The sequence below is a fragment of the Sorex fumeus genome, unplaced genomic scaffold (assembly GCF_029834395.1).
Source record: "Sorex fumeus unplaced genomic scaffold, SorFum_2.1 ptg000072l, whole genome shotgun sequence".
NCBI lineage: Eukaryota > Metazoa > Chordata > Mammalia > Eulipotyphla > Soricidae > Sorex > Sorex fumeus.
In genome coordinates this window covers 41,143,368-41,287,546 of record NW_026606129.1, presented here as the reverse complement: position 1 = coordinate 41,287,546, position 144,179 = coordinate 41,143,368, and the positions used below count along the sequence as shown (strand labels likewise).

Sequence of the window (144,179 nt, the reverse complement as noted above, 5' to 3'; positions counted from 1 at the left end):
TTTGTGTTTGGACTTACACCTGGCAGTGCTCACAAGCAATTCCTAGCACAGTGGGGACTGTGTGGTGCTGGGGATTTAACCCTGGACTGCCTCTTGCAAAGTGTGTGCTCCAGTCCTTTGAAATCTCTCTCCAGCTCCTGTGCGAGAACTCTGCGCTGTGTGTTTCCCCAGTGTCCTGAAGAATATATTCTGTTAGGCTAACAGGATGAGAACGCTATTTGGATCTCCCAAAGAGGAATTGAAAGAGCTATGCTTGGAGTATCACGCTTCACTCATGCGAGAGAAGGAATCCAGAGTTCTGACCTCCATTGACGATAGAGGATCGGGGACTCTGCCTCATTTGCCAAAGCGTCGAAAATCATATGGGCCGGACACGTAATGCGATTTGGAGATGACCGCTGGACCAGAGGTATTACTGACTGGATTCCATGGGACGTCAAAAGGACGTGTGGCCGCCCACCTATAAGATGGTCAGACTTCTTTGTCAAGACCCTGAATGAACGGTTTGAGGCTCTTCATGTTCCTGAAGCAAGTAGATGCCATTGGGCTACACTAGTACACGACAGGGTCGAATGGAGACGTTACTGGTGCCCGCTCAAGCAAATTGATGAGCAACGGGATGGCAAGTGTTACAAGTGATGATAATAGTGATTACTTTGGAGTTGGATGTGTGTGTGTGTGTGTGGATGTGTGTGTGTGTGTGTGGATGTGTGTGTGTGTATATGTGGTGGGGTGTATATGCATGCAATTTAAGGATTCTCAATGTACTAAAAGTTATGAAGTCCATGATAATTTTTTATGGTTAGGAAAACCAATCAGATGATAATATTTAGTTGGAACAGAGGAAAAGGTCCTCTTTCAGATGCAACTAAGAACAGGACTCTCTGCAACTAAGAGATTCCCTTGGGAATACTGGCTCTGGAACTGGTTTACTGTTACCTCAATAAAATTCCATCCCCTCTCTGGGCCTCAGAGTTCTCTTCCATGAGCTCCAGATTATCTCCCAGGACTGACATTTTCCAATCAGCTCATGCCTACAGAGAGACTCTGGGGGTCTCTTTGGGCTCCACTGCTATTCAGAAAGCTGAGAAACAAGCAGCCATGACTCTCCTGCCTTCCAGGGCTGCGCAGTGTCCAAGGCTGACAGTGAGAGATGGTTAAGCTGGCAGGGCCCTGGTTCTGACTGTCAGTGGGCACCAAAAAGCAACTTCTACCCATTCCTCCATGAGCCTACCCCAGCCCTAGGAAGGGCGATGGAGAGCTGTGCTGTGTCACAGGCTTACTGAGCCCAGATCATAGGGTCCCTTCTGGTCAAAGGTTTTTAGTTAAGATAAAGGAGGGTCAATTATGACAATACTAGTTGGCAATGGGCAAGAACTGAGCGTTGAACGCAAGTAAAGGGATAACCTTTCAGCTTCTGTATCACAAACCATAATGTCTAAAATGAGAGAGAGAGAGAGAGAGAGAGGAGAGAGAGAGAGAGAGAGAGAGAGAGAGAAAGGTGGTGCCTGCAACAGAGGCAGTTGGAGGAAAACTGGGGACACTGGTGCTGGGAAATTACGCTAGTGGAGGGTTGGGTATTAAAACATTGACTAAAACACAATCACGAACATTTTTGTAATGCTCTAACTCATGGTGATTCAATTAAAAATTTTAAAAAGTAGACATCACTGGAAGGATCTAGGAGAAGGTTTATCTCTAGTGTCAGAGACGTTGGTACTTTACACGTGCTACCAGCTTAGGCTGGGAGGAAACTTGGAGCCAGGGCTAGTGGGGCCAACAGAGGGCATGCTGGAATTAGACAAGAGCAGCCTCAGGGATGAGAGAACTGCCTGCTGGTCCTGAAGTCTTGGCCCTGGCCAAAGATGTCTTGCCAAGCAGGCACTGGCTGGTTTGCTATCATCTCCAAAGGACTGTAGAGGTCTTATATCTAACACAGCCACTGTGACCCATGGGGAATGTTTCTGACATGGTCAGGCTGTCCTGAGAACTTCACTCAACCCTGGCGGGGCTGAAGAGAGGAAGAGCCCCAGAGGTGACTGAGGCGGAGTTCTCATGGCTTGGAGGGATGGGGCTCATTTAATTTTAGAAAATGAAAGCAAGAGTGAGAGAGAGTGAGAGTGAGCAAGCGAGAGAGAGAGAGAGAGAGAGAGAGAGAGAGAGAGAGAGAGAGAGAGAGAGAGAGAGAGAATATGCCTTGTACTGGGACTGCTTGCTGCGCCCTGACCCTCACACAGGTGGCAGCATTAGCCGTTAAGCCGTCTCCTGGCCCCAGATGCTGCTCTGACTTCTGGGTCTCATCACTGAACGTCCACTACCAGCCTCTCTCGGGTGGGTGCTCTGCCCCACTGTTCTAGCAGGTGCTGTCTTCTCTGGATTCCCCAGAAACTGCATTTGAGAATCCCAACTGCCATGCAACTGATTTTGAAGACAGAAGAACATTTAGAAGATGATTAAAGCTAAGTGAAGGCAAAGGGTTGGTAGGGGGCGCAGAATCCAATAGAACTAGTGTCTTCTAAGAAGAAGAGAGACTAGGGTGTGTGCATACATGAGAAAGGCCAGCTGAGGTCTACGGTGAAAAGGTGGCTGTCTGTAAGCTGGGAAGCTGGGAGATGAGCCCGCACCAGAACTGAACCCTGCTGAACTTCACCTGGAACTTTGAGGCCTCCAGACAGAACCTCTAAAGCACTGCTTGGGAGTCCCTTTCCAAAAAAAAAAAAAAAAAAGAACTGGGAGGAAAGTCAGGTAGCCTATAGCTTTTTTTTTTTTTTGGGTCACACCCGACGTTGCACAAGGGTTACTCCTGGCTCATGCATACAGGAATTACTCCTGTCGGTGCTCGGGGAACCATATGGGATGCTGGGAATCAACCCCGGGTTGGCCGCATAAAGGCAAATGCCCTATCCGATGTGTTATCACTCCAGCCCCACCTATAACATTTTATTATAATAGCCCAAGCTAATATTATACACTCAAAGTATACATGCCAAACTCCTAATCAAAATTATACATGCTTATTTTTTTAAAAAAAGTTTGGGGAAGGAAGAGAAAAAAATGTCTAGGAATGGGGCATTGGGAATACTCATTTTAGGACAATCCAGGGAAATTCCTGGCAGTTTGAGAGATGCTGCTGGACTGAATACTCCTGGAAATGCCATTTTGCGCATCCCACAGCTAGGCTCGCTCGTCCCTGTCCCCCTCTCTCCTCCTCATCTCAAGAAGCATTTCTCACCCCCACACCACATCCTCCTAAGCAGCTCTTCCATAGATTTCCTGCTCCATGTATGCCAGGAAGACCTGAGACAGTTTCCTTGTCCTGGTTATTTCTGCCCAGTGAGAATGGCGGTTTGCCAGACACACACTTCTCTCCAACCACAGCAGGTTTCTCGGCAGATGTGGTTTCTGCCTTTCTTTCTGCCACTCTCCCTCAGCTCTGCCATCTGTATTGGCCACAGGCACAGTCTGATTTTTCCAGGATTACTGGAGCCAGCTGCCTAAACCATCCCGGTCAGCCTGAGAGCTTCCTGAGCAAGGTCCCCTCAACGCCAGCCCTGTGTACAACTCCCGGTGGAGAGAGACCAGGTCCTGCTGCCTCATAGTCCAGGATGGCTGCTCAGCATCCACCTTTCTCTGCCACCCACGGTTAGATCTTCCATCAGAAGGGCACTGTATCTGGCCAGAAGGAGGGAGTATCCCACTGTCTTCTCAGGAAACTCACGGAACCAGGTCACATCCAGTTTTATATTGTTTGATTTTTAATAGGGACCTCACCCAGCGATACTCAGGCCCAGCTGTGCTTGAGGGCCACCAGGGTGGTGTTGGGGGTGGGGAGTAGGGTGAGAGGGGAGACATGCGGTGCCAGGGTTCAGACTCTAGACTTCTCTACCGCTTGGACTCTCTCCCCCCCCTCTCCATCTCGTCTCTATCAAGTTCTAACATGAAGATGTATCGTGTCATTGTGGAAAACCTGAAAAGCACACAAAATGAACGGTGTTGTTGGAAGCATGCCCTCTGCTCCCTTTTGAAGACCTTCTGTGCTGTTTTTTGCTTGATCCATTCACTTGGTTGTTCACTCAGCAAAGACATTTTCTTTCCCAAAACAGGCACAAGAAGGGGAGAGTATAAAGACCCCAGTGCAATTCTCACTGGGCGTGAAACTGCTAAAATCATTTTTGATTTAAGACATGTAGTTCATTTCAATTAAATATATATTATACTGAAATGCTCCTTGGACTCAGATTTCATCTTGGATTGAAATATCCATTAACATCCATTCTGTATTTCCTCTGTCCATTTAGATTAAGTTGTATTCCGAGTTCCCGATTCTCCTGGGCCTGGCAGAGCTCTTAGAGCATACCCGGCTGCCTCCAGCCCAGCTCTGAGCTTTCCCTCCCGCTCAGGGCATTGAGGGCTGAGATATCAAACATTTTCTCTTCTTAATGAAAATCTTTTCACCCAGCTTCTGCAGAACCCCCAGCAGACACTGTGTTCTCTGCAAGTTCCCTGGACAAGACAAGGCCACCACCTCAAAATGCTGGTTCAGCCCTCACTCCCAGAGCTAGTATAGGCAGCTTTTTCTTCTACTCCTTTCCCCCTTCTTACTATGAAATTATGGAAATAGATACCAATTGTGACTCTAAAACAGTTGGTGTTGGAAAGAACGGAAATATATTTCAAAGCTAATGTGAGCAATGGTTCATCTTTTTAGCTCATCTCTCCTGCCTGTACCACCCATCCAGTCCTATTGTACCTGGGAGCTTGGGGGACAAAACAAAATCACATCATTTTTTATACTCAAAATCACAGAGCCCCAAGCTTCATTCTTCCCCTGAGCCCACTGGCTCCTGCAAACTTCAGGCATCTAAGGGCGGGTTCCGTCCACTTGGTCCCTCCAGGCCCTGGGAAGCTCTAACCTCAAAGAAAAGGTCAGGATGTCTATCCATTTCCTCCCAAGTGGCTCAGAGATTATTCCTAGTTCTCGGATCAGGGACCTTCTGGCACTGGTTGGGGGCACCACATGCAAAACCAGAGATGAAACCAGATCAGCTGCGTTCAAGGAAAATGATTTACCCCAAGTATTACCTCTGCAGCACACTGGACAACTCCTTGGCCCCTTGTAGAGAGTTCCACATTCATCCTGGAGATCTTTTGGTCTTTTAAATTGGGGTTGGCAACGAGAAGGTGGAGTATAGTTCTCCTGTTTCCAGAGTCTCAGGCCTCCCAAATAGCAGATCCTGAAGGATCTGCAAGAGTCACCTTTACCAACTTTGTCTAAACCCCTCAGGACTCAGCTAAACTCAGGGATTTCATCTTGATTCAACTTCTTATTTGCAACTTCTGAGGTCTAAGTAGGTTATCTGCAAAATGGACCCAGAAAGCACATGCCAGGACTATAACTCTCAGCATGCTCCTGGAGCAAGAAGAACGGCTCTCTCCTGCCTCTCAGCTATGCCCACATTCGAGAGAAGATGCTGCTTCTGAACCCACTGTTTCAGAAAACTGGGATGTCAGAGTGAGAGGGACCCGTGAGGCCTCTGCCTAGGTACTTTTCAGCACCCCCTGCCCTAACCAGGAATGGAGAACCTCCCACCCTCACCTCCAGAGGTGGACCCGGAGTCTGCATTCAGCTAGTTCTGAGGATCCTCCTGAAGTCTGAGATCGCTCTTCTCCACTTCTAACCCCAACCCACCATTTGCATCAAGGAGCCTTGAGTCCCACCAGACGTAAGAGACCAAACGGTCTCCTGCCTTCCATGTGGAGTGACATTCACCGTTGCCTTTTCAGGGATCTTGGGGACCCTCAGCAGTGCTCCTGGCGATACTTGATATAGCTGGGTCTGATGCTTTGGTGCTCAGCCCTGGTGATGTAGTGCTACCTATGCCCTGCAGTGCTGGAGACCAACAGCGTTGCACCAGGCGCTGGGGACAGGGAGAGGGGCAGGGAGGGGGGACATGCACAAAGTGCCAGGAAACAAGGCATATGATCTAGCCTTTGAGGCACCTCCCTGACCCTCCTCATTCTCTTTGACCTATTTCCTTCCTTTTCTCTATTTCCAGATTTTATTCCTTTTTTATCTTTTTTTGTCTTCAAGAGCATATCAGTGCGCAAGGAAAACACCCTACAGCTGTGCTATATGCCAAAGCAAAATGAGTCAGAAAGAGAGGGGTAGACATAGAAAGATTGCATTCATCTGGGGAACATAAAGTAACAAAATAGGAGACTAACACCCAAGAATGGCCGAGATTAGTATCAGGAATTTTGCTCCATGACTTAGAGGCCAGCCACACATGCTAGGGGAAAAGGGAGCTCAGATAGAGAAAGGAGCACCAAATAAAGGGTGTTGGAAAGATCCTCCCAGGATGGAAGAAGCATGCTGAAAGTAGACTATAGACCAATGATTGCCACTCAATGCCTCTTTTGCAAACCACAACACCCAAAAGGAGAGAGAGAACAAAAGGGAATACCCTGCCACAGAGGCAGGGTGGGATGGGGGGATGGGGGTGGGAGGAATACTGGGACCCGTGGTGGTGGAAAATGGGCACTGGTGGAGGGATGGGTATTTGATCATTGTATAATCGAAACCCAAGCACAAAAATTTGTAAATCTACAGCTGTACCTTATGGTGTTTCACTAATAAAAATTTTTTTTAAAAAATGGAGATATTACTGGGCCCACTCGAGCAAATCGATGGACAACGGGAGGACAGTGACAGTGACAGTGAGCATATCAGTGGTTTACAGTACTATGGAATTTAAAAGCTTTTGCATCACACCTCAAAGTGTGTGTGTGATTGTCACCCCCCCCCCCACCAACAAAATTCTGGTGTCATCTTCCTCCCGACACCCTCTACTCTTCCTCCCTTCTCTTTTCCCCATTTCTCTGGTAACCACTTTTATTCTCGCCGAGAGTAAGACCTAGTTGTTTTTAAATTTTTAATTTTTCACTGAGTCACCATGAATTACAAAGTTATTCATGATTGGATTTCAGGAATACGATGTTCTAACAACAATAGCTTCACTTACAGTCCACTTCCCTCCAGCAGTGTTCGCAGTTTCCCTCTTGCTCCCCAGCCTGCCTCCAGGACAGGCACTATTTTCTTTTTTACCCCTCTAAGGCACTATAGTTTACAAAACTGTTACTGATCGGGTATCATGCACATCACCTTGCCTCCTTTTAGCACTTAGTCCTGATCCAGAGTGACCACTTCCCTCTATCATTGTCCTAGTGGTCTCTTCCTTGACCTATCCACTCCCATCCCCTGACTCCCAATGGCAAACTTAAACTAAGGAACAATTCTCCTGCCCTTCATTTCCATTGCCTTTTGGCATTGGTTATTCCCCTACTAGATTTCTTTGTATCCCGCATATGAGTGAGATCATTCTGTATCTGCCCCTCTCCCTCTCACTCACTCAGCACGATACTCTCCAGATCCATCCATGTAGGAGCAAACTGTGAGGCTTCAATTTTCCTTATGGCTGAGTAGTATTCTATTGTGTATCTGTGGGATTCTGGGTGTCACTGCCTCAGGGGGCCGAAATGCAATGATGTGGGTCAGGATTTCATGGGGGTTGCCAGTAAGGGGCATTGGTTCTGCCATTATGATTCCCTTCTTTAAGAACCGACAGGACTGGAATTGAGGCTGAGCGAACTTTCTGGACCACCTCATCCAGTACCACCTGGGGAACTACCTGGGTCTCTCAGGCAACTTACTAATTCAGGTGAGCAGGGCCCAGAGGGACATACAGGGGACATGACACAGGGCCTTGGTGAAGAGCCTACTTGGTGCTCACCCTTGGGGACTGCCATACTGCACATAGCTGCCTTTCTGGGGTCCACATCTGATGGCCAAGGGAGCCCCAATCATGCCCCAATGCAGACCAACATTAACGGGCATATGGGCTCCAGAAAAGCTGTGGGGTGGCAGAGGCAACATTGGCTGGCATGCGTTTGAATCTCCCCCAGCCAGTTCCCACCACCAGAACTTCCCTCACAGGTGTGGCTCTGGAGGGTCTCCATAGAAATCCCCTGCAAGTCCAAGATGGTGAGCAGGACAGTTTCTGGGCATTGCCACTGTCAACGTTAGCTGGCTCTTCTGACTCCTGCTTCCTGCCTTTTCCACCCTGTGGCCTCCTTGCCCATACAGGAGGGGAAGAGGAAGGCACAGGCTCCAGAAAGGAGCAGGGGGACGTATGGCCTCTTCATTAGCCTCCTCACCCTCGCTGCTTCCTCAGGGGTCTCCCCATGGTAGCAGCCCCCCTTTATTCTCCAGGACTCTGCCTGAGTGCCCACAGCTTCCACAGGGTGGGGAGAGCTGCCCCCTGTTTCCTCGGCCACCCCCTCCTCCTTCCTTTCAGCACCTCCAACATTATTGCTTCAGGGATCCCTCTGCTGCCACGGCCAACCGCTGAGGCATGGTCACAGAATGCATCAGTCCATCTTGTTCTCCCATAGTTGACGCCCTGTCCTGTGGGTCAGCTGCATGGGTCAGCCACAGAGGAACTGGCTTGGACATGTCCTCTGGAACCCCACTGCCCCATGTCTCCCATCCACCTTTGCACAGGGCTGATGCAGAACGAGGACACTGAAAGCACAGTCTTGCTTCCAGAGGTTCTGCGTGGCTGGACAGTGGTGATGGGGATCTGGCTACTGGCGGCGTGTGCCCACAGCCGTCCCCATGGGAACTGTGTGAGGCAAAGTTCCAGCACCAGAGTGAGCAGCCTGCCTGGGGCCAGAGCCTGGTGGGGATTATGTGGGCGCAGGGGTGGCTCAGCTCTCCTGCTGCCTCTGCCTCGGGGCCAACAAGAGGGGCTGCAGCTGCAAGGACCATCCCCCTCTTCTCCCCGCCCCCTCCCCCCGGCAGTTGCCATGGCAACTGAGCTGCTTGCCTTTCCCTGGTACTTAGAGTTTTGACAGTGGGACCAGGCCCCACTCCTCCTTGTTCGTGTCCAGGGCACCTCCCCTGATGGGTATCAGGGGCCTTCAAGGGGCAAGGAAAGTAGAGAGACCCAGAAACTGGCCCTGATCATCTTCCTTCCACCACCCCTGGCTATTGCCACATTTCCCAGGGGCGGTTCCTGCTAAGGAGGAGTTGTCTTACCCGGGAAGCGCAGTTACATAAGAAGGTCATGTCACCACTGGAGATCAGTGGTGTCAAAAGCCTGGGGATGAGACATGAGAAGTTCTCCTTCTTGTCCACACACTGCAGAGCTGGTGTCATTGGGGGAAGCCCTCGCCCTCTTTAATCCTGTTTCAAGGAGGGACCCTTCCACTTACCAGAGAGTCATCTCTGAATGTCTTTGAACATATTTGAACATCAGCTGTCCAAAAGAAGGATGTCAACTCTCAAGTCCCGAACAGATGAGGATCCTTACTCGGGAAAGCTGGAAGCATCATCTCTGGTCAAAAAGAGTCAGGAAGATGCAGGCATGACAGAACCATCAAGGGCCTGGAAGGAGCCAGGTCTTGATTCCTTCAGTAAGTTTCTTGGTGCCTGTGGCTAGACAAGTCTGATGCCAAGGACTGAGGATCCAGGAAGAAGGCATTGCACTGCACGGAGCAACTGCAGTCCCCTCCAAGAAGGCTCTTCCATGGACCTGCTGGGTGCCTCACCTGGCAGCACATACCAGAACAGATGCTAGGGTCCTCGGGGAGCATGGTTAGAAGTTCTCAGAGAGATGAGTACAGGACAACACCTGCACAGCAGCAAATAGATCTTGCGATTTATTCAGGGAGAGAACATTCACTGGTGCCTTTCATGGGGATGGGAAGTTACCATCAACCAGGCACTGAAAGAGGAGAGAGAGATTAAAGGGGAGGAAATGGGCCTGTCACAAAGTTCTCTGTTGTTTGGGATTGACAAAATCTGCAAACATTGTGACTTTCTAGAAAATTGCTCTTTTCCTTAGTATGTATTAATGAATGGGTGTGGGTCCACTCTGGCAGTGCTCAGTAGCTGACTCAGTACTGAGTTCAGTAGCTCAGTGCTCCATGTATTCAGGAGATTAGGTGGTGCCAGGAATCAAACTCAGGTCTCCTGAATGCAAATCATGTGTTCTAGTCTGTTGAGTAGTCTCTTCAGCCCTCATACACATTACTGAACTACTTATTTTCCCTCCCTCTCGAGACTGGAGGCTCCATGAGAGCAGAACTTTGTCTTTTCATTTCTGTGACTCTAGCGCTCTAGCATAGAATGAATAGTGGGGCATCAGTCCTAGGGCACTAGCATAGAATCATTAGTCACATGGGTAAATAGCAGGAAGGACAGGCCTTCCAAAAACAGCTGAAAGAGGCGTTTTATATTCTCAATAAGATAAGGATTTCATTCCCTTAGCTTTTCTGATTGTGTTCAGTCTTATTACCCCAGCCATCATGCTGTAGATAGGGCCCAAATGCTCACTGGGTGAGAATGTGCTGCAGAACCTTAAGCTAGGCCATAGATCTTTGATCAGTTGGAGGATGGCAATCAGCAAAGGAGCCATCTATAAATAGAAGCCAAGTGAAGGAAGTGACTCCAAGGAGAGTCTGATCAAGCATGTTGAACACTAATGCTAAAAACTCAACTGAAAGACGGTTCATGGGTCTGTAGGGAGAGGAATGGCAATCCCTAAAGATTTGGGGGACTCCAGTTTGGGTCTACCATCACCTCCTCTTCTCTTAAGCACTGTACCTATTCTTCTTCATTTCCCACTTGGTTCACCTTAGGCAGGATTTCAAGGTTCACCCCTTTTCTCCTTTTCTGGGGGTTTGGAGGTGACCACACATGGTAGTGCTCAGAGTTTACACCTGGCTCTGTGCTTAAGGATCAATCCTGGTAGTTATTAGGAGACCATATATGGTACCCAAAACAGTCATATGCAAGGCAAGCACCTTAACCTCTGTACTATTTTGCTGGCCTCTCCTTGTTTTTTTTTTTCTCCAAGAGAATTTTATTTATAGGGCAAGTCAAATCTCATCCATATGGCTTCACTTTTTTACTTCTTTTTTTTAAATAAAAATTTTAATGAATTACTGTGAGATACAGTTACAGACATAAACTTTCGTGATTACGTTTCAGTCATACAATGGAGTTTGGAGGCATGAGAGAGGAGTGAGAAGCTCAAGATATATTTGCAGTGCCTTGGAATAATCTTCACTAGCACATACATAGCCAGCATTCTGTGGTAGAATGCACCATATTAACAGCAAGATCTGGAACCTCCAGGGATGGGACAAACTCCCTTCACCTGCAACAGACTCTACAGAGTGGCTCAAAAGCCCCTCAGTCCAGAGAATACCAGGCAGTTGAATGTGTACGGCTTTACTGATAGGGTATTATGCATGTGGCTTTACCTCCTTTCAGCACCTAGTCCTGGTCTAGAGTGACCACTTCCCTCTATCATAGTTGTAGTGCCTTTCCCTGATCTATCCCCACCTCCCTCCCAGCACCCAATGGCAAGCTTCCTACTAAGAATAAGTTCTTTTGCTCTTTGATTCCATTCACTGCCTTTGGGCTTTAGATATTCCTTTTCTAATATTTCACTTTTCGTTTTGAAGAAGTTTAAAACTCACAAGAAGGCTCAAAACCAGTTTTCATGTATCCTTTACTCACCTTATCCTGACGAGAGTATCTTATATAAGCAGAGTGTACTCTTAAAATCAAGAAATGGATCAGGTAATCACTTTCTTCTCCCCCCCACCGCCTGTCAACTTTATTTAAACACCATGGTTTACAAAGTTGTTTATGATGATTTGTTGCAGGCATTCAATGTTCCAACACCAATCCCACCACCATTATCACCTTCCCTCCATCATTGTCTCCAGTTTCCCAACCACCCCACAAGCCTGCCTTCATACCAGGCCCACAACTATTTATTTATATTACTTGTTACCACTGGGCTGGAGCGATTGCACAGCGGTAGGGCGTTTGCCTTGCACGCAGCCAACATGGCGACCCGAGTTCGATTCCTCCACCCCTCTCGGAGAGCCTGGCAAGCTACCGAGAGTATCTCGCCCACACGGCAGAGCCTGGCAAGCTACCCGTGACGTATTCGATATGCCAGACACAGTAACAACAAAGTCTCCAATGGAAACGTTACTGGGCCTGCTCGAGCAAATCGATGAACAACGGGAGGATAGTGACAGTGACAGTGTTACCACTAAATGGCTAATTAAATAATTAAAAAAATTTCAGTAAGAGAAAATTTGTAAAATTTTGTTACATCTTGTCATGGGGACATTAAGTCTTTGTCTGAGGGTTTACTAAGCTGTTGTTGCGAGTTAAGCCTTTCATGTTAATGCCCTTGTTAGTCTAGATTAGTTGGCTTCTACATTACATTCCCATCCAATCTTCTGTGTTCCTACTGAAGGTTAGTATTGTCGAGTCTGGAGTAAATCCGAAATATTTAACTGGGCAGCTGTTAGGGTGTGAGTGCAGCTGCCAGGCCTTTGGTAGAGCAGGAACTTGGCCCGTCTCACTCCTGATATTGCACTGGAGGTCTCAGCCAGGACCAGGTATCTGAAAAAAAATTGCGGCTAGTTGATCTCTTTTGTGATTTAATCATGAGTATTATTATAACAGGGCTAGTAGATGAGCTTACAGGGTGGCAGTGAGGGGATATGGGTGTGGTTGATGGGAATTCCGGAAGTTCGGGGAAGTAAGGTATTCACTCATGTTCCAGTCTTATTTGGATATCACCAGTTTCTATACATACATTCTTAAATGTAGATTTTAATAAATCTTTAACACACTAAACTTTTAAAAGTGAAATATAATTTGCATACCATGAAACTTACCTTTAAAAATGCACAGTTCAGTATTACATAATCACAAAGTTCTGCACCTTTTTTAAAAATTTGTTTTCTTTTTTTAACTTCTCTACATCTTCCAATTTTAGTTTGTACTACCTACTTATTTTTTATTTAAAGGAGCTTCTTTTCCCACTATTTCCAAAATAATTTTATTATCCCCAAATAGAGGAAAAAATATGTGTGTGTGTACATATATATATATATATATATATATATATTGGAGAGCCCAGCAAGCTACGGAGAGTATTCCGCCCGCATGACAGAGCCTAGCAAGTTACCCATGGCGTATTCGATATGCCAAAAACAGTAACAATAGCAGGTCTCATTCCCCTAACCCTGAAAGAGCCTCCTATACGGAAGTGTTGGGAAAAATGAGTAAGGAGAGATTGCTAAAACCTCAGGGCTGGGACGAATGGAGACGTTACTGGCACCTGCTTGAGTAAATTGATGAACAACCCGATGACAGTGATGCAGTGATACAGTGATCCCCAAATAATCTCCATATCCAATAGCAATCACTGCTCATTCTCCCATTTCCTCAGCCCCTGGCCCCTACAAATCTCATTTCTGTCTATAGGGATTAAGCTGTTGTGAACATTTCCTGTGGCTGTGCTGTTATAATCATGCTCTTTTGTAATCAACACTTCCATTTAGCCAAGTTGTAAGGTTTATATATGTTGTCACACATTAGCTCTTCATTCCATTTATGGCTCAGTGAATATTCAGTAGCATGTTTTTGTTGGAGGAGTTGGTGCAGAGCTAGATTTTCTGCCCAGAAGACATGCCAAACTCTTCAGATGACTCTCTACATCTTCAACTAGAATTAATGACCAGCCAGCGCCAGTCCATGAATAAGGGGGTGAATTGTGGGTATTGAAACACACTCCCCACATGTCTTCCTTTCCTGCCCCATTCACTTCCACACAGTCTCAAGAGTGAAGGGACATCACAGCCGCATATCATCTCTATTCTATACCACTGACATACCAGGAGTAGTAAGCCACATTGGATGGGGTTTGAAGTAGAAGGCAATTGATCTAGATAAAAAAAAACATATATACATACACACACACACACATATGCATGCCACCTCTTATTGTCTAGTTCTCGCTCTCAGAGAACCCGGCAGGCTACTGAGAGTATCCTGCCAGCATATATGCCTGACTGGGAACACCTGTAAAGGTGATTAGAAGCTGCCCCAAAGCCTCCATCTTTCTTGGAGAGTCTGGCAAGCTACTGAGAGTATCCCAACCGCACAGCAGAGCCTGGCAAGCTACCCGTGGCATACTTGATATGACAAAAACAGTAATAATGATGGTCCTTATTCCCCTGAACCTGAAAGAGCCCCCAATATGCCATCAGGCTACACTAGCACGTGACAGGGACAAATGGAGATATTACTTGCACCCACTCAAGCAAATCGATGAACAATGGGATGATAGTCATATATACATATATGTATATATATATATATATATATATATCACACTGGTCTCAACCTATAACAGCATGTCAGCAAATCTCTTATACAAGGGCTTAATGGCTCCAGGCTGAGATACAACCATTTTCACACACTTTCTTCTAAAGAAACTTTGAGCACTATCAGTGGATTATTCATAACAGGCAATACAAAATAAATTATTTAGAGTCTGCTATTGGGTTAGGCTTGGGTGGTAGTGGGGAAAATTTGAAATATTGATGGTGGTAAGGGGTACTGGTGGTAGGATTGATGTTGAAATATTATATGCAATAAATTATTGTGAACAACTTTATACAAAATAAAATTTAAATTTAACAAAAGGAGTGAAGGCACGTATGCTCTCCACATGCCAGAGAGCAAAGCTGCTGCCAACTTCAGTGGCAACAGCGCCAGTTACCAACAATCATCTCCCCAAACTCCCATCTACAAGTATATTGGAATGTGCCCTGGATGTGGTAGCAGGAGAGGAAAGATCACACAATACGAAAGTGTGATGGGACTTCAGAGTATCTTCAAAGGAAAGAGATGGCTCCCAAGTTTTGTGACTTCTAAATACAGAAAGAACTCAAGAACCAGAAGGTAGTTAAGAGGTCCCCTTGCATCAATCTTTCAGTTCCTTTACAGTGCAACCAAAGGAGGTTCAAAGAAAAAGATGGAAAATCCCAGAACACCAGATAGCAGCAGATTCACCACAATCCCTGACCTCACCCCCTAGGGCTGTTTTCCTGGGATTGCTAAATTGGAGAATTCTGGGGCTGGGTGCTAAACTGGGAGGGGAAAAAAAACCAGTGACCAGGGTGGCTTTTAAAAGTAGGAGCAACTGTTATCTAGTCGTGCAGATTCACTGAAGTGGTGATGAGAGGGCTTGGTGCACTCCCTGGGGGTGCTCAGGAAACATCCCCAGAATGAAAGGATTCCCTTCTCCCAGCCAGCTCTCACAGCAGTCTTCTCTCTTACTCACCAGACTGGGACTGGCAGAGCAGAGATATTTGAGAGAAGGCGCTTTAACCAAGTTTCTTAAATTACAGTGTTTGTTGTAGAAAAAAAAAACAAACTAAAGATGGAAAGAAGTTAAAAAAAGAAAAGGGGCTTTGTTGGTAAGAAAATAGCTTAAGATGGGGAACAAACACAGACTGGAGACAGAGCTTCAAGGAGTAGTAGAGTCTAGTTTTATGTCTAGCAATATTAGAGTGACACGACTTTTCTGTTACAGTACTTTTCAGAGTTTTCCAGGAAAAAATTATGTTTATATGTGTATATATAGTAAAATTGGTACTTGAGTTATGTATAAATATATATGTGTATATATAGTAGGAATGGGTAGTCATAGAGCATACAAGGAATGTGCAATAATAAGACATTGTATATATAAATAAATGGCATGTTATTAGATATTGTAATGAGAAGAAAATGACTATGGGTCAAGGTGGGAACTCTTTAAAATTTTCTTTCTAACTCCCTCTAGGGGCTTAACCTTCCCCCTATGTGTGGGGCAGATGATTTCCACATTACTCTCTCTCTACTTTGATCACATTCAACATTTCGACACCAGACCCACCATTATTATTTGAGATTTTACCCCAACACTCAGTAAAAAAGTAGTGAAAAGGCAACAGTAAACAATTTGTGTTCTATTGCTGGTTATGAATAACATATGATGTCGCGTGGCTGCAGTAGGGCCATGTGATTTTGAAATTCCGAAATTTTAACACTTAAATCTGGATGGATTTCTGCCAAATGTCACTGGGTTTTGAGATTTGCTCCCGAGTCTCTGGGATCATGGCCGTTGAGCAGCTTGATCAGGGGCCAGAGAGGTCGTTTGTGGGCAATGACTTGGGGTCTCGTTGGGACGGGGAGACCAGGACCGGCTCCACCCCCATCCTGTGAGGCCCAACATAACCCCGGCTTTCTTAACCCTAGAAAGTTTGTCTACATTTTGGACAAGAAGGGGCACAAAACTGCAAAAGATTTTGATTGCTTGTTTACATCCACCAACTTGCATTGTCTTTCCTCTCAGATGCTATTCTTTGCAGATAGCTTGAGTGTTATTTCAGAAAGTTAGGGTGAATATAGTATTGTGGCCACTTTTTTATGTAACAGCTTAGTTCTAATTTCATTTTAATGAGCATGATGCTTTAAATATTGTTTTGCTCCACAAATTCAAGCACATAGCAAAGTGAAGAGAACAATAGTTTCATCTCCTCCAATTCTACATTGATCTCCTCACAACTAATCTTACATGGGTCCTTTATCCAACTACTACCCAAAAGTAGTTTAGAAACATCTTCTCATGAAAGCTCAGAGGCCAGTGCTAAGAGAAACATTTGAGGCTTTATTGGTTGGTTATGAGTTAACAACACTAAAAGAACTTTAGGGGTATAACCTCACACCTCTATATCTGGGGGATTCACTGCTTCCCCCAAAGTTCCAGTGCCCTCCCACAAAAAAGTCCCCTCTACCCATTTTCCTTACCTGCATTTTCTTATTAACCACCGCAATTTTCAATGGGTCTAGGAGTTTTATTCGTTGTGATTTGCTGTTTGCTTTGGTTGTTCATGTTCCACATAAATAAGACTGTCCAGAAATGATCTCATTTCCAGACTTATTTCATTTAGTATAAGTACATCAAGAGCTGACCATTTTGTCTTGAAGGCACAATTTCCTCTATTTCAGTGGTGCAGTAGCATAGACACTACGAGTTTTTTACCCAGTCTTTTGGCGATGGACATTTAGGTTAGTCCAGGTTTCAGAATCATGACAAATGCTGCTATGAACAGAAGTATCCTTTTGAATTAGTATTTTCATAGCCAACAGATAAATGCCTGAGGATTCAAATCATATTTAGTATTACTGGATCATCTGGTAATTCCCCTTTATTTTTTAAGAATGAAACATATAAGGACTGGAGCAATAGAACAGCGGGTAGGGCGATTTCCTTGCACACAGCTGACTCAGATTCGATTCCCAGCATCCCATATGGTCCCCTGAACACATCCAGGAGTAATTCCTGAGTGCTTGAACCAGGAGTAACCCCTGTGCATTGCTGGATGTGACCCAAAAAGAAAAAAGAATGAAACACTTAATCTTATTTTATTATTACTATTAGCACTATTACTATTGGTTTGGAGGACATTCTCCAGCAGTGCTCAGGGGCTATTCTTGATTCTGTGCTCAGGAGTGACCCCTAGCAGTGCTCAAGAGACCATATGTGGTGGCATATATTGGAACCAGGGTTGTGGCCACCTCAGCCATCTACAAAGCAAGTGTCTCATCTGTCCTATCAATCCAGTCCCAGACAGAGCATTACAAAGAGGTTTCTGAACCCAAAAGAGCATTGCACGCTCTCTCCCAGATGCCCAACATCCCAAGCCTGCATCCTTCCCACCTTGATCCAGACTGTGCTTCCTCCTTAGCCTGTCCCTTCAAATGCTGCCCTTTGGTCCATGAGAAGCGACCCTTCCTCAGAGCCAAACCTCTACCTGAAACTCTCCTGGGGGTTCTGAATGAATGCAGCTATCAGGCAACAAGGTATCAGGCCAGTGTCCCACACTATAAACTGGTCAACTCCTGTGGGGGGCCCATGTGGCAGTGACCTGGGCTCCTCTGCTCTTTCCCTCTCAGTCCCTGGAATGGTTTTTCTCCTACTTTTTCTCCCCGCTTCCCGCCCTGTCTTTTTTTTTTTAATCGAATCACTATGAGATACACAGTTTCAAAGCTGTGCATGATTGGGTTTGAGCCATACAATATTCCAACATCCATCCCATTACCAGTGTACATTTCCCAGCACCAATGTCCCCAGAACCATCCTGCCACCCACCCCACCCCCAGTCTGCCTCTACGGCAGATACTAGATATTTCTCTCTTCTATTCTCTCTCTCTCTCTCTCTCTCTCTCTCTCTCTCTCTTACTCTCTCTCTCCTTTTGGGCATTATTGTTTGCAATACAGGTACTAAAAAGATATCATGTTTATTCCTTTACCTCCTTTCTCTTGCTTTTGTATTTTATTTTATTTTTGCTTTTTGGGGTCACACCTGGTGATGCTCAGGGGTTACTCCTGGCTCTGCACTCAGGAATCACTCCTGGCAGTGCTCAGGGGACCATAGGGGGTGCTGGGAATAGAGCCTGGGTTGGCTGTGTGCTAGGCAAACACGCTACCCGCTGTGCTATCACTCCAGCCCCTCTTGCTGTTTATTTATTTATTTATTTATTTATTTTTATCCAATGAGGTTGGAAACCTTTTTACTTCAAACTGTTCTTTCCTAAGACCCAGTCAGTTTCTGAGTAGGCATGAAACCTGGGATATTTATTCACATATATTTTTCAGTGATTTTTTTTTCATAAGGTCTTAAAAAGAACAAAGCCCTGATCTTTTAGGTTCCGTCTGATAAAGAGGAATCAGTATTTCTGTCCACTCAGGTGCTTGTCCAGGAAGGAGAAGATAAGGCAGGAGAGGGCCACAGAGCTGCATTCAGGGTGGGACGCAGCCCCAGCCCAGGCCACGACCTGGCAGCAGAGCCTGGGCTGGGAGTCCCCCGTGGACGCCTGCCCAAGGCATTGCTATCTAAGTGCAGCCTCTTTGCTTCCTCAGATTCTGGCGTCTCCCAGGGGCTCGTTTAAAATCACATTTGTTACTTTACCATCTAATCACACATACGCATCTCCCCACACTCCCTCCTCCCTGCTTCCATCCAACCAGTGCGCTTTCTGGAGCACCAGCCATCAGGGTAGAACTCGCCACGGGAAACAGGAATGGCCCCAAAGCCAGCGTGACCCCTCGCCGCTCTGTGCACAGAGCGAAGGGTGCATTGAGACCCCTCAGAACAGACCCGCGTAAGTCTTTGCACACCTGCAGGTCTCAGGCTAGCTGCCCCTTCCAGGGCCACTCACTAGCCCCACGCCAGACATCCGAGGCATTTCTTCTTACCAGGCGTGTGTGTTAAGCTGAACATATGTTCCAGGAACTCATGGTTGCCAGTGGAAGCCGTCTGGGATAGAAGAGAAGATCTCTTACCTCGAAGACAAGAAGATTGAGCGACAAAGGTTTGGCTGTGGGACTCGGGGGCCAGTCTGCGGTTAATGGGGTAAAGATACTAGCTTGGAGTGGCAGGGGAAGAAGGTGGCAGGTTTTAGCCTTAAAATGGACAGTGAGGCACAATTTGTGGGATGTTTCAGAATCTGATCTCTCCCACCCCAGTGCCCTTTAATGCTTCTGAAAATAGTCAGTATGTGTTAGTGTAAAACCCCTGATTCCTTTCCTGGGAAGGATAAGTGGGCTCTAGAGCTAGATGCCAAAGTCCCCAGCAACAGGTCACCTTGATGAGGAGTTCACACTACCAAGAGGCAGGAGGACCTGCAGAGAGATTTTCTGAGCAGCAATGATTTCACTTAACCCAGGTTGTACCAACAGAGGTCGGCCATGGGAGGAGTGTTTCGGGGAGAGGTTTAAAAAAAAGCAACTAAAGAGGAGCAGACAGAGAGAGCAGAGAGGTGCTGGTCTTTGGGAGGGAGCAATAGACCCCTTGAGAGAAAAAACTGACCTCACACACGCAAGCAACAAGGGGTTTGTAGTCATGGGGGAGGGGGCTTCTGCTCTGACATCCACATAAACCAAAGAGCAGGTTTTTACTTTGGAAATGCAGATGCCCAGAACCCACTCTAGACCCATTGGGTCTACAGGTATAAGGGGTAATCCAGGCATCCCAGGCTCTCCAGGAAATTTGATGGGCATCCAACTCAAGGGAACCCAGTTGAAATATAGTGTGATGGTAAAGGGCAAGCCCAAGTGGCCTTTGTAACCTCCAGGGGGGTATTTATGAATGTTCTGAAAGGGGCTCACAGGTAGGACCCAGAATGGCTGTGCCTGGGGATAAGCCCCCAACTCGGCAACCCAGGAGACTTAGTCTTCCCGCAGTGTCTGTGCTTCTGGCTTTGCCTGGCTCCCTCATACCCGAAGCTCCCATTCTACTCTCGCTGAAGGATAAATCAGATTCTCTATCACAATTTGTTCTTTAAGATGGGCTGACTGATGCTGGAAGAGTCTGCTCTGATTTTAAAATGCAATTTGAGTTGATTTTACTAGACTAGCCAAATGAAGTAGGTAGACATAACTCCACATGTGTATTTTGGGTAACAGAAGCCAAAAGGTTGGCCTTTGCAGCCACACGGCGTGGGAGGAAGGTGGAAATGACACAGAAATGAATTGCTTTTAGTCTGATGGAAGAATTTATTTTGAAATGGCATAAAGATGGTTTGAAATGTCAGGAGGATTTTAGAGTGGCCTTCAAAAGTAATTTACTGTTTCCCTGGGCACCCACTTAGAAGTTAAATAATGATGGTAATAGTAATAAGGAACAAGCACTTCAAAGGGAGCATCGGCATTGTTTTAATTCTAGGCCTAAGACAGAGAATATATGGGCAAGGATGGCTTTGAGAAAATCAGACTCAGAAGGAAATGGGGAAGGGGCCACAGAATGTCTGTACTGGCAAAGAGTCTTTCACAAATAAATGTGGTCAAGACCTTGCCACCCCAGGATGCATCAGAAATGAGTGACTCTGGGCAGGGGAACCATCTTGCATTCCCTTGTGTCAGAGCCTTGTCAAATGGAGAAGACCCCAAAGATCGCAGCTTTATTTGAGCAGCATTCCCATGATGTTCATCAGCGGCCCCTCACTCAGAGCAGGCTGGCCCTGGGGTTGCCCTACAAAGCTATATGTACCATAAAGTTGGAGCCCAGCCCTCCTGATCTAGGATGGAAACTGCATCCTTGACCTCATTTGGGTAATAGCTCCTTCCTCCATTCATCATCCAGCACATTGGTCTTTTCTCTGACCTTCCTGCTCAGTCATCCTGTCCCCTAAGGTCTGGAATCAAGCTGGTTTTCCCATAGGCCTCGCCCTCCCTCCGTTCCCTGCTCCTGCCTCCATGGGCCACTGCCTATCAGTTTCTGAATCAGCACAACACTTCTGTTAGTCTTCCCCCTGCCACAAAGCAGTTGGTAACAGGCGATCCCAGTCTTCTTGATATTTATCCCCCCGCAACCAGACTTGGTACTACTGAGCTGCTCAATCACTGTCCTGGATAAAAAGCCCAGTGTGGGGCCCTGGATCATAGGGATGGAGTTTTGAATGCAGCCTAGTCCCATCCTCTTCCCTTCCAGTAAACATATCCCCTCCCTGGTCCAGCGGCATATGCACTGCGGGACTCAGAGTGCTCTGTCCTTGGAGAGGGTGGCACCTAGGTCCATGAGATGTCACATTCACTCTCCATCCCTTGCTCTCCTCTCTCCTTTTTCCCTCTGAATCCCTGAAGGTGTTGAGTTTGAGTGCCCATGTAGAGTACTAGGAGGGGTCATGATGACTCTCAGCCTAGAGAAGAGTGGCTAAGAGCACAGCCTGTGACTGAGAGGAACCTGGGACTTCATCCCAGATCTCTGCTCATTTGCTGTTGGCATGAGAGGATTTTCCCTCCCACCCCCCACCCCATCCTCAGCTTCCCTCAGCTGTGAGGTGACCACTTGCATCCTGACTCACAAGACAGGAAGTTGAGAGTGGTGGCTGGGTAAAGGGCCCAGACCCACCTTTAGCTGGTGTTCCCAACCTCCCTTTATCTGGTACCCTTAGAATCTAGCATTTCTGTTCCAAGGGCACAGTAATGGTCACAGAGTTAGCTAGGACCACTGGTCTGTCTGCCAGGTGTGGCATTTCCCTGGGGAAGTCTGGGGGTCACAAATAACTCCCAGGTGCCAGCAGTGTGGCCCATCGGAGAGGCTTTGCTCCCTTTCTGGGGAGGCACTGAGGCTTTGTAGCTGAGCACGAACCAGGAATAGCTACACAGTAGTAGGGGAAGGAAGGTGGAGTGAATTGTGTTACTGCTGTTATTTTGAGGCATTCACAATTTTTTTTTCTTTTTTGAGTCACACCCAGCAATGCACAAGGGTTACTCCTGGTTCTGCATTCAGGAATTACTCCTGGCAGTGCTCAGGAGACCATATGGGATGCTGGGAATTGAACCCGGGTCGGCTGTTGCAAGGCAAACGCCCTACTCGCCGTGCTATTGCTCCAGTACATTCACAGAATTGAGCAGAAAAATCACAGCATGGTATAGGGAGAGGGGAACTGAGAAAGACCTTGAAGAACCCAGCGGGTGGGTTTCAGACAGATGGATAAGAGTGTGGGGAGCCACCCTGTGGATGTGGTGGGGGGGGCAGGATTGGAGACACCCACAAAGTCTGGCTCTCTGATAGAAATCAGAACGGCGGTGGGGGCAGGTGAGCTATACAGAAGGGAATCTGTGTCTTAGCTGTAGTGGTTGTTCCGTGGAGGTTCTCTAATGCTTTTGTTAAAAGCATCAAAGAGCTGGGGAGATAGCACAGAGGTAGGGCACATACTTTGCTTTTGTCTGACCTACGTTTTGTCCCCAGCACTACTTGATCTCAATAATTACCAGGTATAACTCTGAAGACCCCTAAGCACTGCCCAGGGTGGTTCTGGTGGTCTACAGCATATACACCAATGTGCTGGTCCAGTTAGCCAGGTATCATTGGAAGTGGTACCCAGTAACCTGAGCACTGTTTGGGAGCCCCCCTTAAAACTCTAATTCAAGATTAGTGTACTTTATGCATTTGGTTTACAAATATTAATACTCTACTAAAAACCAACACTGCCACTCTCCCCTCATTTTTATTCCTTATCTTCTGGGCAGAAGAGATAAGAATGATAACTTAGATCTCCTAAAGGCTATGACCTTGGTTAAAGAAGTCTAAAGGCTTCTCTGTAGCAATGGGTTGTTGGCAAAGACCTTGTGAGGAGTAAAGGATACAATGTAGGCAAAATATCCGGGACTAAACAACCAAGAAGACAGATTTACTGGCAAGACCAACATCTTTTTTGTGGTTTAGTGTTTAAAAAAATTTTAGTGATGAAGTTTTTTCAAGTGCTGGATGAATCGATGGAGACTCCCTGGCCATTGTGTGGGAGGCAATGTTTGATGCTGGTTATTCCATCCTGCCGGCAAGCAATTACAAAAGTACTAAGTGATTCCACTGGATCATTCAGAGACTGCTTTTTCTGGCAATAGCTTGGAGAGGGAAGGAGTACTCAGCACTCCTGGTTGGCTCACGGGTTTAATCCTTGGCTCTCTCGCTCCAACTATTTCTTTTTTAAAGTTTATTATTATTATTATTATTATTATTATTGAATCACTGTGGGAAAGACCTTTACAAAGCTGTTCATGATTAGGTTTCAATCATACAGTGTTCTAGCACCCTTCCCTCCATCAGTGTATATTTCCCAGCACCCGTGTCCCTCCGACACCAGTTTTCCATCATCCCACCCCCTCCCTAGCCTGCCTTTATGGCAGACATTTTTCCTCTCTCTCTCTCTCTCTCTCTCTCTCTCTCTCTCTCTCTCTCTCTCTCTCTCACTCTCTCCCCCCCCCCCCTTCTGCCTTTTGGGCTTTGTGGTTTGCAATGATACTGAAAGATTATCATGTATATCCCTTTACCTAGTTTTAAGACTCAGTTCTTGTTCAGCATGATTATGTCATGTCATGTCCTCCCCTTGTTCATCGATTTGCTCAAGCAGGCCCAGTAACATCTCTGTTTTTGAGACTTGTTGTTACTGTGTTTGGCATATTGAATACATCACGGGGAGCTTGCCAGGCTTTGCTGTGCGGGTGAGATACTCTCGGTAGCTTGCTGGGCTCTCTGAGAGGGGTGGAGGAATCAAACCCGGCTTGGCCGGGCTGGCCGCGAGCAAGGCAAACGCCCTATCACTGTGCTATCGCTCCAGCCCTCCAGCATGATCATTTCCAACTATTATTGTCATACTGGTCCCTTTTCTATCTTACCACTCTGCCCCCCACCCACCCACACACACACTCGTGGTAGATTCCAACTAGTCCTCTTAGCCCATGTTTTCCCAGGCCTTGGATATAGTCTTCTACTATATACTTTTTATATATCACAAATGAATGCAGTCATTCTATATCTGTCCTTCTCCTTCTGACTCATTTCACTCAGCATGATACTATCCACGTCCATCCATTTATAGGCAAATATCATGACTTCATTTTTCCTAACAGCTGTGTAAATGTGCCATAATTTCTTTATCCATTCACCTGTTTTCAGGCATTCAGGTTGTTACCAGATTCTGGCTATTGTGAATAGTGCTGCAATGAACATAGGAGTGCAGATGGTATTTCTCCTGTTTGTCTTTGGGCCAAAGGGTATATTCCCAGAAATGATATTACTGGGTCAAATGGGAGCTCAATTTCTAGTTTTTTGAGGAATGCCCATATTGTTTTCCAAAAAGGCTTGACCAGTTGGCATTCCCACCAGCAATGAATGAGAGGCCCTTCCTCCCACATCCGCACCAGCACTAGTTGTTCTTGTTCTTTTGGATGTGTGCCAGTCTCTGTGGTGTGAGATGATATCCCATTGTTGTTTTGATTTGCACCTCCCTGATTACTGGTAATGAAGAGCATTTTTCATATACTTTTGGCCATTTGAATTTCTTCTTTATGTTCACTTCTTCCCAATTTTGAGTGTTGAATGTTTTTCTCTTGTAAAGTTCAGCCAGTGCCTACTTTATCTTTGATATTAACCCTTTATCAGAAGAGTATTGGGTGAACAACCTTCCCCATTCCATAGGCTGTCTTTGCATATAGTCACTGTTTCTTTTGAGGTGCAGGAGCTTCATAGTTTAATGTAGACCCATTTATTTATCTTTGCTTCCACTTGCTTGATCAGTGGCATTTCATCTTTGAAGATACCTTTATCTTCAATATCATGGAAGGGTTTGCTTACATTTTCTTCCATGTACTTTATGGATTCGGGTCTGATGTAGAGGTCTTTAATTCTTTTTGATCTGACTTCTGTGCGTGGCACTAGATAGAGGTCTGGATCCATTATTTTTGCATTTAGCTTTCCAGTTTTCCCAGCACCACTTATTAAAGAGGTTTTTCTTGCTCCACTTCATATATCTTGCTTCCTTATCAAAGATTAAATGACCATGTATTAAAGGGTCTGTCAAGATATTCAACACTATTCCATTGGTCTGTGGGTCTGTCTTTATTCCAATACCATGATATTTTAATTACTACCGCTTTGTAGTACAATTTGAAATTGGGGAAGTTTCCAAGAATTTCTTTAGCTATTTGTGGGGGGTTATTGTTCCATATGAAAGTTAGGAATGTTTGATCAATTTCTTTGAAAAATGTCATGGGTATTCTTATAGGATCTGCTTTGAATCTGTATAGTACTTTGGGGAGCATTGCCATGTTGACAATGTTAATTCTCTCAATCCATGAGCAGGGGATGTGTCTTCATTCCCTTAAGTCCTCTTATTTTTTGAAGTAGCATTTTGTAGTTTTCTTTGTACAAGTGGCTCCAACCATTTCTAACTCTGGCTTAGTGGAGGGTCAGTGTGAAGGTGAGAGGAAGGGGCTAGGGAACATGGCCAGCCAAGGTTTGTGAGTATGTAAATCCCCTGAGAATTGGGAGGCTTGTCCCAGTTCTGCTGTTTCTCACCTGAGGTCCATGAGCAAGCCCTGTAACCTACCATGGTTTCATCCTCACCTATCCATTGGAGATAGCTAGACAAAGGGGAGGTGGCAGGGTTTGATGTGAGGCTGGCCACATTGTGTAACATGTGTGGGTCAATGTCTTTATTCATTTTGTTCCCTTGGGGAATACTAAGACAGATATCAAAAAATAATAAACAAAAAAACAAACAAAAAAATAATAAACAACTTCCTATGTTCTAGTCATTGTTCTAAGCATGATATACAAGGTTTGTTCATTTAATTCTCAGGATTACCTCATGATGCAATTATGTCTGTTATAGGAAGAAAACTGAAGAAAGAGAAGTGAAGTAAATTTCTTAGTGTCCCAGGGAAAAATGCCCACAAAGCAATTTATAAAGCCACATAGTCTGGCTCTAAAATCTACACTTAGCCATTTAACTCCAAGGGATGGTTCTGCATATTGGGCTTTTGTTTGTTAGCTTTTGCTTGGGGGCCACACCCAGCTGTGCTCAGACTTTACTCATACCTCAGCACTCAGAGATCACTCCTGGGAGTGCTCAGGGAACCTTATGGGATGCTGGGGATTGAACCCATATTGGCCACATGAATGCAAGCTCCCTACCCACCGTACTCTATCTCTGGTCCCTACATATTGGTTTCCTAAACAGTAACAAATATTTTGTTGCTTTGAGGGAAGACAAGTGATAAGTGTAAAAATGTATTTTAGAAAATTTAGAGCACTCAGATTTCTGAGGCAATCACATACTGTATTTTTTAAAAAATTGAGACAAATGCAACTGCAACCCTGTTTGTACCAAAGCATGAGATTCCATGGTGCAGGGCTGGAGTACCAGGGTTGTGGACAGGATCCACGGTGGTTCTGTCCTCACAGGACAGACAATTCTGAGTGCTGGAACTGAGGGCAAGGTCACTTCTGGCAGTGCTCTGAAGACCATGCGGTGCCAGGGTTCGAATCCATTCCTCCCACAGAAATAGTATGCACTTATCCCACTAAGCTATCTAGGGGTCCAGCTCCCAGATGGACCATTCTTGGGGCACACAAATATGAAGCACATGTACAAATAGCTGTAATCATACACTGCAACCAGTATCAGGAAAGGAAGGTTTTTGTTTTTGTTTTTGTTTTTGTTTTTGTTTTTGTTTTTGTGGAGGGGGCAATTCTCTTCAAGGCACTTGATGTAGAAAGGCAGTACCAAGGAAGGCCTCTCAAATCAGAATACGGTTCATGGACCAATCCCACCTCCTCAGTGTCAGGAGCTGACAGCAGCACCTGCATTTTTCTGGAGCAAACCCCTCCTCTCCTGACTATTTTGTAATGGTTGGCATTGGACGACACAGACACCATGCCCTACCCTTCAAACCTTGTCTAAAATCCATTTCTACATGGCTGTATTTGCATATTTTCCTTTAGAAAGTTAGCAAAATAAAAGGGGATTACTGTTCCTGAGAGACATATTTGGCTCTAACATAATTAATGTGTAAGAAGTAGATTAACAGTCAAAGAATTGCCTGGTGGTCTGGGCCTCCACAGAGGTGGCCTCACCCAGAGAGAGATAGAAAGATAGAGAGAGAAGGGGGGGGTGGGAATACTGATGCCCCGAAGACCTTCCACCTGGGTGATCATTTGCATTTATTTAGGGTCTCGGAGCTTAGATTAGGGGCTGGAGTGGTAGTATAGCACAGCAGGTAAGACCCTTGCCTTCCATGCCACTGATCAGGATTCGATTCCCAGCATCCTGTATGGTCCCCTGAGTACCTCCAGGAGTGATTCCTGAGTGCAGAGCCAGGAGTATCCCCTGAGCATCGTCAAGTTTGGCCCCAAAACAACAAAAACAACAACAAAACAATTAGATGCCAGATTCCACTAGTGCATCTCCCACCAGAGCATTGGATAACATGCACAGCCACAGAGACTCCACACAGTTTCCAACAATGAAATAGCATATATTCATCAGTATTCCAGGCATACTAATCTTGCAACAGAGATGGTTTAGTAATAAGTAATTTTGTTAAAGTTGTGGTTTTGGTAATACCATAATGGTTATGGTAGTGTTCACAATAATTGGAGGTACAAAATTACTACACCCACAGTCACCAAACTACCCAAGACCCTCCATCACTGTCCGCAGGTCACTTTAATAAGTGATTTTTAAGTAGCATCAGCACTCAGTGACTGAGCACATACTTCACAAGCAGGATACTAGGGTTCCATCTCTGTCACCACAAAATCTTCCTATCACTGCCAAGAGTGACCTCCAAGTATAAAGCTTAGATTATTCCCCAAGCACTTCCAGTGTGCCACCCCCCCCCCACGAGAAAAAAAAACCCAAGCTACACATAACAGCCACACCCAATGTTTGCACAAAACATTGTCTTTAAGTCTGTGATGATCTTCTAATGTCCAACACTTTTTCTTCCACACCACACCATCTTCACAACACTTCCTAGTGCTACATGCACAGGAGGTCTTTGGCAATTAAAAAGAATTCTAAATATTTAATAGAATGAGGAAGCACTGAGCTTCCTACTCACTGTATAACCTCCAGCAGCTCGGTCAGAATTGGACTGTTTAGTTGAGGGAGGGAGGAAAAGGATAGTTATGTCTTCCAAAGCAGAAAGGAACTTGGTGAATTTGAGTCCCTGAAAGATGTCCAGGGTGATACTGGGATGAAGGGGAAAGTGGTGTGGAGGAGGCCAGAGGCAGTTCCCAGATTAGGTCTCCTGTGCCAGGTGATGAGTTTAGACATTGCCTAAAGGGTTTGGGAAGCACTGGAGAAGTGATATGATAAGATTGACATTTAAAAAAGATTATTCTGGTTGCTATGGCTGTAGGCAAAGCAGACTCCACAGAGAGGCCAGTTAAGATGCGAGCTTAGTGGCCAGATAAGACTTGGCGGTGTCTTGGTATTTGGAGCACATGGGGAGAGAGTGTGGGAGAGAGAGCGCCTATGGCTTTATGATGTTAGCCACTGAGTTCATGATGATACCGTTTAGCAAAATAGATAAGAGGGAAAAAGTCAATTTAGATGGCAGAGATAACCAAAGAGAACAGGCTGGTGGTCAGGTCTGCCACAGAAGAAAGGTTCGAGTGGAAATTAAAACCCTGGAAGAAGATTAAATTTCCATGAGAGAGGAGGTATAAAAGGAATAGGGCAGAATCCCTAGGAAGTTCCAATATTTAATGGCCAGATAGGGAAAAGGAGACTTTTCTGAAGTCTCAGCAGGAACAAGGAAAGGATTTCAAGAAAAATACAGCTATCGAGTGTGCCAAATCCCATTGAGAAGTCAAATGAAGTAGAGATCTAAAAGTTGGTCCGTATCTGATCTCCTGGAGAACATTTACAACTTCAGAGGGTATCTGGGTGATAGGGCTGGAAAAGACATACTCAAGTGGGTTTAGAGCAACGACAGGCATGAATGCATGTGCTTGCCATGCTTATGGTCGTTTGTGCTCTTATGTCATCTAGTTATAGTTGTGGTCTAGGCATCCCTAAAATTCCTTTACCGGTTATGAAATTAATTGTATAAACTCTGCTGTCCAGCAGAACTTTCCAAAGGACAAAGTATTGACTCTGTGATGATTTCAATATTCTTATTTAATCAGGCTTGCATTTTTTCACACATAATTGGCTTATGTAATTGGTTTATCTGGGCATATTAAATCCCAGCTTAAAAATTTTTAAGAGCTCACAGTACTGTTACTCAAGTTCCAAGAATTCTGAAATTCTGTTAGTGATATAGTATGATGGGGTGTTGCTGAATAGAACAAAAATTATTTTGGGGGCTGGGGCAGTATGACGTATTGAAATGTTAAGAATAAGTGAAAGGAAAGGAAGTTAATTCCATACATTTTGAGCAAAAATATCCACAGCATGAACTGCTTTCAAATTCTTGAGTCTATTGTAAACTAAATGACCTAATAAAATAAATATTCTTATTTTGGGTGGTTGAAACATATTCAAAAGTATTCACTTTCTCAAGATGGGGAATGGAGAAATAAATTGGAAGCCTGATGAGTTTTTTTATATTGTGTTTAATTGTAAATAATCTCATGTTTATTTAGTTTGTATATGAAAGCCAGTGGTGTGGAATTGAAATAGACTAAGTAGCTATAGGCCATTAAGTCATATGTGTAATGGGAAATAGTCAAGTCTATGAAGTGCATTTGTAATGCACTTAGCTTATAAAATGTTTTCACATGCACTGTTTGACAATCCCAGCAACATGTAAGATTAGCACTCAGATGTCATTCAATTTATAAATCATAGGATGAGGGTCAGAAAACTCAGAAGACCAGAACTCAAATTTGCTCTTTACAATTCCACTGTGTATATTATTTTATCACAACCACACTACCTGTCTCTCTGGTGTCCTTATTCTTTTTGAATAATTGTAACTCAAAAATTTTTAGAATTGACGAAATCAAACACTCCGAGTTTCTGGGTACACAACACTAGCAGATTGTGTGGTGACAAATTTGTTTTCTGCCTCGAGGACAAAAATCTCCACCCTCTTTCTGATCCCATTTTCAAGGTATTAAAGGAGATTCTTTGAGAAAGAAGTATTTTTCTCCTCTTCAAACTCATATTGATCTCTGTTCTGGTGGGTGGAGGTTGATTAAACGTCTTTTAGGTATTTTCATCCCCCAACTCCCATATTTCTTTTTTCCTTGCCTGACTCTTTGACCCCACTTTGACTCACATAGAAAAATAGTCATTCTCAGCACTGCACCCTGTCATACTCATTCTGCACTACAAACAGACCAGTTACTCACCAGGACTCCCAGAAAAGCATCCAACACGGCTTTCAGCCAGCCCCATCACTTCTTGTTCAGAACCACAAACAGCTTAAGACCACCATTCAAGACCCTGCTTGGCTCTTTCAGAACCATGGACAATGGATGCACTTTCCTTGACACTGTGGATTCTGTATTGTTGTAGGGCCTCATGGGACAGCAGATTAGCTAGAAAATGTCTCTGGATAGTTCCGAGGAAAATTATGTTCAGCAATGCTTTCCATAGCTCCATTTCTTTAACATCAGGACAGATCAGATCTATTTAATTCCCAAGAATGCTTAATGACTTCATCTCTGAGTACTGGGCAGGATCGTGGAGAGTTTGGTCTCATTTACATCCCCACAAACAGCTTTGCATTGGTGTGGAGACTTCAAGGTCTGGTTCTTCTGTGGATAATTTCCTGCCTGGACTCCGTTGCCCCCAATTAGATCTGATGATTCAAAAGCTGACAATAGACAGCTCAGCTTGACACATGTCTGTGTCACCGTCTGACATGCTGACACTCAGGAACTTCCTGCTTCATTGCTCTAGCCCCAGACACGGCAAACATGGATCCTTAACTGCATGCACCCTCTTAGCTTGGGAAATGCTCTAAGAAATAGCCCAGTGCTAGAGCTAGTTTGGCTGCTCTTTCTTTGGACGGAGAACCTCACCACATTCACAGCTCCAGGTACAACACAGCGTGACTCAGAGGAGCCAATGGCTTGATTACTATTTCTCACCACCAACTCACTCACACTCTCCATCTAGTGCTAGGAAAGGTCCAACCACTTTCCTAGTCCTTGTATCATCCTGATGTAATGTTCCACCCAGGCAAGACAAGTCATTGCAGCTCATTATCATGGCTGAGCTGGTTGGTTATCTATAAACGAGTCACGTTTGTAGTTAAACCCACACTCCAAACATCCTCTTGCACCAACTCTTAGCCACCTAATCTCATCATCTCCATTCCTTGGTACTTATTCACTCTCTGCCTGAGTCCCTGGGACCAAAACCGTTCCTACAACTTAGGAGCACTCAGACTTTCTTGAAACTTTCCTTCTGCTGTTTCCATGACCCCAAAATCTTGTTCCTCCCTTTTGGCTACAGCATCATAATAATGCTCAGGGCCTTTCTGCCGCCACAGCCCATGAAGTTCCAGTCCTGGCTGCTTACATCTCACTTCTGAGAACAACTTTGTGCCCAAATCAGAGTGGATTTGAGGAATCTTCAGTTGTTATTAAACAAGGAACACTTCCCTCCCAGTAAGAGAGGATATGATCAGTTTCGGTTCACCTTGGTCTCTTAGATACTTTCTCTTCCCTGTTTCTTCCAAAGGCAATCCTGGTGGCAAATAAAAAAGCCCTAGCAGTGTTTTGTAAATATCTGTTGCATATCCACTCAGGAGCCTTGAATTTATTCACTCATCTATTCTGCAAATATTTGTGGTTAATCTACTTTGGGCCAAACACTGTTCTCACTATTAAGGATTCAATAATTGATCAACTAATATCTACACTCCCAGAGAACACAAATTTTAGTTAGAGGAGCTACATGGAAAACAAATTAAAACTTTAAATATAGGGACCAGAGCAAAAGTAACAGTCAGTAGTACACTTGCCTTACATGCAACAGCCCTGGGTCTGAGCCCAGCCACCCCAGAAGGTCTTCTGAGCACCACCAATAGTGATTCCTGAGTGCAGAGACAGGAGTAAACCCTGAACACTGCCAGATATGGTCCCCAAACAAAACAAAACAAAAACCCAAATTTTAAATATTAGTTGGTTAAAAGTGTTATAAAGTGAAACAAGGGGATCGAGAGTAGCCAGAGGTACTTTGTTTGGGAAAAGATAGAGAAGGCCCTTGTAAGAAGATGGTATTTAAATTAACTATGGGGTTATTAATAGAAGAAAATACCAGGCAGAGAATGTAACAAGTTTAATAACCTTGAGCAAAGAGTGTGCTTGGCATGTCCAGGAAATATCAAGGCTATCTGTGAATTCCAGTAAGCCAGGGAATGAATGTTATGAACTGGACCCAGATGAAGTTTATGGGAACACACTTCACATGTTTGTTTCTTCTTCTTCTCCTCCTTCTCCTCCTCTTCCTCTATCTCCCCCTCCTCCTCCTCCCCCTCGTCCTCCCCTCCTCCATTCCTCCTCCTCTTCCTCCTTCTCCTCATCCTCATTCTTCTTCTTCTTTTTTTTTATTATTAGTGAAACACCTTGAGGTACAGCTGTAGACTTATAAACTTTTGTGCTTGGATTTCAATTATACAATGATCAAATACCCATCCCTCCACCAGTGCCCATTTTCCACCACCACGGGTCCCAGTATCCCTCCAAACCCCCAACCCCCCATCCCACCCTGCCTCTGTGGCAGGGCATTCCCTTTTGTTCTCTCTCTTCTTCGTCCTCCTCTTCCTTGTCCTTCTCCTCCTCCTTCTTTGCAGTACCAGGGATCAAACCCAGGTTTCACATGTTCAAGGCATGGATTTTCCTGCTGAACCACCTCCCTGGCACTGGATGCTTCTAAAAGATAATTCTGATTTTTGTAAAAAAATTAGAGTCTACAGGTATTTGAGAGAGTATTAGCAGTGAGATATGTTATAAAGCTATCAAATGAGCCCAGGCAGGAGATTATAGTGAGATAAATGGTGGTGGAAGCTATAACACTGGGCATTCATAGTTGGAATTATGGTGGGATAAGAGCTGTATTGAAAAACAGATTGCTCAACCATAATGCCCAAAAGTAGAGAGAGAGTATGGGGAATATTGTCTGCAATGGAAGTAGGGGGAGGGTGAGCGTGGGGGGGGGGTGGTATACTGTGGAGATTGGTGGTGGGGAATGAGCACTGGTGGAGGAATCAGTGTTTGGTCATTGTGTGATTGTAACCCAAACATGAAAGCTTGTAACTTTCTCACGGTGATTCAATAAAATTTAAAAAAACAAAAACAACAAAACAGATTGCTCAGTGATAGAAGCTGGGCCATTAGTGGTTTCTAAGGTCAGATGAGTGGAAAGAGATAGATAGCAGATAATTCCAAAGTTTCAGGCCTTGGGGCATGAGCAAGGGTGAAAGGGTGAAGTTTTAATATGTTGTAGGTAAGTAGGGGAAGATTCCAGTTAGGGTAAAGAAATCAAAATTAGGTTCTCTACATCCCTCTGATGCTCAGATGAGGGGTAGAGGTGAGTACTGAGTGTTAGAATGTAGGATGGAGGTAAAGGGTCTAGGCTGGAGGTTGAATTTAGATTTCTGTTTCAAGTAGGACTGAGGACAATTCATGTTATGATCATAACTGAAAGTTTTTTTTTTCTCCCATACAAAGTGTCTGTCTGGGAAGCTGGCCAGAAAAGCTGGCTGGGATCCAGAGCTACATTTAAGCTCCCCAAGGTTATGAATCTATAGCGTGTTTACTGCTGCATCCCCCGAGTCTAAAACGATGGATAGCATAAGGGAGGAGAACTCGAGGGAGGACCCCCTACGTTTCTATTCTAGAAAAGCGGTCCAACCACTTGTGAAGCTGGGAAACCCAAGAAAAAGAGAAGTTGGGGCAGAGAGAAAGCTCAGAAATTCTGCAAAATGATGTCCCCTAGGTGTGACTGTGACACATTTCATGGGCTATGAATTTAAGTATTAGGCTAGTGCTGCAGCTTCAACACCCTCAGCAGTGGCACCAATGTGCTGATAAAAAGGCAGCTTTCTGGGTCAGAGCTGTAGTACAGCAGGTAGGATTGATTGCCTTGCACACAGCCAACCCAGGTTTGACCCCAGGCATCCCAGATGTACCACCTTTCCCCAATTCCTGCCCACCGAGGGCAAAGCCAGACATAAGCCCTGAACACCACTAAGTGTGTCCCCACCCCAAACAAACAAAAGCAGCTTTCTGGTGCCCACCTGAGTTAGGATCCCATAAGCTGCTCTTCTAGGACTCCCCCACCCTCAACCTTTGAGAGACTTCGAATCAGCACTGAGTCTAGAACATGGCTGTTGTAGAACAAGTGAGGAAGTGACATGGCCCTCAGGTGGGGGTTACTGCAGAGATATGAGAGGGAGGATGCCTGCGGAGAAGCTTCAGACCTAGCTCCCCTGGAGCAACCAGGAGCAAAGCTCCCTAAACGCAGCTCTGCCCTGAGGGATGGGAGACCGCTGTTCTCTGCAGACTAGCTCAGGAGGAAGTAGGCTTCCTGAGTCTGCTGCTGCCCAGGGAAACCTAACTCCTGTCCCAGAAGAGCCTTCCAGTTCTGTGTGCATCAGAAAGAGCCAGGACCCTGGAGACACACAGGAAGAGAGAGCTGGGTTTGTGGTCAGGATTTTGACAATTTATGGGACCAGAGGACATATTTCAAATCATCAGGCGATGTGCAGTTCCCAAGGCTCTCAGGACAATGAATGGGTTCATGGATGAAAACAAGTAGCAAAATGGGATCATGGATTAATCACCCAAATAATAAACTAATTCTTATTCACTTGACTTATTTTTTGCTATGTCAGGGATTGACCTCTCACATGTAAAGCTCATTCTGTCTCTGAGCTACCTGACTGGCCCCCATATAATGAGTTGTTTGTTTAAGTCTATCTTCAAACATTTAATTTTTATTTTATATTTTTCGTGCTGGGCTGGAGCGATAGCACAGCAGCGGTAGCGCGTTTGCCTTGCACGCAGCTAACATGGCTGACCCAAGTTCAATTCCTCCGCCCCTCTCGGAGAGCCCCGCAAGCTACCGAGAGTACCACCCATAGGACAAAGCCTGGCAAGCTACCTGTGACATACTGGATATGCCAAACACTGTAACAATAAGTCTTATGATGGAGACATTACTGGGCCCACTCGAGCAAATCGATGAACAACAGAAGGACAGTGACAGTGATTTTTCATGCCATTATTTACAAACTGTCAGATTCCATCCATGAACTATTCCAGCACCACACCTTCCACCCAGTTGTTTGCTTCCCTCCATCATTGTCCCAGTGTCCCTCACCCAACCACCCCCACCCCTGTGGTAAGCTTCTTACTGAAGACTTACTTTAGTTTCTGTTGCTTTAAAAAAAAAAACTAATTTTTTTCACTAATAAAAATTAAAAAAAATTTTTTTTAAAAACCTTTATTTAAACATGATGGTTTACAAAGTTGTTTAAATACAGTTGTTACAGGCTTTTGGTGTTCCAACATCAATCCCCTTCCTCCACCATTGGTCCCCATTTTTCGCAACCCCCACCCCAATGCCTACCTTTTTAGCAGGCACACAATCATTTGTTTTATTTTTTTGTTGTTGTTGTTACAACCAAATGGTTAAAGGAATTATCAAAAACACTTCACTAATTAAACAATGGAAATTACCACTTGCTGTATAATTTTTTTTACTGATAACTTGATTTTGCCCCAGTGACTATTTCTAGAAACTTTTGTATAATCTTCTTATATTTAAATGGCCTTTTGTGGTTTGGAAATGTTGCCTCTGCTTGTGTCTTGAAATATGGAGACCAGACCAAAAAGTAAATGATTGAAAGAACAAAATAAAAATACTTCACTAAGAGAAACATTTTGAAAAATGATATATCTTACCACAGGGTTGGTAAATCTTTGAGGATTTACGAAGCTATTCATCACTAGCTGAGCCATTTGTGTTATTGTTTTTGTTTATTAGGTTTAGTTGGCTTCTACATTACTGTCTCATCTAATTTGGTGTGTTTCTACTAGAATTTCCGTACTGTGGGATTTAGAGGTGTCCATACACTTCAGGATCTGTAGAACTGGGATGATTCTACAGATATTCGTAGTCAAGCCATGTAATTAGGCCATAAACTGTTGGTATGGGAGGAGCAGTGGTATGAGGATGTGGCCGCCACGGCTTTGGCAGGATAAGTACTTAATCTCCCCCCTCTCAAGGGCAACCCAGAGTTTTCAGCCAGGGGACTGGTATGTCCATGAATTCCAGCTGCTTGACTTGCACGGCCTCGAAGATTTAGATTATGAATCTGAAGAGCAGGGCTGGTGGGTGAGTGGACATGGTTGCTATGGGAGGTGGGCAAGTTTCTGTTATCTTTGAGAACTTGTTTGGAGATTCTAGCCAGAGAACACAGCTTCTCATATACCCTTGACTGAAGAATGGTTCGTCTCAATTTGGGGAAGGCTCTATTCTGTGTGTGCAACTTCATGAGGGATGCATGTGGAACCATAAGCATGGAAAGGGACACCCACCTAGCCAGCCAGATCAGCCAAATCAACCTGGCCATCCGTGGGGTGATAGACATTGAAGTCAGATCACCCTCACATCCTGTTTATGTTGCCTTTGGACATTTGTCAGTCCCCTATTCTGGTTTGTTTGTTTGTTTGTTTTATGAGACTGGTCCAACCTTCTTGGAAAACAAAAAAAAAAACTATGAATTGAGCTTCTATATGACTCAGAAATTCCTCCTCTGAGCATCTTCTCCAAGGGACCAAAAACTCAATTTAAAAAAGACAACTGAACTCCTATGCTTACAATAACCCAAATCTGGGAGTGACCCAAGTGTTCAAGGACAGATGACTGGATAAGGATACAAGGTGCATATACACAATAAAATGCTATTCAGCTTTAAGGGGGAAAAGTAAAATCATTGATTTTGCTTCTGTATAATTTTAAATAAAAAATTGTATTAAGGGGTGTCAAAAGATAGGTCAAAGGACCAAGTACACGGTTTGCATGCAGAAAACTCAGGTTTGATCTGTGGTTCTGCCTGGTCCCCCCATGTCTGCTAAGAGTGGCCCCTAAACACCACCAGGAGTGACCCCCACCAGACAAAAGCCACATTCTATTAGAATAAAAAGTAATAGGCTGAAGTAATACCATAGTGGGTAGGGCGTTTGCCTTGCACATGGCCAACCCAGGTTCAATCCCCAGCATCCCATATGGTTCCCCAAGCACTGCCAGGAGTAATTCCTGAACCGAAGCCAGGAGTAACCCCTGAGCATCACTGGGTGTGACCCAAAAAGCAAAAAAAAAAAGAATAAAAAGTAACAACTTAGAAATAAACATAGATCATTTTATGAAGGACCACAGAGGGAACAGGCCATAGAGAATGGAAAGGTAGAAAAAGCAACCAGGTGCTCAGATACCTGGCCCCTCCTCTGCCTCACTGCCACTTGCAGAAAGGGCTTCCACTTCTGACAAGCTGACCATTACAGAAGAAGAGCAAGGAAACATGGGAGTGCCTTCCATACTTTGCAATAAATGCTTTTGAATGGTATTGTTTTCCAAGTAGACCTTGGTGCATTATAATTCTGTAGAATCTATTGTGTGAATGCCACGTTAGACAAGTTCTCCCTGAAGTCCCTGAGTCCAAACCCCTGTGATTTGTCACCCACTATGAGTGATGGAGGATGCTAAAGAAAGAACATTTGCATGCTTAGGTCTGGACCCTCAGAGAAGGCCCCTACCACAGAGAAAAGTGTGCAGGCCCTGTAGTTACTATTCTGCTCATTACTAGATTAGGATGAAGTGAGCTCAACCTTCCCCAAGAGAGTCCTATAAACTAAGGACAACCTGAATGCTTCTGAGGAGAGCAACAGAGAAAGATTTCTCTTCCTGACAAATGCAAAATTTTCAAGTCTAAAAAGACTTGAGAATCTCTAAATGCTGCTAGGACAGAGTTAGTATAAGTTCAGTCTGGAGGGAGACGTGAGGGAGTAAAGGAATAAGGTCCAAAGCAGAGGGAAAGGGTTGGATTCAGTTGGAATGGGGATGGGACCCTCCCTGTTGTTAGAGAAGGGAAGGAGGAGAGAGGTACAAAGGTAAGTAAGAGAGAGATTTAAAGGGATAAAATTGAGGCAACTCAGCTTCTCCAAGAAACTGGAGATAAGCCACTGGCTTACTGCACGGAGGAATATCAGACAAGATGAAGAGCATTTGAACTAATTAACTAGATGAAAGTATCTGGGAGGGACATTCTTAGGTATTCTTCCCATTGCCCCTCAACTATCCTGTCTCAGATGAATCCTAATAAGGTTCATCTAAATGGATGCAGGCTTGGCAATAGAGAGAAGGCATGAAGGTGATTAACATGAGGGTGTGGAGGGCATGGTACCTGATCTAGATATGAAGAGAAATATTTGGCCATGGACAAAGATAGATTAGAGGAGGGTAGGGGATCCAACAGGAGTTCAAGGAGAACCAAGCATTGCAAAGAGCATGAGTAAAAAGTTGCATTTGGAAAGTAGACTATAAAGTAGATTATAACCAAGTCTTGGAAGAGTGTAAGAGGATGCCTGGTGCTCAGAAGTTATAGACATGAGAAGAGGCAGTTGAACTAAATCTGGTGGTAATCACAGCGGCAGTATGTTGGTTTTTTTTAATTTTTATTAGTGAGACACCATGAGGTACAGTTGTAGACATACAAACTTTTGTACTTGGGTTTCAATTATACAATGATCAAATACCCATCCCTCCACCAGTGCCCATTTCCCACCACCACGGATCCCAGTATCCCTCCCACCCCCCATCCCTCCCATCCCACCTTGCCTCTGTGGCAGGGCATTCCTTTTTGTTCTCTTTGTCCTATTGGGTATTGTGGTTTGCAAAAGAGGCAATGGGTGCAATGGGTAACAATCATGTTTGATCTATAGTCTACTTTCAGCATGCTTCTCCCATCTTGGGAGGATCTTCCCAACACCCTTTATTTGGTGCTCCCTTCTCTATCTGAGCTGCCTTTTCCCTCAGCATGTGTGGCTGGCCTCCAAGCCATGGAGTAAACCTCCTGTTACTCATCTGGGTTATTCTTGGGTGTTAGTCTCCTATTTTGTTACTTTATGTTTCCCAGATGAATGCAATCTTTCTAGGTCTGCCCCTCTCTTTCTGACTCATTTCACTTAGCATGATACTTTCCATGTAGTACCACTTGTATGTAAATTTCATGACTTCATCTTTTCTAAAAGCTACATAGTACTCCATTGTGTAGATGTACCAAAGTTTCTTTAACCAGTCATCTGTTCTCAGGCACTCAGGTTTTGTCCAGATTCTGGCTATTGTAAAGAATGCTGCAATGAACAAGTGTAGGTGTCACTTCGACTATACTTTTTGTGGAGGTGTGTTTTTAAAAAATGATAAAAGAACATTAACTTAGAATCTCATGGCAAGTACAGACCTGGACCTGAGATACCTGGAGCAAAGCAGAGTGAATAGATTCTTTGGGCACATGGGATCTCAGCGGGATCTCCGTTAGGGAAGGAGCAGGAAGGGTGTTTGGGGAAGCTGCAAAGTGTGAGGAAGCAGCAAGGCAGGGTGGTGGGCAGAAGGTTGTCTCTCTGTTGTTGTGTCCTTTTTCACAAGAATATAAATTCTTCCTGAAGAAGAATGAGAAGATGGAATTCCCCTTTGGGTCCCTGGAAACTATCAACTTTCGCCGACTCACCCCAGAGTCCCTGGTGGAGATTGAAAAGCAAATTGCTGCCAAGAAGGCTGCAAAGAAAGTTAAAAAGAAGTGCAAGGGGGAAAAGGATGAAGAAGAGAAGCCTCGGCCCCAGCTGGACTTGAAAGCCTGCAACCAGCTGCCCAAATTCTATGGGGAGCTCCCAGCTGAGTTGGTTGGCGAGCCTCTGGAGGATCTGGATCCCTTCTACAGAACATACAGGGTAAGGGCTACTGGCCAGAGGCAGGGCGCTGCCCTCAGCCCTGCAAAAGGAAGTCTCTACCCCCAGCCCTCCTTCTAGCCCCACCCAAAGAGTCTGTGTATGACCTGAGATGGGGAAGGCAGCTGGACTCAGTAAATGAAAAGTACGCCTCTGACTCACCTCTTTCCTCTTCCTTGGAATCTATGGTATTTATAGTGGGGGCTAATTAAACTCAAGTCCTTAAGTGCAGTGCACAGGCCAATGGCATTTGTAGAGGGAGGGAGCTGTTCCCTTGGACAAGTTCAGGCCTGGCATCTTCAGAAACATCCTATCTTTGCAAGAGCAAAGAGATCTTGAGTTGAGGAGGACAGAAATCTGGATTTAAATCAGTGGCCTTCAAAGAACACAATTTGGGAGAGTTGTGAGGTCCCCATAAAAACACCTATAGTGGATTAAGGATGTCAAATCTATTCTATAATACTCAGATATTATTAATATCTTTCATTATTGATGTCTTTCATAGAATGACATCAACAGGATCCAGCTACTGAAATGTATGCTCATATATTTCTCTTTTAAACATTTGAGAGTTTATAATATTATATAAGCAGGCATATATACACATGTGTGCATCATGTAGATACAAATATGCAAATGTTTTTTGAGTTACTCAGTGAAAATTTTTATGAGGATCCTGAAATAAAAACATTTGAGAATCTATTTTAAATGAGAACTGTTTCAGGACAATTGCCCTGTATGGATCTCATCTTAGTTTCTACACAGCTGAGAAAAAAAATATTGTGTGCATTTTAGGGAGTTGGGAGCAACAGAGTTCTGCCTTTTCAGATATGGTTTGTGACTCTCATGGGTCCTTCTGAAATGGACAGAGGGAGGACATGTGAAAAGGTATAAATGGGCAAACCTCAGAGACATTGAATAAAAAGCACATACCAAGACCAGAGACAATCCACTAATGGGAAGAGGAATCAAATTCAACTGTCATTCCACCCTCCTCTGCTGAGTCCTCCCACTGAGCACCATGCCTCTTCCCCTGCTTGGGATCAACCTTCTGTCTATCAAGTAGTCTCTGTAGCTTTCTGCAGCTCTGCAGAGATCCCAGCCATCTTCCAACCCTCCCCAGAAGACAACCCCACCCTCCACCACCCCCACCCCTGTGAATAAAGAGCTTTGATTCCCCACCCCCCACTCAAAAGTAGTCTCTGTAACTCATATGGCCATCCTGTGGCCTGGGGTCTTTCTGGGAGGTTGGGAATAAGACTATCAATAGCTGATCTTTGCCTCACTTTCAACCAATGCATGATTTCCATATCCCTCCCTCTTTCAGAGGAGTCCAATGGTGTCTCATATGCCAAAAGCACAAGGCTGGTGGGGCTGTGGGCATTTCACCAGACACCCACCTTCTCTTCATTTTATTTTAGACGTTCATGGTGCTGAACAAAGGGAGGACCATTTCCCGGTTTAGTGCCACTCGGGCCCTGTGGTTATTCAGTCCTTTCAACCTGATCAGAAGAACAGCCATCAAAGTGTCTGTCCACTCATATCCTTTGCACACTGGTACCAGAGCTGAATTTAATGAGTTAATTTAATTTAACAATTCTTCTGAGGTTCACAATAATTTTGTTAAAGGCTTTGTTTAAATTTGAAAACAAGAGGATCATTAAATCCAAAAAGAAACTGTCTGAGACTCATTCTTCCTTGATAGAGGAAGCAAAGACAGGTGGGTTTGGATTCCCCCTGTCTGGGCACACTGAAGGGTATGATATTAGAAACTCGTTCTCTTTATAAAAGGAGCTTTTCAGATATACCTGGGCACATGTTAACTTCTCAACTTGATCTTTTGTCCCCACGGTACAAAACTGGTATGAGGTTCTTTGGGTGTATGAGAGAATAGTTTAAGATGCCATGGAGGGATGGTACTCTATGCCCTAGTCATGCCGGGGAGCAGCTGCTTAATGAGCAAAAAGGCAACAATTCACAAAAGGCTGAGTGTCTCAATGAGACCACATTCATCAGGGAATATTCCAGCAGCACATTACTCCAAAACTACTATCCTGTGTAAAGCATCAGTTGTCTGGTCTCTGCCTCATGCCATCGAAGAGTGCAGACACTAGAGGCACACTGGCCCAGGGTTTCTTGTATGTAAAGTGCAAGAGGGAGTTTCAGAAACTGTCTTCAGCATTTTTTTCAAGGAAAGTCAAATGAATATAATAAAGTTGGCTTAGTTTCCAAGGATCTCCTCTGATTACTGCCCAGATGGGAAACTCCTAATGACAAATTCATCCCTGACACTGAGGAGGTTAATTTTTATGAACACACTTACATCTGCAGCCTGACAGATGATTGCCAGTGGGTCTTAGCTGGCCCACTTAAAGGAGATCTTGACCACATTCTTGGATCACTGGACAGCCCCCCATGAGCTGGGGAAGCCTGGCACAGAGTCATATTCTATATGATACCACCCTGCTTGATGAAGCCCTACTACATGCTCCTTTTACTGAGTTTTTTTTTATGACCGACAATTAGGGATGATTTTTTCTTATTTTAATCTTGCATTTTCTGATTCTGTTGAAGGGTATCTAATGATAATAATAGACCATATCTAATGATAATAATAAACTGTATTTATTTTCTAAATACCTCCTAACATCAGGACTGTCATAAATTTGGAAACCCTTGAAGAAAGTCTCAGCATCCCCATTTTTCAGACTTTGCTACTGGTCTGAAGAAACATTAAGTCAATTGTCCAAGGTGGCACAGCTAGTTAAGAGGTCCAGCTTGCATTCCTCTTTGGGCAGTACCAGCTATAAGGAAGCTGGCACTTCCACAAAAATGAATTAGAGTAATTTATTCTCTCTGTATGTCACCAAATATATGCAATTACATAAAAATTTCAAATAAAGAAAATCAGAAAATATACAAACTACTCTCCATGCATCCCAGTTGAATCATATCTTACCAAGTAAGAAACAGCTAATGAGAAGTAAAAGCTCTTTAAAGAACAAGTGACCGGTGAATATTCTTTTCATCTTAAGATTTTATGAGGAAATAATTGCTTGGTGGAGTCACAGCTGGACAGAAAAGCTTTTGAGTGTCTCCTTCTCACAAAAGTCTTCACTTATATATGTCAATCTCATGAACTTGGCAAATCCAGTCCTAAAAGATAAGACTTCAAAAGATGAAATTCTCCAGATCATTTTTTTCACCCAAATTATAATTCTAGTAAAATTGTTATATTTTCACAAGTAATGTGTACATAATATATCGCATTTCCTTTAAGGTCTAGTGGAATTTTAGATATGATTTTGATTTAGTCCTTGGGGTAACATTTCCCCCCCACCACCATGTAGAACATATTTCTTAATTTAATTGCAAGTCAAACACATTTTTTAATTTAATTGCAAGTCAACAGGATAATGTGGTTTAATTAGTAGAATTTCCCTTTTCAAAATAGATGTGTTCCTAAGTAACTGTAAAATAGGGCATATAAAAGGCATTTATAGACAACTAAAATAGATTTAAGTAGTTCTGCTCAAGTCGAAATTATGAAAGATGAGTGGTTTGCTCTTTCTGTAGGTCAAGCATATCCTCAGACTGTTTTTCTTGAGGGAGTAATAAGAAGCCTGCTAGACCCTCAGAAAACATCCAGGGGGAAAGACTTACCTTCAGATTATTCACACCAGCTTGTAGTCCCCATTTAGTTATCCCTGTCCACATGCCTTCCTTTGCAGTCTCTGTCCTTTCTAGTAATTTCTTGGCCTAACCACTTCCTTAGGGCTCTCTTGAGGCTTTTTAGTACCCTTAATTAGGGTTCAATCCTAATCTAATTTCACAATATAGTCCTTTCTTCTTATCCAGCATTTCACATTTCATCCCTGAGTCAGTTTTGTCCATTCCTGACCAGAACTCCATTTCCTCAGAATGACTGAGTTTATAGACCTTCCCTTAGCTTAAAAATTCTAGGAATATTCTCTTTGTCTTTTGGGATGAAAGAGATGTCTACTGAATAAAAATTTTAGCCATATTGAGTGATAGCACAGCGGTAGGCATTTGCCTTGCACGCAGTCAACATGGCCGACCCGAGTTCGATTCCTCCGCCTCTCGGAAAGCCCGGCAAGCTACCGAGAGTATCTCGCCCCCACGGCAGAGCCTGGCAAGCCACCCGTGATGTAGTCTATATGCCAAACACAGTAACAACAAAGTCTCCAATGGAGATATTACTGGGCCCGCTCGAGCAAATTGATGAACAACGGGAGGACAGTGACAGTGACAGTGATATTGTATAATGACATGAAGTCTTCGGAGCAAAAGGACAATTTGGAAAATAGATTTTGTTTCCTTCCATCTTGCTCTGTTGTTACCATACAGATCTGAGTTGCTATCTCAGTCCCATGGTTGACCAGTTGTATGACCTTAGAAACATGATTTAAACATTGTCAGTCTGGTTTTTCAGATACAAAATGCCAGTGAAAATATCCATCTATAGATTTTATAAGAGATTATTTCAGCAAAGCACTCAACTCAGGGTAGGCACTCAGCAAATGTTAGAGGTTATTATGTGACAAGATCACAACTATTCCTGGTTGAGCATTATGAATTTAAACATTCTAACCCAGGAAGACTTAAATGTATCAACTCTCAACTTTCCCTTAACATGGGTTTCTCAGGAGTTTCGGTTTATTTATTACTATCACTATTTTAACTAATTGTGTGTTGATGACCCGAACTGATGTTCCAGAGAAAGTTGAGTAAGTAGATTTGCTGTTAATTCTTCTGCCTTCACTTTCTGTTTTATTTCTCTTCACTTTTATTATTTTTTCCTGTTTGAGTAATTCTGAATCTGAGGGTCTACCTGACTTTGTAATGGTTAGATAGCTTCTCTATGGGCTTGCTGTTATAAGCACAGATAAGATTTTTAGCTTTGAAAAGGTATTGATTAGTGGTTATCAACTTTAGCTGAAAAGTGGAATCCCCTAAGTAGATTTTTAAAATATTAACATCTGGGTCACAGTCTCAAAGGGTCTAATTTTCTTGCTTGGGGATGATCTGGGCAGATGCTCCCCCACCTTCCTCCATATACACACATATCTGGCCTTGGGCATGAATAAAACGGGAAGGTCTTCTCTGAAAGAAAGTCAAGGGAAAAAAACGAGGTGGAACTAAGAATAAGTGGTTCTGGAACACATCCAGAAAATAACCCATAAATAAAGCTATTTAAGCATATGGCTCATATGCTTAAAAGTGACTTTAATTTTCTTTTTTTTTTAAATTTTTATTAGTGAGTCATCATGAGGTACAGTTGTAGACATACAAATTTTTGTGCTTGGGTTTCAATAATTATACAATGATCAAATACCCATCCCTCCACCAGTGCCCATTTCCCACCACCACGGATCCCAGTATCCCTCCCACCCCCCATCCCCCCTATCCCACCCAGCCTCTGTGGCAGGGCATTCCCTTTTGTTCTCTCTGTCCTATTGGGTGTTGTGGTTTGCAAAAGAGGCAATGGGTGACAATCATGTTTGGTCTATAGTCTACTTTCAGCATGCTTCTCCCATCCTGGGAGGAGCCTGGGATGATCCTATTTTCCTAGCAGATGGAACCTCTATAGTTTCAGAATGTAGGGTCTTTCCCAAAACATCCTGATCTTTGAGCAGGTTCCGTCATCCCAGATTAAATCTGATGTAGCACTGTAGCACTGTCCTCCCTTTGTTCATCGATTTGCTCGAGCGGGCCCAGTAACATCTCCATTGTGAGACTTGTTGTTACTGTGTTTGGCATATTGAATACGTCACAAGGAGATTGCCAGGCTTTGCAGTGCGGGCAAGATAATCTCAGTAGCTTGCCGGGCTCTCTGAGAGGGGATAGAGGAATCTAACCTGGCTTGGCTGGGCTGGCCATGAGCAAGGCAAACGCCCTACTGCTGTGCTATTGCTCCAGCCCAAATCTGATGTACCTTTAGTAAAATAATGGGAACCCTTTAAAAGTTATTTTTTCTGACTTTGACATGGTTGGGTATATGGGGGAGTTGGGTTTATTTTAATGTTAGTACTTGTCACAGTAGAAAATATGTTCAGGTAAGATGCTTGTCTTGTATGCAGCCAACCTAGGTTTGATCCCTCAACAGCCCATATCATCCCCCAAACCCTTCCAGGTCTGATCTCTGAGCACATAGCCAGAAGTTAGTCCTGAGAAACACCAAGTGTGGCCCAAGGACCAAAAAAATAAAAAAAATTTTAAAAAGGAAAAAATATTGAGATCCTCTTGGTTACTGCTTAAAAACATTTGATATATTTAACGTATATAATGTTTAAAATCTTAGCACTGTCACTGTCCTCCTGTTGTTCATCGATTTGCTCAAGTGGGCCCAGTAATCTCTCCATTTTGAGACTTGTTGTTACTGTGTTTGGCATATCGAATACGTCCCGGGTAGCTTGCCAGGTTTTGCCGTGCAGGCAAGATACTTTCGGTCGCTTGCTGGGCTCTCTGAGAGGGGTGGAGGAATCGAACCCGGCCCGGCTGGGCTGGCTGCGCGCAAGGCAAACACCCTACCGCTGTATTATCACTCCTGCCCAAAATCTTAGCAAAGTAGGAATAAAAGATAGTTATCATGCTCCAGTAAAGGATATCCTTTTAAAAGAAAGCAGCAGGCATCATACTTAACTTTGAAAACTGGAAAGCTTTATTTTTAAGATCAGAAGGGACAAAAGCAAAGATGTCAGTCTCATCAGTTTATCCAACCTAGTAAGAGATTCTAAGCAAAGTAATAAGACAAAGATCAGAAATAAAAGGAATAAGGAAAAGAAAAGACATGCCAAAGATGCCCTGTTTTATAGATGACTGTGTACATGAAATAACCCATATAATCTAGAGATGAGCCATTAAAATTATGTCATAGCAAGGTACAAATTAAATATAGATAAATCAGTTATAAATTAGCAATACTTTCTAAATACGTTCTAAAATACTTTCCAAAATACCAATAAAAATACTTTCCAAAATACCAATGATGCTATATTTTAAAATATCAAGTTCTTAAAATTAGATTATCAAGGTTCAAGTTATACATGTATATTTATATACATATAATTATATATATGTATGTATATATATAATTACTAGATTCAAAGTCCAATTATGTGAACTTCCCAGAATAAGTAATACATTGAAAGGGATCTGGTCAAAATGCCAATAGACTTTTTGGAATTATTTGACAAGGTGACTTTAAGACTTATATAAAGATGAAAAGAGGAAATTACAAGCATAGAACTTTTGAGGAAGAACAAGATGGGAAAAGATCACTTGTTCCACTGGGTGTTCAGGTTTACTCTCAAGTTTTAATAATGGAAACCGTGAGCTAATGTGTAGGAATGGAACAGACCAGGGGAAAGGAAGAGTCAGCCTGTAAACAAACCAATGCTCACAGAATTGGTGACAGAGTTGGCACTGTGGAATAGTGGGGAAAGAACATTTTTAATAAATAATGCTAAAGTATTAGTAACCTCAGTAGAAAAACTCGCACTGAACATTCAACTTTGTATCACACCTAAGAATCATTTCTAAGTTAATTCAGATCCAAATTTCTTTGCAAAAGACAAAGATAGAAGCCTTCAGAAGAAACAAATAATAAATCTCTAAGATGGATGAGGTCATAGAATATGTGCAATTTTATCCTTTTTATTTATTTTTTATTTTATTTTTTATTTTATTTTTTGTAGGAGTACTGCTATTTATTCAGTCACTGATGAGGCTGATTGAATTGTGCATGAACTCCGCCTTACTTTAATTTTTTCCATTTTTTATAATTTGATTTATTGAATCACCATGAGAGCAGTTACAAAGCTTTCGGGTTTAAGTCTTCGTCATACAATAAAACACCTGTACCTTCACCAGTGCCCACTATCCACCACCAAAATCCCCAGTATACCCCCATCCCACACCTCCCCCTACCTGAGGGGCAGATGATTTCCAAATTCTTTGATTACACTCAACATTTTGACACCACACCCACCATTATTATTTGGGATTTTACCCCAACACGCAGATCTGCCGAAAAGGCAACAGTAGACAATTTGTTTTCTATTACTGGTTATGAATAACATGATGCTGCGTGGCTGCAGTAGTGGACACACGATTTTGAAATTCCGAAATTTTAACAATTAAATCTGGAGGGATTTCTTGCCAAAACCTGCTAGGTTCCGAGATTTGTTCCTGAGTCTCTGGGATCATGGCCATTAAGCAGCTTGATCAGGAGCCAGAGAGGCCATTCATGGGCAGTGACTTGGGGTCTCGTTGGGATGGGGAGGAAAGGGCTGGCTCCACCACTATCCCTTGAGGCCCCGCGTGTCTCGCCACTGAGGGCCCAAACCTGACTGTCCAGTGGCCTCTGGAGGATGGTGGCCACCAGGCCGCTGGGGGAACAGGCCAAGGCACAAAACCCATTCCCACCTGGGGTAGCCCAGTGCCGGTAACCTACTGCAGGGACCAGACGCATTTCTGCCAAAAGCCGTTGGGTTTCAAGATTTGTTTGAGTCTCTGGGATCATGGCCATTAAGCAGCTTGATCAGGAGCCAGAGAGGCCGTTTGTGGGCGGTGATTTGGGGTTTCATTGGGATGGGGAGAAAAGGTCCATCACTCTACCCCCATCCCGTGAGGCCCTGCGCATCTCGTCACAGCGGGCCCAAACCTAACTGTCCAATGGCCTCTGGAAGATGGCAGCCACCGAGCCACCTAGGGGGATCAGGTAGAGGAACATCACCCTTTCCCCACTGGGGTGGCCCAGCAACAGTAACCTGCTGCGTAGTCCACACGCATTTCTGCCAAAAGCTGCTGGGTTTTGAGATTTATTTCTCAGTCTCTGGGATCATGGCCGTTAAGCAGTTCAATCAGGAACTAGAGAGGCCATGCCTCCAATTATATAGCTGAGCCAGAGGTGGTTTGTGGGTATGGCTCCCACATACCTAAATTTTTGGCCCTTTACTTTCTTGGTAAACTTTGCCCCAAGTTTTTGGGGTCTGGCCAAAGGCACAGCAACAATTTTGGGGCATCTGGAAGTCTGAAGGCGCCATCAGTCTGCTGATGTACTCGCCTCACAGGTACAGATTGACCTGCTGGCGGCACCATATCCCCTAATTTTATCCTTTTTTAAAAAAGAAATTTTAAAGTAAAAACGTTTTCTCTCAAAGGTAACAGTTATTTGGGGATCCTGGTTAAAAATGGAAGATATCATGCCAATAAAATGACAGCACGGGAATAAGAACAGTATAAATACATAAGAACAAAGAGGGAGAAAGGAAAGCGGAGAGGACAAAAGATGTCAAAACAATCTCAAAGACCAAAGTGGGTGGAGGACCAGGGATGACTCAGCAGATCTGAGCCTGTTAAACTTCAGTGCCTGCAGAGAGGGATAAAAGGAGGATTAGGGCATTTTTTCCCTCAAAAAATCCTAGTGACCCAAAAACTGTTGACATGCTACAATGAACAAAAATTGGGAGAAGGAAGAGGAAGGATGTGGGAGCCAAGTATGCTCACTTATTGCTGCTTTTGTAATAACAAAGAATTGAGTGTTCTCTAAAGTGGATATTTTATTTCCAAGGACTGGAAATAATTATATTTAACAACACAAAGGAAGCCCCAAAATATATTATTAATTACAATCAAATGACAGATGAAATCTATGGGGAATGAAAAGAGAATTACCAAAATTCAAGAGATTTTGTTTCAAGAGTGCAGTAAGGGCATTGTATCACATTTCTTGTTAATTATAACGAGAAATTTATACATATAAAGTAGTATACTAAATATAAAATCAGGCCAACCTCTAGATATAAAACACTTCTAAATTCATAATTGTGTTAAAAATTGGGCTGGAGCGATAGCACAGCGGTAGGGCATTTGCCTTGCACGCAGCCAATATGGCCGACCCGAGTTCGATTCTTTGGCCCCTGTTGGAGAGCCCAGAAAGCTACCGAGAGTATCTCAACCCCCTGGCAAAGCCTGGCAAGGTACCCATGACGTATTCGACATGCCAAACACAGCAACAAGTCTCACAATGTTACTGGGCCCGCTTGAGCAAATCAATGAACAACAGGAGGAGAGTGACAGTGACAGTGACAGTTAAAAATTAAGCATGTCAAATATGCCAGATGACTTTTAATATTAAAAAGCCAATTATTTGGTGGAAATAAGTAGGTAAATCTATATAAATACATTCAAGAGAATAAGAAGAAACACAAATATACAAATAATAAAATATGGGTAAAAAAATAAAGAAATTATAAATATAACTTTAATCAAGGTTTCCCATCTAAATTTGAGAATGGGTAAAGGAGATAGTTTTCTAGGTAAATACATTTATAAAAACAAACTTCAATACAGATAATATACAAAAATAGAGATATTGTATTCTTCAATTCTGTGATTTCTATTTCATACTCTACACTTTTGGTCTGTGTTGAAGCTTTAACTTTCATCAGTTATTTTATTTTTTTCTGAGTTTAGTGAACATCTTTGGAATGATTATTTTTAATTTAAGAAAAATGGAATGGAGAGTAAGGAATGCAAAAGATTTTAAAATTCAAAATAAAATATTTTTAAGTATTTGATATATTTTATAAAGTTATATAAGCAAAAAAGACCAAATCCATCTGTCATGTCAACAAATATAAATGAATTTGACTTACCTATTTAAACATTTTTACATTATCAGAGCCAACTACATGTACTATATCACTCAAAGTGATACAGAAAGAAATATTAAAGAATGGTCATATATACAAAAGCACCCAGAAAATGAAGCAGATGCCATGATCTTGATATCAGAAAAAGTGAAATTTATTTTTTATTATTTTTGAAGAAGATAAAGCTTATCTTTGATTTGCTTTAGATTCACGTATGAGCTTCCATAGAGCCCAACGTGCAAATATAATAATTTTTCCCTTTTTTGTATTTAGTGCTTGAAGGGTACAGCATTGTCTAATGACATGGGTAGTTATAAACTTGAGTGTCTGAATTTACACATTATTTTACAACTTTAACTTCCATAATATTTATATACATAGTTTAGACCACACATTCACAGCCTGGATTATCAATTTATGAATATTATGGCCATATAGTAGATGAGGTCATAGCTTATTTCCCTGTTTCTGGCAAACTTAAAATAAGGATCATCCCATATATTCACTTTGTATTACTATCGATTCCTCTATTCCATCTATTTGTCTAACTCTCCATCCTCTTTTAATGGTGAATTCACATAAATTCACTATGAAAATCTTGATATTGTCTGGCCTACTTTTATTTTATTTATTTATTTATTTATTTATTGTAGGAGTACTGCTATTTTTTTAAATTTTTTTTCTTTTTTTTCCCTTTATTTTATTTTATTTTTTTTACAGTTGTAAATTTATAATTTTTTGTGCTTTGGTTTCAATTATACAATGATCAGATACCCATCCCTCCACCAGTGCCCATTTTCCACCACCATGGATAATATCCCTCCCACCCCCATCCCCCATCCCCCCTGTCTCTGTGGCAGGGCAATCCCCTGTGTTCTCTCTCTCCTTTTGGGTGTTGTGGTCTGCAAAAGAGGCATTGAGTGGCAAACATGTTCAGTCCACAGTCTACTTTCGACATGCATCTCCCCTCCTGGGAGGATCCTCCAAACATCCTTTATTTGGTGCTCCCTTCTCTATCTGAACTGCCCTTTCCTCTAGGATACCCGGTTGGCCTCTAAGTTATGGAGTAATCCTCCTGGTGCTGATCTCAGCTATTCTTGGGTATTAATCTCATACTTTATATCCCCCAGATGAATGCAGTCTTTCTATGTCTATCCCTCTCTTTCTGACTCATTTCGCTTAGCATGATACTTTCCATATTGTACCACTTGTATGTAAATTAGGAGTACTGCTATTTTTTCAGCCACTTATTAGGCTGATTGAATTGGGCATGAACTCCACCTTACTTTTTAATTTTCATTTCATTTTTTTATAATTCTATTTATTGAATCACCATGAGAGCAGTTACAAAGCTTTCAGGTTTAAGTCTCGGTCATACAATGAAACACCCGTACCTTCACCAGTGCTCATTCTCCACCACCAAAAACCCCAGCATGCCCCCACCTCACACCCTCCCCCTTCTTGTGGGGCAGATGATTTCCACATTACTCTCTCTCTACTTTGATCACATTCAATATTTTGACACCAGACCCGCCATTATTATTTGGGATTTTACCCCAACACTCAGATCTGCTGAAAAGGCAACAGTAGACAATTTGTTTTCTATTGCTGGTTATGGATAACATATGATGTTGCACGGCTGCAGTAGTGGCCGCACGATTTTGAAATTCCGAAATTTTAACAATTAAATCTGGAGGGATTTCTACCAAAACTTGCTGTGTTCTGAGATTTGTTCCTGAGTCTCTTGGATCATGGCCATTAAGCAGCTTGATCAGGAACCAGAGAGGCCATTTGTGGGCAGCGACTTGGGGTCTCATTGGGGCAGGGAGAAAAGGGCTGGCTCAACCCCCATCCCATGAGGCCCTGCGTGTCTCGTCACTGCGGGCCCAAATCTGACTGTCCAATGGCCTCTGGAGGATGGCAGCCACCAAGCCGCCTAGGGGGAGCAGGAGGAGGGACAGCACCCTTTCTCCCTGGGGTGGCCCAGCGACAGTAACCTACTGTGGGGTCCAGACGCATTTCTGCCAAAAGCCACTGGGTTTCGAGATTTGTCTCTAGGATAATGGCCATTAAGCAGCTTGATCAGGAGCCAGAGAGGCCCTTCATGGGCGGTGACTCGGGGTCTCGTTGGGGCGGGGAGGAAAGGGCCGGCTCCACCCGATCCCGTGAGACCCCACGTGTCTCGTCACTGTGGAACCAAACTTGACTGTCCAGTGACCTCGGGAGAAGGGCGGCCACCGGGCCACCAGGAGAAACAGCCAAGGCACCAAACCTATTCCACCTGGGGTGGCCCAGCGCCAATAACCTACTGCAGGGACTGGACGCATTTCTGCCAAAAGCCATTGGGTTTCAAGATTTGTTTCTGAGTCTCTGGGATCATGGCCATTAAGTAGTTCGATCAGGAACCAGAGAGGCCATGCCACCAATTATATAGCTGAGCCATAGGTGCTTTGTGGGTGTGTCTCCCACATACCTAACTTTTGGCCGTTTTCTTTCTTGGTAAACTTTGCCCCAAGTTTTGGGGGTCTGGCCAAAGGCACAGCAGTAATTTTGAGTTATCTGGAAGTCTGAAGGTGCCATCAGGCTGCTGATGCACTTGCCTCACAGGTACAGATTGATCTGCTTGCAGCACCATACCCCCATGTCTGGCCTACTTTTAGGAAAAATATAAATGTAATCCAGAAAAAAGTAGAATTTAGGCAAAACATTATTAAACAGGATAAAATAACACTTTGTAATGAAAACAAAAATTCATAGCCATAATTATATTTTTTGTTACAAATAAAATGGTAAGAATATATGATAAATAGAAGTATTTTAGGGATAGAAATGTTTCATTTTGGCTTATAATGCATTAAAATGTAGGAAAAGATATAGACGGCCTGACCGACATTGATAAGCTACATCTCACAATAACTATTAAACTCTGTTCCCTAGAAAACACAAAATGTGTTGCCTTTAAAACACTCACATCTGCCTGCCATAGAGGCAGGCTGGGGGATGGGGGTAATGGAAAGGAAACTGAGAACACTGGGGCTGGGAAACATACATTGGTTGAGAGATGGGTGTTAGAATACTGTATGACTGAAATCTAATCATGAACAGCTTTGTAAGGGTTTATCTCACAGTGATTCCATTTAAAAAAGTGAAAATAAACAAAAATAAATAAATAAATAAATGAATAAAGCACTTATACAAATTGACCGACTATTAAACCACCACAAAAAAAAATCTCAATAGTTCCAAAAATTAGTAATAAGAAAGAAAACACTCTTTCATCACACCAAATAAAATTAGTGGAAAAAAATAACAATCTGCGGGGGGGAGGAAAGAGAGGTCTTTCTATTAGGCAACCTAAAAATGTCTCTTAAAGAACTCATTTAAAAAAAAACTCTAAGCTAAAGTTAATTCTTCTAGGGATATAAGTTAGTGGCATAGTATATGCTTCCCATATAAAAGGTTCAAGCAAAATGAATGAATTTTTTTTCTATAAAATAAAGCTAGAAAGCATATTATTTAGGGATGGGGGGGCACACCTGACTATACTCCAGGCTCTGTGCTCAGGGACTACTCCCAGTGTCATTGACGGGACCATATGGAGTGCCAGGATTGAACAAGGGTTAGTCATATGCAAGGCTTACTCACTAAAAAACTATTACCTGAAAATATTCTGTGTTCTAGTCACCTCTGATGCCTGGAAGAATTCACAAGGTATGACATGCAAAGCTTGGAAATTGAAGACATACACAATTCCCTTAGATTACTTGCTCTAGAGCCTAGCTTCTCAACTATGGGTCGCATGACCCCCCTGTGAAGGCATGTAATCTTGGGGGGCCATACCCTGTTGCACTGAGGGCTTACTCCTGGCTACCCCTGACTCCCTCCTAAGGAATCACTTTCGGCTAGTCTTAGGAGACCATAAGCAGTGATGGGGGTCAGCCATTTGCAAGCTACAAAGATATTTGCCAGGGTAGTGGCGGGGTGCAGGGTGGGGGGCATGGGGGATTGCTGAGGAAATAGATCAGAGGTCAATGACTCTTGCCTTGTAAGCGGTGCAGCGCAATTTCTGGTTCCATCCCCGGCACAGTATGGCCCCCTCAAGCGTTATTCAGTGTAGGCCTGGTGGTTCCCAGCACTGCCAGTGTGACTCTGGTGGCCTCTGGCACTGCAAGGCTCAAACAGCTCTGCCTCACTGGCTCCAACATCGAACCGTCCAGTCCAAGCAACCCGGTATAACAGAGAGTGGTCCCCCAGTTCTCTGACCACTGCTGGAGAGGTTGCCCCTCCCTTCCAGAAAAAGATACTTCACTGCATTTTCTTCTAAAGGAAATAATTTTTTCATTCTGTGTCCAGATATTTTATCCTCCCAGACTTTTGTGTCTAGATGCATGGCATGATAGAAGTTTCTGATATTGTCTCATGCAGATTATTTCAATGCCATTTTATTTATATATTTATTTGTATTAATTTATCAGAGTTTAGGTTCTTACATGACTATTTGAGTTTGTGGTGACGATTTACAGAATTACTGCACCCAACCCCACCAAAGTGCCCAAACGCTCCAAGAGCAATTTTTTTTTATAAATCATCATTTCCAAAGTGATTCATTCTACTAAATTACTATTCTGTCTTCTGCTCTTCTGGATACTGAAGTCTATTTCTCTCAGAAATCTGCTTGTTATGTAACTCCATGTTTGTCAGTTTGTCTGTCAACTCCATAATGATCTATATGCTTTGCAAGAGTCACTGAGCTAATGATAGTGTCTCTCCAGTATTTGTCTTTTTCAAACAAATTTTTTGTTTCTTAACTTTTCCACACTTAATTTCTTTTATATACCTAATTTTCTTTTGTAAGAGTTAGATATCCAAACTTTGCCCCCTTATAACTTTATTGAAACCTTGAGTATAAATGCATTGAATCAAATTATTACAAGAATCAGCACTATAATATAAAGCCTTTCCAACAGCTGCATGTTATGACTCTCAACTTATATAGACCCCTTTTTACAGCCTACCATATGATTTTATAATGCCTATTCTAATCATTATGATTGATCTTCCTTCCTTCCTTTCTTCCTTCCTTCCTTCCTTCCTTCCTTCCTTCCTTCCTTCCTTTCTTTCTTTCTTTCTTTTCTCTTCGTGTGTGTGTGTGTGTGTGTGTGTGTGTGTGTGTGTGTGTGGTTTGGGGGCCACATTCCGCAGAGCTTAGGGTTTAATCCTTGCAGGATTTGGGAGGCCATCTGGGATTTCAGGGATAGAACCTGAGTAGGCCAAGTTCAAGGCAAGTGCCCTACTGTCTGTATGATCTTTCTAACCCTGGTTGTTCTTTCTAATAACTCTTACTGTTGCTAAAATACAGTACTGATATTAATTTCTATAGTTGGTTTTGCACCCAGCATCCTTGCTGAACACCTTATCAAGTTATAACATTTCTGTAGCTTCTCTTGGATTTTTCTATTTAAACAATTGTATCATCAGTAACAAGTGTCATAATGGAGACGTTACTAGGCCCGCTTGAGCAAATTGATGAACAATGGGAGAACAGTGACAGTGACAGTGATATCATCTGCAAATAACAATGAACCTGTATTTTCCTTTATGTTTGTTATATGGCTTGTTTATTTTTTTCCCTGTATTATTGAGTTCTTCAGGATCTTTAGCAGAATGCTGAAACAGCTATAATTGTGATCATCTCTTTTGCTCTTAATTTAAAGAGCACACTTCTAATACTCCACTGTCATCATGATGACTGTAATATGCTCATAATTACCCAGGATATGGAATATTGCTCATTTCTCATTTGAGTTTCATTATGAATGGGTATTTGTTTTTATCAACATTTCCATGATTATTAATATTTCTATATAGACTTTTTTCTATAAATTTAGTAGGTTACATCAGGAGATTGGTTGATCTACTTTCATAGTTCCAGTCTGACCCTGCTAGAGTCAGTTGGCCAATATTTTCTTTGATGTATCTCGGCAAGGGAGACTGACTTATAATCTTCTTTCACAGTGTCCTTTTAGGTTGCTTTCCATTTCTCTGCCGCTGTCTTTCTTCTGCATTGCCCCTGGGAACTTGTGTCTTTTTGTTATGTTTTAATAAGGAGCAATTCAGCTCTCTTCCTCCTCTGAAATGTATCTCAATAAGTGATCTAAGGCTCTCTGTTGATCATTAGCAAGGTTCTCTGTGGCCTCTAAATCACTTGACAGATTCCTAAGAAAAAAGTAATGTAATAATTTTATGCATAGATAATTTACAACTCCAAAATGTCAGATTAATTATTATCTTCAAAGAATGTCTGACTTTTACATTTTTTAAATCAGTGTGTTCCAAAGAATGAATTTATTTACACTGGTTAACATGAACATGGAGTTAATGATGTGTAGTTTATCTTGACTGATATATATATATGTATATGTATACATATATATATTACTTTTTGAGTCACACCAGCATTGCACAGAGGTTACTCCTGGCTCATGCACTCAGGAATTACTCCTGGCGGTGCTCGGGGGACCATATGGGATACTGGGAATCGAACCCAGGTCGGTCATGTGCAAATCAAATGTCCTACCCACTGTGCTATTGTTTCACCTCCAATATATTTTCTTGTTGGCTGACAAGTCATGTTTAAGTTTGTTAAACATCCTTTATCATTGTTACTTTGTATGGCATAATATCAAAATTTTAAAAAATACAAAATCATTTAAAAAGTTATTTGTAGAGAATAATAATATCAAAAATAGAAAAATGAATTCTACAATATAAAATAATGTTTAAAAACAGGTAGTGAGTGGCCTCTGTCATAAATATAAAGCTTGAGTATTTATGTTATAAGGCAAGAGTAAAAAGGATGTGTAAAATCTCACAAAGAGAGGGGGGAAAAGAAAGTAAAAAAAAAACAAAAACTTTTTAAAAAGAGAAAACAACAAAAGAGAAAAAAAAAGTATGACAATAAAAATAATTAAATTTTATTTGATTAGTGATCCTTTTGTCCTACTACCCAGTTCACTGTCTAACATTTTTATCAAGTAACAGTATAAAGCTACAAAACTTTCCATATTATTTTCCAGTAAAACTTATTAACCTCACTTTCATGCTAACTGACTGATAGGATAAGACTTCCCAGTAAAAAATTGTCAAAAATTTAATGTTAAAAGTGAAAAAAAATATGATTTTATAGAGTCATTTGCTTTTAAGATCACTATCACTATCACTATCCTCCCATTGTTTATCGATTTGTTCGAGCGGGCTCCAGTAACGTCTCCACTGTGAGACTTGTTGTTACTGTGTTTGGCATATCGAATACATCTCGGGTAGCTTGCCAGGCTTTGCCGTGCGGGCGAGATACTCTCGGTAGCTTGCCGGGCTCTCCGAGAGGGACGGAGGATTCGAACTCTGATCGGCCATGTGGCTGTGTGCAAGGCAAACACCCTACACCCTGTGCTATAGCTCCAGCATGCTTTTGAGGTAAAAGCAATAAATACATTTAACTTTTGGTGGTAAGATGAAACCAGCTTCAAAATCAATGACAAATACTGTAGTCAGAAAGAAAACAGGAAACCATTGGTAGAATTCTTTTATAGGGACTATTGGATTTCTTGTAATGTGACTGGCTTTTAGAATCAATGATAAGTATGTAAATAGACATTTTATTTTATAGACTAATAAAGTTATAAATAAGCCAGTGTATGCACTCACATATTTATGAGAGCAAAGTGCTCAATAATTTTTGTCCTGTTTATCATAATGCTAATTTTGAAAGAAGAAGGTTTCAGGTTTAGTTAAAGATTACTTTGTAAATTATAAAATAGTCTCAAAAAGATTTGTAGTTTATATACATATGTTTACAGTAATATTATTCACTGTAGCCAAAAGGTAGAAACAATTCAATGTCCATTGACAAATGAGTGAATAAGCAAAATGGGATTTATAGATTCACAATGGTATATTGTTCTTCAGGAGAGAGAGGGTTGGGTCATATCCCATGATGCTCAGAAGCTGTTATTGATTTCATGCTCAGATATGACCACTGGTGGTACTGAGGGACTCTATGCAGTACTAGGGATCAAACCCAGGTCTGTAAATTGCCTTATCTCCTGTACTATTTCTCATTCCCCAAGGTGGTATATAATTCATCCCTGAGAGAATGATCTTTGGGACTAGAGCTATAGTACAGTAGGTAAGGTGTTTGCCTTGCACACAGCTGACCCAGGTTGGGACCCCTGCATTCCATATGGTTTCCAGCACTGCCAGGAGTAATTCCTGAGCATTGCTGGGTGTCACCAAAAAAAAAAAAAAACAAAAAAGAGAGGGAGAGAGGGGGAAAGAGGGAGGAAGAGAGAGGGGGAGGGAGAGAGAGAATGAATAAGCTTCTTAGTAAAGTGGTAGAGCAATTGCCTTGCATCTGTAAGGCCCAAGGTTTGATCCCTCACATCACAAAAAAAAGAAGAAAAAGAACTGAAAAAAAAGAAGGAAAAGAACTGAATGAGGGGCCAGAGAGATGGTATAGCAGGTAGGGCATTTGCCTTTCATGCGGTCAACCAGGTTCAATCCCCGGTTTCCCATAATGTTCCCCCAGCACTGCCAGGAGTAATTCCTGAGTGCAGAGACAGGAGTAACCCCTGAGCATCGCTGGGTGTGACCCAAAAAGCAAAAAATAAAAAAAAAAAACAGACAGAACTGAATGAGTTCTGAAATGTGCTATAATACGAACAAGTCTTTAAAACAATATACTAGGTAAATCATAAAAATCTTTTTATGATATCTCATTATCTCATTCCTACTCTGGACAAACTTGCAGGCTATCGAATATAGCCTGCCCACAGGGCAGAGTCTGGCAAACTCCCCGTGGCGCACCAAATATGCCAAATACCAGTAACAATGATGGGTCTCATTCTCCTAAAAAGCCTTGAATATAATCTCAGGGCTAGGATGAAAGAGACGTTACTGGGGCCTGCTCGAGGCAATCGACGATTAACAGGATGATGAATGAATGAATGAATGAATACTAGGTAAAATAAGTTAGACTTTAAAAGACAAATATTGAATGATTCCACTTATAAGAAGTACCTAGAACAAGCAAATCCAAAGGAACAAAAAGTAAAATTGGAGTTACTAGAGAGCAGGCCAGGGAAGAATTGGAAAAGGCTGTTAAGTGAGTAGAAAATTTCTGTTTGAGATGATGACAAAGATCTGGGACAGTCTCAAGGAAAAAAATCTCTTCATAATTTCTGGGCTTGTATTTGATATGAAACACCAGAAGTATCCGTCACAGCTTCCCAGCAGCCTATAATTCGGAGTTAAGATGCTCTGATTCAGGAAACAGAAGAAGGAGGGGAAGGAACAAGATATGGACATGGCAACTCAAGCACCTATTCAGTCAGATACAGATTTCCTCAGGAGTGGTCTGTAATACTTTGTCTCCACTCCCAGATATTGAAAAATGACATTACTACTTATCACTTTTTAATTTTTACTTTTAGCTATATGGGAACTTGATTTAAAAGGTCACAGAGTTTGATAAAGATTTGAGCAAAAAAACACTTTTTTAAAAAAATTTTCATCTCCCTCTGATCACGTATTTCCAGAGGCAACCATTCTTCGGTGTCATGTTGGGTTTTTGTTTTTGTTTTAAACCTCTTTCTTCTGTTATCTCCCTTCATCTAATGATAGAGTCATGCCTCCTTTTTTCTTTTTTAGTTTTTCATTTTAGACATTATCTGTTGGTTTCTACTTATAAAGGGAAAAAGAAATGAAGTCATGAATTTACACTCATTTCCTTTCGCCCTCATCTTCCTTTAATAGTTGTGCCATAATTTCAAGTTACTAATGTGTGTGATGTATACTGTCCTACTGCATTCGAGTCTCTGAGCACTGTTGAGCGAATACGAGTCACAGCTCTGCCATGTGCTCTGCTCCATTTCCGTCTGGACAGTGTGTTTGCATTCTCCAGAGTTAGGAAGGAGGAAGGATTACATTTCTTCATTCAGTTAGTTGTTTATATGTTAATAACTATTAAGTTCCCAAACTCTTCTCCAGGGTTTTAATTGTTGCTTCTGTTCATTTAAATACATCAGGCTGTATTAAAAGTTTGCGATTTTTCCTGGGGAGAAAATCACTCCAGAAGTTCCCCATCTACTACCTCAGTTGGACCTAGATGTTTTCTATGCCAGACACACAGTGCTTTTCTGGAGATGTTCCCTTCTCCAGCTTCTTTTGGGTCTCATTTGTTTCTCCCCAGATACTATATCTTCCTTTTACCTGGTTACTTTATTTAGAAGATTACAGTCCCTAGTGGCTTTCTATGAAAAAAAAAAGTGGGGAGTGACTTTACTGAGATTTTGCATATCTACATTTATCTTCATTCTACCTTCATTTTAACAATTTAAGCAGAGAAAACTTTTTAGATTAGAAATTATTTTCCCCCAAATTTGAACACACCAGGGTTGAAGATATAGTTCGAGAGTTAGAGCATATGCCTTGCATATGGGAGACCTTGGGTTTGATCCTAGGCGATATGTACACCCAGCACCACCAAGCTTACCCCATAACAGCATAAAGAACGTTTTTTGAAGGCATTATTTTGTGTCTTCTTTTTTTTTTTCTTTTTGGGTCACACCCGGTGGTGCATAGGGGTTGTTCCTGGCTCTGCACTCAGAAATTACTCCTGCGGTGCTCAGGGGACCACATGGGATGCTGGGAATCGAACCAGGGTCGGCCATATGCAAAGGAAACACCCTACCTACTGTGCTATTGCTCCAGCCCTATTTTGTGTCTTCTTAATTTCCAATGCTTTTTTAATTTAAATTTTTTTCAGTGTGTCCGAAATCAGATGTGATTTCTGTGTGTACCCAAATCCTCTGGATCAGTTTACTCCAAGGGTATTCCTCCAAGCCAACAACATAAACATCATCTCAGAACTTGTTAGAAATGCAGAGTTGGGGATAGATAGTACAGTATGTAGGGCACTTGCCTTGCATGTAGCTGCCCATTTTCATTTCCATTTCCTGTACCACATATAGTCCCCTCAACTCTGCCAGAAATGATCCCTGTGCCGGAGTAAACCCTGAGCACAGCTGGGTGTGTCCCCCAAACAAGCAACAACAAAACACCCAGAAATGCAGAGTGTACCCCCAGACTTACTGAATCAGAAACTAGGAGAGCCCAGACATACTTTCTTAAACAAGGCTTCCTAGTGCTTCAGATGCTTGTTCAAGTTTGAGAACCACTGCTGCAGGTGACCCTTCCAAAAAATATTACCCTGCCTGTAACTTGAGCTCCTAATTTGTTTCTTCAAAGCTACACCTACAAAGTACCTATCTTGGTTGACTTCCTGTAACAGGAACTATCCTCTTGAGAAAATGTGCTCTCTCTCTCTCTCTCTTTCTCTCTCTCTCTCTCTCTCTCTCTCTCTCCCTTCCTCCTTCCTTCCCTTCCTTCCTCCTTCTCTCTCCCTCTCTCTCTCCCCCCTCTCTTTTTCCCTCTCTCTGGATAGAGTGGATGGATCATACATGGTGGTGTTGGGGGCTACTCCTGGCTCTGTGCTTTGTGGTACTCTGGGTAGTATATGGAGAACCATGCGGTACCACGAATGGAGCCAGCGTGGGCCACATGCCAGGGGAGCATTCCCTGCCCCATCCCTCATATTATCTCTCTAGCCCTTTGGATGCTACTTTCTTCCATGGAAGGTGGACCTAGTTGATGGGCACCTTCTATGGCTCTGTGCTGGAATCTCTGAGAGCAGAAACACTGGCAGATGGACCTGGTATGAAAAAAGAAGAGAAAGATGATTATAGAGGAGGAGGGTAGCAACGTCTCTACCCTCTCCCATGCTCCAGCTATGAACAACTGGGCAGAGGGTCCACCCAGGCTCCCTCAGGCAGGAAGCTGGGAGAACATGTAAAACCAGTGGAGTCTCACTGAGCGTGTGATGCTTCGTCTACTGCATAGCCCTCTGTTTCCCTTCAGAGTCACAGCCACACAACCCCTCCACACCTCACTCCTCCTGTGCCTCTTCTCAGCTTCTCAGGCTGCCTCCTCATTTCTATCCCTCCCCTGCTGGTCCTCCCCAACCGGTGCAGTGAGCTTTCCATGGGCACTGGAACTGTCCCAGCAGGGCACCCCCCTCCGAGCTCTCTCCACAGCACCCCCCAGACTCCTTTGCCACCTTCCCTCCCAGGTATGTCTTCACTGGCATTTATACCTTTGAAGCCTTGATAAAGATTCTGGCAAGAGGGTTTTGTTTAAATAAGTTCACTTACCTTCGAGACCCTTGGAACTGGCTGGATTTCAGCGTCATCACACTGGCGTGAGTATTCCTCCATTCAGCCCGTCATGTGAGTCTGTGGGGGAATGGGGGGGGGGAGTGGGAGGTGGCAGGTGTGTCCAGGTTCCCACTTGGCCACTTTCCCGCTTTGATATGGCTTCCTCATTTGGAACTACAGGGCCTTGGGCCTCCTTGATGTGGGGTGTGGTTTGGGAGTCATTTTCCAGGATCAGCCGTACCACCCAAGGGAGAAAACAGAGGCTTCTAGTCCCTGCGGACAAGTACCTTGAATCTACCCAGAGCTTGAATCTACCCAACAGGAAGTGCTGGCCCTGAGGGACCGAGGTCTGAGGATACTGCTTGGTCAGCCCACAAGCTGGATTATCTGTTCCTAGCTGAAGCTCCTGGCAACCCAGTGTCACACACTTCTCAAGGAACTTCTCAAAGGCTTCTGAATGAGTGTGGTGATCAGATCAGGGTGTTAGAATATACATAGGGGGAAGTACCTCTGGATTAGTGTCAGACCTGGGCCAGTCCTAGGCCCCCCTTCTGCCCTGGGATCTCAGATTGTCTTTACTTAAGCTGCCTGCATCGCCAGGTCCCTCTGCCTGCAGGAATGTTGACTGAGTTCTGGTCTGACAGATACGTCGGTGAAGCGATGGATCTCCGCGGGGTGTCAGGTCTGAGGACCTTCAGAGTTCTTAGAGCTTTAAAGACTGTGTCTGTGATACCAGGTGAGCTTCTTTTGCTGGCACACTTTTTATTAGAACATCAGGGTTTCCACAGCCCAGTGCCCTTGTTTGGTTTTCGTAAGAGCCCCATAAGGTTCCAGGGATTCTTGTCCTAATTAAGAGGCATAGAAACTGATACACCAGCAATAAGAAACATAAACACAAGATGCCAACATTAGAAAGAAGCAGAGTTTGGCCTGGAGTCCTGATGTCCTGATTCCTAAGTTAAATCTCTGGGTATATAACTCCATTCATAAATGACAAAGTCACTGCTCTCTGTTCTTGTTGGGAAGTTCAGGCAAGAGTCTGGTGGGATTCACATCACGACCGGAGCCATAGCACAGGGGGTGGGGCATTTGCCTTGCTCGTGCCTGACCTGGATTTGATCCCTGATACCTTATATGACCAGATGGATAGCACAGCAGATAGGGCATTTGCCTTGCATGAGGCCAACCCGGGTTCGATTCCTTTGTCCCTCTCGAAGAGCCTGGCAAACTACTGAGAGTATCCCGCCCACAAGGCAAAGCCTGGCAAGCTACTCATGATGTATTTGATATGTCCAAAACACTAACAACGTGTCTCACAATGGAGGCGTTACTGGCGCCTGCTCGAGCAAATCGATGAACAACAGGAGGATAGTGCTACGGTGCTACTATAAACTGAATGTGTAAAGTTGGAAGTGGGGAGGAAAGGAGGAGACAATCCATCAGACCACCTCTACTGGGCCTCCATGATCCCTGTCACCAGTAGCCCTATGAACTCTTCCGTGCCCACTCGATTAGGGTGGGGATGGTGAAACATACAGGTACCCAATGAGAGAAAACTTGCTGTCTGCACTATAATCTGATGGATTATCTCCTCTCCCAGACCTTGGAGATTCATTCCCTGATTTGGAAAGAAGCAGCACTCAGGCCAGAGGGAAGCCCCTCTCTCACACTTTATCTGACACTTCAGGGGAAAGGGGCATCTTGGTCAGTAGCCACTGCACATATTTTCTCATGAAGAACTTCATTGTGGCAGAAAGTCAGTCCTATCACACTGTGTCTCTCTTAACTGATCACAGCCAGGATACACCTAAGTCTTATTGACAACACCTGGTCTGCCTACATCAGACATTTCATATCTCGTGCTTCTCCTCTACCCACTTCGTATCATGTTCTAGACTATTCCACATACAGTGCTCTTGCTCATATCCCAGCCATTGACCTCACTGCTGCTTCTCTGAGGAGAGATTTTCCTCCTCTCTTTGCCCATCCCATAGTTATGACTCAGGCTCTACCAATGTGTGACTTCCTCAAGGAAATTCCCTGCACACACTCCACACCCATCCCACCTCCAGGTTTTGGTTATCGGCTGCTCTGATGAGTATATGTGCGATAATGCTGTGGAGTTTTCCCTCCATAATCAAACCCCCTTATCACCTTCCTTCATTGTCACTGAGCTTTCCACCCAGGGACCCACATATGCAGTATTCAATTGCTTATTTGTATCTCTCAAAGGTGATATTTTTTTCCAGAGTAACAACTCAGCCCTCCTCTAGGCCCCCGTCTGGCTTGTGAGTTGCGCTGATATCTGAGATCACTCTTCCTCAGCTACTCTTTTTCAGCCTGAGTGACCCTCTGGGTATCTAGTGATCTCTCCAGTGTTGCATTCACCTCTCAGTCTCTGTCTCCGTTTCTATTTATCCATCTCTCTAATACACACACACACACACACACACTAAGGTTCTTGTGTGTCTCAAGTTGCCTCCTCAATCTGAGGTCAGTGCAGAAAGGCAGATACCAATTCAAAACGATGTGTATGTGTATGTTCACTGCAGGATAGCACTGTAGCACTGTCCTCCCGTTGTTCATCGATCTGCTTGAGCGGGCACCAGTAATGTCTCACAAGAAATTGTGAGACTTGTTACTGTTTTTGGCATATCAAATACATCACGGGTAGCTTGCCAGGCTTTGCCGTGTGGGCGAGATACTTTCCGTAGCTTGCCAGGTTCTCCAAGAGGGGCGGAGGAATTGAACCCGGGTCAGCCTCATGCAAGGCAAATGCCCTACCCAACAGTGACAGATGAGTAGACAAAGAATTGTGGTACATATACACACAACTCAGTACTACTCAACATAAAAAAAAAATTATGGAGTCAGGGATGTGGCTCAGTGGTTGAACACTTATCTTGCATACAGGAGGCCCTAGGTTTAATCCCTATCTACCATTAAAAAAATAAAAAGAGAAAAGATGAAATTTTGCTACAACTTAGATGGAACTAGAGGGTGTCATGACAAGTGAAAAAAGTTAAAGGAAGGACAAGTGCCGGGTGATTTCAGTCATCTGTAGTCTGCAAAGAAACCAATTGTCAGTGCAAACATACATGTAGATTCTGACCACAGAACTGAGGCTAACTAGTGGGAGTGTGGGGGGGGCGGTGGAGAAGGCAAGAAGGGGTAAGGCAGAAAATAAGTGACATAAGGACAGTACTGGAGGGCCTTGGGCACCAAAGTCATAAGTAATACAAGCCGAGAGAAATAGCTGGAGTTGAGTCATTGTGTTGCAGCTAGCACAGTGCCTGGAACATAATGGGGATTCAATATTATTTCAATCAATCTGTTGCTTTCAGAGATTTATTACTTTTAAGAAGATTTAAAAATGCTTCCCTTAGGTCTGAGTTGCCTCATCTTTTCAATGGGAGCAAGAGTCTCTGTCTGCATCTCAGGGTTATTCTAACATTCTCATGAGGACTGGGTTGAGACCTGCCTAGCAGTGTGTGGAGTGCTCCCCTCTGTGTGGGTGAAGATGGTGGGCATGGGAGTGTGCTGTCTGTATCACCTCATCCCTGGGAGCAGCACCCCTGCCTTCTTCCCACAGGGCTCAAGGTCATCGTGGGAGCCCTTATCCACTCTGTGAGGAAGCTGGCTGATGTGACCATCCTCACCATCTTCTGCCTGAGCGTGTTTGCGTTGGTGGGTCTGCAGCTCTTTAAGGGTAACCTGAAAAACAAATGTCTCAAGAATTGCAGCATTCCGAATGACAACTGCGGGTACAAATCAAGTCAGGTTGGAAACAACCCTGGATTCCCAGCAGACCTAGGTAGAGCATTTCGTTTGTTGGTTGTTATTATTTTATTTTTAGTTTTGGGGTCACACCTTATAATACTCAGGGGTTACTACTGGCTCTGCACTCAGGAATCACTACTACCAATGTTCAGGGAACTATATGGTATGCTGGAGATTGAATCCAAGTTCAACATATGCAAACCATGCACCCTACCCACTGTACTATCTCTCTGGCACCTAGATAGAGATTTTGAGTTAGCTCCTCTGTGAAATGCTTCTCCTGCGGTTTGCTTTAGGGATTACCATTTAATGTTGCCCAATTTCCCTTTTTCAAGGAAATAAGTCACACTTCCAGGGACAAATCATACTTCCTCTTTTTGGGAGGCTCAGAGTTAAAGCCAGTGCTCAGATTTTCTCTTCCCAGATGGGAACCTTCTCCTTCCTAGGGGGTTGCATGTGCCCCTGGGGTGCATAAGGTGAAGGGAACTTGCCTTGTTGAGAAGACTAAGGATGGCTTACCTTCACTATGGAAGTCTTGAGCTGGAGAAATCAGAGCCAGATATGACTCTCATTTCATCCTCTTGTTTGCAGTTTACTACAAAAAGAATGGCACCGAAGATCCCTTACTCTGTGGCAATGGATCTGATGCAGGGTAAGTGCCCGGTTGTGACAAAGCACCAATGCCTAGTAGATTTTTTTCTCTGTTTTCAGCATCTTTTGGACAGAGACTGAGTCACAAGTCCTGGGAAACATGAAAAACTTAATGCCACATTCATCCCAGAGTTCACAAGGTGGGAGTGTATGAGTTAGTTTTTCTTTTTTTGGCACATCCCACAGTTCTCAGGGCTCTGCTCTCAGAGGTTACTCAGGGAATTATATGGGATGCCAGGGATCAAACCTGAGTCAGCCACATGCAAGGCAAGCACCTAGTTGATGTAGTATCTCTCCGGGCCCTGAGATAGTTTTTCTTACATAACATTATCAAGGTTTTATGACTTATAAAACCAGTCATTTATTGAGCTCATGGTTCTGTACATCTGACCAAAGATGGCCCTAGCTGAAGTGACTTATCCCTGTTCATTCGGGTTTCACAGGCTAACCCAGGTTTGTTCACACAGCTGAATCAGAGTTCCAAGAGGAAAAGTGAAAATGTACAAGGTCTCTTGAGGCCTAAATTTAAAAATGGCATAACATCACTCTATAGCTCCTCTTGGTCAAGGCAAGTCACAGGTCAGTTCACTTCATGAGACATTTTAGTAACTAGGTTTTGGAGTCAAATGTGCTATGTGTGATCACAATTCTATTGCATGAGTTCTATTGCATGAGTTTCATTGTCTCCACATAAACAGAAGACAAAGCACATGCACCAGACTTTGTGACATCAGAGGGCAAACAAACAACACAGGAGAGATGTGGGGAAAGGGAAACCAACACCACAAATCTTCTCTAAAGTGGGCCCAGCTTTTGGAGGCCATGAGGAAAGCTGGGTGCACTGCTTTCAGATCTTCCTTTTAAAAGAGAGATGGGAAATTAAAGACTTTTTAAAAATAGAAACAAAGAAGAGATTTAAAAAATGGAATACCGCAGTTATAAACATTGCCTACCTGTTCCAGAAACAAAGTCTGCATATTGTGAGCCAAACCAAATATTCCCACAAGCCACATTCAGCCTGCCAGTTGCCAGATTATGAGCACACACATGCAGAGGCACCATGTGACAAGTGGGCCCTGTGCTAAAAGCCCCTCACGCTGGGGAATCCCAAGGGGGAGAGCAGAGGAGAGGAGAACTGGGGGAGACCAAGGAGGGTACCATACGGAGAGAGGAGGCAGAGACCATGTGGGAACGTGGAACACCAGAGACAAAGTGAAGGGGTGGAGGTTGAGGGCCCCCACAGTCCCACCTGATGTCTTGACCACAGGTGTAGGGAATGAGCAGAAACCCCAAGAACAGCTCAGGAAAGGGGCTCTATTGTGTCACCATGGCTGGGACCTGGACGGTCAGAGTCCATGAGATTCCACACTCTTTGTTGAGTCGATGGAGCCGGGTAGGATCTGTATGGAGACAAAAAGAAAAGCCATCTCAGATGGAGTCGTGGGGAAAGGACAAGCAGGAAAGGAACCCTGCAGCTTCTCGGGCCTTTTTCTCCACAATTGTTCTTGGCATTTAGTTCTTTGGTATAGGAAGGGGATCATTCTGAGGTCAGCAACTTTTCCATCGTCTTCAGTTTATGCCAAGGGCCCCTCCTCCACTTGTCCATTTCCTGTCTGGCCAGTGCCTTTTCTTAGTCACTGGCTACAGTGCAGCGCACAGTCTGTCCCATGGTCAAGTTGTGGGCCACACTTGTAGTCTCTGCCTCAGCTCCCAGACAGGCCAGATTCCAATGGGGGAGGGCCAGATGAGACAGGCATGGATGGGATGGGGCTGGGGAGGAGAGGCCAGCTCAGGGCACATCTAAGGGACTGCAAACACCAAACTGACCCTGCTATAGTTCAGAAGTGGAAGCTTGAGCATTAACCAGTGGCTCTGAAAAGTATGGGATGCAGACTGGTGTACCCAGTGGTGTATGCTGAGTAGCAGATGCAGAAGAAGAATTTCAAAGATTCCTTTGCGTATACAACTCCAGTCCATTCTTTCTTTATCTTCTCAATTTCCAAATAGAAAAGAAAGAAAGAAAGAAAGAAAGAAAGAAAGAAAGAAAGAAGGAAAGAAAGAAAGAAAAAAAGAAAGAAAGAAAGAAAGAAAGAAAGAAAGGAAAAAAATCCCTTTACAGTTTACATGTGATACTATGCCAAAGAAAGCATGCAGACGTTTTACTCTATGGTCTCATTTAAATCTCCAAGTTAGTTGCTGCTAAACTGAACAGGTAGCTATTTAAGCATGTTGCAGAGATTGTGAGCACGATTCTACAGGAGACATATACCTAATCTTGGGGACAGAGAGATAGTACAGAAAGTAGGGCATTTGTCTTGTGTGAGGCTAACTGGATTCAATCCCTGGCATTCCATCTGGTCCCTTGAGTACCACCAGGAGTACTTCCTGAGTGCAGAGCCAAGAGAAAGTCCATGAGCATCACCAGGTGTGGCCCCAAAAACAAAATTCAAATTTACTTAATCTCCAATCTTGGACAATGAATTGAAAATAACTATCATCACACTTATGGACACCAACCAGTGGTAGCATCCCAGCACTTGTGTTTGCTGGGACATCTAGAATAGGGAGGGCCCAGAGGTAAGGGCTGGTGGAGAGAGCTTGAATTGCTCAAGTCCCAGACAAAGCTTCACCAGTTCTTCAAACAGGCCAGGCCACCAAGGTGAATGAGAGCACTTCCCATGCCCTGTGTTCAGAGCATTTGACCTTCCCCTCATGAGAGAAGTCAGCTCCCCTCGGTCATACATAGGAGACAGTAATCTTTGACTTGGCCTGCTCCCTACATCAGTTTTCATAAGCTACTTGATGATTATATTTCTCCTCCTCATAAATAAATATGTTGGCATCTGTGTGGTTTAGGAACCGACTTCTCTCTGAACTCCAGCTTCTGGGCTGTAAAAAGGTAATGTGGAAAAGATTTAAATTATAGCATTTGTGAAGCACTTAGGAGGGAGAGAGGTTCACAGCAAGTGCTCCGTGCATGGAAAGTGATGTCTTCATTGTTCTATCTAATTGGACAGAGAATGTGGCTAATGTGTGCCCTTTAATAGGACAACTCTATAGGTGAGTCCAGCTGTCTCCTTTTGAAGTCTCCATTATTGAGACTGACTTTCTCCACCTGCTGTAAGCTTGCAAAGAGCTGGCCACCTTGCAGGGTCATGTCTAGGAGGTCAGTTGGCCTTCTGTTGCCTCCCCTCTCATTGAAACTCTGAGAATTGTCGTTTTATGGGTTAAAAAAAGTGAAACCTAAGGAGACCAAGTGTCCGAAGCTATCCAGCTATAAAAATGAGGACTGTGCCTTGAACCCCAGTGTCTGGCTCTAAATCCCAGGATCTTCCTGCTGCCTTTGTCCTGCTGGTACCAGACAAAGCTTCACCAGTTTCTCAAACAGTCCAGGGAATTAGAGCTCTGAATGACCTTCTCTGTTTTTGCCACAGCCACTGCCCTCCCGGTTTCCTATGCCTTAAAACTGCTAGCAACCCAGATTATAACTACACCAGCTTTGATTCCTTCTCTTGGGCCTTCCTCTCACTCTTCCGCCTCATGACACAGGATTCCTGGGAACGCCTCTACCAGCAGGTATGGGTCTGTGGGTCCCCCACAGATTTGGGGAGATGCTGGAGAGTCAGCTTCCTGTGGAAGCCCGGCAACATGAGGGTCCCCTAGTTTTCATGTCCATCCTTTTCTTCTTTCTCTTGAATCTACAGACCCTGAGGGCTTCTGGGAAAATCTATATGGTTTTTTTCGTGCTTGTCATCTTCCTGGGATCTTTCTACCTGGTCAATTTAATCTTGGCTGTGGTTACCATGGCCTATGAGGAACAGAACCAAGCGACCATTGATGAAATTGAAGCAAAGGAGAAGAAGTTCCGAGAGGCCTCTGAGTTGCTCCGAAAGGAACAGGAGGTCTGTGTATTGGGCCTGCCCTGTGACATCAGTAGCCAGCTGTGAGCCAGGATCTGGATCTGCCACTTAGGCTAAGTCTGTTATTCTAAGGAACTGCAGTTTCCTATTAAGATTCCTAGTAGGTCAGGTTTTCTTTAAACAAAAATAACCTGAATGAAGCTTGTGGAAGTGATTCTCAGGGGGTGTGGGTGCTCTTGAGAAGATTGTGGAGGGTTGTAGAATGGGGCAAGGCAGAATGAAACAAAACAAATGACCCCCAGTTAGAGATAACCTTCATCCTGCCCTCATGGGGAGCTCTGGAGCATAACTTGTATGGTAGAGTTAGTGTTAGAGAGCTGAAGTTTTGTGTCCCATTTGCCCCAGCCAGATGGACCAAGGAAGTTTTCTGCAGACACTATAGCTGTGCATTATTAGCAGATAATAGTCCAACAGTTGGCAATGAGGCATTAACTGGAAAAGCAGGCTGGGAGGAGCCCTACGGGGGGCGGGTGGGAAAGAGGTGACCCAGAGGTAGCATTCCCATTCTTCAAGCCCACACCTTGATACTAATCCCGATCATCTTTGTTCCAGTCTGTGACAGCCATGCGTGGGGACACATTCCTGCCAGATCCCACCCGGTGCTATTGGCCACAGCTTTAGTTCTTTTTCTCCAGGTTCTAGAAGTCCTGGGCGTGGACATAGAATCTCTCCACTCCTACAGTGGGTCACCTCCAGCTTTCAAACATCTCAGTGAACAGAGGCAGAGAATGAAGATGAAGATGTCAGAGAGCTCCGCAGAGGAGAACAAATCCCCACAGTCTGACACTTACAACCAGCGCCGGATGGTAAGGAGCTCAGGTTTATGTTCTCAAGATCGTCCATCTGCCACAGAGTGTCCAGCTGCAAATAAGAGGTGGAAGTGGTATGGGGCTCAGCAGAAAGTTATCTAGAATACAGGCATGAGGAGGATGTTTGACTCTCCCAGACTCCCTCCCCACAGCTCTCTGGGGCAGGAGGGGGGCTTAAAGTCGTTCAAGAGCATTATGGATGGGAAGAAAAGGGCTATTATAAAGATTTCATGCTGAGACTGGGGTGTATAGTTGGCAAGATGGGGCAGTGGAATATGGGGAATGGAGGAGTCCAAAAAGACTCCCAAGTTTCAGAATTGAGCAACTAGGAGGGTGCACGAATTGTAGACAGGTGCACTGGCTTGTACGAAGGGTCTAAACTTATAGAATACATATTGATCTCAAGGTGACTGTGGACATACAGCTGTTTTTCTGAAGCTGCACATAAAGCAAGTCGGGAGCCCTTGGCAGAGTGGGGGGAAAGGAGAGGGCAGTTCCCTGTCCATGGTGCTGAAGTTATTTCCCTGTCATGCCCGCATCTCAGCAGCTCCCTGTATCACTGTATCACTGTCATCCTGTTGTTCATCAATTTCTTCGAGCAGGCACCAGTAATGTCTTCTGTGTCCTAGCCCTGAGATTTTAGAAAGTGCCACATTCGAGGCTTTTTCAGGGTCAGGAGAATAAGACCCATCCATTGTTACTGGTTTTTGGCATATTGGATATGCCACGGGATGTTTGCCAGACTCTGCCGTGTAAACAGGATACTTTTGATGGCCTGCCAGGTTTTCCAGAGTAAGAACTAGATAATACGATGTTGTGCAGCCACAAATGTGGCCTCGCGCTTCCAGGAGCTGGGTTTTATAGTCTCTGGGTCTTGGCCGTTGATGGGATTACATGGCGCCGGGGGCAGGGCAGTTGGTGGATGTAAAACCTACATATTGGAAGATGGGGGATCTGGGAGGAGAAGGCCCAGTCCCAATCTGAGCAGGCTTGGAGATCTATGCCCTGGGTCCAACACACCTTGGTTCCTTTGCCAGTTCCTTCATGTGCGAGGCTCCTCCAAACGTGTGGAGAGTGGTCTTAAGCATGGCTGTGGCTAGAACTGGAGGTCTTCAGCTGCCAGGGCTCTGCTCAGCAGCTCAATATCTGGTTTGTTGCCCAGACACAGAATCTCTCTGCTCTCATCTCTGTAACACAGTACAGCCTAGGAATAATTTCAGCATTTTTTTGACATGGTGTCAAGTATGTGCTCTGTCTTGATCTTTTACTGCTCACTCCAGGATTCCCTGTCCTCCCCAAGTTTCATTCTACCTCCCTTTCCTCGAAAGGTTGATATATCCCACAATAAAACCCCTCTTAGAGGTCTGATAAATAGTTGGGGGACAGTTGTTCTCACACTAATAGTATGAGAGGGAATATTGACTTCACTATTTTTCAGGCCTCTGCCCTTTTCCCTTGATCTCTTTTTCTGTGTTCACCTGAATAAAGTCCTACTTTGGAGGATACCAAGTCTACAGCCCCAGAGACAAGTGTGCGTATAATATACACACACAGGCATGCTCACAGGTACTGTGACTTCAGTGGTTCCCACACCTCACTATTTACCAGAAGTTGGGACCTGTCCTTTCTTGTTATGCCTCTTTTTAATTGTAGCCAACAGTACAGGGTACAGTTCAAAAAATCATTCAAAAAGAATTTACCCAGAACTTCCTAAGTCTCTGAAAGGGTTTGCTCACAGTTCTCATAGAAATGTGCATGACACCCTGAATTGAGCTTTAATTTCTCCCTACACGCACACACACACCCCTCATTCCATTTGCTCTTCAACCCCGTCCCCCGCCCCCGCCATGAGGGGGCAGGAGCAGGACTTTATGAAGGAATTATTAAAATTAATAATGGCATGTTGGCATTTCTTCAGTAATTGAGGGCTTGAAGAGGATGGGGAGGATGTTTTCTAGGCACAAGTAGTAACAGTCAGGAAGATAGGATTTGGGAAGTACTCTAATGCCAATTGATTGAAGTCTATCCCAGAATAAAGCTCAAACCTTTTTTTCCAGAGACATTTATGTGCCAAATAAGTCACATAGAACCATTTTCAGACCAGTAGCCCTAAGACGGAAGTTCCATGTTGCATTTGGAGAGCTAAGAGTCTTCAGAAAACCTGTAATAAGTTAATTATCCTGCTAGGAGGATGCATCCCACATGTAATCCCCAGATTGTGAGTTTTTTGCCCACTAGTTCTTAAATAAGTTAATTTTTGAATATTTGCTGGTGGCCAAGGAGGCACTGCCTGTCCATGGAACCAATTTTTTAAATTATTTTCTTCATTGCTTTTCTTCCTAAATTTTCAGGTACAAATGACTTAGTCATTTTTCATTAAAAAGGGTTTACCAACCCTACTCATTTGATTCAAAAATTGGGAGCACTTATTAATTTGTATGAGTTGAATGTATATCAAGTCCTTTATATAATGCAGTTATAGCTGCTGAACAGAACTGGACTCCAAATTATCAATAAAGGCAATTTTTATTTTGTGGAATAATGCAGTGTTTCTCAGCCCCTTTTCAACTGTGGCCCAATTTGGCCTTGTTTTTTTTTTTGCCTATGGCCTCTCAGTTTTTCCTTCAGTATTATTTGATGTCCCCCACTTATGCAATTTTAACCTTTGGTCCCCTTGGAATATCCTGAGGGCCTTTGGGAAATATGGCTTCTGGTTGAGGAATGGTAGGATAGAGGATAAGTAAGGGGGATGCTAACTGATATAGAAGCAAAGGATGTTAAGAGAAAGGGAAATTTTCAATAGTTGGAGCAGAGTTATGTATGAAGTCCATGTTTTAAGTTTTCTAAATGTTCTGAGGACCTAAAGACAGACTTGATATGGTCAGATTCTCATGATGGCCAAGAGTACTAGTCCAGCCAACACTGCAACTTTGTATGGACTCTGGCCTTATGAACTGGCTTCTTTTCTCTGGCAACTGTAAGTCACAATTTCCTCAGAGGATGATTCTGATGGGAAATGCTTATTGATTTGGAGGAATGGAATTATTCTTCCAGGAAATCAGGCTAAAACTCTCTTCAATCTCTCCATTGTTGACTATTCAAATATTTCCTAAGGGATGATGGAAGCTGGTTATATTGTAGAGCTTTTGTCTCCCCGTTTCACAACACATGCTCTCACACTCTTATAGGTTAGATCTGATAAGCTATAGAACATAATTTCAAACATAAAAGTGCACATATTCACTTAACAACCATTTTTCAAGAATCTTTCAGTCCTGATGTCCTCAATAGTACCTTTTTAGATTACTACATTGCATGTGGAACTCTGCCCAGATATCTCTGTGTAGCTCTGTGACAAGAGTAAATAGCTGACCAATCTAGGTAAAAAATATCTTCTAGCATGCCATCATCACTTATTTTCTCATCTTAAGAACTTCTTTATCTTTCTTCTTTCCTGGCTCTTTCTCAGGCTCAATCAAAAAAAAATTTTGGCAAGGGATCATATCCACTGGTGATACTCAGAGCTTATGCCTGACTCTGGGTTCATTCCTGACAATTCTCAGGGGACCATCTGGGGTTCTGGACCATATGAACCCGGGTCATCCATATGCCAGGAATGCACTCTACCCACTGTGCTATGTCTTCAGACCCAAATATTCTCTTAAGAATATTTTCTAGGGCTGGATCGATAACACAGCAGGTAGGACATTTGCCTTGCGCGCGGTCAACCCAGGTTTGATTCCCAAAATCTCATATGGTCCCCTGAGCACCTCCAGGAGTAATTCCTGAGTGCAGAGCCAGGAGTAACCCCTGTGCATCGCCAGGTGTGACCCAAAAACCAAAAAAAAAGAGAGAGAGTATTTTCTCCCTGTTCTCTACTCATATATGCCTAGAATACCCCTCTGTTTGATCTGTGTTTTGAATTTGCTACTGAAAGTTGGTAAGAATAAGGGCAGGGGGAGGGAACGGGTTGGAAGAACATTTTGTGCCTCTGGTTCAATTACAGGACATTCAATTGCCTTCTTTTTTGTTGCTTTGGGGCAACGCCAGTCTTTCCTAGGCCTTACCCCTGGGAGACGCCGAGCCAGCCATGGCAGTGTGTTCAATTTCCGGGCCCCCAGGCAAGATGTCTCATTTTCTGATGGAACCAAGGATGATGGAGTCCTATCAGCAGACCAAGAAAGTCATCGGGGATCGCTACTGCTGAGCGGAGGTGCAGGTCAGCAAGGTCCTCTCTCTAGGAGCCCATTGCCTGAAGTTCCCAACCCTGGCTCTGGACTTGGGGAAGATGGACACACCACCCTGCCAGCTAATGAGCTTAGTCCTGGCCCCATCGAAGTCTCAGTAAGTTTGTGAACATTCCAGACTCTCTTAGAGTTCCCTCCAGCTCTCCCTGAACATCTTTCCACCCAGCATCTTTCACCTGACTCTTTTCACAGACAGGAGAGGGGTGGGGGATGTCCAAAAACTATTTCTCAGATGACTGCAGATTCCTTCTCAGTGCTTCTCTATCCCAATTGCCATAGCACTAGAGATCAATCTACTTATTTCCTGGAAGATCAGGAGATAAATGGAAAGTTCTTCTCTTCCTACTTGGGGATCTGTGAAAACTCCCATAGTCTTTGCACAAAGAATCCAAAGAAATCTGGAAAGGCACCCTGGATACTTATTAGCAGAAGCAGCTTTTCTTGCTTAACTCGGAGAAGCTCTAACTTGTACAGAGGCACACATTAGGCAACAATGACTAACTAACCTAATAGAGTAATCACAGAGTTTAATGCAGAATGGGGCGCCTCATGAAATCAGGAGCTGAGATTCAATTTGAGCTCTCCCACCAGTTTCAGTAATGATACATCTAGTGTGCTCCATGTGCCCTCTCAGGCTAGCCGGAGACAGAGTAGTTTTCAAGCAGACTTAGAGGAGACATTAGGTAGATCTATTGAGCCATATCCATGTTCCAGTGACATTAGCCTACCCTCTGATTGGATTCTGAGAGGGAGGGAGGGAGGGAAGGAAGGAGGGAGGAAGAGAAAGAGAGAGGGAGGTGTTGGGGACTGGTAGCCCCTGCTTGCTTTCCCTGAGAAGGGAATGAGCAAAGGAAAAACTGGGCTTGTGGGAGCATCATGCCTTTGTCCCTGGCAGCTGACCCTGTTAAGGGGGACTGAAGGGAAATCTGTACCTGATCTGCCTTGGCCGGGCCAAGAACCACATTCTCATTCCTGAGAGAGTTCAAGGAACTGCTCGCACACACAGCTACAAAGCAGAATAACTGATAATGTAGCTCACTCAACTTGTAACTCTTGGCTTTCCTACGGAGTGGTCACTACATAGTATAAAAGAAAATGAGCTTAAGAATAAAGTATGTTTCATATAGTCCTATATGTTTCATACAGTCCTCCCTACCCCATCTTCAGCTCTCATTCCCTCTCTCTGGCCAAAGTTGAAGTTGACTGCGTGGGACACAGCGGGGAGGGAGGAGAGGAGGGTTCTAGCAGGAAGCAGAAAAATGGAGAATTTTAACTGTTTAGACAAAGGTGTGGTGAACGCTGGGAATAAGGGACAGAGGCACATAGAATCTAGCCAGCGAGACATCCCAATGTGCCTGTCTTGGACCAGGGAAAGGACCAGAACCAGAGCCCAGAAAGAGCCACCTCTATACGTGAGAGGTGACCAGAAGAACTTGCAGGCTTAAATGAAACAGACCAGCCACAAAGCTGAGATTCAGACAGACTGAGATGCCTCACTCTCTTTCCTTCCAGCCTCTGAGTGCATTTCTGGGTTTCCCATTAGAAAAACCTGACCAGAACTGAGGGTGAGAACAATACAGTTTGTAAAAACCAATTCCCTGGGCACAGAGCAGTTAGAAAATAATGACATCAGGTCTCCAAGGACCAACAAAGTCACCAACCTTGAGTCCAGTTGTCAAACTCAGCCCACCGGGACCTGTTGGAGGTACTTAACATCAAAGAAATGCCTTAGTCAAGAAGCCCTATGTAGAATTGTGGGTGTGGCTCAGTGGTGAGCACATACCAGCATGTTTTAGGTACTAGATTTGGTCTCTGGAGCTGCAAAAAGAAAGAAATCAGGTCTCTGCATTTATGGCCAACCTGTTTTAATCTCTGGCACTGCACATAGCGCCCTCCTACCTCCTACCTGTCCCCAGCATTGACAGGAGTACATCCTAATCACAGAGCCTCGAGTAGTTGCCAAGCAATACTGGGTGTGGTGGGGGAAAATGGAAGGAATGGAAGGGAGGAGGAGAGAGAGAGGGAGGAGGGTAAGAAGAGAGGGATGGGGGAGGGAGGGAGGATAAAGGGAGGGAAGGAAAGAAAGGTGGTTATTTCTTAAGTCATTACATATTCTGAACTCTATCCAATTGAGTTGCTTTATTAGCCAGTGAAAGATGAGCTTATATAGCCTGTCCTGCTTTGCAGAGACCTCGGTTCCAGCCACAGCTGTTGCCCTGCACCAACTAGCAAGTTGGTGCAAGTCCCTTACCTTGCTGAAATCTCTATATCTCCCTGTAAAAAGCTAGTGACTTGGCTGAAAAGTTAAAAGGAATAAGTAATATATAAAGTGCTTGCATGTGTTTTAGACACTTGTGTCTTAAACAGCAACCATCGTCATTATAGTTATTTGGCATTTCTGGTCCCTAAGAACCTCCCCTATGGTAGGCACCAGCTGAAAGAGGATTCAGATGTGTTGTGTAGCCCTGAGTGAGCCACTGTGGTCAAGTCCCCAGGTTCCTGGCATGGGAATGAATGGGGCTGGGAGCCCGGCCCAGAAGCGAGATAGAACTTCAGTGATGACATTAAAAGGACACTGTCAGACTTCTGACAACTGGACAATCAAGACTCACAAATGCTACCTCAGAGGGCAAGCACTTGAATGGCATTGAAACTGGAGGGCAGGGCAGTATGAGGGAGGGGCCCCAACCTACAAAAGGGAGACTGAGAAAAGGCCACCCCAAAGGAGAAATTCTGTGTACGCACCTGCACCAGCTGCATGCCCTGAGGAAGTCTCCAGAGGATACCAAAACACTCACCTCTCTTTGGTCAGAACCTCTGAGATGCTTGAATCAGCTCTGCATGCCCTGAGGAAGTCTCCAGAGGATACCAAAACACTCACCTCTCTTTGGTCAGAACCTCTGAGATGCTTGAATCAGCTCCACAGACACACCCACTCCAGTATCCAGGGTGTGAGGGTAGGAATGAGCAGAGTCTCAGGTGGACTCAACTTCTTTCCTGCAAATGAGGGCTCTGGCTGACCCCCTATTCTGTGTCCCAATCCTGTGGATAAATTTGCACCCCAAGTTCAGACAGCATCCTTATTTCTCCAAATACCACAACAGAATCTTGGGGAAGTAGCACTGGATAGTCCAGGAGACTGAGTAATGTACCTTGGCTCTGTTCATGCCCCTGCAGGCCTTGGACACTGGACAAAAGAACTTCCTGTCAGCAGAATACTTGGATGAATCTTTCCGCTCGAAAAGGGCCATGAGTGTGGTCAGCATCATGACCTCTGTCCTTGAAGGTATGTGCCTAACTTGCACAGGTCAGTTCACAGTGCCACATGAGTTCAGTGTGAGCCATGGAATGATGCCCCACCTCTGAGTCCAAGCACCCACCCATCTCTACGTTCTAGGACCTCTTTTTATGTTATGAGTCTCTAGAAGCCTTTAGCTGTGTGGTGTTTTATAGGGATTGCTTTTCAAAAAAAAAGTAGGAACTGAAGAACTGGAAGGAATGAAATGCCCTAGTTAATTTCTTATCCAAATGAGCATCCACTTCTGATGTATTTCCCAAGCTAGATGTCCAAAAGACACTCTGGCAGGCCCAGAGAATTTCAAGCTATTGCTCAGGTGTCCAAGAACTTCAACAGTCTTTCATTTTTCTAACATGACAAAAAATACTCCAATATGTTTTGTTGATGTAACTGTCATAGTTATAACTTAATGTCTGCCTTGAACTCCCATGACATGAGCTTTAGAAGATAATTTAAGTAAATTAACCATCAATTTAACTAAATGTTTGTGAATTCTGGGTTCTAGCAATCAAGTAGGAATCCAGTACTCCCCTATGAGGGTGTCTAAGTTGTAGGGGCTCCTGTCGTGCCCCAGTGTGAGAGATGGGAGGGCACTGGCCCATGACCCCCTGACCCAGAAGCCTGGCTGCTTTCTCCCCACCTGAATAGAAGACCCATCTTCATAGGCAGGCTATAGTTTGCCTCCGGCTATAAAACATATGACCTTTTCTAGTTATGTATCTCTCCTCACCAAATTCAAAGTGTCTTGTGCCAGAGAGATAGTATTGGGGCTACGTGCTTGCCTTGCACACAGCTGACCCAGGCTTGATTCCTAGCAATGCATATGGTCCCCTGAACACTCTTAGGAATGACTCCTGATCACAGAGGTAGGATGAACAGTGACATTAATGGTGGCTTTTGAGAAAGGGTCCTGTGAGCTCACCTTTCAATCCTGCGCTGAACCCTAAAATTTGGCATTTGGGGTGGAGGGACAGGGGTGGTGGACAATATAAGCATGCACAAAAAGTGAGATTTGGAATCAAAACCAACATGTGCCTTTCTAGGTAAAGCTACAAGTGATGCCCCCTACACAGAGATCCAATTGTTCTTCTGAACCCAGGAGAGCTGGTTGGCAATGTGCCTGGGAAGACAAAGTCAGAGGCACCCTTAGAAAGTGTCCAGTCACCCAAACGTGCCAAGATGAAGCAGGAAAGGCCCCCTCCCCCCATTTAAGACATCTAGAAAAATGGTGAATGATAGCACAGTGGTAGGGCGTTTGCTTTGCACGCAGCCAACATGGCCCACCCGAGTTTGATTCTTCCGCCCCTCTTGGAGAGCCCGGCAAGCTACCGAGAGCATCTCGCCCTCAGGGCAGAGCCTGGCAAGCTGCCCGTGGCGTATTCAATATGCCAAACACAGTAACAACAAAGTCTCCAATGGAGACGTTACTAGGCCCGCTCGAGCAAATCGATGATCAATGGGAGGGCCTTTATTGGGCTGGAACGATAGCACAGCGGTAGGGCGTTTGCCTTGCACGCAGCCAACATGGCCGACCTGAGTTCGATTCCTCCGCCCCTCTCAGAGAGCCTGGCAAGCTACCGAGAGTATCTCGCCCGCACGGCAGAGCCTGGCAAGCTCCCCGTGACGTATTCGATATGCCAAACACAGTAACAACAAAATTTCCAATGGAGACATTACTGGGTCTGCTAGAGCAAATCGATGATCAACGGGAGGGCCTTTACTTTACTTACTTACACATATAAAGCACTCAGTAAATAGCTGTGGGATTGATAGAAAATGAGTGTGATATACAAAAAGTATTGTTGGGTGGAGCAATAGTACAGGGCCTAAGGCACATGCCTCATATGCAGCCATCCCAAGTTCAATCCCCAGCACTAGCTATGGTCTCCAAACACTACCAGAAGTGACCCCTGAGCATAGACCCAGGAGTTAGCCCTCAGCACAGCTGGGTAACTTAGATTCTCCCCCAGTGGCTTTGGGAAGGATTGAAGGGTGAGGGATAGGAAGAAAATAAGAAAGAGGGAGTTATTCTGGTCAGGACAGACTTCTCTAGGAAGCTACCGGAGGAGTAGACTTTCCCAGGAGAATCTGGGTAAAGATGACTCTTTAGGTTTAACTTTAGGTTAAGTCTAAACGATGGGAATTTTTTTTTTTTTTTTTTGCTTTTTGGGTCACACCCAGCGATGCACAGGAATTAATCCTGGCTCATGCACTCAGAAATTACTACTGGCGGTGCTTGGGGGACCATATGGGATGCTGGGAATTGAACTTGGGTTGGCCACGTGCAAGGCAAACTCCCTACCCGCTGTGCTATTGCTCCAGCCCCCGGTGGGAATTATTGAGCAGAGGATTCTTTTTTTTTTTCCTTTTTTATTAGTGAAACACCATGAGGTACAGTTATAGGCTTACAAATTTTGTGCTTGGGTTTCAGTTATACAATGATCAAGTGCCCATCCCTCCACCAGTGCCCGTCATCCATCACCATGGGTCCCAGCATCCCCCCCACCCCCCATACCCCCCGTCCCATTCTGCCTCTGTGGCAGGGTATTCCCCCTTGTTCTCTCTCTCTTCTTTTGGGTACTGTGTTTTGCAAGAGAGGCTTTGAGTGGCAATCATGTTTGGTCTATAGACTACTTTTAGCATGCTTCTCCCACCCTGGGAGGGTCCTCACAACACCCTTCATTTGGTGCTCTCTTCTCTATCTGAACTTCTTTTCACCTAGAACGTGTGGCTGGCCTTCCATTCATGGAGCAAAATTCCTGGTACTAATCTCAGCCATTCCTGGGTGTTAATCTCCCTTTTTGTTGCTTTATGTTCCCCAGATGAATGCAATCTTTCTGTGTCTATCCCGCTCTTTCTGACTCATTTCACTTAACATGATACTTTCCATGTAGTACCACTTGTATGTAAATTTCATAACTTCATCTTTTCTAACAGCTACATAGTGCTCCATTGTGTAAATGTACCAAAGTTTCTTTAACCAGTCATCTGTTCTTGGGCACTCAGGTTTTTTCCAGATTCTGGCTATTGTAAAGAGTGCTGCAATGAACAAACAACTGCAGATGTCACTTCGACTATACCTTTTTGCCTCTCTGGGATATATTCCCAGGAGTGCTATAGCTGGGTCAAATGGCAGATCAAATTCTAATTTTTTGAGAGTCGTCCATACTGTTTTCCAAAAGGGTTGGACCAGCCTGCATTCCCACCAGCAGTGAAGGAGGGTCCCTTTCTCGCCACATCCGCGCCAGCACCGGTTGCTTTTGTTCTTGTGGATGTGGGCCAGTCTCTGTGGTGTGAAATGATATCTCATTGTGGTTTTGATCTGCATCTCTCTGATGATTAGTGATGTAGAGCATTTTCTCATGTGCCTTTTTGCCATTCGAATTTCTTCTTTGCGAAAGTTTCTGTTCATTTCCTCACCCCATTTTTTGATGGGGTTGGGTGATTTCTTCTTGTGGAGTTTAACCAGTACCTTGCATATCCTTGATATCAACCCCTTGTCGGATGTGTACTTGGTGAATATCCTTTCCCATTCTGTAGGCTGTCTTTGTATTTTGGTCACTGTTTCTTTTGAGGTGCAGAAGCTTCTTAGTTTAAGATAGTCCCATTTGTCTATCTCTGTTTTCACTTGCTCGGCCAGTGGCGTGACATCTTTGAAGATACCATTAGCTTCAATATCATGGAGAGTTTTGCCGACTTTGTCTTCAATAAACATTATAGATTCTGGTCTGACAAGGGGGCAAGAAAAGTGAAATGGAGCAGGGAAAGCCTCTTCAATAAACTGTGCTGGCAAAATTGGACGGCTACATGCAAAAAATTGGGCTCAGATCTCTGCCTAACACCATGCACAAAAGTAAGATCAAAATGGATTTATGAGCAGAGGATTCTTGAACCTATTATCTTCTCTGGGTGGAGTTTACCCACACACCAACAAAATATATTCTAGATGTTGATGTTATCAGAATTGTGGTAGAAATGTCAAAGGTCACCCATCTAAAAGTAATAGTGCCTGAGAAAGTTTGAGCCAAGCCAATAAGAACTTGGCAATTCACTGAACTCCACATACATGAACCACCATGCTGGGCATATGCTATAAAAGCCTTGACTGTTGTCCAACTCAGAAGACCAGAAGCAGGAGCACAGCTGTGAACCCTCTTGTCAAGTAGGAAAGAAGAATGTGGAACAAGTTATCACTGAAAGCTTGAAGGAGAAATGCAGGGAAATATAAGTTTAGCCTGAGATTAGAAAAATTTCTAGGCAGAAAAGACAGCAAAGTCCCTGCAGCAGAAGAGGACAGAACACTTGAAGGAAAGAAAAGCATTTAGCTATCTGGAATGTAGAGAGCAAGGAAAAGAAGTGTTCAATCGATCAATCAATAAGCTAAAGATGGGGCAGAGACTAGATACACAGGTGTGTCTCAATTTGGGGCTCTATCCTGAGAGCAATATGTTATGAAAAGACTGAATGTCAGAGACCTACACTTGCCTTTTAGAAAAGCTTCTCTGAATTCATGTAGAAAATAAAATTCTGAGGGGGACAGGAAGCATTGGTAGGGGAGCCTAGTAGGAGGAAGCCAGATGAGAGATAACAGGACTTAGAGAAAGGCAGTGGGAAAGGATTTGAGAGCTATGGAAGGAGCACATTTAGGACTTGGTGGTTCGCTAGTTCTGGCATAAACAACAGAAAGGATGCTGGTGCAAGAACTCATAGAGTGAACACTACAGGGCCAAGGGCATTCACTGCGGAGATGAGACACTCGTCAAAAAAATCCAGGTAGAGATGTTCCTGAAAAGAATTGACTAGTAATCAGTGGGTCCTGAACAAGGCTGGTCTTAAGAGCTGTTATTTGAGATTTCTCTACAATCCACAGATGTAATTTTGAAGCAGTACAAGTGGGTAAGATGACATAGAGGGAACAGTGAGAAGGGAAGAAGGCTTGGTGCTGGATTCTGAGAAACTGAAATGTGTCATAATTGAACGAAAGAGATGGAGCCAGCAGAGGAGGCTGAGCAGCCCTAGAAACAGAGATTCCAGAAGAATAACCAGCCACAGGTCTACCTTCCCTCAGGAAGACGAGGCAAAAACCTAGACAATGCTGTAGAATATAAAGATAAAGGGAAACCCTGGAAATAATTCAGGGGCTTTAGCCACATGAACGATTCCTGTGTTCTGAGCCAGAGAGGGCTGACAGGGAGCAGGCAGAGGCCATCTTGGATGGGGGGAGGAAGAGTTAGCAGTGATCAAATGGAGAAACACTGTATGGGACAACTTATTCTAGAAGGTTTCCTGTGAAAGAGGGGGAGGTAATAAAATGATGTCAGGAGGTAGAGAAAACTGATTTGTGTGAGAGAGGAAGTGTGTTTTTGTTTGTTGTTTTGGCAGGTTTGGGATACATGCTAATGGGAAGAGTCTGTGAGAAAGGAGAATGAGCATAAGGGGAAGAGATGTCTTTTGCACATAACGTATGATTTAAGTATACAGATGTCGCATAGTTTGATCTAAAATAGAATGTGCACTTTGGGGGGGGGGTTGGGTCACACCTAGAAATACACAGGGGTAACTCCTGGCTTTGCACTCAGGAATTACTCCTGGCGGTGGTCAGGGGACCATATGGGAGGCTGGGGATCAAACCCGGGTCAGCCGTGTGCAAGGCGAATGCCCTACCCGCTGTGCTATCACTCCAGCCCTAGAAAGCACATTTCTGAATGTAGTATCATGATGGTTTTGGTGGGTTCTGGAAGTCGCCAGGCAGTCTCATATTCTTACCTTCAGTATTGTTAAATAAAACAAACTTAGGTAAATTTTTTGACCTGGTGAAGATTGATCCCAGGCCTTACACATGTGAGGCCTATGCTTTATGGCTAAACTATAGCCCCTAGATTTCTTTATCAGACTTTAATTTTGAAAATTTTCATTATACAGAATTTCAAAGATTCAAAAGGGTATTTTCAAGAGAAATAGTCCTATATTCAGAGAACCCTCTCTTCCAAAAGCAGTATGCAAACCAGTTTTATTGGGTATTCTTCCAGAAATACTCTACCATCTTCAGTCAAAAATATATAGCATTTTTCTTCCTTATAGAATGTAGCACATAACATATACTGCCTTGAACCTCAGTTTGTCCAGTGAATATGTTTTGAAAATAATTCTAAGCAACCTTACTCTTTTTTTTCCCTTTATTTTATTTTATTTTTTTTAAGTTGTAGATTTACAATTTTTTGTGCTTTGGTTTCAATTATACAATGATCAGATACCCATCCCTCCACCAGTGCCCATTTTCTACCACCATAGATAATATCCCTCCCACCCCCATCCCCCCATCCCCCCTGTCTCTGTGGCAGGGCAATCCCCTGTGTTCTCTCTCTCCTTTTGGGTGTTGTGGTCTGCAAAAGAGGCATTGAGTGGCAAACATGTTCAGTCCATAGTCTACTTTCGACATGCATCTCCCCTCCTGGGAGGATCCTCCAAACATCCTTTATTTGGTGCTCCCTTCTCTATCTGAACTGCCCTTTCCTCTAGGATACCCGGCTGGCCTCTAAGTTATGGAGTAATCCTCCTGGTGCTGATCTCAGCTATTCTTGGGTATTAATCTCATACTTTGCAACCTTACTCTTCTATGACTGTTAGTATTTATATGCATCATAACCTATTTAACCATTTCCCTTTTGGTGGAAGTAAGCTCTGTAGTTAGAATTTCACTTTGTTATGCATATATGCAATTCTACCTCTAGTTAAAACATCTTGAAGTAAGATTATTTTGTCAAGGAAATATGAATTTTTAATTTTGAAACTTGGATGAATGCCAGGCCAGAGAAGTGGTGTGACAGGTGCAACAGGTAGCTTGCCTTGCACACTACTGACCTGGGCTTGACCCCTAGCACCACATATACTCCCCTGAGCCCTGCCAGATGTGATCCCAGAGCACAGAGCCAAGAGTGGAGCCCAAGCACTGCTGGGTGTGGTCTCCAAATAAAACTGAACAAAGATATTAGTACCATATACTCCTCTCCATAAATGTTGTACCAATTATCATACACACAAGCAGTGGATGAGAGTGTCTTTTTCCCCCATACCTCCCAGTATAATTTTCAAACTTTCATCTTAGGGAATCTTATCAATGAAAATAATATGTTAATACAGTTTTGATTAAGTTTTTTTAAAATTTTGAGTATTCAGTGCCAGCTTTTCAAATATTTATAAACCACCTGAGTTTTCTATTGGTGAACTGTTTGATTTATTTTTCTATTGATTGTTTTTTATTCTCATTAATTTTAAAGAGTTATTATATGTTAGCAAAAGTAGCATTTTTGAAGCCATACCCTGCTCCTGGGTCTGCACAGAGGGATCACTCCTGGTGGGCTCAGAGAGTCATATGGGGTACAGGGAGACAAACCTGTGTACAAGAAACAATATCTGCCCTAGCCCTCAGAATTAATATTTTGTCTCTGCCCTAGCCCTCAGAATTAGTATTTTGTCTGTGGTGTGAGCCAACATAATTTTTCTGTTATTTTTTTTTGTTGCTTGATCAAATGGTTTATTTTCTAATTTTTTATTAATGAATCACCATGAGCTACAGTTACAGACTTACAAACTTTCGTGTTTGCATTTCAGTCATACAAAGGTCAAATACCCATCCCTCCACCAGTGCCCATTTTCTACCACCAATGGTCCCAGCATCCCTCCCATCACCCCCATCCCATCCTCTCCACCCTGCCCCGACTCTGTGGCAGGGTGTTCCATTTTTCTCTATCTCTCTCTCTCTCCTTTTGGGTGTTGTGGTTTGCAATAGAGGTACTGAGTGGCTATCATGTTTGATCTATAGTCTACTTTCAGCCCGCATCTCCCATCCTGAGTGGGCCCTCCTAGCACCCACATCCAAAAGAACAAAAGCAACTGATGTTGGGGGGGGATGTGGGAAGAAAGGGACTCTCCTTCACTGCTGGTGGGAATGCCGACTGGTTCAGCCCTTTTGGAAAACAGCATGAACGTTTCTCAAAAAATTAGAAATTGAGCTCCCATTTGACCTAGCAATACCATTTCTGGAAATATATCCCGGAGATGCAAAAAAGTATAATAGCAATGACATCTGCACTTATATGTTCATTGCAGTGCTGTTTACAACAGCCAGAATCTGAGAAAAACCCAAGTGCCTGAGAACAGATGACTGATTAAAGAAACTTTGGTACATCTATACAGTGGAATACTATGCAGCTTTTAGAAAAGATGAAGTCATGAAATTTGCATATAGGTGGATCAACATGGAAAGTATCATGTTAAGTGAAATGAGTCAGAAAGAGAGGGACAGGCATAGAAAGATTGCACTCATTGTGGAATATAAAGTAACAGAATGGGAGACTAACACACAAGAATAGTAGACATAAGTACCAGGAGGATTACTCCACAGTTTAGAAGCCAGCCTTGCCTGCTCAGAGAAAAGGCAGCTCAGATAGAGAAAGGACCACCAAGTAAAGGGTGCTTGATCAAATGTTTTAAAGATTATAAATCCACACTAAACTAAACTACAGTGAGTACGGTAAGAAGATAATATGCTACTAAAAGATAGTTTGATCCATGAAAGAGATGAGTATGTATATTTGAAAATACATGCACATATATGGAAGTAGCATAGGGCCAAAGGGAAATTTCAAATCTTCAGGGGGCAGGGGAAGTGAGATATTACTCAACAGCACTGTAGTATTGTCCTCCCATTGTTCATCGATTTGCTCAAGTGGGCCCAGTATCATCTCCATTGTGAGACTTGTTACTGTGTTTGGCATATTGAATACGTCACATCACAGGTAGCTTGCCAGGCTCTGCTGTGCGAGCGAGATACTCTCAATAGCTTGCTGGGCTCTCCAAGAGGGGTGGAGGAATTGAACCCAAACAGCGTTAATGTAAATAACTGGAGATTAGAAATATCTTACCCCTGGATCAATATTTTGTTCTTTACTTAAAATAGGGCTGGAGCAATAGCACAGAGGATAGGGTGTTTGCCTTGCACAAGGCCCACGTAGCCTACGTGAGTTCAATTCCTCTGCCCCTCTCGGAGAGCCCGGCAAGCTACTGAGAGTATCTTGCCCACACGCAAAGCCTGGCAAGCTACCTGTGGTGTATTCGATATGCCAAACACAGTAACAACAAGTCTCACAATGGAGACGTTACTGGGCCCACTCAAGCAAATGGATGAACAACGGGAGGACATTGCAGTGCTACTTAAAATAAACTGCAGATGTACCAAACATTTAAATGAAAGAAATGAAGCTACAAAAGACTTAGAAGAAAACATAGACATTTTACAAGACTAACAGTGTTAAAGATTTTAAATGCAAAGAATGAAATAAAATATAAACAAGCACTTGAAGAACAATGCTGATAAATTTGACATAAACATTTTAATTGCCCGCAGGAAAATGGCATTATTAACAAAATATAGTAGCATGCATTTATTTTTATAAACTCATTCATTTTGAAAAGTGCTGATAATTAAAGGGATTCAGATTTTATTATAAACAAACTGAATTCCATTAAAAATTGTGTCTCCTTCCCACTGAGACCCTCCATGCTTCCCTGCCCCCTAGTGTACCTCAACCTCCAGTCTCTCATATTCTTCACTCAATGCTCTGTGCATAAGAAAAGTACATCTACATATGTATAGTTTTTGTACCTATACTTATAATACATCTTAATAACGTATTTTTCATATATTTTTTCATACTGCATTCTACCAGTTGTTTCCTTTTCTTAAGTTGAGATAGGAAGCAATGGACATTCTCCTTCTCTGCCCATGTGGGCTGGTATGCCACAGGGTGCATATCCTGTTGTGAAGTTTATAGATAGGTCTGAATCTTGACAATTGCCCTCCACTGAGGTGGCTCCAGTTACACATCCAAATGGAGATTTTAATGGAAGCATCTACAGAAGTGATCCTGGAGTTTAAGGAAGTGGTCAGAAACTGGACGTATAATTTGGGAGGAAATAAGGATAGAAATGGTCCTTTAAAAGCCATGGGGCTTAATGAGAATACCGAGAGAGAGGTAAAAATAGAGAGAGATCCAGGAGAGAAGGCTTGAACACTCAGAAGCAGGGAAAAAAGGGGAAAACAGGATCAGAAATTGAGAAAAATGCAAAAATGTTTGACCCCCAGCACCTCATATGGCCCCCAAGTCCACCAGGAGTGATCTCTAAGTTCATCCAGGTGTGGTAAAAACAACAACAACAACAACAAAACAGAAATTGAGGAAATTTGAAAAAAAAACCAAGCAAACAAAAACAAAAGCATAAGAGCTCACAATACCATGGTAATTTGATCACCTAAGGATTTCAAGAAGAGCATCACGCATTCAAGTGTTGAGAGAGGCAGAGTGAGAAGGGACCTGGTCATTGGAGACTTATATTTAGAAGGAACAAAAGCCAAATTTCAGGGGTTAGAGAGAGAAAAGGAGATGGGAATGTGGAGAAAATTAAGCACAGAAAACACTAACCCAAAAGCTTGCTGTTAAGGGGCAGGAGATGGAGGAAAAGCTGGAGCCCATTAAGACCCCTCCTAAAGTGCAGTGTACTTAGAGCATGCTCACATACTGGTGGCATGGGAAGAGGGTGCACACAGACTTTGAGAGAATGGCTTGAGCTAGGAGTCAAAAGAGCTCACACATGCACTGTGAGAGGCAGGAGACAGCATGGAACTGGATATGCAGACTTGGGAACCTCTACTATGGGAACTTAGTAGAGGGACGAAAAGGAGATTCTTTTGTGAATGGTTCTATATTCTGAGAGAAATTAAAGGGAGCTTACCAGAAGAGATGGAAGCATGGCAAGAGGAAGGGGAGTTGGATGAAAGAGAGGGATGTGAGAAATAATAGACTGGAAAGCAGAAAGCATTGCTATAGAGAAACATAGCAGCATGTCTGGGCAGTGACAAGCTGGGACTTGTCACTCCCCAGCAGAATCAGTCAGTACAACTAACGGGAGGTCTTTTCCAAACAAGTCCATTGGTTGGGTGCAAGTACCAAGAAGTCTGCAAGATGGGGTTGTTCAAGGATGAGTTTTGTAAAGTAGGGATGAAAGAGGAGAGGGAAAGAATGGAGGATGACTGCCAGGAGGTAGTGAATGGGAGGGACAGGACAAGTGGAGAAGGAAGGACATGAGGTAGGTGAGAGGCACTTGCAAAGTTTGGATCCATGATCTGGAACACTGGGTGGGCAGAGAGATTGTATTGGAGTGTCCGGGATGAAGCTCCAAAAGAAGGAAACTGGAGTTATTATTATGCTAGATTCAGAGGAATGTCCTAGGAATGTCCGTCTTAGGATGGCAGGGTGCACGTGTGTGTGTGTGTGTATGGAGAGGGTGTCCTTCAGTGACACTTGGCTGACATCTGTCATTGACTCCCCCATCTGTGATGTAGAACTTGAAGAGTCTAAACGAAGGTGTCCACCTTGCTTGACCACACTGACTCAGAAATATCTGATCTGGGAGTGCAGCCCCACGTGGTTGAAGTTCAAGAAGATTCTCTTTGAGATTGTGACGGACCCCTTTATGGAGCTCACCATCACCTTTTGCATCGTGGTGAATACAGTCTTCATGGCGATGGAGCACCATGGCATGAGCGAGGAGTTTGAAACCATGCTCCAGACAGGCAACTATGTGAGTGCACTGGCCCAGTGGTAACTACAAGGCTCGGGGGTATAGCGGGCTCTCATTCAGTGGATTGTTGGTCTAGTAAACGGAGAGGAAAGAAGCAGAGGGGACACTGCACAGAAAGCCAAGTCTGCAGGACCTGCCTGAGACTGCAGCAAAGACAGGAAAGTGGATGGAATGAGTCCTGAGCCAGGAAAGCAGCTCCCCATTACAGAACTCAGGACTCAGGATCTCTGCTGCCTCTCTCATGAAATAAGGATAAGTGTCACTTTCCCATTCATCTAAGAACAATCTATAGTCTTACACATTCCTGCAGCTTATTGCTTTTGTACTCGCCAGAAGCAACGCTGGGGTTTTTCCAATGCTTTCATTTGAGAACAGAAAGAGGGGAGAGAGGTAGTGAGAAGGCTACTGAAATCTCCTTCACTGTTATAACAAAAGTACCAGAAAGATACAACTTTTGTTTCTGGTTTAGATATGATGCTACTTTAAGTTTCCTTTCATTACTTTTTTTTCTTTGTATTATTTGCTTTTAATAAGATGAAATCCAGACTGGATTTCCCTCTATACTGAGTAAGGAACCTGACTCAGAGGTAGAAAAACACTCCCCAGTTTGGAGACCCCCTTGTCCCTGGGAATAACAACAAAGAGTCAACTTTCCTTGGATGCTTTCTCATGACAAGATGTGATCTCAGATGCTTCTCATGAGTTGTCCTGTTTTACTTCCTCACAACAACCCTCTATGGTCTGTGTGACTATTTTCCCCTTTCACAATAAGGTGTGCAGGCACGGAATGGGAGTAATTTGCCAGGATCATTGAGGTGAGCTAGTAGCAGCAGCGGCAGAATTTCAACCCAGGCCGCAGAGCTCACACTTCTAACTTCCAGGGTTCACCCCTCTCCCAGGATCTGCTGTGTGTCTGAGTATGTATGCCCAAGTAAGGTGTAGTGTACAGACATGCATGTATGTGAAGAGGACCATGGGAGCATGGGAGACTGCAGCTCCTGCGGAAATGGACTGAAAACACCAGGAACAGAGTCGCAGTTTTTGAGACAAGAGAGTCTCCCGCTCCTCCTTTGCTCTGAGAATTGCCTAAATAAACTCCAGTTTCCATCTGCAGGTCTTCACTGGGTTTTTCACTGCTGAAATGGTCCTCAAAATCATTGCCTTTGATCCCTACTATTACTTCCAGAAGAAGTGGAACATCTTTGACTGCGTCATCGTCACTATAAGCCTGATGGAACTAGGCATGGCCAAAAAGGGAAGTCTGTCGGTGCTGCGAACTTTCCGCCTGGTAATGCTTTGATCTGAGGAAGCTCACTTCCCCTTTAGGTACACTAACCCCAGGAGACAGACTCGGGCCTGTGAGGACGCCACCAGCCAGCACCCTCCTCCTCTTCTGTCCCTATTGGAGGAAGGAAGGCAACGCCTGTCTCCTGGGAGCCTGGAGTCTTTCTTCTTTCCATTTGGAAAAATGCAGTCCTGGTCCATGCTGTGTTCACAGTACGGGCCAGGAAACAGTGCTGAGCTCCTGGCCTTGGTTTCCCTGGAGGTGATTGCAAATGAATGCAAATGCCTACAGGAACCAGGCAGTAGCGAAATTAAGCCAGCCAGGGAACGATTTGGTTCTGGATTTTTGGCCCATGTCAATAGTCAAGGATGACGCAATGCTGCTCAGGGAGCCTCATCTCTGAATACATCTCCAGGGAGGGGCAGGCACCAGACATCCTTCTGATGATGCCAAAGAGGTGGCACTGTCCCCATTATTTTTAGTTTCAAATTTTTATGAGAAACTAGAAATCCAGATTTATATGTAATCAATTTTTATATTCATTGCTAATCCTCCTTTAAAAAAAACCACACTAAAGAATAAATAAAGTATGTCCTATGGCCTCTTTGTGTTCTGGGCCATGGATTGATAACTTCTAATTGGTAATTAGAAGGACAAAGTGGGGTCTCGGAGATTCTTTGTCCTTTACCTGGGAGCTTGAGCTCAGAATATGTCACACATTTACGGCGACAGATTTCTGAAAGTATCTGGAAAATGGTGACAAGATACAGGTATCTAGGCAAGTGATTGGTCTCCATAAGACCCCTGGGCCTTTCACTGAGGGAACAAGATTCCACATTTGTTGTGCATGGGAGGAACCAGGGTTCATTTCCTAATAAAACAAGAACGTATTGATTCTTTTGAGAACAGAGAAATTTAGTGTTCTAAATCTACCTGCTCTTATTCCACAAGGCCTGTGGTATCAAATCACCAAAATAGGTAGGTTGGGTTCTTTTGCTTGTGTTTGGTTGGTTTTGGTGATGGTTGGTGCTAATGATGCTATAATTCTGGGGAGCCTCATCATCTGGAATTCCATGCCACAAAAGTCTCTAGGGATATAGCCCTGGCCCCAGTTCTTGACCCCCAATATTCTTTTTCCCCAACTTTAATTTTATTTCATTTTAGTGAAGTTGTTCACAATATTTTATTACATTTAATAATTAAACACCAATCCCACCACCATTACATCTTCCCACCACCATATTTTAAATGTTTCCATCCCAGACCCCAAACCCTGCCCCCAAAGAAAAACCAAAATAATTCATTTTGTATTGCTTGTTATGAATAATCCACAAAAATGATCCAAAAAAGTTTTCTTAGAGGAAAGTGTGTGAAGATTGTTGTATTTCTATAAGAGATTAAGGTAAAGGTAAGGTAAAGGCCCTCCCGTTGATCGTCGATTTGCTCGAGCGGGCCCAGTAACGTCTCCATTGGAGACTTTGTTGTTACTGTGTTTGGCATATCGAATACTCTCGGTAGCTTGCCGGGCTCTCCGAGAGGGGCGGAGGAATCGAACTCGGGTCGGCCACGTTGGCCGCTTGTAAGGCGAACGCCCTACCACTGTGCTATCGCTCCAGCCCTTAAGAGATTAAGCCCTTAAGAGATTAAGCCCTTCTATAAGAGATTAGAAACATGTTGTTAAAGGTTGACCCTTGTGTGAACATATAAATATACAAATATATGTAGATCTGTAAAAATGTATTTTCCCCTAAAATTATTTGCCCTCTACTTTAAACCCCATAAGATGTGGTGTGCTATTCTTGGTATATTAGTGGTGTAAAGTATAAGATGACTTGCTGTGGAGCAGGACATATCCCTGACCCCATTTCCCCTACCATTATCATCTTATATCCATCCAGGAATAGATTCCCTCATGGGTGAGGCTCGTCCGAGTGTGTGGACAGCAGCTGTGAGCATGGCGGGGTTGAGTTCTGGAGGTTTTCGGCTCCTGGGGCTGGCTCTGTTGGGACAGGGAGGGGAACTCACCTGTCCCCTTCCAGGTTTCTCCAGACAAAAACAACCTGGCACGGGGTCTGGAGGTATGGCTATGGCGTGTTGTTCTGTTCTCTCTTCCGAGAGATTTATTGTTGAGTCTCTGGATCATGGCCGTTGATGAGATTATATGGCGCCAGGAGCAGCTTGTGAGGGTGACTGCCAAGCTGCAGGAAACAGGCGGAGGTGAGGGGAGATGACCCATTCCTGGTTCTGTTGAGCCTGGAGTTTTCAGTCATAAGTCCCACATACCAGGGTTTTTTCTGTGGATTCACCCATGGGTGAGGCTCATCTGTGGAGGGTGGTCATGAGCATGGTGGTGGTTGAGTTCTCAGGGTTTTGGCTGATGACCCCCAATATTCTTTTCTACTCAAATTTCTCCTACTCCAAACTTCTTGAGACCTTTCCATTTTCCTTCCCCATCATTTCCATTCCCTCATGAACAAGCAGAGACTCCAGGCCCTTTCATGTTCTTATGTCCTCAAAACCAAATTCAGTGGTCTTGCCTTCTGTGCCTTCATATTCTTGTGTTTGGCAAAATCTGACCCCAGAATTGCAGCCAGATATTTCTCTCATTTTACTTGAACTGTGTACCTAACTGCAGAAAATTCACATTGTCCTGCTTGTCTGTTTTTCATTTCTAATAGGATACGTATTTTTTTAAAAAGCTAAAGATTTTTCAAAAGAATTGAGCAGATCGAAGATAATTTTTCCATATTCCCAAACCCAATTATACAAACACGTACATATATGTCTCTCCACCTCTATACTTTTTATTGTGATGCCACGGACCAAGCCTATGGCCTCACACATGCAAGACCTGAGTTCTACTATTGAACATATCCCTGACCCCATTTCTCTTACCATTATCATCTTATATTAGTACAGTAAATGCGTGTACAGTAAGTATTAATACAGTAAAAAGGTAGCACAAACCAAACCCATTTAACTGTATGATATTAATGTGTAGAGCGATGATGTTTTACCAGATTCTGTATGGTCAGAATATGCCTATCTTCCACTCTCCTCATCCCCACTTTGCTCCAGACAGTGGCCTCCTTTCTCTTCCTTCACATGGTAGTTCATTGCTCTGGTTTTTGCATATTTATCGTCTTGACCTGTAATGCTCTTTATTTTTCCTTGTCTTATTCCTTCTCATCTTTGCAGACCCCACACACACATCTCCTCCTTAGAGAGAGTTTTCCATCCTCATCAAATGAACTTGATTCTCAATCTTTGGAAAGATTCCCGATATTCATGAGACCAACCCAGAATTTCCTGGCTCATTATTCTTTTCCCAGAGCCTAGCATAAGATCTAGCACACAGCTGAAATTTGATAATTATCGTTAATGGAGAAAGGAAAGAAAGGAGGAAGAAGGGAAAGGAAGAAGCCATGGAAAGTCTCTCTCTTCCTTTGTACTTTTCTCAGTCTGAGTACCATCACTTTCTTTTCATCATTTGAAGACTTTCTCCACTGGTCTGTTGTCCGTTCCTATACCAACACCATTCTGTTTTAATTACTATGATTGCCTTAAGTATGTTTGTCTGTAAGGCAGACAACACTTGTTTAACTTCTTGGTCCTTGCCCTTACTTATTTATTTTAGGATATTTTCCAAGTTACATACACAGAAAACTTGAGGTGGGTTATTTTTTTGCCCTACCGGGATTACAATAGACTACAGATCAATTTGGAAAGAAACTTAACCAAATTTCAGTTTACATTATGGAGTCTTATTACCCTATAAAAATAATATAAATTAATTATAATAATTTGGGGGGATGTTTGAGGTTACACCCAGCAGTACTCAGGATGGCAGTGCTTGGTGTGGACTATTATATGTGGTGGTGGGGATGAAACCAGGGTAAACTGCATGCAAGACAAGTACCTTAACACCTGTAATATCTCCCTGGCTTCATTAATTTCAATCTTCCTATAATTTCTCCAACAAATTTTATCATTTTTTAATTTAATTTTTATTATTGAGACACCATGAGGTACAGTTGTAGACTTACAAATTTTTGTGCTTGGGTTTCAGTTACAGTGCAAGTCCCTCATGAAAAAAATGATTAAAAAAGTAGACTATAGACCAAATTTTATCATTTTTTTCATGAGGGACTTGCACCGTAACTTTTATTAGATTTATTCCTAGGTATTCCACATTTTATTATGTACTTCTAAGTGAAACCACTTCTTAACAAAATAGGGGCTACCCCTAATCACTCAGGGGCCATATGTGCTGGAAAACAAATTTAGGACCTCACACATGCTAAGCACGTATTCCACCATTTGAGATAAGTATCAGGCTCTACAATCTTTTGTTTTATTGTCCTTTTCTGACTTTTTTATTTGCTAACATTTTGCTATTTAATCATCTTATATCCAGAAATTTCTTTTATTTGTTCTATTGATTTATCTCTATAATTTTAAATTGCTTAACACAATTATACTATATGCAAATTAGTTTTATTTCTTTTTTAATCCTTTTCCTTTTGGTTCCTTTTATTATGTTATTGTCTTGATTAGGACATTCAGTGCATCGCTCAAAGAAAGTGCTAATAGCAGACAACCTTGCTATTTTCCTGATCTCAGAAAATGCTTTCAATAATTCAACAAGTCTCATATTTGTGGCAGGTTTTTTGTTTTTAAGATTAAAGAAAAGAACACCTTTATCAGTTTACAAAGTTTTCTTTTGTTAAGAATATTTTATCATGAAAGAACATTTAATTTCATTAGGTAATTCTCCCATATGCATTGAAAATAATACTATGATTTTTTTCTTAATCTGCTAAGTGGTGAATTATATTAATTTCTTTCTAATGTTAAATAAACAACTTGGCATTCCCAGAATAAACCCAGCTTGATCAGGATATATATTTTTTACATTTTAGAAAATTAATTTTATTACATCTCTGCATCCAAATTGAGTAGTATTTGACCTAAATTTTCCTCACTTGCTTTGTGCAAGTCAAGTTTTAGTATTGAGGTATCAAGATTATGCTAATTTCCATAAAAAGAGGTGAGAAGTATTCCTCTTCTTCTGCCCCCAAGTCTTTGTTAAGACTGGAATTAATTGTTCCTTATCGACTTGGTAGAATTCATAGTAAAACCATGTAGATTTGTCTCTACTGCTCTATTTGTCTAAATGGTCACACTCTAGGCAGTTCTCTTTCTCTAATCAGTTTTGGTAAGTTATATTTTTTTTAAGATTTCTCCTTATCTAAGTTTTCAAGTCTTTGGTCATGAAGTTGTTATGTTCTGCTGCTATCTTTTAAGAGTCCATATCACCTGTACTTCTATTAACTTTTATTTTCTTTTTTTAAAAAAATAGTGTTTTATGCTTTCTCTCATCTTTTTTTATTAGTTTTGCCAAAGGTCAACAATTTAATTAGTCTTTTCAAAGAACCAACTTTTAGCTTGTTGATGCTATTTCATTGATGTTTTCTACTTCAATTGATCCTGAATCTTAACTTAATTATATCCTTCATCCCACATATTTTATTCTTCTCTAGTTTCTTCAGATAGAATTTTCAACCTATTTTCTTGTCCAATAAATTCATTTAAGACTTCAATTTCCTTATAAAAACTACCTTAACATGTAGAATTTTCCTTTTTGTTTGGTTCTAAATATTTTCTAATTTCAAATTTGGTTCATTCTTTGAACTTAAAGGTTAATTAGAAGAGTGATTCTTGATTTTGAAGTATGTTTGGTGGTTCTAGTTATCTTCATGCCATTGAGTTCTAGCTTAATTGTATTATAGTCAGAGAACTTACACTTGATGGTTTTAATGTTTTAAAGTCATTGGTAATTTCCTTTCAGCTCAGTATATTAAAAATGTTTCTTGTGGACATGAAAAAAAGTGTGTTTCCTGTCATTGTAGGATGCAAAACCTTACATATTTCCACTGGAGAGAGAAAGCTATTGTATGGTACAGATATTCTATATCCCTGCTTATTTTTGTCTTCTTATTCTAGCAATTACTGACAGGAGTGGTGTATAAAAATATCTCCACTTTGATTATGCCATGGTCTGTTTCTCCTCTCTTGAGGATGTGTTATTAAATGCATACATATTTTAAGGTGTTATATCTTCCCAGTAAAGCAAAACTTTTATCATTAAAAATTGACCTTCTTTACTCTAGAAATGCTTTTTTTGCCTTCAAAATTTCTTTCCCTGATATTAATTAAATAACCACACTTTTTTGGTTTAGAATGTTCCTATTACATCTTTATCCAGCTTTTATGTATCCTTAGGGTTTTTATAGATCTTTTTAAAATAGCAGTTAGATTTTAGGTTTTGATTCAGTTCTGACAATCCCATTTTTGTTTTTTTGACCAAAGTATTTAATCCACATTTGCTTGTAAATGTTAATCTGTTTGGGTATATATCTTTCTTTATATTTTAGACTCTCTGTGTGTTTCACCTGCCAGTATTTCTTTCTCCTCTTTCCTCTTATTTTGTGTTTTTGGTTTTCTTATTCCATCATCCCCCTTTAGTTTGAAAAGGAAACACTCTTTTTGTTATTTGGCAAGATACCTTCCAAATTACAGCAGGAATAGTTGACTTACATTCAATAAAATGTTACCTTTTTCCAAAACAACTTTGAACTCCAGTTATCTCTTTGTCAATTATTCTGAAGTTTTAAATAGTTTCAGGTGGTTGGGTTTTTGTTTGTTTTTTGTTTGTTTGCTTACTTGCTTGCTTGCTTGTTTTCTTTGGGGTGGGAAGATTGTGCCACACCCCACTGTGCTCAGGGCTGACTCCTGGCTCTGTGCTCAGGGATCACACCTGGCAAGGCTTGGGATACCATATGGGATGCCAGGGATTGAAAATCCGAGTCGGTTGCCTACAAGAGTCCAACCCGCTGTATTCTTTCTTTCTCTGAGCACTGACTAGTTGTTCTATTTGATCTTTTAAACCATATAACTTTATTTGAGACCAACAATTCTAGTTGTGCTGACAACCCCCAAAGTTCAGAAGCTTTGCCCCATTCAGGCCCATTTCTTCCTCTAGACACAGTCTGAGAGAGGTGGGAACTTCAGTTTGGACCTTTTAAAAAGCTGCTCTGACACTCGGGTTTTTTCCAGATTCTGGCTATATCTCATGGTGATCCAATAAAATTTATTTTAAAAATAAATAGATAAATCAAAAGCTGCTCTGCCACCTCTTGCCGAGATCAGGGCAACCTCCCAGAGCAGAAGTTCCCAAACTTATTTGACCTATTGTTACTGTCCCCTTTTCAGAAAAATAAATAAATAAATAATACCTAGAACAGTCCCCTGGAAATCTACCTCTTTAAGTGAACGCACAGAAAGTACCTGTCCCACCCCCCTCCCCAGCACCCTCTGGGAGGCGGTATGGCTCCCTCTGGGAAACACCACTGGGATTCCTCCTGCTTGTGAACAATGGGAGACAAAGGCGTGTTTTGAGGTCTGAACAGTCTCAGTGCTGAACAGTCCCATGCACCAGCACTGCTTAAAGCATAGGTGTTATCTGACATCTCCCTGGGCTGTATCCTGCAGAACTTCTTGTGCTCTATCTCCAGTTCACTAATTCATTCCTAAACTGCATCAAATCTGATGTGAGACTCTTCTGCAAACTTTTAAATGTTGTGCTCTATTTTTTCCCTTTCTAGAAATTTCATTTCTCCCTTCTATGAATGGTATGGTACCATTTCATTCTTGCTTACCATTCATATTTTTCCTTCTCAGTAGCACCTTAAAGTTTGTACTTTATCTCTTGATATATATCATATCTAATTATGCAGCCATCTTGGCTTGGCCATTTTATTGTCTCAAGAAACTTGAATGGCCATTTTGCGTGTTGCTGCCTCTCAAGGACACTGGGTACATGTGGGGGGGAGTTGCTTTGAAGCTTGGGGTGCAGGCTGGCTTCCGCAAAGATTGTTTTCATGTTCTTCTGCACCTTGCAGAATTGTTGTTAATTAAACCTCAGCTTGAAATACCCAGGTGGGCAGGCTCAGCTTCAATCTCCAACATCGTTTTGTGATGCCAAATTCTCAGTGTCAACTCTCTTCCCCCACTCCTTCCCCAAACCTGGTATCTGGCACCAATCACTTAATTTTCCTTGCTTACTTCTGGGTTTACTTCTGACTTGTATTTACATGGGGGAAAAGCTCTTTGGGATCTAATCTTAATAGGTGGAGAAATTCTTGTTAGCCTCTCTACCTTACTCAGCCTCCAGATATAATCCTCTTCCCATGCCTCGTGAGACCATTAATATCTGTATTCTCCAAGCACACCCAGCCCAGGCATTGCTGAAAATGAATCCTACTTAATTGGTTTTATTTTCAATTTTAAAACCCTATGCTCAAATTCACTCGGTTTTGCAAAATACAAATGTCTTCAGAGAAAACGCTGGCATTTCTGTTTATTTAATTTTTAGTAATTTTTTGTATGGAAGTGGGGAATCCATGAGGTGCCCAATATAGTCTCCCATATTGCCGGGTTTTCTGCTGATATTTTCACAAATACTAGGTCTGATGTATCACCGGTGGTGACTTCCTCAATAGAAGACAATTAGTACACTTACTTTTCACTAAACCTTTTAAATTAAAGCATCTTCATTCAAGTAGGTTGAAAGAAAAACCCTTAACTTGAAGGTTAGAAAGACAAATATATTCATGATGCCAACTTAGTTGGTTTCCCTCCAGTCTTTTCTCTCCTAAATAGAAGTTATATATATATATATATATATATATATATATATATATATATATATTTAAAAGAAATTAACTAGAAACATGGTTCCTTATTTGCAAAGAAATATTTAGCAGCAATTAAAAGCCACAGTGTATGAAGATTCTGTGAGTAGGCAAAGACTAGAGATTAATTGGATGGGAGGGATAAGTAGGGTACATGGGGACTTGAGAACCCTAGACACAGGTGAGGGTGTCCCGCGCCCTCCTCAAACTACACATTCTAGGCGTCAGCAAGAGCCAGGAGCTCATGCACACCAGAGCCCAACTGCAGAACCTGTCTGACTATATGATGACTGCCTGACTCACAGCAGGCGTCCCCAACTCCAGCTCTCTAGAACAGATTAGACCTTTATTTAAAAGCAGCAAACGAATTAAGAGCAGACAACTTAATTCATGACCTGTAATGACAGTTGTACACAATTTGTTTCTTTCTAGTTTAACATCAGCCTAATTAATCATGAACAACAATAAACTGCCAGCCAGGGGGTTTCTAATATTTCTTTCCAAACCTCCCCCCGCCCCCAGCCCTTCAACCAAGAATCCTTAGCTAGTTGTAATCAGGCAAGAATCCCTGGCTCCCGTGTCCGTGGCATGGCATGTTCGCTTGCTGAACGTAGTTGTGTCTCAGCCTCTGTTACAGGGTGGGAAGATATTCCCAAGTGTCCAGACCCTAATCCAGCCTTGGCTTTTGCTCACTCCCAGGACTGACTGGGAGAATGGAGACTTTTATCAATCATGTTGCCAAGGAGACTTAGTGACCTCCTAATCTCCTCCATCTAGTTCCAAATGCTCCCTTTTCATTATTGTTTGTCAGCTGCCACTATGTCGAGTGTTTTAAGCTCTGCTTCAAACTAAGAAGAGTGAATTTTGGAGTAGGTCTAAAGTAAGTAGCCCTTCCATGCTCCCCCATCATACAGCAAAATGGAGACAGTACATCCTGTGCAAGAGGATTGCCCCCTCCCTCAGACTCTGCTCCCTGCTCTCTGGGGGATCAACCTGTGGCTGCACTGTCCTGTCCTGTTCCATTCTGTGTTGTGCTGCAGGCACCTATACCAGAGCCTGGCTCTCAGTTAAACACCCAGTGAGAGCTAAGCCCAGAGTTTCTTTCTAAGTAATCAGAGAACCACAACAATGTATTTTTAATATTTCCTGTGGGCAGCAGGGTCTTCCCAAGTCATGCTCAGGGAGGCCGGGTATCACTCCTAGTGACTCTAGGCTAGTGGATCTATACTAGGGTCAGGGATGAGACAGCTCTCTGGTCTTGTAGTGTCAGAGATGATGAGCCCCGTCCAGTGGGGTTTGTGGTCCCCCAGAGCCACACCCAGCTATGCTGAGGGACCATGTGATGGTCAAAATAAGGTCAAGTGCAATATAGGCGCACATCTTAACCGCTGCATGATCTCTCCAGTCTCATGGGGGCGGAGGGGGGCATTTTAGCAGTGCTCAGGCACTATTCCTGTTTCTGTGCTCAGGAGCAACCACTGGTGGTTCTTGAGAAACTCTGCGTGGTATATGTGATTGAACTATATTGGCCTCATGCAAGGCAAGTGCCTAACTCACTGTATTATCTCTCTGGCCCCAGACCTATATTTTTATAAATATCTTCACTCTCTGACCCCCAGACCTATAATTTTACAAATATCTTCACATAGGGTACTTTTGCTCTCCTTGTGGAATTCAGTACCTTCGGGTTTGCATTGAAGACTTGAAGAGCTCTGGTTTCTGTCACTAGTTTGCCTACACATCTGTCAAGCTAGCACACATTGCCATGAGCATATAGACTGGCATCCAATGAGATGTGGCATTTCATTGGTTCATTAAATAAAGATGTAAATGCTAGGTCCATGAAATCTTAAAAGCCTGTGGTTCCTGGGATAGTGTTGGCACTCGAATTGTACATAGCCCTCAGAGGAGAAAAGCCCTTCGAGACAGGGGTTTATCAAATGCAGTGGAGTGTGTCATTCCACAGACATTAGCTTCTGTTCAAGTCCACTCTGTTACCTGTACCTCATTCAAGGCTACTTAACAGGAACTCTATCCCCTCCCTAGAAGAGACCTTTCAGGAGGTCTCTGTACTGGAGCAGTCTATGTGGCTAAAATACCAGCCCACTGAAAACCTTTCTCTTGGCTACAATTCAACACTCACAGTGATACATGGGGACAATGGAGGGCAGTCATCTTCCTGTGATGGGAAGAAAGGTGTCTGCAGGGCCTTCTGGAAAGAATCTATCTGAATGGGAGGCATTACCTCATGTTTTCCCCAGACCTTTGGTTGCCTCCAGGACCCAATTGATCCAGCCTTGTGTGGGTGGTATTGTGGTGGGCATAGCTGCCTTTCAATTGATCCAGCCTCTGTATCTCTGCAGCTACGGGTCTTTAAGCTGGCCAAGTCCTGGCCTACCCTAAACACGCTCATCAAGATCATTGGAAACTCAGTGGGAGCGCTGGGGAACCTCACCTTCATCCTGGCCATCATCGTCTTTATCTTCGCTCTGGTGGGCAAGCAGCTCCTTGGAGACAGCTATAAGGAGAGAGGGTACAAGATTGTTACCTCCAATGAGCCCGCACCACGCTGGCACATGAAGGACTTCTTCCACTCTTTCCTCATTGTCTTCCGGATTCTCTGCGGAGAGTGGATTGAGAACATGTGGTCATGCATGCAAGTGGGCCAGCAGTCGATCTGCGTCGTCCTTTTCCTGATGGTGATGGTGCTGGGGAACTTGGTGGTAAGTGCGTAACGCCCAGGAACGGGTCTCCTGGGCAAATGGTGCAGAGCCTCTGATGGTTCTAAAGGAAGTTGACATTGTGCATCTCGATGTCCATGTTGCCATCACAACTTTTTGATCCTGGGGGACTTGGGCTAAGGTCACACTTTGCAATCCTGTGGGACTCAAGCTAAGAACTGGCCCTTCTGGAGGCAGCCTGGCTTGTTGGAATGGGCCCAGATGGTCGCCCTCCAGCTCCACCATTAGCAAATCTGGTCGAGTCTGCCCAGGAGACAATCTCCCTGAGCTTTAATTTCCTTAAAATTAAGAGAATCGTGTTCACTCTGGGTTTATGGGGAGAATTCATTTCCCGGAGAGGACACATGTAAATTGCCCAGGAGTGGCCAAGGCAGGGACTCAATAAATGGGAGCTATTCCTTATGCTGCAGGAAATTCCCACAGCTGCTTCAGGGGACCTCAAAGGGCGTTTCCCTCCAGAAAGTAAGATACAATAGATATCTCCAAACCCCACAGTTTCTTGGGAGAGAAGCAGGATCATGGACACTATCCAAAGAGCCAACAGTAATAACAAACCCCCTCCCAGGTATGACAGGAAGCCTTCCTGCAAATCGCCCCCTCTGCCCCTTTTCTGCCCTTGGCCTCCCATTCTGGCAGTCTTTGTTCTCCCAGCATTGGTTGGTGGGGGACAACAACTGGCAGGTAGCCAGGTGGCCTTCCAGAAGCCCCCATCATCACTCTGGAAATGAATTGACTTAGGTTCTTTCCGCATCCGAGTTTTGCAGACCAGAGAAAGCTAAACCAAGAGAGCAGAGGAAACACCAAGCTCAGTCATGTCCCAGTCTTCCTTGCACTGGTCCCCGAGCTGGAGGTGACTTCCACTCACATTCCTGGGGAGGTTCAGGCAGAATCAACCTTCTTCCAGGCTGAGCTCACCATCCCCACAGGCCCCAGCTGGGAAGTTGACCTCTCTGAGTCCTCCCACATCCCATGCATCCCCATCCCAAAGGGAGCTCCTGAACCCCAAAGCAGCAAGAAGACCTGAGCCCAGGAGTCCAGTCTGAGGGCAGACACAGATCTTTGTTGGATGAGAGTAGTTCCCAGCCAGGCCACACCTGCTCCTCTCTGACTGTCCCTTGCATGACAGGGGTGACGCCCTCTCAGGTGGAGAATATGCTGCCCAAGGCTGGTTGACAAGTGGCAGGTTCATCTCTGGTCATAGGGGTAGGAGAGCATCCTGACTGCAGAGAGTGATGCCAGAATATAGTCCTGCTGTCCAGCTGCCAACCAAATGTGCTGGCTTGTGGGTCCCTTTATCCATGGACCACTTCTCCCTCCCCTTCCTTCTCTCCAGGTTCTCAACCTGTTCATCGCCCTGCTCCTGAACTCCTTCAGCGCTGACAATCTCACGGCCCCAGAGGAGGATGGTGAGGTGAACAACTTGCAGGTGGCCCTGGCCCGGATCCAGGCATTTGGTAGTCGAACCAGGAAGGCCCTTTGCAGCTTCTTCAGGAGGCCCTGCCTGCTGCCCCAGTCCAAGGCAGAGCCCCACGAGCTGGTGGTAAAACTCCCCCTTTCCAACTCTAAAGCGGACAACCACATCCCACGGGAGCCTCCGAAGGAGTCCAAGGATGAGCTCACTGACTTCATCACTAATGCGAATGTATGGGTCTCTGTGCCCATTGCTGAGGCTGAATCTGACCTCGAGGACCCGGAAGAAGATGATGAGGATGTGCAGAGCTCTAGGCAGGAAGTGATGCCCTCAACGCAGGTGAGTGCATTACAAAAATATTTTTTAAAAAGGGTTGGGGTGGGGCAGGCAATTGGTGGAGGAAAATGGACAGTGGTAAAGGAATCAGTTTGCAACACTGTATGCCTAAAGCCCTATCATGAATAACTTTATAATTTCATGGCAACTAAATTTAAAAATTAATTATTTTGTTTTAAAAAAGCCAATCAAATGGACAGCCAGTAAAACACAAGGGGGAAGGGAATGTAGGTAAGTGGTCTCCTGCTGACCAATACCATGGACAAGCAACCACAGGAAGAGTGATACAGGGCCAAGGGAATGAAGAACAAGAGATTAGGACTCAGTAGGTCTTGCACAGTCTGACAGAAATCCCCCAGGGAAATGCTCAAAGGAGTACTTGCTTTGAGAAAGTACAAGCCATGCCCAGCCTTCCCTGTGGGGTTGGCATTGCAATCCTAGTAGGAAAATTCAGAATTCCCCAAGGAAGCCAGGAGCAGGGTCCATACTGAAGCCTCAACCTGCATTGAGGTATATTTGCTTTTGTTTTGTTTTGTTTTGTTTTGTTTTGTTTTGGTTTGGTTTGGTTTGGTTTGGTTTGGTTGGGAACCACACCCAGCAGTGTTCAGTTTACTCCTGGTTCTGTGCTCAGGGATCACTCCTGCTGGTGCTCAGGAGACCATATGTGGTGCTGGAATCAAACCCAGGTTGGTCATGTACAAGATTTACCTCCTGTGCTATTTCTCCAGCTCTGTGAGGCAACCTTCTACACTGTGGCCTTCCCCAGATTCTGTGCATATGCAGCTAATGAGATTCCTCGAAGAACAGGATGCTGCATGAGAATTAGGCTCAGCTCATCTCCCCCCACAGCCTAAGGAGTCCTGATCATTCCATAACTCACTTACCCTTTTCATGGCATGGAGTACACAGAGAAATGACACTCATTCCTTTGGCCCTGAAGAATATCAAGTATATTTTAGCCTGTACACACGTATGTTGTAAATACTTTGCACAGGCACAGACTTCCTTAAGCTGATTGGGTCTCCCTGGAGAGTCTCTTTTTATAGACACAGACCTCTGGACAGCATGGGGAGGCAGGGGGGTTCCCCATGGCACAGGCTGGGCTACTGGCCAGGCCCTTAAGTGGTCTGAGTCTATAGCTTTTCCATAGCCTTTGTCCCCTGCAGCTGTCCCCAACTGTGTCCTAGAAGAAGCCACTCTCAGCTGCCATATTTTACATGCCTTTGACAGGGAGACTTTTGGGGGGCAGGTCTTCACATCCCCTGAGTAAAGGACACAAACCCTGTGAAAGCTGTCTCCACTCAGAGGAACTTCCGGTGGTGGAAGGGATTTATTTTATTTTATTTTATTTTATTGAATCACTGTGAGATAGTTACAAGCTTTGATGTTTGGGTTACAATCACACAATGATCACACACCCATCCCTCCACCAGTGCACATTCCCTACCACCAATATCTCCGGTATACCCCCCATTCCCACCCTCTCCCTGCTTCCATGGCAGACAACATTTCCCATACTCTCTACTTTGGGGCATTATGGGCTGCAATACAGACACTGAGAGGTTATCATGTTTGGTCCTTTATCTACTTTCTGCACACATCTCCCATACCGGTCGGTTCCTCCAGCCATCATTTTCTTTGTGATCCCTTCTCTATTCCAGCTTCCTTCTCTCCTTTGCTCATGAGGCCGGCTTCCAGCTATGGAGCAATCTTCCTATACAGGAGGGATTTTGAGGGACTCCAGACAGTCAAGTTAACTGCCATTCTGGAACAGGAATAATGATCAGGGCTAACATCTGCAGAGTCGAGCTTTAGCATGAGCATCAGAACACCAGGGCAAAGCCCATCCTACCTTCTCAGGTTGGCAGATGGGGAAAATGAAGATCAGAAGTGAAATAGCTTGCTGAAGGCCACCGCTTTGCAAGCAATGGAGCCCAGAGTCAAAGCAGGTCTATCTAGCTATGGAGCCTCCAAGCTCATGTCCAACATGTGGGCGGTGCTTGCATGTATGTGTGAATCATGTATGTGTGTATATGAGCTGCATATAGTAGGTCCTTGGCTCTGGCAGACCGTGATATGTATGCATGCATGATCTCTTCCAACTTAGAAGCAGTCTGCTGAGGATGGGTCCCCAGTGGGGACGGTGTCTCAGGAGCCAGAGGTGCTGCCTCAAGCCAAGACCTGTGAGGACCCCCTGACGCCTAAAAGCCCAGACTTCAGAACATCTTCTGAGGATCTGGGTTCGTACCTGGGTGAGAAATGGAAGAGCAGGACCGCAGAGGCCCCTATTGAGGTACATATGTGAGATCACATTGGGGACAGGGGTGGTTTAAGAGCACCAGGTTTCAGGGCGTAGTGGGGCTGGAGGATCGCTAGGGTAAAATGCTAGAGACCCCCTTAGCCACACCACCTCACTCCTCTCCTGGAGACTCTTGAGAGTCCCACCTTGTCCTGGGCAGCTCATCCACATGCCTCTGGCTGGGGTCCTCAGAACCAAGTCCTCACTAAGCCAGCTTGCCTCTTGGGTGTCTTCAAGGAGATACTGCTTGTCAAGAGGTTCACTCCTGCCTGAAATGGAATAAATGCCCAGAAAGTGACAGTCAGGGAAAAAAGGAGACAAAAGACAAAGCTAGGAGAACAGTAAATATCTTTGATAGCCGACAGATAAAAGCCAGTATGGTTAACAGCCTGGGTGTGGAGGTCTCCCTGCAGCCCCCGCTCTCTGCTGTCACTCGAGCCCTCCTCTGCAGCCCCAAGCCTGAGTTGCTGGTGAGAGCTGCCTGCCTGTCGGTGAGCGGGTACTGACAGCCTCACTCCAGTGGGAGGAAGAGGTGGCGGGTGGCAATCGCTTACAGGAGGGAAAATAAACTTGCTTGTCTTCCCTGAAGGAAACAAGCCTAGGGGCTCAAGTGATAGTACAGCGGGTAGGGCATTTGCCTTGCACGCGGTTGACCTGAGTTTGATTCCCAGCATCCCATAAGGTCCCCTGAGCACTGCCACGGGTACTTCCTGAGTGTAGAGCCAGGAGTAACCCCTGTACGTGGCCGGGTGTGACCCCCTCCAAAAAAAAAAAAAGAAAGAAAAAAAAATCTATAGGGAAAAAGGTGCCCATACCGATGTGGTGGTTTGGGGACCACTGAATTCAGTGTCGCTTGACATCTGATCACTCCACTGGGACCAGCTCTGGTCATGGCTCTGCCAAGGAGGAGAAAATTCAGGGTCTACATTATCAAGCCGGGCAGCAGAAGCAAAAGCAGCTACTGACCCTGTTACCCAGGCCAGGATAACCAGGAATAAAAAAGAGGACAGCCAGGATCTGGGGTCCCTGGGAGAATGCGAGCCACCTGGTCCCCTGGTTGGGGGCAGGCAGCCACCTTCTTCCTCATCAGATGGTTTTCCTGGTACAGAACAGATGGGGGTTGTGTTGATGTTGTTGTGTTGCTTTTGTTTGTGTTTGTGTGGTTTTATTTTGTCCCTGACCTTGGTCAGGCAAGGAGGGGCCTGACAGTGACAGATGAGGACCCACCCCACCATTTGGGTCCATTAGCCTCGCTATCGGGTTTCCTAATAGAAGAGCGGCTTCAACTCCTAATTGAATTCATCTGGAGACATAGGGCTGGCCTTGCCGTTCAGGCAGCAGGGCCCCAGCAGCTTTGCTCCATGATTAAATATTCAAGCCCAGCAAATGCTGAGAGTCTTTATGGGTGTAATTATGGTGTCTCGGGTCACTGCCAACCTTCCATCAGGGGCCTGGAGCTTTCAAGCCATGCGCGGTGAACTCTGTTGTGCTGGGTCTCAGCTGAACACCAAACATATGGCGGGGGGGGGGGGGGGAGGGCTTAGGGGTAGTCCTGAGAGGAGAGGGACTCTCCCTGACACCCCCACCCCCCAGCCCTGTTGGTGTTGCCATGGGAATGGCCCATGGGGGGCTGGGCTCACTGCTCTGGGCTTGGCCCTGCAGGGGGCAGACGACACCAGCTCCTCCGAGGGCAGCACCGTGGACTGTCGGGATCCAGAGGAGATGCTGAGGAAGATCCCAGAGCTGGCTGAGGACCTCGAGCTGCCAGACGACTGCTTCACAGAAGGTAGAGGGGCCGACATGCACCTGGTCCCGCTGACCTGCATGAGGGCCCCACTGCAGGTCAGCAAGCAGACATCTGGATTCTTCAGTGTTCAGTGTGCAGGGCCCAGCCCAGGGATCCACAGGAGGCAGACCCTGAGAGCCCTCATTGGCCCAACATCAGGACTGAGGGCCCACATCTGACACAACTCACCACATCTCAGTAGATGTAGCTGGGCCTCAGGGGTGCCAGATACCATCAACAGGCCTTATGCTTTTCTCATCATTCTCCAGGGCACTGACCAGGTTGAAGAGGAAAGAGAGTCACTGGCATCGCTGCTCTTGGCTTGACACATAAAGATCCAAAAGATGGCCAAGAGCATCTGTGTGTCCCTCAAGTTTGGGGAGATTTCTTAAAGAGCTTTTGGGGGCCAGGAAGACGGTATCTCAAAGTGCTGGCCCAGCAACCACTTGGCTATGAGTTTGAGCACTGGTGCCCCCCACATGTGCCAAGGGGCTCCTGATAGCCCGACTGCCTGGGAATCCCAGTTAGAGTGGGAAAAAGTATAAATTGAACCTTTACTCTTTTTTTCATAAATGTTTACAGTGGCAGAGTTCTATAGCAATATACAATAAAGGAATAAAGAATTCATGCTCTAAATTAAGAAAAAATTAAAAATCCACATCTAGGGACTGGAATGATAGCACAGCGGGTAGGGTATTTGCCTTGCACACCTCTAACCTGGGTTCAATTCCCAGCATTCCATATGGTCCCCTGAGCACTGCCAGGAGTAATTCCTGAGTGCATGAGCCAGGAGTAACCCCTGTGTATCACCAGGTGTGACCCAAAAAGAAAAAAAAAGTTCACATCTTTATCAGGATTCTGATTCCACATGACTCTCTCCTATCTTGGTGGTAGCCCTTCGACTAAGAGCAGACTGGGGACCACACCAGGTTGGGCCTCCCCGCTGGGGGAATCCTATTCAGCTCCCCGAGATGGCGGGCCAAGGATGGACCTCTTGTGTCTGGTGCAAGAAGAAAGAGAGTTGGTGAGGGCATCAGAGCAGGCACAGAGCAGAGGATAGGAAGAAATTCTTGAGGATCAGGGTGGAGAGGCTTCTCTCATCTTCCAGGAGAGAAGGTCTCTGCAAACGGTTGGTGAGTGGATTTCCCAAAATGGAGGTGTCCTTGCCCTTCTAGCCGCCCTTCTTGCTCTAGACCTTGCTCACCCTGGCGCCCCTCTCCCTACAGGCTGTGTCCGGCACTGTTCCTGGTGCCAAGTTGACACCACCAAGTCCCCATGGGCCACGGGCTGGCAGGTGCGCAAGATCTGCTACCGCATCGTGGAGCATGGCTGGTTCGAGAGCTTCATCATCTTCATGATCCTGCTCAGCAGTGGAGCACTGGTAAGGAGCACTGGCCCCAAGACCCCTCAGTTAGGGGCGCCCATAATCCAAAGGCTCTGGAGCTGCATCAGCACCACCCTCGCCCTGTTCCTGTGTGACTCCTTAGCTAGTTTCTCCTGTGGGTGGAAAGAAGCCTAGTGCAAGGGTCTGAGCAGCAGGGCACAGCAAGCAAGTAGCCCTGTTGATGGGGAAACTGACTCTCTAGATGTCCACAAATATGCAGGTTGGCTAAGCCTCACTTGGCTCTCACTGGACCCCAGAGCCCGCTCCTAAGCCCCCTTCTGAGATCCCAAGTGCACTGGCCTTTGAAAGCCCAGTACAAAAAGGACTGTGTTCCCTGGCCTCGTCCAGCTACCTACAGACACCCCTAATCTTCATTAAAGGCACAGTTGCCACAACAGTACTTCTGGGCGCGTGTAATAGTGCAGCATCTTGTTGGGTAGCTCTGGGGTGGTGCTCAGGGGTCTGCATTTCTATCAAGCTCCCAAGGATGCTGCTGGTTCATGGGTGCATAGATACTCAGAATTTGGAGGCTCAGTCTAAGTCCCTTGCTGTGAGTCCAGGAAGGCTGATTCTCTGTGCTAGATCTGGGGGTCACAGGACCATCTCAACTGTCCTCCCAGGATAGGAGGTATAGGCCCAGGAAGGGACATATCATCCTCCCCCACATTGTTTCCATTTCATGGGTGAGTTCATTGAGGCCCAGAGATACATCGTATCTGGGGTTTCCCCCAGGGTCCCTACATGTGAGTTAGGGAGCATTAGAGCCCCACTCCCCTGATTCATGGATCCATGAGTTTTATTTCCTCATCTTGCTCCTTGTGTGACATGGAAACCATTCATTTACTAAATATTCAGGAAGTCCCTGAAAAGCCACCTTTCCTGGGAAGGTCATGGAGAGAGTCCAGGTGTGGCCCCAGTCTTGGGCATGAGAAGGTAAGGTCTGAGATGAGGGAAGGGAGCAACGCCAGCAAGGGTGCAGCAGGTAGGAAGGAGGCAGCTGCCAGCTGGGGAGAGCAGAAGTGAAGGGAAGCATCTAAGGTGTCCTCTTGTCCCTGGCCATGGCGATGAAAGTCCACCTGGATGGCTCAGAACATTGCTGGACATAGAGACCACAGTCCAGGGCAGGAGGAGGCTGAGGGTGCTTCCTGCACACCTCCACACCCTTGCCCTCCTACCAGGCTTCCTCATGAGCCGTGTTGCTGCTGCCGTTGCCTCCTTGGCTCCTGTCTTTCCCCTGGGCCCTCCCTCCTCCACTCCCACTCCCCTTCCCTCCTCTCTCCACACCCCAGCTGCTCCCCTCTTCTCCCTGCGGGAGTGCTCATCCTGGCCAGCTGCAGGCCCCATCCCAACCCGCACTTCCCCATCTCCTTCCCCAAGAGACTGAGCAGGCTGGCACCAAATTTAGTCTTCCTTATGCTTTTACTCTGAGTACTTTTTAAAAAATAGCATGAGTTTTCATCTGACAAAGGAAAGTGCAAAAAGGAAACAACTGAAGAAAAAAAAAACCCTTTGAAAATGATGAGAAAATGCAGAGAGAAAAAAAAGCTCTCCCATTTCCCTATCACTCAGAGTCTCACTTTGGAAACATTTTTCAATACTTCCTTCCCATCTTTTCATGCATAGAAGACATCAATATTATAGAAGCGAGACCACATCCGTGTGTTCTGTGATTTCTCAGTCAACTTGCTTATTAAATATGTTCTTAGTATCTTGGTCCCTGGCCAGGGGGTATGCCCCTGTAAAACTGTGCCACCACATACTTCATTGGTACCCATGTTGACTTCGAGTAGGCCTGGACACCCTCACTGTTTTGCAGTGTCTGGCTTAGGACTGGGACCGGAAGCAGGAGTCCCTGTGGGGGCAATTTGTGGAGGGTGTGCTCTGAGCATTGCTTGTGAGGCAGACAGGACAATTCAGAAAAGGGAGCTAAAGAGAGGCATGGATTCTGAGGCACTCCAGTGCCAGCCTGATTCTCCCAGAGGAAAGGGAAGTATTCCAGAGTTGCAAGCAGCCATCCTTCACAGCAGCTGGCAGGGAGGAGGCACCCACAGCATCCAGGGTCCTTAGGATAAATTCCTAAGGCTGCATCTCTAACACCTTTGATTCACTTACCAACTGACTCCCAAAGACAGAACCGCTCTGTGCTAGCCCCTATGTCTGAGAGTAGCTGCGTCTCTGTGATACCACTCACAAGGGGCTCCCCACCCCATCCCGACCCATTCTGCTTCATCCTCCCCAACCTGATAAAAGTGACAATCACTTTTCCTCTGAATTTTCCTGAATGCTCGTGAGACAGAATATTCTTTTCCCGGGGTTCATAGGTGAACCTTACTCTCATTGTTGTGAGCTGCCTGGGCACGTTCTTGGAGTCTTTTATTTTAAAATCTCGTCACTGTTAGCATCCTTTGGTTCACTTCCAAAATTCAGTTCTAGAAAATATCCTTTCTCATTTGCCTTCTGCTCCCCAGAAAAGTGTAAGCAGAACTGTGTGTCCCCCCTCCCATTGACCCTGAAGAAGTTATGGGGGGTTATGTCTCATAGTGCAGTGCCTCCTCCCTTCCCCAGAACAGAGAAAACAGAATGACACAGGGAAGCTAGTGACCAAAGCCCTCCCAGGGGCTGAAGGAAGAGTGGTGAGTGCCATCCCCTGGGCCCTGTGCATTCCACTAGCCTGCCCTTCTGCTTGCTCCCTTCCTCTCAGGCCTTTGAAGATTATTACCTCGACGAGAAGCCCAATGTGAAGGCGTTGCTGGAATACACCGACCGGGTGTTCACCTTCGTCTTCGTGTTTGAGATGTTGCTCAAATGGATGGCCTATGGCTTCAAGAAGTACTTCACCAATGCCTGGTGCTGGCTGGACTTCCTCATCGTGAATGTGAGTTGGCCCAATGTGCACATCTGGCCTGGTTGTCCCCTACCTCTACCCCCTTACCGGATGGCTGCAGCTTAGTGCAAAGGAAGATCGGAGGCCCTGGTCCTCAAGGAAGGGCCTCTTCATGGAAAAATCGGGAGTCCTTAGCTGTGGGGCTGAGACTAGCTCTCCACATTTGTGACTGTGAAGACCCAGGCATTCCCCATTCCAGGTACAATGGTGCTGGTTAGGTGAGGCCTCAGCTTCTGGCCTCAGTCCATGGTACAGAAACTGCCCCTCACGGTATTTGATACCTGAACTATTTAAGGCTTTTAGGCTCTGTCATCCACTGTGAGGACACACAAGGAGCAAAGAATCTTCCCACCTGCTGACTGGGGTCCTCAGCCCTGTAATCGTCTGAAGGGCTTTAACAAGTCTCACTGGGCCCAGAGATTCAGGACCCATTGTGTAGGTTCCAGGCATCAGAGTTAAACGAACATTCCTAGCCATGCAGGAGTTCAGTCAAGATGGAGAAGTGCCAAGCTTAGGATATGTGACCCACTTCTCTTCAGGTCCATGAAAGGGCAGAGAGTCCCTGTGGGGTTGGGGTTGGGGGTGAACTCATGTGTCCAGACTCCTCCTAACCTGTGCACACTGCACCCTGCATTCAGGAGGGCTGGTTAGTCCCTGATATGAGACATGTGCAAGGAGCCTTGCAGCACTCCTAAGAGCCTATGAACCTCCCCTCAAAAGCCAGGCATGAGCGACCCTGGCTCAGCCCCTCCAAGTCCTCCAATGCCCTCTTGGCTCTCAAATGGCGTGTTCACTTGCTGCACAGGGGAGAGTCCCTGCAAGCAGGGGGAGGCACGGGTTTTTGTTTGTTTTTTTGGTTTGTTTTGGTTTGGTTTTTTTTTTTTTTTTTGCATCCCTCACTCTCACAGCCACTGTCTGCATTTGGTGCTTGCCTCCCGCAGCTATACAAGTTCCAGGAGAGAACTTTCTACCCCACCCCTTGTGTTGGCAGGTTCTCCCCAGATGCTCAGCATACTCTGTTTTCCTCTTTCCTGATATACTAATGTGCTGGCATTGTCAGTCGCTGAGCCAGGGGGATTAGCTGCAAGGCCTGAAGTCTGAAACACAGGTGATAATTTTGTTCCTGTAAAAGAGTTATTCATCAGTGAAAGGACAAAGATTGCTCTGACTACATACTTCTGTCAAGGGCACAGTCCCTCCTGCTTCTATCTCACTCAGTTCAATGTGGATGACCTACAGTAGTCACTCAACCTGCCCCATTCATCCTTCTACTAATTCTCCCTTCTGACCATCCTTTTCTCCTTCCACACATCTTTCATCTATTAAACCATTCTCGCTTCCTTTCAAATATTCACCCATAAACTTCTTCCATTTTTCCTTTCTACCCATCCTTTCCTTTCATGCCTATTCATTCATCCCAACCTTCCTTCCATACATTCATCCATTTTGTCTTTAACAATCTCATACTTCTCTCTTTTGGTTCATCCTTCAAGCCATTATGTGAGCTTCTAGTCATTCATCCATATTCCTTCCATCCAACCATTTATTTATTCCTTCTTCCTTTATTCCTTTATTTATTCCTTTATTCTACTCTTTCTTCTTTGTTTTTTTCTACTCAAGATCGCTTTTACCCAACCTTGTCGCTTGTATGCAACCCTGGGATATAGATACATAAAATAAGTATAAGAATCAAATTTTTACTAATAATAAATCATAAACAAATTGATTTTTCAAACAAAAAAGTTGGGGCCAGAGAGATAACACAGTAGGTAGGACACTTGTCTTGTACACAACCAATATGGGTTCAATCCCTAGCATCATATATGATCCCCAGAGCCCCTTCAGGAGTGATCCTGAGCACAGAGCCAGGAATAAGCCCTGATTGCCAGTAGGAGTGGTCCCAAAACCAAAAATACATTAAGTTTCATGACCATAATAGGGATGTTCAGTTGTTGAGCTTTTGCCTTGCATATATGAGGCCCTTGGATACAATCTCCACACTTCAGGGAGAAGGGGATACTTTACAAACTTCATTTTGGTTTGTTTTTTAAAAAAATTTTAAAAATTTAATTAAAGAAAAATTATTTGCAAAGTCATAGTTTTAAGCATACAATATTTCAATACCAGTACCACTATGAATGTCAACTTCCCTCTACCAATGTTCCCATATTCTGTCCCCACCCACCCCCACCTATCACCTTGACAGCCACATTACAAAGTCCCAGTAGTTTAGATTGCATATTTTCAATGTATAAATGGCATTTTGGAGGATCCAGGGATAAAGCTCAGCAGTAGTGCAATTGTTTTTCATGTTTGAGGCTATGGTTGTATTTCTGGCACCACAAAAATTTTATTTTACTAAAATGTTAATGACCTATATGGGATCACAACCACAATTTAAGAAGCTAGATCTCTCTTTCCTTCGTTCCACTCATCTGTTCATTGATTCCTTTTCCTTTCTTTCTTCTGTTCATCCATCCTCCTATCTATCATCCAACCAACTGCCTTACTTTCTCATCTTTTCTGTTTATATACCCGTTCCAATGCTCATTCATTTATCATTCTACCTAATCATCCATCATACCTTCATCATCCATCTCATCTTACTTTTGCTTCCATAATTTTCTTTCTTCTTTGCTTTCTTTCTCTCCTGCTTCATTCTCCTCAAATGTCCCGCCCATGTTGATTCTTTAACCCATTCTTCTATCCAGTCATCTTTCAACCTTCCATGCAGCTAGTCTAGTCTTCCTTCACTACCTTTCTTTTATCTGTCCAATATGCTTCTACTTTACTTCAACTTATCAAATGCTTATTTTTTGCTACTTAATATTTTCTTGTAAAGTTCTCTAAGAGAGATAGAAGCCAAGAAATAAAAATAACTTATCTCCAGGTGTTTACACTTAAATTTCCCAGCAGATAAGACACACATAGAGAAATAAACACATTATGAGGTGGGGAGTGGTTTGCACTGCTAGAAATAATTAGTATCTTAGAGACACAGGGACAGCAGCCTGCTTCCACTCAGCGGATAGGGTGAGCAGAAAGGCTTTACATAAGTAGTGGTATTAGATGTAGGACTTAAAAAGATCAGAAGAATGTTATTGTGGGAGGTGGGTTACTCTTAGTTAAAGGGACACAGGGACATTTGGGAAATAATTTGGTTTGGGTCCAATATCTGGGTGGAAAAATTCCTGGAAAAGTGGCTGTCTAATTTAGACTAAGGAGTGTGGAGCGCATTCTGAGGATGATAAAGTACTACGGAAGGTTGAAGAGAAGAACCTGGTCATAGTCAGATTTGCATTGGCGGGTTGATGCTGAATTATAGAACAGAGAGGCTGGCAACAGCAGCCTGAGCCTTGGGCATGAAGCTGGCATTGAGGGAGGGTTTTGATGGAGAGGCCTCAGCACCCAGGAGCCCCCTCCCCGACACACACACACACACACACACACACACACACACACACACACTTGCAGACTTCTCACATGAGACAGCCTTCCCAGGAAGGTGCTAAAAAAGAGAATGAAGAGGGTCCAGCATGCCCCCTGCTGTTGTCAGAAGTCCTGCATGAAGGAAGGAGGAGGGTCCTTTACAAGTCCCTTCTTTGCTGAAGGAGTGAGCCACCCATTCAAAAATATAGAGGCCCTTGGAAGCTTCAAGCCCAACTATGACCCTCCCTTCCCACGAACATCACTGCCTGGTTCCAAGCTAAGCTACAGCAGTCTGCAGTGGCATCCCCTCACAAGTGATCCCTGAGCACAGAGCCAAGAATAAGCCCTGTAACACAGACAGATATGGTTCAAAGACAAAGAGAAAGAGAGAGAGAGAGAGAGAGACAGACAGACAGACAGACAGACAGACAGACAGACAGAAAGACAGAAAAACTGCCCCATGAGAGCTCACCAGTCAGTCATTATATCTCATCTCTGTCCACACTGTGTCTCATGGTCCATGCCCAGGTCTCTCACTGATGAGCTGTGGGACTACCCGGACCTTTGAGTGTTTCACATCTGGTCCTCTATTTTTCACAAAGGGAGATGGTTTGCTGGGACCCACAAGACACTGCCTCCAGTCACAAAAGTTAGAGGTCCAGCAGGATCTAGGCAGCATGCAGGCCAGGATGTGCTCCCCCAGTTTTCTCAACAAATTTGATTGAGACTTGCTTTGAGTTCCTCTAAAAATAGACTTCCAGCATCACCCCCACAAGGGATCATCATCTCTCCAAATACCTGAAAGCCAATCAGAGTTTCAGGATGTTAGGATGTGGTTGGTGCCCCTCTAGAGACAGGGACGGTAATTTAACACACTTGGATTTTGGCCCCCTGTATACCTAGAGGGCAGAGGCAAGGTAGGAGACTGAGTCTTTCATGCCCAAAAGCTTAGATAAATAATCAAAGAAATCTTGGCTAAAAGCGAATAGATTGGACCCCATAGACCTCTCTACAGAGTTTAGGTGGAATTGGGAGTCCAGAAAAAGACTTACCCAGAGTTGGGGGTGGGAGGAATTTCCAGTCTCCTTGAAGCTGGACCACCCACCTCTTTGGAGCCATTGGGTGAGGCTTTTGCTGTCTGCCTGCATTCAGATCTCACTGACAAGCCTGATAGCAAAGATCCTGCAGTTTTCTGACATTGCACCCATCAAAGCCCTTCGGACCCTGCGCGCCCTGAGGCCTCTACGGGCACTGTCTCGATTTGAAGGCATGAGGGTAAGACTTCTCTTCAAACTGCTCCTGTATTATAGCAACCTTGGCTGTAACTTCCCTCAACACCCAGCCAGGCCTGAGCAGCATATGTGTGCTTTTCAACACAGACAGCTGCTCAGGCCAACAGAGTTCAGGAAACAGATCCCAGCTCCCCTTCTGTCACTAAGTATCTGAGCCTTGGGGCTGGAGCGATAGCACAGCGGGTAGGGCATTTGCCTTGCATGTGGCTGACCCAGGTTTGATTCCCAGCATCCCATATGGTTCCCCGAGCAATTCCAGGAGTAATTTCTGAGTGCGTGCTGAGTGCGTGAGCCAGGAATAACCCCTTAGCATCGCCGGGTGTGACCCCCCCAAAAAAAAGTGTCTGAGCCTTCTGCATGGGAGTACTGGTTAGCCTCTTCCTTTGCTGCCCCCAAAGGCACTGACTCCTGAAACCATCCCAGTGGGCAGGTGGAGCATAGAAAGAAGTGAGCCCTAGCAAGAAGTGGTGGGACCTGGGAGGATTCTAGGTCTGGTGCATCTTCTCCCACCCCACCAGGTGGTTGTGGATGCCCTGGTGGGTGCCATCCCATCCATCATGAACGTCCTTCTCGTCTGCCTCATCTTCTGGCTCATCTTCAGCATCATGGGTGTGAACCTCTTTGCCGGCAAGTTTTGGAAATGCATTGACACAGCCAATGGTGGATTTTCTCTTGTGAATTCAACTAATGTGACAAACAAGACTGAATGTGTAATTAAAAACTACACCAAAACCTTTTTCTGGGTCAATGTGAAGGTGAACTTTGATAATGTTGGCATGGGTTACCTCGCGCTTCTGCAGGTGGTGAGTCTTTGTCCCTCCCATTGATTAGTGGATAAAATGGGGGTGGAAGGGGTCTGAGGTCCTTTGGAAGATGCTGTGTAAGATGTTTGGAGGGGTAGGGAACCAACACTGAATGAGCTGCTCCTTGTGTCCAGGCAACTTTCAAAGGCTGGATGGACATCATGTATGCGGCTGTGGATTCCCGATCAGAGGTGAGTTGGCCCACTTGCAACCCCTCTTACCTCAGCACTAACTGGAGTGGAAGGTAGGTGGCCTTGCATTCAGGACAGGAGACCACCCAGCAGCCTGATATTATCTCTCTCTGGGGCAGTTCCCAGTGGGGCCGCTCTTGGATATTTAAGCCAACCTTGCCGAGACCCCTTCCACACACACTTTCCCCACGTCTGCCAGATCTTGGTGCACTCACTCAGAGGGAAGCATCAGTTAAAGAGCTCCATACATGGGGCATTTCTGGGACCAACGCCTCCCTCGGGAGGAGATGGGGTTTCAGGTGCTCTCCTAGTACTCAGGCGAAGGAAAGGGACCTATGGGAGAAATGCCCTTTTCTTTTTCTTTTCTTTTCTTTTCTTTTTTTTTGGGGGGGGTCACACCCAGCAATGTACAGGGGTTACTCCTGGCTCTGCACTCAGGCTGCACTCAGGAATTACTCCTGGCAGTGTTCAGGGGACCATATGGAATGCTGGGAATCAAACCCGGGTCAGCCACGTGCAAGGCAAACGCCCTATCTGCTGTGTTATCACTCCAGCTCCAAAATGCCCTTTTCTTTTTCACCAAACGGGGTCTCCATCAGCCCACTGCTGTACTTGCCCACACCCTGGGCTCCCTCTTTTCTATCCTTGACTTTCCTTAGTGCTCCCGTGTGTCCTTCCCACAGGGCAAGTGGATTTAGTGTCCCCAGGGTGGGGTCCTCAGAGCCAAGTCATGGGAGTGGCCAAGAAGCTCTCCAGCCTCCCTGTCCTTTGGTAGGACAGTTTGAGTGGTGTGTTCCATACAGTCCCATTGAAGGTCACAACAGGATGGGACAGCAGTGGCCCATAGGGCTGGTTTTCTGACCACATCCCTTTGCTCACATTTTTCCTGTTCCTGCCTTCCCCACCCCTCCCCTCTTCCTCTCTCATTTCAATTTCCTGGGACCACCTTCCAAATAGCTTACCTGTGCTCAGGCTTTTGTTTCAGGGATGAGTTTTGGGGTAACACAAACTAAGAACACCACACTCCCCTCCCTGCAACCTGCTCTCTTTTCTAGGTGGACCTGCAGCCCCAGTGGGAAGACAGCGTGTATATGTACCTGTACTTTGTTGTCTTCATCATTTTCGGTGGCTTCTTCACGCTCAACCTCTTTGTTGGGGTCATAATTGACAACTTCAATCAGCAGAAAAAAAAGATAAGTGGGGCTCAGGTGTTCCTGTTGTGGTGGTGAATCCTTTTGGGGACTCTTTTATGTGGTTCTCTGTGGGCCTGGAGGCTGCTCCCCACCACACTTGGCCAATTGGGACAGCAATTCAATGCACGTGTTCCAGGATGTAGCACTGCTCAGGCCAGGCAGTGCCAGGGACCACTCAGGGTCATGACTATGGTATTTAGACCCATTCAGGGCCATCCGGTGATGCTTAAGAGGCCCTTGTGGTACTGACCCAGGAATCAAACCCACATTAAGTACATATGCCCTAATCACTGAACTATCTTCCAATCCAGTGATGAATTCTTACATGATCCCGTCCCCTGGTTTCATACTAAACCTTTTTAGGCCTGACCAGGAGCCCAACTTTGACCAACCTTTCCCCCCTTTGCAGCCCCACCCCTGTGTGGCATCTGGGGCCACCTCTGGAGAAGCAATGCTCCATCCTGCCCCAGGTCACTATGTTTGTTCCCAGAGTTCCCGGCTGGGGCGCCTATGTTGGGTGTCCCAGGTTGCCCTTCGGGAAAGGTCAAGAGGAAAGAAAGGTCCTTGCACTTATTATTCATGGCTGGGGGCCCTGCCCTCCTGAGTACTGAATCAGGGCGCTCCTGAAAGAACTAAGACCTTCATGTTGGTACAACCCAACTCTCCTGGGATGGGGAAAAAGAACCCTGCCTCCGTGGGAGCTGCTGACCAACAAGTCCAACTCCAGATAGCCTGCCTTGTTTTCATTCAAAGATGAAAATGGGAAAACTGTAAAATGCACTCCTGCTCTCCGGTCACACCTACCCTTCAGCAAGGGCATGAAGCCCCATTTGAATCTTGTATAAACCCAGAATTCTACCCCCACCCTTGTCCCTAACAAAGGGACCACGTGAATAAGTTAGCTACCAAAGTATGACAAGTACATCATTGGTTTGGGTGTCAGACAAGCCTGGATTTGCAGGTCCAATGCCACCATTTGTGAGATCCTTGAAACTTCTAAATCCTCTGGACCTTTAATGGTCTCCTCCATTTGAAGAGAATAGTATTCCTCCTTTCCCGGTGCTGTAAGAAGCTCTCAAAGCCTGTCCATAAAACACCTGATTTACAGTTCATTCCTTTTTACAGCCCTTCAGTGAAAAGTGTTTTCTTACCATATAGAACATGCAGGCATTACACCTGCAGGAGTTACACCTGCAGGAGTTCCCAAGGGCAGGCATTACACCTGCAGGAGTTCCCAAGCAGAGTTCTAGGGCTCCAAGCGGGCAGGGCAGATCAGTGAGTGCATACTGATCTGCCAGATAGCAGTGATAAAACTACCCACCATGATCAACTTCAAGATATTCAAGTCATGCTTTCTCCCATTTTACAGATAAGGAAACTAAGGAAACTATGCATGATAGAGGAGTGAGAAAGGCCCATGATCAATTTGGGGCCAGAAACCAGATTCTCTGACTCCCTATCCAGAATCCTCGGTGTGAACTCAGCTAGAACTTGCCAGTCCCAGTCTCTGCTGAGAGGTTCCTCCCAGGAAACTCTCTGTGTCACAAATGTTCCCTCACACCCCACAGAGCTCAGCCCCACTCCCTCACCCTCAGCACTTGCAGTGAGTCACTTACACAAACATGTTGTGGAAATAGGAGGCTTTCAAAGTATGTCAAGAAATGAAAGTCACAGGTTTGAATGAAGATGATGCCACTGTAGTAGCACTGTCCTCCTATTGTTCATTGATTTGCTTGAGCAGGCATCAGTAATATCTCCATTGTAATACTTGTTGTTACTGTTTTTGGTATATCAAATACACCACAGGGAGCTTGCCAGGCTCTGCCATGTGAGAGGGATACTCTCAGTAGCTTGCCGGGCTCTCTGAGAGGGATGGAGGACTAGAACCCTGGTAGACCATGTGCAAGGCAAATGCCCTACCCACTGTACTATCATTCCAGCCCCAGAAGATGATGCCAAGGGTCCCTTAAAGAAATCCATGCCCAGAGAAAAGGGAGGAGTAGCTTCAATGAGGAGGTAGGGGTAGTGTTTCCAGAATTATGGCAACATAGGGTCACGTGCCTCGCAGGGCCTTAGAAGGACCAGGCAAAAGTTTTTCAGCACTCTTGGATAAGGCAGTAAGCATCCTCAATGCATCCACCCTAGAAATCCGAGGGCTTGGTTCAGGTCTCTGCTCCACAAGGTCTGAGGGGAGCTCCAGCCTCTCAGACACTGTGTTCTGATGCCCTGTGGACCCCACTGGAAGGATCAGGTTGGATCCAAAGCTCACACCCAAGCTGCCGTGTCTGAGCAGCTGCTCTCCTTGGGTCCTACTCTTCAGTCTTCCCTATCCTCTCTCTAGGCAGCATTTCCGGGTTTCTGGAAAGAACAGGCTTTGTTCAGAGACCCAGGCAGGGGACCCAATGCTCTCTGTCGAGTTGTGGCACGTGGAGCTCATGCTGGTTGCTCTTGGCCTTGGTGTATCTTCCCTCAGACAGAGACAGAGATGGAGGGTCTTCCTTGCCAGTGAGCACTGGGTGGGCATCCCTGCAGTTCCTGCAGCATTAATCACGGCCATGTGTTATCGTCTTCTGCACTTAGGGGGCCAGGACATCTTCATGACAGAGGAGCAGAAGAAGTACTACAAAGCCATGAAGAAGCTGGGCTCCAAGAAGCCCCAGAAGCCCATCCCGCGACCCTTGGTGAGACTCTAAACCTTCCCTCTCCTGGGGAGTATCTGGATTTGCCACCCAACACCTCTATCTGGAGTAGAGAGAGTGGAGTGGACAGTGCTCTCCATGGAGGAAAGCTGAGTTGGGTTTGTAGATGAGATCCTGAAAATCCTAGGCCCAGTGAGTAAGAAGTCTCAAAGAAGCAACTCGTTCTATAATAAAAAGACTTCCTACAGTACTCCAAAAAGGCCTGCTTACGGAGGGACTGAATTTTTCATTTGGGTTAGGGTCCTAGAATAATAGTATTTGGAAGATTGAGTGGGTAAAAGGGTGGTTGGAGCCTCGAACTGAGTATCTGTGTGGTTGGCATCACTGCCAAAGCTATAACGGGTGTCGGCCTCACTGTGATTGTGTATCTGTGCCTACAGTAGAAAAGACCAGAATCTACCCACCCAGGGATGCTGGGTCAAACGACACAATGGGAACCAGAAAGTCTCCCACTCTAGAGTATAAAGAGGTTCCTAAATTAACGTCTTACTTACCTTCAATTCCTTTATTCACAAAAACCCCAAGAGATTATCCTCCCTCCACTAACGCAGCACCCAGGGCAAAGAAAAAGCACAGCAGGTGGGGCACTTGTTTTGCACATGGCCAAGTTTGATCCCGATCACCACATATGGTCCCCTGAGCACTGCCAGGAGTCAATCCTGAGCACAGAGCCAGAAATAAGTCCCAAGCATCACCAGGTGTACCTCCTGAAACAAAAATAAGTAAATAATAAATAAATGCCGTATCCACATTGTCTAGGACACCACCTAAGTTCTTCTCTGGCCTCTGTCAAAAAATAGAACAGCATCAAATCTCTGGTGGGGCCAGGGAGTGCAAGTGGTAAAATAGAAGTCTAGTATGTGTAGAACCCTGGGTTTGAACCCTAGTACCAGAAGATTCCCTGAGCATTGTTTGGGGGAGGAGGCGGTGCTGGTGACTCCCTGAGCAGTACCAAAGTGACCCCCAAGCTATCAGGATCTCATCAGAAGCTCACCAATGCGATGCTCATTACTAAGAGTAACCTCTGAGCACTACTGGGTTTGGCCTATATGTGTGCGGTGTGGTGTGGTGTGGTGTGGTGTGGTGTGGTGTGGTGTGGTGTGGTGTGGTGTGGTGTGTGTGTGTGTGTGTGTATGTGTGTGTGTACTTAAACTCTTTGGTTGGCTGAGTTGCAAATGTACTGCCGAGTCTCTTATAGCCAACTACTGAGCCATTCTCTCCAGTGAATGGAGTTGGCATCTTGTACCTTGACATAACCTTTCTGTGGTTAAGATGCATCACTTAGGAAGAAAACTACAGCTGCTGCTCGTGGCACAATCCCATTAGCTGTTCCCCTCGCAAGGACCAAGCCTAAGGATGGTCAACAAAGGAGAAGGCTTCTTCTTAAATGAATTAGGGAGACACATATTCTGTTGGCCTAGGCATTAAGATTTCTAAATCTAGGCGGGGGAAGGCACGCATAAGCTACTAAAAATTTCATGAGCAGAGTCTTGAAAACATTTACAGGAGGCAAAAAAAAATGTTATGATCTTTGGAATGCTGTACCTGGAAACAGGCCATGAATGTATTACTAATCTCAGTTCTGATAAGCAGAGTTACAGTGAAGAGTGACAGGCTGCTCGGAGTTCTGGGGACAGGTTGCTTTCCAAGTCTCCCCTATAATCAAGATAACTGGGGTTGGGCCAGAGAGATAGCACAGAGGGTAAAGGACTTGAGTTGCACGCCGCTGCTAACCTGGTTTGAATCCTAGGCACCACCAGGCGTGAGCCCTGAGCATAGACCCAGAAATAGCCTGAGCACCTCCTAGTGTGGCTTTCCCTCTGCCCCCCCCCAAAAATATGGGTAAACTGGGGTTAAGTGAGCCTGAGGGAACTTTTTAAGGCTCAAGGAGTACCCCTCTGTCAATCAGCACCATGGGCAGAATAGGCTGAAAATGAAAAGAGGTGGGAAAAGGTTGAGCCCTGCCAAACATCAAGCCAGGGGCTATGGGAGGAGGCACCAAAAACATTCAGATAAATCAGCTGCTGAGTCTCTGTTGCTTGCACAGCCACTCACACTGCCCTTGAGTCCACATTTGAAACAGGCACTGGGCCCGTAGTACAGCAGGTAGAGGGTTTGCTTTGCTGTATGACCCACCGAGGTTTGAGCTCCTGCATCCCATATGGTCTCCTGAGCACTACCAAGAGTAATTTCTGAGTACAAAGCCAGGAGTAACCCCTGAGCATCTCCAGGTGTATCCTGAAACAAAACAAACACACATTTGAAACATTGATGCCAGAGAGTTCATGCTAGGGGCAATGCTGGGCAAAATCCTCAGTGTTCGGTTTGTTCCCCTTCTGCCTCTCCCTTTGTCACATCTCCCTTTCTCCCTTCCCACCCACCATCCCCAGCCCACCACAACTTCCTCTTGGCAAGCAGTGCAGCTTCCCTGGGACAGGGCAAACTGCACTTCCCAAAGGGATTTTGGAAGAGAACATGGTCTTCTTATAAAGCTAGGGAGTTGGAGAGATGGTACAGTGGGTAAAGCACATGATCACCCTGGTTTGATTCCTGGTTACCACTTATGGTCCCCTGAGCGTTGCTAAGGTCACTCCTAAACACAGAGCCAGGAATAGCCCCTGAGCATGTTGGGTGTGCACCCACCCCTCAAAAACTGCAAAAATGTTAAGGTTGGTTGCTATTCATGGTGCTGGACATGCAAATGGAAGTCCATGGTTAACCAGGAAGACCTACAATGAAAGCAACATTTCTTTTCATGGAGCCATGCGCAAGATCCCCACATGTGTAAAAAGGAAGAGGAGCCCAGATCCAACTGCCGGTTTGAGACTCAGTGAGAGGAGAATGTGTCACTAACTCACTAGCAATGTGAAGCTGGTACCAGTGAAGACACAGGGCTCCCCCCTTGGTCTACTATAAGTGTGACAAATATGTTTTCCTGAGTACCACCCTTCCAATTCACCCCAAATCAGCTCTGGTCAGGAACGTTTTGTTTTGTTTTCTTTGGGGGCCACACCCACCAATGCTTAGGGGTTACTCCTGGGTCTGCACTCAGGGATCACTTCCCCTGGCAGTGCTTGGGGAAGCATATAGGGTGCCCAGGATTAAATCCCAGTAGGCTGTACTCAAGGCAAGTGCCCTACTCACTGTACTATCTCTGCTGCCCCAGGCCAGAAGCATGCAAACAGACTTTGACATCTTCAGGATGCCTGAGGAGAAGCTAGCAGAGGGGCCCCAGGCAGGAACTGCCTCTGGCTGCACTCCAGTCCTCACAGGCCTTCTAGCCTAGTATCTGGCCAGAATCCATGTGGCAGGCAACATCTTGACATCCATCATCCAGTGGCACAAACCTGATACTCCTCTGCCTTCCTCAAAATCCAAAGCCAAGAACGACACCCAAAGGCAAAGATATATTCCAACTCCACCTGGAATGCTTCTTCCTGGGTCCAACTCACCTCTCCTGAATTGTGGATGCTGGGATGCTCCGCTTTGCCCATGATCAATCCCATCAAGTGGAATAGGGCACTGGCCCAGGACTTCTTTCTTTTATTTTTTTTTAATGTAGGAGTACTGCTATTTACTCAGCCACTGATTAGCTGATTGAATTGGGCATGAACTCCACCTTACTTTTTTTCCATTTTTTATGGTAAAGGTAAAGGTAAAGGCCCTCCCGTTGATCGTCGATTTGCTCGAGCGGGCCCAGTAACGTCTCCATTGGAGACTTTGTTGTTACTGTGTCTGGCATATCGAATACTCTCGGTAGCTTGCCGGGCTCTCCGAGAGGGGCGGAGGAATCGAACTCGGGTCGGCCATGTTGGCCGCGTGTAAGGCGAACGCCCTACCCGCTGTGCTATCGCTCCAGCCCATTTTTTATAATTTTATTTATTAAATCACCATGAGAGCAGTTACAAAACTTTCGGGTTTAAGTCTCAGTCATACAATGAAACATCCGTACCTTCACCAGTGCCCATTCTCCACTACCAAAAATCCAGCATACCCCCATCTCACACCCTCCCCCTACCTGTGAGGAAGATGATTTCCACATTACTCTCTCTCTACTTTGATTAAATTCAATATTTTGACACCAGACTCACCATTATTATTTGAGATTTTACCCCAACACTCAGATCTGCTGAAAAGGCAACAGTAGACAGTTTGTTTTCTATTCCTGGTTATGAATAACATATGATGTCACATGGCTGCAGTAGTGGCTGTGCGATTTTGAAATTCCAAAATTTTAATGATTAAATCTGGAGGGATTTCTGCCAAAACCTGCTGGGTTCTGAGTTTTGTTCCTGACTCTCTGGGATCATGGCCGTTAAACAGCTTGATCAGGAGCCAGAGAGGCTGTTCATGGGTGTCGACTCGGGATCTTGTTGGGACGGGGAGGAAAGGGCAGGCTCCACCCCCATCCTGTTAGGCCCCGCGTGTCTCATCACTGTGGGCCCAAACCTGACTGTCTAATGGCCTCTGGTGGACGGCGGCCACCGAGCCCCCAAGGAGGAACAGGTGGAGGGACAGCACCCTTTCCCCCCTGGGGTGGCCCAGCGATAGTAACCTACTGCACGGTCCGAATGCATTTCTGCCAAAAGCCACTGGGTTTCGAGATTTGTTTCTGAGTTTCTGGGATCATGGCTGTTAGGCAGCTTGATCAGGAGCCAGAAAGGTCGTTCGTGGGCAGTGACTCAGGGTCTTGTTGGGACAGGGAGGAAAGAGTCAGCTCCACCCCTATCCCGTGAGGCCCCATGTGTCTCGTCACTGTGGGCTCAAACCTGACTGTCCAGTGGCCTCTGGAGGATGGCAGCCACTGGACCACCAGGGGGAATAGGCCAAGGCATGAAACCTATTCCCACCTGGGTTGGCCCAGCACTGGTAACCTACTGCAGGGACCGGACGCATTTCTGCCAAAAGCCGCTGGGTTCCACGATTTCTTTCTGAGTCTCAGGGATCATGGCCACTAAGCAGTTCAATCAGGAACCAGAGAGGCCATGCCTCCAATTATATAGCTGAACCGGAGGTGGTTTGTGGGTGTGGCTCCCACATACCTAACTTTTGGCCGTTTACTTTCTTGGTAAACTTTTCCCCAAGTTTTTGAGGTCTGGCCAAAGGCACAGCAGCAATTTTGGGGTATCTGGAAGTCTGAAGGCGCCATCAGGCTGCTGTTGCACTCGCCTCACAGGTACAGATTGACTTGCTGGTAGCACCCGTCTTTTAATTTTGTAAGAATAATTTTTTCCCATTTTTAAACACCACAGTTTACAAAGTTATTCATGATGATTTGTCACAGGCATTCAATATTCCAACACCAATTCCACCATCGCTTTTTCCTTTCTTCCACCACTGTCTCTAGTTTCCCAACCACCCCTCAAGCCTCCCCCTGTAGCAGACCCACAATAATCTATTTTATATTCTTTGTTATCACAAAATGGCTAATGGAATGATCAAAAAATACTTACAGAAAATTTGTGGAAATTATTGTATCTCCCTTATATATATAAATATATAAAGACCCAGAGACTATAAAACCCAGCTCCTGGAAGCACGCGGCCGCATTTGCAGCCGCACGACATCTTATTATCTCATTTTTACTTTGGACAACCTGGCAGGTTACCAAATGCTACCTGCCCACATGGCAGAGTTTGGCAAACTCCCCGTGTCATACCCAATATGCCAAATACCAGTAACAATGATGGGTCTCATTCTCCTAATCCTGAAAGAGCCTTGAATATGGCATTTTTTAAAATCTTAGGGTTAGGACGAATAGACATTACTGGGGCCTGCTTGAGGCAATCGACGAACAACAGGATGATCGTGATCGTGATCGTGATTGCATCTCACCATGGAGACATTAACTCTTTGCCTAAGGATTTATTAAACTATTGTTGCAAGTTAAATCTTCTATGTTAATGTTTTTGTTAGTTGAGATTAGTTGGCTTCTACATTCCATTCCCATCCAATCTGGCATGGTCCTACTGCGATGTTAGTATTGTAGAGTTTGAAGAGGTCACTCCAGAAAATCCAGAATATTTAATTGGACAGTCTGGTTGGAGACATGGTGGCAACTTTTGGGGTGTGACTGTGGCAACTGGAGCTTTGGTAGGGTACAAACTTGGCCTCCCCCCACCCAGATCTCCCTAGAGGTCTCAGCTTGGACTAGGTATCTGAGAAAGACCAAAGCCTTTCTTTTGAAACCAGAGTAAAGGGGACACTTCTTGGCAGGGCCCAACCAGACAACCTTGAGACCTCCCCAGTCCTCACACTGTATATGTACTACTCCTTGCCACTGGGAAAACTCCAACTCTAAATCTTACATTTTTCCAAAAGACTAACCCTTCAACAAGCCAGGGAAATTGTATTCTCTAACATTCACTGTCACAAAAATCACCAAAAGCAGGTTTCACATGCTCAACTTTATAGGAAAATAATATGCTGGAAAAATATCGCATCATCAGTCACCACTTCATCCTCTCTAAGGGTGCCGAGGGGAGTGCAGCATTGATCCCTTCCCTCAGGCTAAGTCAAGAGCTCTGAGCAAGGAGATGCCCTCCCAGACATCTGACATCCAGGGCAAATCTGGTGCCCAGAACTTAGCAATGTAGTCGCTGGTCCACTTAATGAGGTCATGTGGCCATAAGTGAGCCTCTTTTTTTTTAAATTGTGTTCAGTGATGAAATGGACGCTATTAGTGACTCGATGATGATGCTCTCAAGCAGAAAATATGGGAACCAGATTTTATGCCTAGAGAAAGTCCTTGGGTCTGATTTTTTTGTTTATTTGTTTCCTTTTGCTTGTTGTTTGTTTGGGGCCATACCCAGTGGTGCTCAGGGTTTACTCCTGGCTCTGCACTCAGGGTCACTGCTGGCAGGCTGAGAGGGACCGTGTGGGTTGCTGGGGATCAAGCCCAGATCAGTCTTGTGAAAGGCAAGTGCCCTACTCACTTTATTATCTCTCTGGCCCACTGGGAATCCTATCCCCACAAGGAGATAGAAAGCAGTAACCAACCTGTCTTACAATCCTCCTCCCCTCTGCCTACTTGGCAGCTTCTGGGAACACTTCGGTAAGATTTGTGGGAGAATCCTCCCATCCTTTTTCTCAGCTTTGCAGGCCTATTGTACTGGACTAAATATAATGTAACTTAGGGGAATGGTTTTTATCATTTTACTTGATGTGTGGGTAACAGTACTGTCTATTCTGTCATTCACTCATACACCGATCCATCCAGTCATTCATCTGGGAACATCTATTGTGTGCCAGACACTGAGAACAGAGAATATGAGAAAGATGGAAAAAGTTTCTGCCCTGATGGGGATTTCAGTCAGTAACCCAGGAAATCATTTCTCAAGACTCTTGCATTCATTCACAGACATATGAATATGCTGGAGTATATGCTGGAGTATATGGTAAAGGAAAAAGGAATGGGGTTAAAAGCAAAGCGTGCCTTGAATTGAGCCTAGAGGAATTCTAACATCTAAAGTTTGGTGACAAAGAAAAAGTTAGTATCCAGAAAGGCAAGAAAAGAACCTGAAAAGCAAGGCAGGATTGAAACCAAGAAAGGAAGGTTTTCAGGTAGCAAGCGATGCCAAATGTGTGCGTCACTGGATTGAACAGTATGGAGGTTATTAGTAATCTCAACAAAAAAACATGGCAGGATACATACAAACGCCATGTTGGAGTGGGTGGAGGAGTGAACAGGAAATAGTGATTATATACAACTCTTCCAAGAAATTTAAATGAAAATAGTGAGAGAAGTAAGGTGGTAGTGGGGGGAATTGTGCAGTTCAAGAAGATTTTTCTTTAGGGCAAGGAAAACTAGGTCACTGGAGATTTAGCTAATGGTCTAAGAGATAATAGCCAAAAGTTGCCAAGTGTGACCAAGAGTCTCACTCATCAGTAATGAAGCAAAGGGACCAGGAGTATTGTAAGTGGCAGCAAAGAAGAGGAGGTAGAGGTTGAACTAGTTAGGTGACACAGCTTTAAAAAGGATAGGTTTCATAAGATTCACTTTATAAGAGGAAGAAAGGGCTGAAGTGACAGTGGTGATGGAGAAAGGCCTCAGACTGCCCTCAGCTCTGGGAACATGGGGTAATAAGCAGTAAGCAGCTTTTGAAGAGGCGAAGATGAAATCAAGGTGGGTCTTAAGAGAAGGATTCTAGAGAAGGTGGGGAGTAGAGAATGAGACTAGAGTCCTTTTTGGAAAATAATATGGGCATTTTGGAAGGGAGAAAGTTGGGAACAACATATCCATCCTGTGGAATTTGGTATGTGGGCAGGTAGACATAGCTATTGAAGAGATCCAAGTAGAAGTCATGGATAATCTTCTCCATTGCCCATCTGGAAGATGTGATAGATCCATCAGGACGTCAGAGGGCAGTCATCTTGGTCTTGTAGCTGGCGAAGGACAAGCAGGCATTGAGAATGCTTTTCCTGGCTTCTGCCGCATCTGCCAGCATGACACACCATTTTGTTGGTAAAGAAGCTAACAGCACCAGGCCCAGACAAGGTCAGACCCGAACACCTGAAGAATGGTATTCATCAATACACTGGCTCAGCTCTTCGCATGCTACCTATCTGAATGCAAGGTTCTGTCCCAGTGGAAAACCAGCAGGACTGTACTACTGTACAAGAAGGGAGACATCCACAACATTGTCAACTATCACCTGATCTGCCTATTATCTGTCATCTACAAGATGTTCACTCAAGTCATCCTGAATAGGATTGACAGAACACTAGGTGAAGGACAACCATGCGAGCAAGCCTGGTTCTGCAAAGGAATCAGCACGATAGACCATACCCACACGATAACCAAGCTCATTGAGGTTTCTCGGGAGTTCAAGATGCCACTCTGTCTAACGTTCATTGATTTAAAGAAGGCCTTTGATTCTGTTGAGACAGAAGCAGTCATCAAAGCCCTAGCCAAACAGGGCATTCAAGTTCAATAAATCAGGATCCTCCATGAGCTGTATTACGGATTCACTACCAGGATCTCACCATTCTACAAAGAAGTGATCATCCATGTAAAGAGAGGGATTCAGCAGGTTTATACCATTTCACCGGAACTCTTCAGTGCCACTCTCAAAAACATCATGTGATGACTGAAATGGGAAGGAATGGGAGTGAAGATAGGTGGTCGGAAACTACACCACCTCCGCTTTGCTGATGACATCATTCTAATAACACCAAACGTCACAAATGCTGGCCAACTTTGACCATGAGTGTGGAAAGGTCAGACTACAGCTGGATCTCACGAAGACAATGTTTATGAGAAACACTCTCATTCCTGAAGTTCCATTCGCTCTCAACGGAATGAAAATATCCAAATGCAACAGTTATGTGTACCTAGGTCAAGAAGTCAACATGACGAATGACCTGGCACCTGTGTTGCACAGGAGGAAGCGAGTGTCTTGAAATGCCTTCAAGAGCATCGAAGAAATAACTAAGAGGACGAAGAACCTCCAGCTCCGAGCACATTTCTTCGATTCCACTGTTCTTCCTGCATTAACATGCGCCTCAGAGACCTGGGCCCTACAAAAACAGGATGAGAACGCTATTCGGGTCTCCAAAGAGGATTCAAAAGAGCTATGTTTGGAGTATCACACTTCACTCAAATGAGAGGAAGAATTCAGAGTTCTAACCTCTGTCGACAGTCAAGAATCAGGGATGCTGTCTCGTTTGCGAAGGCATCGAAAATCAGATGGGCTGGACACGTAATGGGATTTGGAGATGACCACTAGACTAGAGCCATTATCGACTGGATTCCACAGGACGTCAAAAGATCCCGTGGCCACCCACCTATGAGATGGTCAGACTTCTTCGTCAAGACCCTGAATGATCGGTTTGAGGCTCTTCGTGTTCCTAGAATGAGCAGATACCATTGAACTACACTAGCATGTGACAAGGACGAATGGAGACATTACTGGCACCCACTTGAGCAAATCGATGTGTAATGGGATGTCAAGTGATCAAGTGATCAATATGGGCATTCATTAAAAAACTAGAAATTGAGTTTCCACATGACCCTATAATACTGCTTCTAGGAATATATCCTGAGGATGCAAAAAAAGAACCATAGAAATGACATATGCACCTGTATGTTAATTGCAGCATTGTTCAAAGTAGCCAGAATCTGGAAACAACCCAAGTGCCTGAGAACAGATGACTGGTTAAAGAAACTTTGGTACAACTACACAATGGAATACTATGCAACAGTTAGGAAAGATGAAGTCATGAAATTTGCTTATATGTAGATGATCATGGAGAGTATCATTCTAAGTGAAATGAGTCATAAAGAGAGGGACAGACACAGAATGACAGCACTCATTTGTGAAATATAAAATAACATAATATGAGACTGACACCCAAGGACAGTAGAGACAGGGTCAGGAATATTGTTCCATGGTTGTCGGCTGCCTCATGAGCTGGGGGAGAAGGCAGCTAGAATAGAGAAGGGATCACTAAGTAAATAATGGTTGGAGAGATAGTTCCAGATGGGAGATGTGTGCTGAAAGTAGATAAAGGACCAAACATGATAGCCTCTTCGTATCTGTACTGAAAACCACAGTGCCCCAAAGTAGAGAGAAAGTATGGGGAAATTGTCTGCCATAGAGGAAGTGGGAGGGTTGGAATGTGGAGGATAATACTGGGGACATTGGTGGTGGAAAATGTGCACTGGTGGAGGGATGGGTGTTCAATCATTGTATGACTGAAACTCAATCATGAAAACTTGGTGCCTGTATCTCACGGTGATTCAATTAAAAAAAAAGAATGAGGCTAGTCAAGGACTCAAAGAGAAGTAAGATGTTAGTAGCATGGGAAAGGCTATAGAATTATACTAGAAGCTTATTAAAAACACTATATAAATAGCCTGATCAAAATTATCTCATGGATATCCAGGACACCCTGCTTATCTCTAAAAATGCAAACAACTAAAACCTAATCCCATGCCCTGACCTGCATTTGCACAAACCCAGGAATAAAGAGACCATTTAAAGGAATGAATTATAGCGTTACCTCTAATTTTTTCTTCTAATCACTAACTTGACTAGCATTTCTGGAATATTTGGAATATTCAGAACACTATAAGAATGCATTGTCTAGTTCTTGCTCTTGGAGAACCCGGCAGGCTACCAAGAGTATCCTTCCCACACAACAGAGTCTAGCAAGCTCCCTATGGCGTATTCAATATTCCAAAACCCAGTAACAATGATGGGTCTCATTCCCCTGATCTTGAAAGAGTCTCCAATGTGGCACTTGCTAAAATCTCAGGGCTAGGATGAATGGAGACATTACTGGTGCCTGCTCGAAGAAATCGATGAACAATGGGATGACAGTCATACAAAGTTAATGACTTTGATAAGAATACAAAGTTAAACAAACATGGCTCCATCCTCAAAGGACTCATTGTCTAGAATGAAGAAAAAAAACATACATGGAGGGTCAGGGAATGGGGTCCAAATGTTGGAACCTATGCCTTGCATGCATGAGACCCCAGTTCAATCTCTGCCACTGTGTGACTTCCCTAGCATTGCCAGGGGGCCTGAGCATCACCACATTGCAAGTCTGTAAACCTAACCATTTGGCCTGGCACTGCTGGAATGAGTAGCACCTCCAGGGCTCCCAAGCACTCCGGTAGTCTCCCCCAAATAAAGAAATTACATGAAATATTAGAGCTCATTATAAAGCTACAAGAACCTAAAAGGGATTCTAAACTATGATTAATAAAAATTTTCTTTTTGTGTGTGTATAGGGGTGTAAGGGTTTAAAGAGTTCACACCTGGCAATGCTCAGGCTTATTCCTGATTGTGTGCTCAGGGATCCATCCTGGGTAGCTATGGGGACCATATAAAGTGCTGGAGTTTGAACCCAAGTTGGCTGCATGCAAGGCCAATGCCCTTCCTACAGCACTATCACTTGAGACCTTTATTAAGGAGAATTTCTGGATAAACTAAGGCTTAGAAGGAGAGAGTCATTCAAGATTACAGGTTATTCAAGATAAGCCAAGTTAGGGAGCTTCTATGGCAGATGGGAGGATGGGTGGGACCAGACAAAGTGTCCAGGGACTTCAGAAGGCCAAAGAGTTGAGGAGTACTTTAATTGAGCAATAAGAGGAACTCTTCTAAGAGTCAGCTTTCAGAAGTAGTATGGCCAGAATTTCACTTCTGCTTGATGTAGTGTCTGAGGAAGACAACAGAGACAGACTTCTAATGTCCATCTCTAAGGAACCAGCCCCTCCAGTATCTTGGTGTGTGTCATCTTAGAGGCCTTACTGCTATCTTCTCTTGCTTTCTCAGAACAAGTACCAGGGCTTCGTCTTTGACATCGTAACCAGACAAGCTTTTGACATCACCATCATGGTTCTCATCTGCCTCAACATGATCACCATGATGGTGGAGACTGATGAGCAGAGTGAAGAAAAGACAAAAGTTCTTAACAAAATCAACCAGTTCTTTGTGGCTGTGTTCACCGGGGAGTGTGTCATGAAGATGTTCGCCTTGAGGCAGTACTACTTCACCAATGGCTGGAATGTGTTTGACTTTATTGTTGTGGTCCTGTCCATTGGGAGTAAGTGGGCATCATGGGTGGTGATGGTCCTATGTGATATGGAATCTGAGGGAGAGAACAAAGCAGCTCAGTTCTGGGGGTGGTGGGGGGGTCTACCCACCCTTTCAAACGTGTGGGAACAGCCAGAAAACTTTCAAAACAGTTTCCTGTTAGAGGAATGCCCAGTATTTGTTGCTTCCCTCACTGAGAGATGGAGAGGTTCTATTTGGGTCTTTACTGGGCTGGCTACTGGGTGAACAACACATTGCCAGGAACCATAACTCTTCCAGAGAACCCAAGAGGGTGAGTTTCCCAGAGGCCTACTCTTTATGGCCTGGCAATGCTCAGGCTTATTCCTGGCTGTGTGCTCAGGGATCAATCCTGGGTGGCTTCGGGAACTATATGAAGTGCTGGAGCAGTGCAGTGGTAAGGGCATTTGCCTTGCATGGTCTTGCACACATGTGACAAGGGGGTGAATCATACAACACTTCCTGGAAAAGAGGGTGATTGCCAGAACTGTGAGAAAAGATGAGGAAGAGATTATTCAAAAGAAAATTTTCAATCAAGAGGCTAGAATTATATTTCTATTAACTGGCCACTTAGAGATGATATGCGTTAGAGAAGCCAAGGGATTCCCCCAAGGGATTAATGCTATTGTGGCAACATCCTCATCTGGGATGTGGCTGAATGCTATGCCCAGGATTTGGGAGCCAGTGACACTCAGAGGAAACTGGTGAGCCAGAAGCCTAAGTGAGGAAAAAGACTGCCATGAAGGAGTACTTGCTGAGTTCTAAGCAATGGGCTGGCCTCCAGGTATCTTTTCAGCAGTCGTATAAGGAGGAAAATCTTCATCTTATAGATTCAAAATTGAGCCTCAGAGATTAAGGAGGGTAGAGGAGCTCATATAGTTTAAAAAGAGTACAGCTGCATTCAGTCCAGGCTAATGTTCTCTCAGTCAACTGGTTGACTCCAAGGACTACTTTCAGCCTTCCTGTGATTTTGCCAAAGTTTGGCCCTATAAAGGCCAAATTCCAGTACACCAATCTTACTCTGCATTATAAATATATCCTAGCTTAACCTGCTTACTTTTCATATCAGGACATAGCTATAGACTTCATTTTCTATTGATTTACCATCAAAGAATTAATAGCATCTAAATAAGCTTGGAAGCAATCCATCTCCCTGCCCTACAGCTGAAACACAGCCTTGGCTTGTGTTTATTTGTTGTTTTAATTTTTGTTTTATTTACATAAAGTAAAGTAAAGTAAAGTAAAGTAAAGTAAAGTAAAGGCCCTCCCGTTGATCGTCGATTTGCTCGAGCGGGCCCAGTAACGTCTCCATTGGAGACTTTGTTGTTACTGTGTCTGGCATATCGAATACTCTCGGTAGCTTGCCGGGCTCTCCAAGAGGGATGGAGGAATCAAACTCGGGTCGGCCATGTTCGCCGCTTGTAAGGCGAATGCCCTACCCGCTGTGCTATCGCTATTCATGGCTATTTGCTTGTTTGTTTAGTGGGGAGTTTGTTTTGTTTGTCCGCCTTCCAAGTGAAAAGCTAAATGCTTTTTTTTTACTTTAGAATTCATCTTTTTTTTTTTTATTAGTGAAGCACCATGAGGTAGAGTTGGAGATTTACAAATCTTTGTGCTTGGGTTTCGGTCATACAATGATCAAATACCCATCCCTCCACCAGTGCCCATTTTCCACCACCATGGATAATATCCCCCCCACCCCCCCTTCACCCTGCCTCTGTGGCAGGGCATTCCCTTTTGTTCTCTCTCTCCTTTTGGGTGTTGTGGTCTGCAAAAGAGGCATTGAGTGGAAAACATGTTCAGTCCATAGTCTACTTTCAACATGCATCTCCCCTCCTGGGAGGATCCTCCAAACAGCCTTTATTTGGTGCTCCCTTCTCTATCTGAACTGCCCTTTCCCCTAGAATACCCGGCTGGCCTCTAAGCTATGGAGTAATCCTCCTGGTGTTGATCTCAGCTATTCTTGGGTATTAATCTCATAATTTGTTACTTTATATCCCCCAGATGAATGCAATCTTTCTATGTCTATCCCTCTCTTTCTGACTCATTTCGCTTAGCATGATACTTTCCATATTGTACCACTTGTATGTAAATTTCATGACTTCATCTTTTCTAAGAGTTACATAGTACTCCATTGTGTAGACGTACCAAAGTTTCTTTAACCAGTCATCTGTTCTTGGGCACTCAGGTTTCTTCCAATTTCTGGCTATTGTAAAGAGTGCTGCAATGAACAAACAAGTGTAGATGTCACTTCGACTACACATTTTTGCCTCTCTGGGATATATTCCCAGGAGTGGTATTGCTGGGTCAAATGGGAGCTCAATTTCTAATTTTTTGAGAAACGTCCATACTGTTTTCCAAAAGGGTTGAACTAGTCGGCATTCCCACCAACAGTGAAAGAGTGTCCCTTTCTTGCCACATCCACGCCAGCATCAGTTGCTTTTGTTCTTTTGAATGTGGGCCAGTCTCTAAGGTGTGAGCTGGTATCTCATTGTGGTTTTGATCTGCATCTCCCTGATGATTAATGATGTAGAGCATTTTCTCATGTGCTTTTTTGCCATTCGGATTTCTTCTTTGAGAAAGTTTCTGTTCATTTCATTGCCCCATTTTTTGATGGGTTGTATGTTTTCTTCTTGTGGAGTTCAACCAGTACTTTGTATATCCTTGATATCAACCCCTTGTCAGATGTGTATTCAGTGAATATCCTTTCCCATTCTGTAGACTGTCTTTGTATTTTGGTCACTGTTTCTTTGGAGGTGCAGAAGCTTCTTAGTTTAAGATAGTCCCATTTATCTATTCTGTTTTCACTTGCTCGGCCATTGGCGTGGCATCTTTGAAAATACCATTAGCCTCAATGTCATGGAGGTTTTGCCAACTTTGTCTTCAATGTACCTTATGGTGTCTGGTCTGCTGTTGAGGTCTTTAATCCATTTTGATCTTACTTTTGTACATGGTGTTAGGCAGAGTTCTGAGCCCAATTTTTTTGCATGTAGCTGTCCAGTGATGCCAGCACAATTTGTTAAAGAGGCTTTCCTTACTCCACTTCACATTTCTTGCACCTTTATCAAAGATTAGATGATCATATGATTGAGGGGAGATGTCAGTGTATTCAACCCTGTTCCATTGGTCTGCAGTTCTGCCTTTGTTCCAGTACCATGCTGTTTTAATTATTACTGCTTTGTAGTAGAGTTTGAAGTTAGGGAAGTTGATTTCTCCCATTTTCTTTTTCCCAAGAATTGCTTTAGCTATTCGCGGGGGCTTATTGTTCCATATAAATTTCATGAGTGTTTGCTCCATTTCTTTGAAAAATGTCATGGGTATCCTTATAGGAATTGCATTGAATTTATACAATGCTTTCAGTTAGTATTGCCATTTTGACAATGTTAAGTCTCCCGACCCATGAGCAGGGGATATCTTTCCATTTCCTTATGTCCTCTTTTATTTCCTGAAGCAGCGTTTTGTAGTTTTCTTTGTACAGGTCCTTTACTTCCTTGGTTAAGCTGATTCCTAGGTACTTGATTTTCTGGGGCACAGTTGTGAACGGGATTGTTTTTTTCATGTAGCTTTTCTCTCTCTCACTGTTTGCGTATAGGAAAGCCATGGACTTTTGGGTATTGACTTTATAGCCTGCAACTTTACTATACAAGTCTATTGTTTCTAAGAGTTTTTTGGTGGAGGTTATTGGGTTCTCTAAGTATAGTATCATATCATCTGCAAATAGTGAGAGCTTGATTTCTTCCTTTCCTACATGAATGCCCTTAATATCTTTTTCTTGCCTAATCACTATTGCAAGTACTTCCAGTACTATATTGAACAGCAGTGGAGACAGTGGGCATCCTTGTCTCGTCCCTGATCTTAGAGGGAAGGCTCTCAGTTTTTCCCCATTGAGGATAATGCTTGCTGTAGTCTTGTGGTAGATGGCTTTAACTATGTTGAGGAAAGTCCCCTCTATACCCAACTAAATGCTATTTTTATCTTAGATAGGGTATCTTACTTACATGACTTGCTTGGTTCTGCAGAAATAAAGTAATCTGGAAGTACTTCATCCCATGATGGAGACACTTCAGCTATGTGTTTCTGTGACCTACATAGCAAGAGTAACCACAAGGCAGAAATCACTCATAGAGACAGCAGAGAGCAGGTGAAAGAATTCATCTGTCCATCACTCTTCCCTTCACACTCTCCCTGTACCCTTCCCACTAGCAAGACATGTATTGAGCAACTACTCAAGTACAAAGTTCAACTTTCAAGTACAAATGTTCATTCTTCCTTTAGTAAATGCAAACTTGTAGGTTGTCAGAATCTTTGTTGATTCCATAAACACAGACTTTATCCCACACTATGGGAAAAAATAATGTCTTGCTAAACTGGACTTTAAGAGAGTCATAAAGATTTTGTGATCAAGTGTAACTCTCTTCCAAGTCTCCTCCCGTTCTCTTCCTCCCCCCAACACGATACCCAGACCCCCTGTATTCATTCAATATATGGCTAGTGGGAGAAGAAGGCTAATAGAATCCTAGCAAAGAGAGGGAGCTGGCTACCACACCCCTCACCATTTGTCTTGATTGGCTGTGCAATCTCTCTTGCCTAATCTTTGGCAGTCCCAATAGCCTCTGCTGATCCCTGGACTAAGGGTGGCAAAAATCCTCAAGTTACAGAGCACATAGGAAGATACATACACATTTCACCTCTCCAATCTTGTTCATCATTGGGGCTGTAACTGACCCTAAACAAACCCATCTTCAGGCCCTAACATAGAGTTCAAGCACAGCTGGAAGTTAAAGAAACAACTCAAAGCCTTTATGCAGACAGCTGGCCATTCAAAGCCATTCTGCTTTAGCTGTCAGCGAGTTGCCCAACTTCTCAGCCCCCCTTATAATTAATACCAGCCCCTGTGCAATTATCCACAGGACCATGTGCCAGGAACTGAGTCAATCTTCACAGCAGGAGATAGGGACATGAATCATAGTGGGATACTGGCCTTCACAGAGCAAAGGGCCTGAGTAGAAGAAAAGGCATAATCCAAAGGCTGAGTTCTCAGCAAAGAGCAGGGTCTGTGCCAAGCACCAAAACAGACAAGGACTGTGCATGTATGGGGGATGAGGTGATTCCACCCAGCTGCAAAAGATGCACATGACAGATCCTAGACCACGGAGGTCTACCAAAAAGATATTCCAGGTAGAGGGCTAGATGGAAAGCAGGAACAAGGATGAGAACTGCTTGAAAGAGAAAGGATTTGTGCCAGGGACACTTACTGAGCTCCTATTTTGTGCCCTCCACTGCCAGGCTTAGAGGACTGGCATCCTTAAACACAGACACTCACCCAGAAGTTTCTATAGAGCAGAGAGGAGGGGGTGTGATCACACTTTGCCAGGGACTGTGGGTGCATGTACTAATTAGATCATTTCCCTCTCTTTTAAGGCCTGGTATTTTCTGTGATTCTTAAGTCACTTGAAAATTACTTCTCCCCCACCCTCTTCCGCGTCATCCGCCTGGCCCGCATCGGCCGCATCCTCAGGCTGATCCGAGCAGCCAAGGGCATCCGCACACTGCTCTTCGCCCTCATGATGTCCCTGCCTGCCCTCTTCAACATCGGGCTGCTGCTCTTCCTTGTCATGTTCATCTACTCCATCTTCGGTATGGCCAGCTTCCCCAATGTAAAGTACGAGGCTGGCATTGACGACATGTTCAATTTCAAGACCTTCGCCAACAGCATGCTGTGCCTCTTCCAGATCACCACCTCAGCAGGTTGGGATGGCCTCCTGAGCCCCATCCTCAACACGGGCCCCCCCTACTGTGACCCTGCTGTGAACAACACCAACAACTCTGTAGGGGACTGCGGTAACCCAGCTGTAGGCATCATCTTCTTCACCACATACATCATCATCTCCTTCCTCATCGTCGTCAACATGTACATCGCAGTGATCCTGGAGAACTTCAATGTGGCCACAGAGGAGAGCACAGAACCTCTGAGCGAGGATGATTTCGATATGTTCTATGAGACCTGGGAGAAGTTCGACCCAGAGGCCACCCAGTTCATTTCCTTTTCAGCCCTCTCAGACTTTGCAGACACCCTCTCAGGCCCCCTACGAATCCCAAAGCCTAATCAGAGTGTATTGATTCAGATGGACCTGCCCTTGGTCCCTGGAGATAAGATCCACTGTTTGGACATCCTTTTTGCTTTCACCAAAAATGTTCTGGGAGAATCTGGAGAGTTGGATACACTGAAGGCAAATATGGAGGAGAAATTTATGGCAACTAATCTTTCCAAAGCATCCTATGAACCTATAGCAACCACCCTCCGGTGGAAACAAGAAGATATTTCAGCCACTGTCATTCAAAAGGCCTATCGGAGCTATGTCCTACATCGTTCCATCACATTCTCCAATCCCCAGAGGGTACCCAGAGCTGAAGAGCAGACTGGGTCACCCCCAGGTGAAGACTTTCCCGGTGCTTTTATGGCAAATGAACATTGTATGCTCCCAGACAAATCTGCAACTGCCTCTGCCACATCTTTCCCACCATCCTACGACAGTGTCACTAGAGGCCTTAGTGACCAAGCCAACATGAGCACATCCAGCTCAATGCAAAATGAAGATGAAGCTATGAGTAAGACAGCAACTGGCCCTGGGCTGTAGTGAAGACTAGCTGCACAGATTCTGATATGACATTATGCTCCCTGATAATTTCTTCCCACTCCAGGTGGCACTCAGCCACCAACTCACCAGTGCATGCCAATGGTCTCAAGGTCGGAATAGGGCAGGCGCCAACATCAGTGGCCACCTGGAAGAGGCCCCCAAACACTCACAGGCATAAGATGCAGAGATCAGCACCACTGTGACTTCCCTTTTTGAATTTTAGTATTAGATGATGGGTTCCCTTCCTTCCAGAAAACGTCCCCTGGTCCTTCTATGTTGATTGTGACTAGAACTGACCTTTATCCAGACAAGCTTCTCAGTACTAGAACTTCCAAAGAGCTATGACATAGATGTCTCTTAGGATGGACAGGAAAGTTAGCACTGCAGGTAAGGCACTTGCCTTGCGTGCAGGTGCCAGGTTCAATCCCGGTACCATGCATATGGTCCCCTGAGTACTTCCAGGAGTTGATTCCTGAGCACAAAGCCAGGAGTAAGTCCTAAGCACTTCCAGGTGAGACCTCAAAACAAACAAACAAACAAAAAAGATGGGCGGGAACCCTTTGTGAAGCACCACATGGAGACTGGCATCCCTACTTAGGATTTGCATGACTGCATGTTGAGAGATGCCAGGCACAAGTACTCCAGCCTAGGGTTGTACCTGTGGCCTCTGTTATGAAAGGCCTTAGAGACCTCTAATAAAACTAATATTTTTAAAAGTATATTAAGAGAAATGTCCTATTTTAAAGCAGCCTATTTTTAACCTATGTGGCATTAAGGGATCATGCTTCCTTCTCCTTCCCTTTCAGGGATCCTGCTATTTTGTAATCTGGAGCTGGGTGAGGCAGGAAGAAGCTCTTTTCCAGGAGTTTGCTCTTAACCTATATCCTCCACCATTTTCCTAGATGACATGGGTCAAGTGCTTTCCCCTCTCAACCTTGGTTTCCTGTGTTTGATGTTGGGATAGGAGAGGAGGAGAGTTATGGACATGGATATTATAGGGCT

The 144,179-nt window shown here is 44.4% G+C and overlaps 1 protein-coding gene across 1 annotated transcript; it reads left to right on the top strand.

Annotated features, from left to right (window-relative positions):
- The first annotated feature begins 39,927 nt into the window (after positions 1-39,927).
- Positions 39,928-143,177, top strand: SCN10A (sodium voltage-gated channel alpha subunit 10). The gene is made up of 26 exons (XM_056129346.1): positions 39,928-40,197; positions 41,616-41,743; positions 44,865-44,942; positions 63,058-63,186; positions 63,787-63,878; positions 66,735-66,906; positions 67,482-67,574; positions 71,008-71,149; positions 71,278-71,475; positions 72,129-72,299; positions 79,727-79,835; positions 91,249-91,487; positions 92,602-92,775; positions 103,892-104,251; positions 105,603-106,019; positions 108,172-108,309; positions 109,978-110,101; positions 111,328-111,482; positions 114,187-114,360; positions 118,951-119,073; positions 119,609-119,893; positions 120,028-120,084; positions 121,140-121,277; positions 123,854-123,958; positions 136,261-136,531; positions 141,961-143,177. Exons 1-26 carry the CDS (start codon positions 39,928-39,930, stop codon positions 143,175-143,177), a joined length of 5,559 nt encoding a protein of 1,852 aa, XP_055985321.1.
- Positions 143,178-144,179: the final 1,002 nt, after the last annotated feature.

Coding starts and splice junctions, on each gene's coding strand:
- SCN10A (XM_056129346.1), top strand. CDS start 39,928: ATGGAATTCCCCTTTGGGTCCCTGGAAACTATCAACTTTCGCCGACTC. Junction 66,907..67,481: donor ATTCCGAATGACAACTGCGG/GTACAAATCAAG, acceptor AATCAGAGCCAG/ATATGACTCTCATTTCATCC. Junction 119,074..119,608: donor CTCGATTTGAAGGCATGAGG/GTAAGACTTCTC, acceptor CCACCCCACCAG/GTGGTTGTGGATGCCCTGGT.